The 119,966-nt window shown below is 46.5% G+C and overlaps 1 protein-coding gene and 1 non-coding gene across 4 annotated transcripts; one reads left to right on the top strand and one right to left on the bottom strand.

Moving 5' to 3' along the window:
- The first annotated feature begins 42,701 nt into the window (after positions 1–42,701).
- tafa1 (TAFA chemokine like family member 1) lies at positions 42,702–118,505 on the top strand. 3 transcript variants are annotated; one of them, XM_003973459.3, is made up of 6 exons: positions 42,704–43,368; positions 44,696–44,832; positions 102,564–102,704; positions 110,842–110,966; positions 112,291–112,382; positions 117,310–118,505. In XM_003973459.3, the coding sequence occupies exons 2-5, from the start codon at positions 44,709–44,711 to the stop codon at positions 112,315–112,317; spliced, it is 417 nt and encodes a 138-aa protein (XP_003973508.1). In that variant the 5' UTR covers positions 42,704–43,368; positions 44,696–44,708; the 3' UTR covers positions 112,318–112,382; positions 117,310–118,505. The 3 variants fall into 3 exon arrangements, with proteins under 3 accessions (XP_029683023.1, XP_003973508.1, XP_011612380.1); XM_011614078.2 differs by lacking the exon at positions 117,310–118,505 and adding an exon at positions 114,297–115,557; XM_029827163.1 differs by lacking the exon at positions 112,291–112,382 and having other exon boundaries at positions 42,702–43,368.
- Positions 49,011–49,082, bottom strand: trnae-uuc (transfer RNA glutamic acid (anticodon UUC)). Its single transcript has one exon. It is a non-coding gene; the product is annotated as a tRNA-Glu (tRNA).
- Positions 118,506–119,966: the final 1,461 nt, after the last annotated feature.

Below are 119,966 nucleotides of genomic sequence, written 5' to 3' on the forward strand. Positions count from 1 at the left end.
GGCTCTGCAGAGTGGTGAAGCACAGGAGCAGGGTACTTGGCAGCTCTGTTCATGTGACCTGCAGCTATGGTGTAAGGCTGCAGCTTCTTCATATCAAAATTCTGCATTCCAATAGGAAGTTGATAAACAAGAGCTGACCAGAACATAAGTAGATATCAGTACCAAGAAAGAAAGGAGCACCACAAAAGCAGCAATAGGAATTCCAGGTGGAGCTGTATTTTCAGGTGTGTACGAACTGTAAAGAACCGGAAAGCAACAGGAATCCGCACACTCAATCAAATGATTGCAGCTGCTCGTGGAGGAATTTAGATGGTTTAGAAGTAATTAACCCCATGGGGTGGGGTGCATTGATACAAATGACCAACATGATCCGAGTCAACACATGGATTTAAGTGTCTGAGGAAGCTGTGTGTAGTTTGTGACCTTGTAAATAGGACAAACAATCACTGAGCTCAGCTGAGAGGTATCAGTAAGGAGTCAAGTTAAAGAGCGTGGGATGTGTGAGCTGCTCTTGTCTGAATAGCTAAATAGCCCACTCACACAGTCCTCTGGAGCCCTCATTACATGCTGCATCTTGAAAGGGCAGAGAGGGCAAAGCGATCATAAAGAGCAGTGATTATGACAGGGGGAGGGAGAGAGAGGGGATGAAATACTCACTTAGAAACCATCAGTGTCAGCAGGCTGGAGAGAAGAAGACAGAGTGGAGGGCATGATGTGACCAGCTACAACCAAAAGGTCTTTTTAAAAAAAAGCCATTTTCTGCTAAAGTAGTGACTATAGTGGGGAAGGAAATGAGAAAATATGTATACATTAAAAGAAGATTGAGAGCAGTGGATTTATGGCATATTGATTACATTTTATTGCTCACCACATCTTGCTTTTGATAGGCAGCTTTTGATAGGCAGCTTTTGATAGGCAGTCTCTGGTCTTTCACCACACAAAAGGCACAAAGGAGATGAACAGTGTTGCTCGGGGACAACATTTCAGAACATCACCAAACATCGGGAAATGTAATTGCCTGTCCCGTGTCTTTAAGTCAGCGCACTCAAGTTCCATCTCTGGATTCACTCGCAAGAGTGACAGGAAGATGACTCCCTATTGCCTTAGCATCCGCTCTTTCATATTTGGCCTTATTGGAGGACATTTTCTGCTCTCAAGTGAGTTCATATTCAGTTGGGACTCTCAGAAAATCAATTGCTAATGCTATTCAAGTGTTCTCATTTGGGATGTTGTCTAGTCTCACTGAACAAAAGCTGTTTTTGTGCGCGGCGATCGCATCCATATTTTCCAAGAATACAAAAGCACTGAGTGTTCTGCAGACTCAATAAACAAATTTGCTATATTGAATTTTCAGCTCAATAATGATTTTACAAAGAAGTTATATCGCTGATATCTGCACAGGCTCTAATTTTAAACTTCACTTTTATGAATAATAAATGGCCTAACAACCAGAGTGCCTTGTACAATTTAATAGAAGGAAACAAATGAATAAATCCACCTACACAGATTCTGAATATTCACAGAAAAGGAATGAATAGAATGCATAAAGTAAACAGTGAATATGGAGAGGACCGATAAGACAAAAAGACATTTTAAGACAAGCTCACAAAAAAATAAATAAAAAAAACAATATTTATTCCCTGAACATAGAGTGAACCTTTGTGCTCTGGTGCATGAGTGTCCCATCTCCTCCTGCCTCCCCAGAGGAAAATAGAGATACAGGGGCTGAGAGCAACCGCTTAGAGTTTTCCCTGGACGATCGTTTACCATTTTCCACTCAGTGAGTTACAAGCTGTTGGAACACCAGCGAGGGTGAGCCACAGCTAACAGGCTGCGCAGTCATCTCATATTTAAAAAACAAAAACAAAAAAAACCACGACCTCACCTTATCCATTTATGGATATTTATTCAGTCTTCATAACAAGATGAGCTGAATCCACATTTCTTAGATTCTGGCTCCTTTTCTGCCTCTGGCATCTGGAGACACTTTCGTGCAGCATATGGAGGTCCAGTTTGTCGCCATCATGTGAAGTTGGTGTTTCCTGATTAGCAGCATATAGTCTCACATCATTTTTCTCACCACAAGTTCAGATGCTCCTCTCACATCACGGCTGGAAAGGGGAGCTCCCCTAGTGGCCGGCTCCTGTAACTGCTTCTCTGTCACTATTTTGTGCACACGCAGCTCATGACTGAACGCGTTGTCCAGAATGTGACCCAAATATACTCTTTATATCTGCGAGCAGGTTGGAGACCAGTGTTGGGGCCGTGCGATGTCAGGCTTTTGTTCATGAGATTAGACATTTTGAGTGTTTGTGATGGAGCAGTCACTAAATTCCTGCCGCTCCTGGAACACATCGTGTGCCCAGGGTTCAGAGCTGTCTGTGTCCGTGTGGTAGTTGAGTCTTGAGTAACATGACCAGCAAGAGAGGAGTCAACATTTTGCCCAGATCTCTCTCTCTCTCTCTCTCTCTCTCTCTCTCTCTCTCTCTCTCTCTCTCTCTCTCTCTCTCTCTCTCTCACACACACACACACACACACACACACACACACACACACACACACACACACACACATACAGTCTGGTTGCTTTAATAGTGCTCTGTCTGTCTGAAGGTAGATACAGACAAGGCCGAGAAGCAGCTGCCTAGATCTGACCTCTGTGAATAAATGTCCCCACATGTATACACGGCTCTAAGATCAGGAGTACAGGCATATACGACAAGAAGGACACTTCATGTGCAGATCAAGACTCACAAGCAGATCCAACTTTGCAACACTGTAGCAAATCCAGTCAGACCTACATGTTTAGATGATTTCATGATTTGTTTACATATAGATTTGTGTGGCATTAGCCATCCCCAGAACAGCTCTGTTGTCTAGCCCCTAGAATACCAAATGAGTGTGCAAGATAGGGAATTAATGCACTTAACTGCTGAATCAACAAGCGCGGATTTCGGCAGCTTAGTCACACAGGCAGTGAGCAGACCGCCTGACAGGAAAATTAAAACAGGCAAGAAGGAGGATGCTGAGGCCTGATGGGGAGCAGACAAAGGGAGGAAGTGGAGGGAAGAAGGGGGGACGGTCATTGCCACCCTGTGCTCAGCACATCTTTTGATATGACAGACGGCAAACATAATTAGTCACCGTTTTCTCCGCTAACCCTCAGAGTTCACGGAGTCAGACCATGCATATGTATGAGGCTGAGCCCTTCGTTTCATCCCAGCGTTTTGCTCCCAAAGGGTTTGGAGAGATTATGGCCCTGTAAACATTTTTTCACTCCTCTCACTGGGTTTGACTCTCTCCACTTCGCTGACTGCCGTTCCTCAGCACCACACTTTAGTTTTTTGACTTCTTTGACGTGAACCAGCCCAACATATCTCATTTTTCCCTTACGCTTGCACTCTGGTGGTGCTACATCGCAGCTCGGTCTCTCCCGCAGATGCCTGCCAGCCACGCTCAGCTGGAAACTCTCCATTAACGCGCTTCGGAATAACACACTCGGTGCTTGTGGGCAGATGCATCAAATATGTCTCATGAAGTGTGCAAGGGCCCCCGCGTGAAAATACACAGCTCAGATCAAAGCGGAAGGCACGTTATTGCCACGTCGCATGAGAGAAGGACTGATTGAGGTGAATCATCTGTGCTAATCATATTTGTCTTCGCCTACGTGCAGCGAGAACCGCTGGCGTCCTCCGCAGGATATCCAGACAACAGTGATACCATGCGGCTGACACTCATTAGAGGAGTTGAATCAGATTATCAGTTATCACTTTCTTGTGCTTTTAATGGCCAAAAGAAAACAAAAAAAAAATCGCCGTTAAGCCGTTTTGTTGTGTGGTGCACAAGCAGCGCAAGACCGTCCCCAGCTACAGCACTGGCGGCAGATCATGGGGCTCCACTTTTTGTTTACAGTTTCAGTATCACACATGGCGGGGGCTCACAGTACTGGAAAGCGTAGATTCTGAATTTAAAAAAGCTGCTTGATAAGCCAAAACACATACTCACACAGAGAGAGAGAGAGAGAGAGGGAGAGAGAGGGAGAGAGAGACATCAACACAGGGACCAACCAGGCCAACAGATGCTGGGAAAGTGCTTAGATGTGCATATGAGAGAGCCAGATTCCTTCACAGCCTCCCATCTCTTGCTGGCCCCCCTCCGTCACCAAAAGGTGACCGGGTCAGACGTTTCAACTTTTAGCTGCTGTTCCACCACCTTTAAATCACCTCGCAGCATATCTCTGCCCTCTCTGCCTATGACCCCAGAGGGAACGGGATTACTGCATGTTGCAGAGTATGAAGGTATTTTGTCTTCTGCTTTTTGCGATTTTTTTTTTTATATAACAGGTTTGTCGATTCGCGCTTGCCATGTCAGGTCAAGCATGAAAAATGCATGCAGGTGGGATGTTCGGAAATGTCAATAGAGAAATCAAAGTGACCGGGATGGTGCTGAAGAGGATGTTGGTGCGATAAATCGAGTGTTTCCTGACAGAGGCCATGGGGTCAGGAGGAAGAGGAAGGTGAAGGAAGACATGGGAAAAGAGGTGTGCACCGCAAGGTGAGGTTTGCTCAACCATGAGCCTGAGGGACCGGCTCCAAGACACACTTTATTCAAGGGTGTGATTCAGAGTGTGTCTCCTGATGCAAAGTCATTTGCGACACGGTGACCTTTCTGGGGCCCTGCTCTGTCTGTGAGTTATTTCCTTGATTTAAGCCTACTGCCTTTGCCCCTCACGGGAAATGATGACAGATACACTCATGCTCTCCAGATTAGCTCAATAGGACATTATTACCTACACCAGAGAAGCTGTTACGCTGCAGAATCACTGATGGATGATGGTTACAGAAATGGTTTCCACAGCAAAATGATATCCAAAAACACTATTTAATGCAGGGAATGTTTCCTGCCGTTGCAGTTTCCAGGCGCTGACGCAGGATGATTAAATTCCATCGTTTTCCTGGGTTAATACGGCTGAAAATAGCAGTTGTTTGTTTACCGTGCTGCCATTTTCCACCGCAAACTGAAGTATTAAATAATGGAATGGCTGTAAGCAGATGTGAATGTCATGGCGGCAGCCGATGCCTAGAGTTTAAGCTCCCAAGGCAGCCAGCCCACCTCACAGACTGATGGAAAACCACGGCACAGCGGATGTATGTGAATAAGGGAAAGAGAAAGGAGAGTTATCTAAGGCTCCATTAACTTTGTTTGTTTAGAGGCACCTCCACTATCCGAAGCCCGTATCGCAGGGGGAACCTCAGGAGAATCTCCACTAATTAACCTTGTGGAGACACCCTCAGTAGGGAGAGGCCAGGTCCTGAATAATAACGAGCCCTTTGTCAGGCCAATAGCAGGACGATTAACACATCCAACTTTCAAGAATTTTTCCGAAGCTTTCTGACACAAAACCAATATTGGTCCGCGCGCTCCGTCTAGGCCGTGACACGGCTGGATTCTGAGTGGCGAGCATGTTCCATCACTTAGTCTATTTCTGTCGCCGTTGGCGTCCCTGATCATGTTCAAACAGGTCAAAGCCAAACACACACAGAAATATACATCCACCAATTTTAATCAGTCATCTTAGATTCTTATTTTTCTAGACGAGGAACACTGTGATAGTGGAAAAGTGCATTAGGACAGGCTGCCACGAGCTAGTCCAGCACAACTTACTGGTTGATGTGCTGAACTCTTTTCCATGAAATCACAGTGACACGCTGAAATCTGAGCCTGAATAAAACGCGCTGAATATGAAATATGCGCTGAAATATGAGCTGCTGGCTGTTCTGTGTGATATTACCCATGCTTTTTAAAGTATCCCTCTCCGTTGTGTCTTTCTCCCCTATATTTTATCTCTGTAATACACCTGCACAACATGTGAGAAGTTACCACATTCTCCTCTGAGGAGTAAGTTCCTGCCCTTGTGCCGGAGACCAAATCCGCCGACACCTAAAAAGAATCCGTGGCAGCCCTACTTTTACACTTCAAAAGACACGATTCATTTCAATACATGGAATTTAAGAAATCCCTGTTTTTTTTTTTTTAACTTCCACCCAAACTAAAAAGATGTCGTATCAGGACAGTGACAGTGTCGAGCTTCAATGGGAGTACGGAGAAAAGAAGCACTTAGAGTTATCACCTCCACAGCGCTCATTGATTTGATTTTATTGTGGTAGCCGTCTTTCCAAATCTCCAAAGAAGCGACTTTGCGCTGCAGAGCCGGGCGACAGCATGGCGCTCGCTCGGAGACCTTCTGGGCTTCATGCATAATGCTCTTTGTGCTTCCTGGGAAGGATGGACGAGTGACAGGGTGCACTGAGCCCCCTCCAGAATCTCAAATGGATTACTCACTCACCCCCCTTCTGTGCCATTGACTGGATACTCTAATGCTGTTTGCAGCCAACTTTGCTGCTGTGGCCCTTTCTTGCGTGCTCCCCCAGAACAAATCAAACACACTTTTTTCAAGCACCCCGTCACTGTCTCATTCTCACTCTTTCCTTTTCATCCACCGCATGTTGTTTTTTGCCCCTCAAGTTTCTTTACCTTTCTTTTATGTCTCCGTTTTAATGATTTATTTTTGTAAGAACGTCTGACCTCTCCCCTCCTCGAGACATAAGTGTCTCTTCAAAGAGATCCGTGTCAATTATTTCTGTCTCAGACAGGCAGCATCGTGAGACGAGGCTGGATATTTCACAGTAGCGTTTGCCTGCCTTTTTTGGTTACAACCCACGTTTGTTTCAGGTGAAGTCTTTCCTAACAAGTGCCTCATTTGGAGCCCAAAATGGCGTGCTGTATTCAAATGAGCTGACCTGTTGAGCAGAAGGAACCTCCAAATTCATTTTGAAAAACCTCGATTTCCATTACAGCGGTCAGGCCAAATTATTCCATTAAGCTGTGTTTCATTACATAACAGCGCAGGGCCCATTAGCCCATTGCACCCGTATTTACAACTCCATGAATTATGAATCCTGTTCCTTTCATCACAGCTGGATTGGTCTCCCTGATGTGCAAATTACGCTCAGGGGAACGAGAAGAGGCGCTGGAATCCTCTGACAGCTAACGCGGAGCTAAGACTGTTGAAAAAAGAACAGAAAACTTTATTTTCTCAGCTAACCCATCTGAGTGTTTGCAGTTTGTCGGCGAGCATTACAACCAGGGTTGATCATTCTGTGCATCGCTCCTCCTCTGACTGTAAATTGTAGCTAATAGAAAGTGGAGCCTCACACCTGCCCGTGAACATGACCCCTGAGACAGAGGACGTATCATCAAATCAACGTACACTCACAGCACAGCCTCGATTTCTCAAAGCCCGAGACTCCCTGTAGTGCTTTGCAGAGCTCTCGGATATCCGGGTCAACCACAAGCCACGCTTCACGCTCCGAACAAGCCCATGAGCAGAGATTAGTGAAAAACATAAATCAGGGAAAGGGGAGAGGAATTGTTCCCCCGTGTAATGCAAAAGAGATTATGAACTCAAATGGGCATTCTTTTTCTGGAGGAACATGAAATATGATCTGGCTTTGGGAGAGGTGAGAGGCAGTTAGGAGCAGAGGAGTCCTCTGAGGACCAGAGTGTCAACAGCAAAACCAAGATGTGGGTCCCGTCCAAGCAAAGCCTGTTCAGTTGCTCAGAATCACTGGAATTTGATCAGAAGTTAGCGAGCCATGAAGCCTAAAATTAAGCGTGTGTCAAATATGAGGCTTGACTCCTTAGTTTATATTGGTTGGGATTGATCTTAAATGATTTTCTAACAAGGTGCACACCTACACACATGCACATAGAAACACTAATGCACCCGAGGGTGAAAAAGAGGGTGTAGATGCGCTCTCAAAGACATACAATGGGTGCTGTTCAGACCCAGGTGGATCCACTTTTATCTGCTCCAGAAGAACAAAGCAGCTTTGATAATAAAAAATACAGAGTTCCTGACATCGCAGCATGAAATAAAGCCACTCACCAGCTGCATGGTGTGTTCAGGGAAAACTATATATATAATCCAAAAATAACCTATTCTATAAATGGGCTCTGTTGGCAGTATAGAGCACTGAAAACCTGAAACATAAAACCCTCAACAATTGATTTGATCACATTTCCTTAGGTTTAATTAGGTATTTGTCATTCCCCACAGTGTTTGCTATGAATTATTATTCTTCCTCCTCAGCTCTGCTCCTCATCTGCCGACTCAGCGTCCCACCAAAGGGCCGCCTTTTCTGTTCTACTCAGCTCACGTGTCAACAGAACCATCCTAATCATGGGCACATTTGTTTTCTTTCTTCATCAGATTTGCTGGTTTGCAGTTAATCCCTGGTTAGACAGGAAGTCCATGATGCTGACACAGCCGTACTGCCGTCGACAGAAAATGTGATAGATTAATATCCAATAAAATACATTAGTTCATCACTCAGCCTCTGTCGTGCTGCAACTGAAGTGTGTGTGTGTATGTGTGTGTGTGTGTGTGTGTGTGTGTGTGTGTGTGGTAAGTGAGGACAGTTCACTGTTGTAACATTAAGGTTAAAATTGGATTTATGTAATTTAGAATTTGGTACTTCAGTAGGGACATACCCGACTTAATCAATCTTCTAATAACACCATTATCGTGTCACAATTATAGAAAATGTCGACATTTTTTTCACTAATGCAAGAAACCAGTTAAGACAACTCTAAATCTGCAATATAGACAGATCAAATGGTGCTCCGTGGCTGTGTCAGGCTAGAGAAGGCTGCCCGCAGGAATTTTAAAAGAAATGTCTGAAGCTGCGGGTGGACACGGGGGGAGAGAAACATTAATCATTCACGATCTTAAAATATTAAATTATAAATTCTCTATCAGGTCAAAGATTGTAGTTCAGAACACTGTTGTGGAGTTGCCAGTAGCACTCAGAGCTCCACATTTACCATACAGAAGTGTAAATCCAAATAGTTGTTCTCTAATATTAAAAAAAACAAGCCCATACTGAGCTGACTGGACCAAAAAAAGCTAAACCACTGGGTTTATGTTAGGGTAGGTGGTTAGTCGTGTTAGGGGCTGTAAAAATGGGTCATCTTCACAAGTCTTCACAACGATAGGAGTACAAGAACGTGTGTGTGTGTGTGTGCGTGTGTGTATGTGTGTTTGCACTCACCACACATAATAGCACGAGTAACAGTAGTAGCAGGTGCAGCAGTAGGAGCAGTAGTAGGAGCAGTAGTAGGAGCAGTAGTAGTAGTAGTAGTAGGAGCAGTAGTAGTAGTAGTAGTAGTAGGAGTAGTAGTAGTAATAGCAGTAGCAGCAGCAGTAGTAGGAGCAGCAGTAGTAGTAGTAGGAGGAGTAGTAGTAGGAGTAGGAGTAGTAGTAGTACTAATAGTAGTAGTAGCAGTAGTAATAGCAGTAGTAGTCGTAGGAGCAGTAGTAATAGCAGTAGTAGTAGCAGTAGTAGTAGTAGTAGTAGTAGTAATAGCAGTAGTAGTAGTAGTAGCAGTAGTAGCAGTAGCAGTAGTAGCAGTAGCAGTTGTAGCAGTAGCAGTAGTAGCAGTAGCAGTAGTAGTAGTAATAGCAGTAGCAGTAGTAGCAGTAGCAGTAGTAGTAGTAGTAATAACAGTAGTAGTAGTAGCAGTAGTAGCAGCTGCAGCAGAGGTAGCAGTAATAGGAGTAGTAGTAGTAGTAGCAGTAGTAGTAATAGCAGTAGTAGTAGTAGCAGTAGTAGCAGTATTAGCAGTAGCAGTAGTAGCAGTAATAGCAGTAGTAGTAGTAGCAGTAGTAGTAGCAGTAGTAGTAGTAGCAGTAATAGCAGTAGCAGTAGTAGCAGCTGCAGCAGAGGTAGCAGTAATAGGAGTAGTAGTAGTAGTAGTAGTAGCAGTAGCAGTAGTAGTAGTAATAGCAGTAGCAGTAGTAGCAGTAGCAGTAGTAGTAGTAGTAATAACAGTAGTAGTAGTAGCAGTAGTAGCAGCTGCAGCAGAGGTAGCAGTAATAGGAGTAGTAGTAGTAGTAGCAGTAGTAGTAATAGCAGTAGTAGTAGTAGCAGTAGTAGCAGTATTAGCAGTAGCAGTAGTAGCAGTAATAGCAGTAGTAGTAGTAGCAGTAGTAGCAGTAGTAGTAGTAGCAGTAATAGCAGTAGCAGTAGTAGCAGCTGCAGCAGAGGTAGCAGTAATAGGAGTAGTAGTAGTAGTAGTAGTAGTAATAGCAGTAGTAGTAGTAGCAGTAGTAGCAGTAGCAGTAGTAGCAGTAATAGCAGTAGTAGTAGTAGCAGAAGCAGTAGTAGTAGTAGCAGCAGTAATAGCAGTAGTAGTAGCAGCAGTAATAGCAGTAGCAGTAGTAGCAGTAGCAGTAGTAGGAGTAATAGCAGTAATAGCAGTAGCAGTAGTAGCAGTAGTAGCAGTAGCAGTAATAGCAGTAGCAGTAGCAGCAGTAATAGCAGCAGTAGTAGCAGCAGTAATAGCAGTAGCAGTAGTAGCAGTAGCAGTAGTAGGAGTAATAGCAGTAGTAGTAGTAGTAGCAGTAGTAGCAGTAGCAGTAGCAGTAATAGCAGTAGTAGTAGCAGCAGTAATAGCAGTAGCAGTAGTAGCAGTAGCAGTAGTAGGAGTAATAGCAGTAATAGCAGTAGCAGCAGTAGTAGTAGCAGTAGCAGTAGTAGCAGTAGCAGTAGTAGTAGCAGTAGCAGCAGTAATAGCAGCAGTAGTAGTAGCAGTAGTAGTAGTAGGAGTAATAGCAGTAATAGCAGTAGCAGCAGTAGTAGTAGCAGTAGCAGTAGTAGCAGTAGCAGTAGTAGTAGCAGTAGCAGTAGTAGCAGTAGCAGCAGTAGTAGTAGCAGTAGCAGTAGTAGCAGTAGCAGTAGTAGTAGCAGTAGCAGCAGTAATAGCAGCAGCAGTAGTAGCAGTAGTAGCAGCTGCAGCAGTACCAGCACTACAACCATCCAGAGCTCAATAATATAGGTCTTATACATATATGAGCAGATTCTTGAGTATCCACATGTGTGCAGATGTGACCTCTCCCACATGTACACATCCTGGCTCAGGACAGAACCCAGTTTTAGCAGTCCCAAGTTTCCCAGGTGGTATACTGGGTTTATGTTTATCATGAATTATGGATATTGCACACCATATTTATGTTATTGATTATTTACTAAGAGAGTGCTTGAAATCAATACCTGTTTCTTTTTAGAGGGCTCTAATGTTTGTTTGGAGTTTTGCAACCTTGAGTCGATCAGAAGCCCCAGCAGGAGCGGGAGGTTTGCAATTTACACTGTTGGAAGTTTTCAAATGGTGTGAAACTTTTTCAGATCGCGGCATTGAAGCACCAGATTAATGAGGAATATATGCTTAACAAAACAAATCTCTTGGTGGAACGAACCGCACGTTGTTAGCGATCCACACTGCTCCGAAACTCATCCAATAATCGCCTCAAAACTTGACTTTATTTTGTCTAAACCTGGTTGATGTTCAGACCTTAAAGGGTCATTTTATTCCCATTTTAATCCCAATACCTAGTTTGTGCTAATTTCTTCAGTTTAAAGCTCTTTCAGAATGATGATAACTGGGCTCACAGATTTGTCACGTGATGTATTTATATTAAATACATTTAGAGGCTAACAGATGGAGCCTCCTCAGTCAAAAGTGAAAATAAACCGGGAACATCACATTTAGGCAAAATTGTACAATTATAGTGCTTGTTGGCAGAACTAATTTTAGAGCATGTTTATTCAGTCCAGGTGTTTAATTGTGATTTCATGTGTCCTCCAGCTCCTGCAGGAGTTCACCAGGCTTTGCTTTGTCTTTCATAACCACCAGCCTTGATAACGTCTCAGACTCCTTCCAGCCGCGGCCTCGTCTCCCGTTCGCCTTCTCGCCACCGTGTGCATCAGCTTTTGGTTGCAGAGAACTGCACCAGAGCACATTTCCTGTCCTTGACAGCTCCTCTAATGGGGGCGACGCTACTCGGAGTCTGGAGTGAGAACGCAGCCCAGAACGCTCTCCTCACAGGAGCGAAGCAGATGCCTAAGAGACTAGCGCTGCGCCTTTCTTGACCTTGTGGGGATGGAGTTGCTGCAGGTCGTTGCGGCTGCCGTTGTTGACGGGCGCTTGGCAACAGACAGCTGGACTGGTCTGACACGTGTCTTGTGGGTGACTGAGTGGTAATAAACCTCTTTGTGGGTGAAGCTAGTGAATCTTCCCAGTTCTTTACCTCCATAGGTGGTACATAAACCTGTTATTATATAATAATTACACCTCTACACAGGCAGGAAGCAGAATTCTCCGATCCCTCCCTGGCCCTGCACACTTGGGGGGCACAAACCATTTAAAAACAGATCCTAACAGTTCATAATTGCATGATAACCAGTGCTCAGGGCTGCACATTATGATTAAATGTGTGAAATAATTAGCCCTCAGCTTCCTTTCTTTAAGATTTTCTCTGCTGTTTTACCCATTAAGGATAATTAGACTCTTTATCAGCTCGCTTGGGGACCAAAGGCTGCTGGTCTGTCAAGTCACGCATGTTAGCCTTTTAAGTCCACACCTGTTGATGCGGAAAACCCCCTCCCCAGCCACGCGGCGATCCTGGGCTTTTCTGATGTTAATGGATTCCTGAGAAGCTCTAATGTGAGGGATGAAAGGACGTCACATCAGAAACTGGGCTGTAATGTTTCACTCCAGATCGTGAAAGAGTCTCTCAAACTGCGATTTTCTTCTATTAAAGCACAAATTTCCCCTCCTCGAGGTAACCGAGGTGACAAAATGCGAATTTAAAAGTTGAGCGAGGATGCTCAGCGAGGCGGTGAGTCATCCCACAAGGTTGTAGAGGAAAGTCAGGATCCTCCCGGCGCTCGCTAATGTTCTGACGCCAATGTAAATCCATCAGTGCCATTTTGTTAATGAACTGATCTATGATTTACGCCATCAGCGGAGCTCGCTCCAGCCGCCTCCTGAAAAGTGCTGACGGGGCCTCTGCGCGTCCGCCGGACCTTCCCTGTTGTCGTGGGTAAGCTGATTTGCGCTATTCAGCTAAAAGTCCCAAACCAGCCTGGTTGTTGGTTGATAGAAGGGAAAAACTCTGAGTCTGGACTATTCTAATATGGAAAAGCAATTACAAAGCTATCTGAACGCTCGCACATGCAGATATTGCGCCTATAGGTGCAGAATGGAGATCCCCCAAGTGCCGTATGTATAAAAGAACAGAACCAACCTGTTCAAACCAATGTTCAGTGCCTCACACCTGACCAGGTGGACTCATGGAATGAACAAACAAACAAACAAACACACACACATATATATGATGGCGATGTAGCTGAGGGACATCTGCACCACTGTGTGAACGGCTGAAGCTTTAATGAAGCTGCTCTTTGGCTCCAGCTGAGCGAGGCCCACTCGACACGTTCCCTGCATACGTACACACATCAGCTGGGGAACGTTTTTTAGAGGGTTCACGCAGAAAACTTGGTAACACCGGTAAATGCTGTACGATGCTCCATCCAGACATAAATATTAGAATCAGATTTGTAATCATCTTATGAATCAAAAATTTCTTCCTTTCAAGGAACCCAGAAGAGTCTGGGTTAACTCCCCTCTCAGGCCTTCCTGTGTTCAGATGCATGTTCTCCCAGTGCCAGTGTGGGTTTTCTCCAGTTCCCTCCCACAATCCCAAGCTTTATTTAAACAGCATCTGTTACAATCGAGACAGTTTCTAGGTGCTTTACCGAGACCCCGAGTCTGACCCCCCACAATAAGCAACAGTGGCAGGAAAAAACTTCCTTTTAACAGGAGGAAACCTTGAAGGGAAGCTCCTGTTGATGACTGGCCAAGGAACAGAGGAAGCAAAGAGGAGAAGATCAAACGCATCCATCATAAATAACAATGGATGACAAAATAATAGCACAGCCTCGGAACCTAAGTCCAACACACTTTGGTGTGTAACCACAATCTTGACCTCGCTGGTTTTGGAGTTATTATCTTTTTTTAACATAAAGAAGCAGATGTGCGGCTGTCAGTTGTACATTTTTAATTACTTTAGCACAGTGGGGGGTGAGGTCCTGCTGTGAAGTGTCACTCGGCTGTTTGAGCTGATGTCCACCCCCCCCCCCCCCCCCCCACACACACACACAGGTGGGTGTTTCTGTTGTGGTTCTTGTTGCAGCCCAGATGGATCCATAACAGCGTAACAAGGGAACGCTAACTGGAGGTAAAGGCAGATGCCTGTCTGTTTTCCCAAACGTCTCTGGCGAGATCCATCTCGGGGGGCCCAGGAGGTGGTGCCGGTAAGCGTGTTGACAAGGTGCTGCATGACATATCTGTTACATCTTTATTTATTCAGGCGGGTTCGGTCCTGCGTCTCTTGCTGTGCCATCACTTCACCAGACCTGAAGCTGCTGCGCTTCCAGTCGCAGTCCGGCACAGCTGCCTGGCACAGAGCTTCAAGGATAAACGGTCCTGAGTGTTGACAATGGCTGTAATTTTATGAAGAGGGCGAGCAGCCATGTCTCTTTATTCGGTTAACCTGATTATAGAGCTTCTCTTTGCCTGTGTGAGCTCACAGTGTAATCTAAAAGCAACACCTGGGCTGCCGGGCAACACAAAGACAGTGTGCCAAAGCGCTGGCGCACCCCCTAAAATGAATTAAGGTGGCCTATTCAGGTCTGTCCTGACCTTGGAGAGATGTGCGCCCTGCTTTTTTTTATATTTTTATTTGCACTTAAAGCCGAAAACAACCTTTTATTACAGATCCTCTGTGAAACATGTAATGTATGTTAATCCATTTGGGATTGTAAAGATGAAATCCAGGTTGTGAAGGGAGAAAATAATGGTATTTAAGAGGGGAGGCGGGAGCCAGGAGGAGGAGGAGGAGGGGGGGGAGCAGGCGGAAACCGTTCAAGCAGGGTCGTGGAAGAGAACAGGTGAGGATGGATGGAGAGAGTTAGCATTGAGACGGACTGATCAACACCACAGTCAACTATAGCGTTTTCTGGTCTGAAGCTGCAGACTGTGATAAATTGATTACAGCTTCATTCACACGGCCTCCTCAGCGAGTTTCTTGTTGCATCCTGTTAAACCAAAGCGAAGCAAACACTGGGGGACACTGATTCACTCATTCGTGCTGCTGATAAATAGCAAGCCGCCTCGAGCTGACCTTCAAAACACCAGTGGGACAAAAGCAGGACGTTGCAACAGCGCCCGCCGAGTCTGTTGCATCATCGCTCATTAATTCAATGCTGAAGCTGACGTTCTGAAGACAGGTATGAGACAACAACACCGTTATTATGAGGCTGTTGTCGACGTTTCTCTGAATTTGCAACAGGTAGGCTAACCAGAGCACGGCCCAACTCTGGTTGTTGACATATCCCGCATGTGTTTACAGGTTATTTTTTTCCCAATATTCCCTGAACACACTGAGCTCCAGACAGATCACTCAAGCCTGTCTCCACCTATCGAGCGGAGGAGTGAGAGGCGCCTGAGCAACACTACTGGCGGGATCAGATGGATCTTTTTCTATCCCGGCCACACGATCCTGTCCCGACACGCTTTCTCCCTGACGTCGCTCCCAACCAACCGGTATTCACGCTGTAACCCTTCAGGAAGAGTGAGCGAGCCGACTCTTTAATCTATGACCGCCGTGATGACTTTCAGAAGCCGCGGCTACCCCTCATCCCCTCTCACCTCGCTCTGTTCCCCGTCGTTGACATCGTAGAGCCGTCAGGGGGAGAGTTATGCCCAGACCGACGACAGGACATTTTGTCATCGATAAAAAGTGGGCGAGAAAGAACACGGGCAGCAGAGGCCTATAAATTAATTTTATTGCACCAAAGAGAAGTCATCCTAAGAGCACATGGTGGTAATTAATGACACCTGGACCGGAGCTCTGCACCGGAGCTGGAGTGTCGTGCAGTGATGCACTGGTGCCACGTGGACTATCATCCAACAAATGGGACAGAATTTATAGCTGCAATGTTTGCCCATTATTCCCAACATTAGCTTCGGTTATTCATATGCACCAAACATTCATATTAAAAGAACTTTGCTTGAAAAAATGCATTCAGTTCGAGTTACCTCTGATCTTTATGAATATAATATAATGTGTCTTATCCAGCAGCCGTATAATTTCCCCTTTTTCCCAAACAGCAAGGGATCATCATAAACAAGCACTTCAAGGAGAAAATACATTGAATTCAGGTTAAAAAGCGTGAACTTCAAAGGCCTTGTGCGAAAAACAACAGCACTGACCGGATGAAAGATTGATGAGTCGCATAAAAGTCAGATTAAAAAGGCTCAATGCCAACAAAAAGGAATCTTTTCTAAGTCATCATGAGCAACACGACAGCCTCACCTTCACCAGGGAGCTCCTGAAATATAAATTGCTGGATTTGAGAACTGGAATGACCAGCATGCCGAAACAAGTCCACTGTTCTCAGCTCTGATGATTTCTGATAGCCTGTCATCTATTATAGATGCTGTAGCACAAGTACGCTAAAAGCTACCTGCCCTCCACTGTTTTATTAATCTGTTAACATCGGATCTTACACCTTTGACCTAGGGTTCCTCTGGCAGAGACGTGTGAGTGAGAGCTCATGGAAACTGAAAGATCAGTTCAGTTACATCTAATCTGGCTCCTGTTGCCATCTGTTACTCTGGATTACTTGGGTGTGAGCTTTGTGTAATGTTAAATATGTGTTTTCTAAATATAATAGGAAGTGATCATTTTGTGGAGTTTACAAAACTACAATTTTTGTGATGGAGCGAAAAGCTCCAGGATGGACTTTTTCACCACTGAATACATCCGTCTAACTTTCTTTGCAGATGACATCATTTTATGCTCACCCACCCATCCAGACTCAGGAGCTAAAGACGGATGCCAAGAACCGAGCACAACGTGGAGGGTTGAGGCACAATTGAAACCCCTGATTGAATTCTTTTTTTAAATGTAGTTAACGACATTTACTGGCCAATATTCTGTGACATTACTCAAATTTCTGTATTAGAAAATGGCTTAAAACACCCTCAGATCTGGATAATTCTACAAATCCCAAACTCTATTTTACTGTACTAAAACCTTCATAACATATTATTTTACTGCAGCAACATTTTGCTGTTTATTTGCTGTTTTCCTAAAAAAAAAAAACAATGCTTATCTTCATGTTTATGGAGACCTTCCTACAGCTTTACTGTGCCATGACCTGAGTGTTGAACCTTCTCTGAATCAAACATGCAGTTATGACTGATCCGACATAATTTGTGCTCAGGAGAAGCCTGATATAAATTGAACATGTGAGAGTCTCTGGAATAAAGCTGAAGCTTCTGATGAAATCTGTGTTATCGATGCTGAAACACACCCTCTCTCACACGTATACCTGTTAGCGGCTTGAACACTTTTGAAGAAAGTTCCTCTTTTGTCAGTGAAATACCTCGAGATAGGGGAGACAGCTCGCCGCAGATGTGTGGAGCAGCGTGGGCGTGAGGACAGATCACAGCCCTGAATGTTGAAAAACAAAAAATGAATTTTACAATTTTACTTCATAAACACAAGAATTTGAAGAATTTCGGGTTTTCCTTCCTGGCTAATGATCTCAGTTATCGTTACCGACTGCTGCTCAATCGATGACGTTCCTCGTTATCACCCACACGGGTGAGGTTACTCATTTTTAAGCATTTTGTACCCCATCAGATTAGCGAGGATTGTGGTTATCCCCCCAACACGCTGGAGCAAAGGTTATGTATTCTTTATGAGCCCGTCGTAACATCAGGAGGTAAAATGTGAAGAAAAAAAAGGCCAAATAATTTGGGATATTTAGCTGCTTTAAAGCCGCAAATGTGGACAAATGTTTTAGTTTATGAGCAGCAGTAAAGAGCAGCAGCAGCAACATCATCATCGTACAGTAAGGGAGAGTCTGGATGACTGGCTGGACATGACCTTTAGATTTTATACCCCCCCAGACACGCTTTGTGCTCATGCGTTGTTATTTCCAAAGGCTGTGTCTCACTGCCGGGAAATACGGCCGCACGAGACGCGCGTTTATGTTTTTAATCTTGTTCTTTAAAAACTACAAACGTTATCGCCGGACGCTCCGGGTCCAAGGGGAATTAAATCGAAATTCTTTCTTTTTGCGGCGTAAATACGGTCTGATAGAGTAACAGGTATTCAGACAAGCTGCAGAGATGGAAAAACACGAGGCTGCGGGGCGACGTGAGCAGAAAAAGGGGCCACATGTCAATTTCCTTTCACTCGTGTTCTTTTAATGTCACCGTGAGTGTGTTGGCAGGAGCAAAGAATAATAGCTTTGAATCCAAAGGAAAATATGGCTGCCCTTAATATTTATCACCAATTAAAAACAAGCATGTTTGGGCCAACGTGCAGAATGTCATTTAAGGTTTTACCTCTTTCTGACGGGCGCTACTGTACAGAGACGGGAGGAAAAGCTGTTATGGGTGGTTGGGAGCAATTTAAGCATTTGGAGGAAGAGAAGAAGCAAGTCTGAGTGGACATGATGGTTTTCTTCTAAATAAATGCTGTGCTGCTGCTGCTGCTGCTGCTGCTACTCTGCTGCTGCTGCTGCTGCTGCTGCTACTCTGCTGCTGCTGCTGCTACTCTGCTGCTACGCTGCTGCTGCTACTCTGCTGCTGCTGCTGCTACTCTGCTGCTACTGCTGCTATTCTGCTGCTACTGCTGCTACTCTGCTGCTGCTACTCTGCTGCTGCTGCTGCTACTCTGCTGCTGCTACTCCGCTGCTGCTGCTGCTACTCTGCTGCTGCTGCTGCTACTCTGCTGCTGCTACTCTGCTGCTACTGCTGCTACTCTGCTGCTGCTACTCTGCTGCTGCTACTCTGTTGCTGCTACTCTGCTGCTGCTACTCTGCTGCTGCTGCTGCTGCTACTCTGCTGCTGCTACTCTGCTGCTGCTGCTACTCTGCTGCTGCTACTCTGCTGCTACTGCTGCTACTCTGCTGCTGCTACTCTGCTGCTGCTACTCTGCTGCTGCTGCTGCTACTCTGCTGCTGCTACTCTGCTGCTACTGCTGCTACTCTGCTGCTGCTACTCTGCTGCTACTGCTGCTACTCTGCTGCTGCTACTCTGCTGCTACTGCTGCTACTCTGCTGCTGCTACTCTGCTGCTGCTACTCTGCTGCTGCTACTCTGCTGCTGCTGCTGCTACTCTGCTGCTGCTGTTACTCTGCTGCTGCTGCTGCTACTCTGCTGCTGCTACTCTGCTGCTGCTACTCTGCTGCTGCTACTCTGCTGCTGCTGCTGTTACTCTGCTGCTACTCTGCTGCTGCTACTCTGCTGCTGCTACTCTGCTGCTGCTGCTGCTACTCTGCTGCTGCTACTCTGCTGCTGCTGCTGCTACTCTGCTGCTACTCTGCTGCTGCTGCTGCTGTGATCCTGGCACAAAATAGTAAATATCTTGTTTGCCTGAGATCTTCCATGTGATGCGAAGCTCGTGAAGATAGATTTGTTCTCAACAATAGACTGATTGCAGAGCTGTTGTTTCACCGCAGAAATCCAACCTCCATTCAGCTGTTTACGTGCCGGCGCGTGCATCTCCAGGACAATAGCGTTTAGTGGAAAGGCCTGTGGATGACATGCGCCTTTGTCTGCTTGTGCCCTTTAGCCCAGCTGAACCATTGTTCGCTGGTTTGTTCATGCATGCATCTACACAGCGCTGAAAGCAGATGGACGTTAATTGTTGTAAGAACTTTTTCAAACGTGTGTTTGAAACCCCACCGTAGCTTCTCAGGCCTTGGTCCAGCCCGCCGCTCCATCCTTTGTTGCTGGTGATTTCAGGAACGTGTGTTTGCGCGCTTGCGTACATTTACATGTAAAAATGTGTATACAAATCCCATTTAGTCATAATAAACCAACATTTTATACAGATTTGGTTTAGTTAAATAATTAAAAACTGTTGCCTAGCCACCGGGCTATTTGGCTCATGTTCAGCTTTAGCAGAAAAGTTTGACCTTTGGAAACAAAGGCTTGTTTCTCTGCCCGCGGCCGTACTCACCCGTCTGCTATGTGTATGAGTTTAGCGTGCACACTGTCGGTGATGAGGAGGAGCATTAGCAAACAGACAGACAGATGCAGAGGCCCTGATAGCATTTCCACGTCTGAAACCCACATTTACATATCAAACACTTCTGTTTACCTAAAACGCTTCCTTGAGATGTCTCCTGATTGAAGCTGCAAGGTAAATAATAAGGAAAAACGGAGCTCCGCGCGCATGTTTACACACGCGCAACGTGCAGACAACAACAAAGTAACACTATGAAATCTGCATGGAGCAACATCCAAGTACAGCCTCAACAGGCTCGACTCAACAAAAACAGGAAATGCGCCTCTTTTGACAGCGGAGCGAAGTCTCTGTGTGTGATTGCTCCTGCTAACTGCTCCTGGCTCTCAGACGGACGCTTCACTGTTCGGTCTCACCCACAACTGGGGGGGGGGGGGGGGGGGGGGGGGGGGGGGAATAAAAGTGATGAGAACTGGGGAGTCGAACCGAAATCCTTTGCACTGCGAGGTGAATACACACCACTAGTACCACCGTGTTGAGCACCGGTTGCTATCAACAATTTTATGACTTTTGAGGATTGGGGGGTCTGGACCCCCTGTCTCCCCATGAGTTTTTTGTCTATAGCTCTGCCAGGCATGGTTTCCACAGGTCAGGGGTCAGCTGTGATGAGCTGCTGATGCTCTTCCCTGCAGGTTGCTGGGGTTACATATTCTGAGCCAATGGATCAAGATCAGCGAGTCCTCATCGGCATGGTGGGAATGCCTGATGTTGAGGAAGGTGATCCGGCAAAATGGTGAAGGTCAAAGGTCACCTTGATGTCAGGAACTCAGCACATTAAATGATTAATTATGATCTGAGCTGCTTCCTAATTTCCAGCATCGTTTCCCTCTTTCCCTGATGCTTTTTTGTAGTCTGGACATCCAGGTCCGTCCAGTGTTTCTTGGATTCTGTTTGTTTCTGAATTATTAGTGCTGCATCGATCTGGACTAAATAATACATCACTGTGTTTGGATCGGCTGTGGAGTCTGCTCGGTTCCTGACTCTCAGTAACTCATTTTCGAATTCCAGGCAGAGTTAAAGAGAATGGCCCTGTTTGAAATATTTATTAAAAGTTTTTTATTTTTTTTCTAAAAAGCCTTTATGTTTTCCAGCGTAGGTGCGTTAAACTTTGGCTAAGTTTGTCTCAGAGCGATTTGCGACACGGCAGAATTGTTCGTAATGTTCTATAATACAATTAAGGTCTGAACAGCCACTCTTTAGAAACGATGAAGCTTTGTTTATCTCCAAACCGCATGTCTCTTCTCACTGATATTGATTTCCCTCCTGAGGTGAAAATTGTTTTGGCACAGAATTATTATTTTTTCAGTCTGGACTGGAGTAAAGAAGTGTGAAAGCTTGTTTTGCAGCATGCTGTTCTTAGCTTCAAAAAAACAACCCAAAAATGGCAGCACGACACGGCCATAAATATGCTTTAAGACTGTGTGTTTGGAGGGTTTTTGAAAACAAAAAACACCATCAAGGCAATTGGAGTGACTGCTTTCCCTCCCAGTTTGTCTAATTCATTGTTCATGACTTTTAAAAGTGATAATCATCGTTGCAAAAGTGAAGCAATTCAAAGAAAATGTGTAACAAGAACGGTCAGGGTGTTTGGTCCCCTACCATGGGACTAAAAAACCCTCTGACTCACTAAAGATCTGTCTTTTAATGGTATTCATGTGTGGTAGTTACAGGAAAACATGCCCGGTGGCCATTGATCGGAGCCTGCCGGTCTGGAAGCTGAATTGTCTTTACTGTATTTGGCCCAAACAGTCTTTTCATCTTACTAACAGTATCGACAGCGTATAATGAGAGCGAACGAGACAACGAGATAGGCACAGCGAGCCGCTCATTTGAGCCTATGCTTGTCTCCATCTCTTGCTCCTCACACTGGAGCGGCGAGAAGGGTCGTATTAAACCCTTGTAAGACTACGTTTCTTCTGCGGGGAGGTGAAACAGAAAAAGAGGAAGAAAAGAGAGAACGGTGGTTTTATTGCAGCGCATCCAAATATATCCAGCCGCCGTGTTACCGAATATGCAGGACCTATTTATGTCAGTGAGCATCAGTGCATCCCACTTGCAGATGCAAAGTGCAGCTAAGACTCCTCGGCATAGCATAGCATTGTGCACCACGTGCAGGAAACTGATTATAGTCAAAGGAGCGATGACCAGATTATGTGGACAGGCTGCCTCCTAAACTGAACGTGAAGGTGTTGAGCCAGTGGTCAATGGCCCATGACCGGCCCGAGTGGTAACAGGACACCAGGGTGACGGGGTAGCAGCTAATGGTGTGATGCTACCATCATTACGAAGCTAAATTGGGCCTATCAAATAAGTATTGAAATCATTTCTAGTTCAGCGTGGACACATCAAGAAGGAGGTTCATTCGGTTCCTCTCGTCTGAATCTTTCTTTTTCTGCCATGGCTGTGGGGAAGAGGTCCAACATACCTGCACGGAGGCAAATTATGCATGTCATGCCAACAGCTCGTGTTATTCCTTCACAATCAGTGGGTGGTTGGAGGAAAGATGTGCATATGGAGGACTGAGTCGCATGCAAATCAGGCGCACCTCCTCGCAGGTGGGAAAGAGAATAGCAGCGGATGCTAACTGCAGTTGGCAACCAGGGGGCTTGACTCCTCCCACTAAAACTCTGTGCCCGGTGCCTCCTAGGAACATGCCAGTGATTGAAATGGAAATTCGGGAAGGAGTGCTTAAGGGGGAGGAAATGTCTCATCTGACTTCCAGTCAGTCTCTCTGTTCTTGCCGCCGTTATAACTGTCACTTTCTGTGTGTATTAGCCAATAATCATTCATGGCACACCTTCACGATGCCGTTTGCTACGGAGCGTTTGGGAAATGTCCAACCAGGAGACCAGACCAGACCAAAGTTAAACATTAGTCACATGAATCCAATTAAACAGAAACATAGATTATAAGCTTAAGCTAATTTTAATCAAATGTGTCTAATTCAGTGGCTGGAAAGGAAGTTTCTTCTTCTGTAAACACCGAGCCTCGGAACGCCTCAATTGAATTAACATCGAGGAAATGACGGGGACAAAAAACCCTATTCTCCTTATAAATGCGTGTTGTACAAAAGTCAAGATATGAAAATCCATAAACCTTTGATTTATGCAACTCCAACACTTCAGAGAACAAAGCAACCCTGTGCCTGCAAAAGCGTCGACTGTGCAGCCTCAATAGGTCCACGACGTTTTCCATTTGAGTGTTTGAAAAGGTCATTAATGATGGGCACGGACTCCTCTGGTCAAAATGCCAATATCCCTTTATGGGTCAAATGGGCCCCAGTCAGTTCCCGCTGCGCCCCTCGGTCAACCGCTGGTGTGCGCCACTTTCCAGACAATAGCCGACCCAATCCTGCACGTCATCCCTCGTCTGTGTGGTCACAGAAGGCCTGATGAACATGAGCAAAGAGAAAGGGTAAATGACTGTATACAGTACATATATACTGTATATCTATGTATGTACGGTGGGAACAAGTGTTTAAAGGTGGTTTTTTTTGAAGACTTAGTAAAGCCTCTGTTATGGAATTGATCCCCAGCTTGCTGTTGAATTGCAGGGATCTGAACTTTAGTGACATTTGGTTTTAAAAATAGAAACATTCTCCTCATATGGTTTTGAGCTAAGGCATAAATAGAAACTGAGCATCCAGCAATGTTCATATTTACTTCAGAACTGGTAGTTTGTCTCAATGCTTGTTGAGATTGTGCCTTTATACAGGGAGGAAGCTGGAGGAGCTAACCCTAACCATAACTAGCCTAAACCTAATGCCCACCCCTCAGAGAACTTAAATTCATGCAGCAAGGAAGCAAGGTTGTAGGGGTCCAGGAGAGAACAATCACCTTTGTGTCAATAACAAGTGCACAAAACTAAAGAGGAAAGACAAAGTTCCAGGACACAACCGTTAAATCAAACTTGGAAATCAGTCAAAAGTGTCGGGAGAGTGAAAGTGGAGGTGAGGAGCGAGCTGAAAGTGTGATGAAGAATGTGCAGGGTAAAAAAGTGTGACAGGGCGTCACACAGTAGCCCTGAATGCACCTCCCCCGACGCGTCCAGCTTGGTCGATACGCACCTTCTGTTGTGTTTCTGGTGACTTATTCGATTTATCGAGGCCGTGCCGATTTTTCCTGTGAACGAGAGGTGACGTTTGCCCATGAAGCTGCCAGCTGTTGCTGCAGCCGCCGCTGCCTTCATCACAGACGCCAGAACGACGATGCTGAGGAGTCGTGCTGCTGCCGAGTCTTGATAATAGTACTGATAATTACATTTGACACGATAATAACAGTTGTAGCTGTCGGTGACGCCTCCCTGTCAACATCTGCTTAATATGTACAACAAAGTGAAAATTGAACTGTAGTATCTGATCCATTCTGTGCAGGCCTTTACTCCTGTAAGGCCCCAATGTGTTTAGCAGCCAGCCTAAGTGCCTTATTAGGAGATGCTCCACATGTGTCCTGTGTCTTCTTCCTTTCTGTAAGATCGCAATGGAAGTCTTGTTACGGCTAAGAGAAGCTGCTAAGAGATGATGCTGGAGCCTGTGGGCTCCTGGTTGTTCTCCATATGAGGATGTGTAGCATGAAGCCTTTCTACTACTCCCATTTTTGGTACTAACTGAACGCTATACCATTGGGTTTGCCATACTGTGTATCATGAGATCATCAGAAAAGAATGTGTTTACTTGACTGTATAAGAAGGAGCTATCGATGTAAACACCTCGGAGTTCTTCACCAACGGGACCACGAAACCTCCCTCGGGCATGCTGCAGCGTCCGATTGATACCTGACTGTTCTCTCCAATAAACATCTGTGACAACCAAGTCGGTGTCTGCGAAGATTCCATCCTCATCAACACATCTCGGCTACCACCAGGAGAAAATTCACAACAGAACACTGAAAATGTCAGAAATGCTGTGGAAGTCATCACTGTCACGTGTGTTCCCAACTGACCAACATAATGTGTCTAATTTATTATGTGATTGGAGTGAACTCATTCACTTTCAGTGGGGATAAAAGAATAAAAGAGTAGACGACTCTTTGATTGTACAGTTTCGTCCATGATCAAAGGTTGTTTATTAATCTATCGCTTGAATTCTTAATGAATCTGGTGAGTTCATGCTGGGAGAAAAAAGCTGCTAAAACCAGAGAAAACGCCCCAAAATAAGCCGCAGTGGCAGCGATTCCAAAGAACCAAGAACTGATGAGGTTCAAAGAAGTGATGAGGTGTTATTTAGCATATAACGAAAATAATTAGCAAAGAAGATGAAGGCGACGGGGAAAAGAAAACAAGTCATATCCAGATGTGGAGCGGCGCCTGGAAAACACATGGCATAGTAGAGGGGGGGGGTTGGGTTGGGTTGGATGCTGAGGGATCGGGAAACCAGCAATTCAATTACATGAAAGCAATTGTTTTTTATCTTGAGTGTTAATGAAAGTTAATGAAACTAATTAGTCTTGCGGCATGAACCCTCTGGCATGTCAGATAATCGCCAGAGGCGCAGATAGTGCCAGTCAATTTTACTGGGGTGGGGGTGGCAGGGCTTTATCGCGGCGACAGGCGTTACACGTGGGCTTTACATCAACTTCAAGAGCCCCTTTTCACCTCTGCGCACCCCTCGGCGTCTATTTATGTGGCGCTCAAACAAAGAAATGCTTCTAACAATTAGCCTCAGGGCGCTTTGAAAACCACTTGCATGGCATTAGGTGCAGGGGGGGGTGGGGAAGAGCGGGAGAAATAAATGCCCATGTGACAGAAGTGGCAGCGGTGGAGGCTTCCGACACCTTCTGGAAAAGACGTGTCTTTCATACCGTTCAGCAGGTAGAGGGAGAAAAAGGCTGAGCAATGGATGCACGTTTAGAGACAGTAACTCCCAATTAGAACGAAGAGTGGACGTACAGCCCAGGAGAATAAACACACGTTCAGGCTTTATCCTGGAAGGTCCTCACACTGGTGCTTTAAAAGCAAGGACAGATTCTATTTCATAAGAGAACTGTGTTTATAGGCGAGACAGCGAGAAGGAAACCTGCAAATGTTGGAATTCCTTCTGTTCTGACTGGTACCTGGGTTTTGATTATTTAATTATTTAGGCTACTTTGCCTGGGAAACTCCAAACTGAGGATACTGGAACAGCCTTGTGCAGAGGTGTCCAGATGATCTGCACTCATTAGAGTCGCCTGTCTGCTAACAGGCAACAAAAGGTGTACAGTCTGAGCCGGAGAAACAACAGATCTGAGCGTCTCAGCCAAGACAAAGACAGGAGATTCGGAGCTAAAAATCCATTCTTGTCACGCCGAAAGTGTTTTCCAATTTGTTTTGACATTACTGAGCAGGTTAGCAGGCTTTGGTTTTGTGTTTCTCTTTCAACTGGAAATGTGCTAAAAGCTCCAAACATTGAAAGCTCTGAGGGACCCATGGAGACCAACAACATAATGAAACGCAGCCGAACTCCGACAATAGACGCCTCTCACATTGATCTGCCAGCCCTATTTTTTGGTTCTTGTTTTAATACCAGCAATTGATCGACTGACCTTCCTGTATATAGATGGATACACCCCCTAAATGTGGCCCGCATGGATTAGCTCCCCTTATATTGGTTTGTCAAAGCTGCTGGAACCCTCAACACGTCAATCAATAGTCAGAACTGCCGGGGATCTTTCGATCCAGATCAGAAAGTAATGAAATAAAATGATCAGGCAGATCAGCTCCTGTCAGACTGCAAATGTGGGCAAGCCGTCCGGCTTTATGTCTTTTATTAATAATTCACTATTGGGGGTTAGCCCGCTAATGTAATGGTGACAGAAACGATAACAAAGCAATTAGGTATACGTATATAGCAGAGTCACCTGAGACCTGCCGACCTGAGCTTATTATAGAAGCAGGAATCAGGCATCAAAAGGTGATCAAGTTGTTGGACTTATTTGCCTCTGATTCTCGGTGCGAGGCAACCTGTCTGATAGGGAAGCACAGAAAGTTTTCTGACCAAGTAGGTCACAACTATTCCTGCTTCCCTCCCATATGCTAAATGGTGTTCCAGTATAGCGGAGGCCGCAGGAAGGAGAATATCAATGTCCTGTGGCTGTGAATACATCAGCTGGCATATATTTACCGTATCGTCCAGCTCCCCAATCCTGGGTCGGGCTGAAATCCCGGGAGAAACGCAGCCGACGTGAACCAGAAGCTGGCTGATTCATCAGTTCCTTTAAGTACAGTATAGCATTTATTAGCAAGTAGGTGCTCAGATTCACATAAAAAAACAGCCTATAGATCCTGGAAAAGTGTTCAGAGTCTCTGATGTTATTCCAAACTTTTCTCTGGACTATATATATCTCCCGAATCCTCGTTCTGTCACTCTCTTGGTGTTTGCGGACGCTATAAGAGCTACACACACACACACACACGGTAAGAAAAGATGAATGCCTGAGGCCACAAGTCGTCCAGGTTGTGCACAGGAAAGTGTGGAGGAGGTATTATGCATTTTTCTATGTATCAAGCAGCTTCTCGGAACAATACCTACCTTGCTGAATCTCACATTCCTTAAATTATTTTCTCATTTTGAAGTTCAGAACAACATCTATCAGCTACAACACGCTGTTTCTGACTTACAGAATCTGTGGGGGGGGGGGTTGGATACCCTTGAGTCTGGGAAGTTAGCATCGAAAATACGAGCTAGCCTGCAGATTTTGATTAACTTAGCACAACAACCTGGGACAGAGGGAGCGAGCTCGGATGGACGCTAACAAAGTCTGGGAGACCTCGCAATTAATAAGCAGCAAAATCTTTGTTCTGTCGATCAGAATCCTGTGTCCAGGATCTTTAACTAAGTCTGCAATGTCAGGAGGGAGCGCCTGTATTACTCCTCTGGCATTTTGGGCTCCACTGATATGGAAACCAGGAGTGCACAGATTCCATTAAGTGTGCAGACGGTGTGGCAGTGTGGCCCGTGGGATTCCTAAAGTGGCATTTCCACAACCTGCCATCTCCACTCTGCGAGTAATAAAATCAGCAAGGTTCCGTTGCTCCCTGCTCCCACAGTCGCTCAACGACGGCTGACAGACTGGCTGAGGATGCAGTGACGGTGATAAAAACACTTAAATTCTGATTTACATGCGTTTGAGTCGATTGCAGCTGTGAGGAGAATTTTTTTTTTTACAAATTTCCTTTTCAGTAACTTCTTTTCAGAAGTATTTTTCCCCCATAAGGCATTATCTCTAAAGCACCCCTTCCAGCCAGACTTTATAACCTCTCCTTGCCTCCAAACTCCTTCATTAGCAATATATTTCCTTTAGTTTTCCTTTATGTAGCGCAATTTAAAACCCATTAAAGTTCTATTACAAGTGGGCTGCCTTTGCAGCGCAGCTCAAAAAGCTTGAATAGATATGATTACCTCATAAAAAAAGGGAAAAGATTCTTTAGAACCACTCCAGAACCCTGAGAGCAGACAGTTTGTTAATTCGTGATCAATAAAAGAACCATAAGAGTGTCGAGAGCTGTCAGAGGATTTTGCAGCTGGATTCTTTTGGAGTCCATTCACTTGAAGACAAACAGAAGCTTTTGTTCACCACCTTGCTGGAATAAAGCGAGAGGCATCCTTGTAATTTAGACTCAGACAGACTCCAGGGCTGCAAACCAAAGACCAAGGATGGGATTTGTTACTATCAATACATTTAACTAACACGTAGAGACTTTTTGCTCTAAACATCCACGGTTTTCCATGAGAAACGCTCCAGGTAGGTGAAAGGGACGCCCCGGGGGCTCCCTGTCCCAGGTTTCTGTGGGCCGTGACAGGTTGGTGCCATATTTACAGTGTGAAATATAATGCGGTGAGATGTGGCCATTAGAACGGCTGTAGCTCTTTCTGATCGGCGCTCTCCCCAGCGCAGAGCTGTCACCCCAGCTTGTCCGGCATATTTTATTGGGTCGGAGATTCACGGTTCGCCGGGGACAGTGAAGGTGTGTGTGGGGGGGGAGACGGATGGATCCTGTGGGCTTCAGGTGCGCCGCTTCCACACACAGAGGCAACTTAAGGGGACCGCGTGTTGCATCTTACAGGGGATCCGGGTGACGGATCTGTGGGAGGACAGCAGACAGGAGGTTCAGTTAGACCTGTAATTTAAAACAGACAGAAGAAATACAAGCTGATATTGAAATTACGGACTGGAGAGGGAAGAGAATCACCCGCGGCTGTCACAACTCCGGATTTGAAGAGAATAGTCTTATTATTTTTTAAATTATAGCGTGTGTTTGATTGAATAAAAGCAGAGAGTTTAACTATGACTGGATAAAGGAGCTCTGGATTCTGTTCTTTTACAGTCAACGTTGCCTCCAGGTGCTGCACAGAAGCCCAGAACCAGATCCCCGAAGAAGCAACTGTGGCAGGAAAAACTCCCTTTTTAACAGGAAGAAACCCTGATTAGGACCTGGTTATTTTAGAGGAGCCCCTCCTGCTGATGGCCAGTCGGGAAAAGGAGGAGAAGAACAGAACCCTACATCATACATAAAGAGGTTTAATATTAAAGATCCAGAACAGAGAACTACGGCTCAATAATTACCATTAATGAATTAAGGAAACACATTTGATCTCATCATTCATCCATCACATGTGCAGGCCCCCCCAGCAGCTCATGGATGAAGGGCTTGAGCAGAAACCATCACCTGAGATCCACAGACCCTGAGAAATAAAAACACAGCCCAGCCTGCAGGAAATAGGTCCACTGTTCTAATTAGTCCCATTGGTAAAAGGTGTGTTTGGAAATTCGCCAGCTAACGCAGGAAAATGGCTGCAGCTGACTCGGGACCAGGTAGACCCAGTGCAGGACTGTCACCGACCTCAGTCTCTCGTGTGCTTCCATCACAAACAGCTGCTGGGAAAGCCGGAGCCTTTCCATGCTGACTGGGCCCCTGTTGCCGAGAGGACCTTTTAATAGCTCACACTTTGCCCTTTCTCCCCCTTTTTGCACCAATCGTGTCCAATCCACAAATTCAGTTTACGGGATTTTTAAAAAAAAGCGATTCGGAGCTTTTATTGCACAGCCTGCTGAACGGAACGCCGCTGAAATGAAATCTAGCAGTAACAGGGAACACAGATTTTATATGAAAGTTTTATTCCTAATGTCACGGAGCCGGGTCGGATTATGATTGCTCCCGGTTTAGGATGTGTTTTATTACGGCTGTTAAAAGGCATTCCGTGCAAATAAGCGGTCTTTATTTCAGAAGTCATGGAATATTGGGAATAAAACCACCCAGAGATTAAGTGTGGGTGCGGTGAGGACCAGAGTATTGTGGAATAGAAACCTACCATTGATTATGCAGCAGTAATGAGATTCAGAAACTATTCTAATGGCAGCCGACGAGCTCCGGCATCCATTCTTGCCAAAGGGGAATGCATTATGTATACAGCTTATAGGTTATTGCCGGATAAATGGATGCGAAGAGAGGTGCGAGATGATCGGTAAACTTTAGGCGGGGAGGTCCAGACGAACTCCACCGCCTCTCTGCCAGCTCAGCCATTGATCTGCGGGAGGCTGAATCTCACCTGGGAAATTATCTCCTGACCTAAAACATCACCGGGTGGCTTCACCGCGGCGAATGTGCAGCGGGAATTGAACGCTAAGGGAAGGGGACAGTCTTGAAAGGGGTGTCAGCATGGATTTCCTGGATTAGCGTCCGGGGGCAGCGGTGCAGAGTGACTGGAGCTGTGTTTGTAGCCACTGGAAGGTAATTAATTAGAACGGCTCGTAACACACCCGGCTCGCTCCCATAATGCCGCTGCCGATGCAACGCAGGGGTAGAGGAGGCGTTGCAGGCAGGGACAAATTGATGTGGCTTATGTAGCTTTCCCCCTACGTTGTTATTATCTGCCTCGCTGCAAAGGTCGGACCCTATATCTTAACAGCATCCGTCTGCTGCCACTGAGGATTCATCCGGTTAAGTTGTCAATTTAGCCGCATGCTCCAATAAATGAATCAGAAGGCAGAGTTTAGTGGCTGATTGCACCCTTGTTCTGTCAGAAACCCCAGTTAATTGACTGCCAGGCAGTGAACCGGTGGACACGCGCTACCGGCCTCCTTTCCCACCCGGCTCACAGCAGGGGTGCAGAGAGCAACGTTAGCTTAAACAAACTGGGATTTTTCTTTTTTTTTCTGCCTGGGGTGTGCGCACAAGTACCTGCTTGTGTGCAAAGGAGAGATAGGGAGCATGAGAGATAAGCAGAGACAGAGGGGATGTATTTATCTATCGGGGATGATAATGTGCGGAGGGATGGGCCGAGGTAGAAAAACGGAGCGCCAAGATGAATGTAGATATGGAAAACATGACGGATCTCAGCCAGCGGTTGATTCATCGCTCTGTTTAAAAGGGAAACGCGTGCAATGAACACGTCTAATTCTCTGATGATAAATAGACGGCTGCAATTTGCAGGAGATGTTGGAGGTGCAGATGATGGATAAAACTAAATAAATTTTTGGATTTAAAAAAAAACAACAAAAAAACCCATATGTGTTCAGTTACTTTGACCGCATAGGGTGGGGACAGATGACGCTATCTGGGTTTTCTATTCCAGGCCAAAAAAATGGAAGTTCTGACTATAAGTGGGACAGAATTCCCATCTGGGACCATGTCCACAGCCTCTTAGTTAGCAAGAAAACATGTCTTCTTCGCCACTTCTTCCCTTCCAGGGTCACAGGGAGGGTGTACATGTGGATGAAGGCAGGGTGTATCCCTGATGAGTGGCCAGTTCATCCCAGCACCCTATGTGAGCATTTGTGGGTTTGGTACCTTGCTCAACGGTACCTCAGCAGTGCTCTGAAAGTGTTCTGGCACCTACTACCGGAACACCTTCCATGCAGGAGGCCTCAGAAGGGTTCGACCTGGAAGTCAAATCTCGCATGGAAGATTTTCCAGGCTGATATTCAATGATACCTGAATCGATATGCTTGTGCTGAGTGTAGAAAATGTCCTGCTGGAAAACACGAGTCCCGGTGTAGCTACCATATCTGAAGCTACCTACTCTGGAACAAAGGCATCGAATTTCACTCATAAATGTTTTAGAATCGAGCAATATTTATGATCGTCCCCTTGTATGGCTAATCTATAGTGGAACCATTAGGCGCGCATTAGTGAGTGAAGTATATTTGACCTAATCTTGGTCTCTGAGAAGTCAATAGCCTGCATTAAGTCCACGTAAATAAAGACCGACCTGCATTCTCAGCGCAGCAGACATTTGAGCAGCACTTTCAGGATTCTCTCCCTCCAGCTCGTGCTAATTGGGACATTCATAACTCAAACAGAATCCCTCTGACTATTTTAAACCTCGGGGACAAAGAAGAGAGACACACAAAGAGAGAGAGAGAGAGAGAGAGAGAGAGAGGGGTGGGGGGGGGCAAAGTGGAAGGTGATCTTTGGTCCGATCCATGACAGAAATTCATCTAATTCTATTTCTTTGAAACATCCTTGATATTTATGAGTTCATATTTATTCCACGGGCTTCCTGGATTCTTCAATTGCTCCAAATTGGCTTATAAAATTTGATAATTGCATCAAAGCATGTAGAGAACGGACAAAAACTGGATTAGTGGCGCCAGAGCAGACCCCATCAAAACAGTCTACGGTGCAAATTAGCGGGTGAGCGAGCGCACTCCTCCGAGGTACAGGACAGGACGGAGCGGGCCGGCCTCCTCTGGGCTCATTGCCTGACCTCATTTTTCTGTCCTGGCCTGTTATGCCTGGCAGGAACGGGGGAAGATTTTAGTCTCATTGACGACTTCCTGCAACTACCTGCCGGTGAGTTCAATCCAAAAAGAAGACGAAATTCCTAATTTTCAGCAAAAGAAGAAAGAAAATGAGCCGGTTCCACCTTGGCTGCTCTGGCAGATGGCTGGTGAAGATTAATAGAGACACACGGAGGACACCACCCTCTGTCACCGTGTCAAACTCTCAGGCCGCTGTCTGGTTTAGGTGAACAGAGAAATGAGGAGTGGGGCGCCCGTCAGGAACTGTTCCCAGCTGCCCACAGACTCTACATCTTCTCACACCCTCAAGAGTCTTCTGTGTCTTCTCAGAAGTACCGGGAACCTCCGAGAATTCCGACGTCTTGGAGACTCGGCCATGGCTAAATGCTGAGGAGGCCCTAATAACTTGAAAATGCAAACACGTTTTGCATTTTCCTCAATGCTGTTTCAACATTTTCCCCAGAGCTTTTAATTGGTTTGAGATCTTCCATGTCTGCAATCTCAAACCAATTTATAGACAAACTGACCCGTGAAAAGCTCATGCAAATGCGAGCGGCCAGGTTAAAGTGACTGATGCCGGCACCTGTGAGAACGTCTGCAGCTGACAAAAATGGGAAACAGATGATGAATTGAGGCGCGCTCGACTCCTCTTTCTTTTTTCTCCTCTTCTGCCTCAATAAGTCGGTCCTGGCATGAATATAAATGGCGACCGGTGAGGAACAGGGACACCGAAGCGCTCGGCCTCCGACAGCGGCGCTGTCTCTAATGGGTTCAGCCTGACTGGATTCAATCATGTGTCCTGATACTCTCTGAAGAGGATGCAAATTGTCAATCAGTCCTCTCTCTCCTCCTTTCCCCGGTCTGTCTTCAGCTAGCGTCTCCCGCTCATTTGCTACAAACATCTCGCCATCATTCACTTTTCTCCCGTCCCAGTTTCCCTCCTCACGTAGCCTCTCAACATGCTAGCCGACGCTGCCGCGCGACGTCTGTCCGTCCAGCGCAGACTTGTTAACCCTAATTGCATTTTGTGTGTCGTGAAACAAACAAGGACAAAGTCGGGAACACGCAAATTCAAGGAAAATGTCTGTAATGCGTTTACCTCAAAAGTGGAATGGATTTTAGATGAAGAAATCTCATCACACCAGAGGGCAGCTTAATGTAGAGGAGCGGCAAGTCTGCTGAGGGAATAAACTCAGATAGTGTAGAAAAAAGAAGGAAACATGGATTATTATGTTTCTGTATAATACACATGACATGTTTTGGGTATGAAAGGTTAATTGAATTGATTGCCTCATAATGCCTTCGTATTTCATTAGTTTAAGATAAAAGCAATTAGATAGTGAAAGCTCCTGCCACAGGAAATGCACAACAATACACTGTATTTCCACTCCAGATGACAGTTTAATTCACTTGGTGAGCTCCAGGTGCTTTTAGCTGCAGCACAAAATGAGTCTCATTATTGGAACTTAAACCGCACAATGGAAGCAGCGACGCATCTCCGCGGCTTAATCTAGCAGGAAGAGACTGTGACGAACCTCGGGCGGAGCTCTACAGGTTCCCAAAGTTCGGTGCTTTTAAATGAACGTTCAGCCTGAACACAAACGGGTTTATGAGACATGAAAGAATAAGCTTGTGGTACGTGAATGTGACAGGGAAGCAGCTAAAACAGTCAGGCTAACCTGCGCTAACTGGAGAGCAACCCAGTTTCCATCTAATCTAAATTTTGAGCTATAGTAGTTCGGTAAATTAAGTATGAATATATTGGCAAAAAGAGAAAGAAGTGAGAAAAGGGTGAGTTGATGGTTTCCTCTGCTGGCACCTTTCCCAGTTCCCACCAGTTGAAATGGGAGAAAGTGATGTTGACATGATGGATGACGGGAACGAAGCGCCGCAATTAGCCGTGATGAATTTGAATACTTGCATAAATAATTGATCTTAAAACGCAACATCAGAAATTGGCATCCAACAACAACCGGCGTCCGTGTCAGGAGGTGATGTATTGCATCCCACTTAAAAGCTCATTTCCCTGCCGTCCCGCTGGGAAATGAGGAGGCAGCAGTAAATAAGCGCTACGTTGCTGGAGGAGAAGGGGGAAAGGAGAAAAATCCACCACCGTCACGGCACCTTTTTCTGGCCACTTCTGTTGTATCCGTGGATCCACTTTGGCCCGTTTCTACGCCACCCTTCACTGCCCCTAACCAAACACCTCTCCTCTCCATGTCTCAATCTCCTCTGCATTCTTCCCGTCTCAATCTTGCTCCTTTCACTCCGGCGTGCCCGCCGGACAGCCGCTGAAAGGGAGGCGAAATTGGACACCTCCCTGGCAGAGCTTTCCCTTTGAGGCTCGTGCGAGATTTTGTTTTGCTTGGGCGGCGCGCCACGGCCGGATGGCTCGTCATCATGTGAGGAATCGAGTGTCTGTAATGACCTTTCAGAGAGTTCGCAGCATCCGGATGGCAAGCGTGCATTCTGTCACGCCACTCAAGGCGAGCGCGCGAGTTAAAACAGACATAAATGCAGCACCAGTGCCGGCTGAAGTGATGAGAAAACATGTTTAAGCCGCTCCACATCTCTCCGGGCCGTGCTTACACTTGATTTTTGTGAGTCCTTTGGACAGATGTGGGCTCCATAATGCTCATTCAATGTATGCTTGTCATCCCGCTGCCTCTCAATAATCAGCCAGTCCCTCTCCGGCTCTAATGGAAAACACGACTCTTCGTGGGTGGAACTCTTGGGTGTCTGGCTTTCAGCGCTGACTAAGTTTCTTCTTCAAGGTTTCTTTTACCTTTGAGGGATCAGAATTGTCAGCAGATGGAAAATAAACGTCCTGGTTCTCTGACTGATGGGGAGAAGCATCCAGCCCCTATGTACAACACTGACCTGCTGAGTCATGGGCACCAATGTGGCCCCAACCGGCACCACCACCATTTCCGTTTATCATCTCTTCCTCTGCTTCTGTCTGGGTGATGGCCCTCATGGTTGGCTGACACAGGGGTCAAAGGTCGGGGAGCAGAATAATCCCTTCAGGGATTCTGCTCCTAACACTAAAGCATGAAGCTAACCTAACTCAGGTTAGCGTAGGTTGGGTGCTTTTGTTTGCACCAGATCAGGGGTCACCAACACAGTGCCCGTGGGCACCAAGTCGCCCACAATGACCACATGAGTCGCCCGCAAGCCTGTTCTAAAAATAGCAAAACTCGCAAGTGAGGTGCCTCTAAGAACATTTTTTCTACCGCTATTTTTTTTAAATCACACCTGCCTTTACATAGATTTTAAAATGACAATGTCTTAAAAATAAAAAAATATATAACTAAAGTGAAGGTGAACTCTGACCTAGTTCAAAGGTCAGTATTGTGCGCATGAAAGAACCTTTGCGCTTGTGGAGAATAAACTAGCGGGCAGTGAAGATGGTGAGTGGAGGGCAATTTTCTACCCCAAAAACATGGCAAAAAGAAGACAGTAAATTAACAGATTTTGAGCAGAATTGCAGTAGATTTGTTCAGTTAAGATTTATTCAATATGAACGTTACTTTTTTTTAAATGTTGCATAATTTTTAAAAACATGGTTCAACATAGTTTATGAATTGTTAAAATAGTTTAGTTTCTTATGGTTGAAAGGGTCTGGTGAAAACTCCACATTTTCTTCTGTTAAAACGTAGAAGTGATCATCTGAACAATTGTTGAGATTAATAATAATAAAGTGTTGAATATTGATCTTTTCTGTTACCCACTCTAAGTTATTGATACACACACACACACACACACACACACACACACACACACACACACACACACACACACACAATTTGTTATTTTAGAGGAGTGTGTCAAGCGGTAGCCCTTGACACGACTCGGTACCCATGACGTAGCTCTTGGTTTCAAAAAGGGTGGTGACCCCTGCACCAGATGAAGGGTCGGACCGCTCCACTGGCTCTAATTTTGGATTCCTGAAACCGGTTGCACAAATTAACGTCCAGAACAATCATGCACCTGCATGCACGGGCTCAGCAGCAGGATTCTCACTCTTTTGTCTCAATCCATTCTACTGAAAACTGTATCCATCTATCGGCCTTCAAGGTGACCCCCAAGGGTGTTTTGTTCAGGTTAGAACCAGATCAGACCCGACCGGTTCAACAAATAAGGTAAGGGGAGCGAACCTGTGGCGCACCGCAGGCGGTAACGACGCACTCGCTGTCGCGGAGGATTCCGGTGAGTGGGAGCTCTGGACGCTGTGTACATCCTCCAATTAAAGAGGAATAATGAGAAAAGCGCAGCGTGGGAGTCTGCTGTGACATTTTTTATCCTCCGTCAGCCGAACTTGTTAGTAGTGAAATAACAACGAGCTCAGGTGGCGGCCAAACCCGTCCTCCGCTCATATGGCGAGGAACTCATTTTCAGACCCAGATTACCCTCGGATGCAGTCAATTAGGGGCCATTGGTATCTCAGGGTGGAGATGGTAATATGTGGGGGTGGGGGTGGGGGGTGGAGCTCATTTGGGCCACATGTGTAACAACACACCAGGTTAAGTTTCATTAAAGCAGATTTTTAAAAGGTGACTGAAAGACACAGCAGCAGAGATCTGGATCCACTCCTGAGAGTCAGCCAGGAAGAGTGAACAGTCGGAGCGGCACCTTCCGTACAGGAGGGAGGGGAGGGTGAGGGGGAACGAGGCACAGGTGAGATAGAGTGACAGGTGAGGGAGGGTGAGACTGAACACAATTAAGAGAGAGACGAGTTGCAGGTGAGGGGGAAGCAGACGCGGGTGAAGGATGGACAGATGCAGGTGCAGCAGAAGGACACACAGGTGAGGTGGAAGGAGACGGGCGAGAGACACTGAGGCATAACTGAGAGATAAGGAGTGAGAGAGTCCCAGGTGAAAGATATAAAGGTGAGGGTGAGCAAGCAAAAGGTGAGGAAGGTGAAGATACGCACCGAGGAAGATCAGAAGAGACAGTAGAACCTATAGAATGACAGTAGAACCTATAGAATGACAGTATAACCTATACTGTGACAGTATAACCTATAGAATGACAGTAGAACCTATAGAATGACAGTAGAACCTATACAGTGACAGTAGAACCTACATAATGACAGTATAACCTATACAGTGACAGTATAACCTATAGAATGACAGTATAACCTATCAGTGACAGTATAACCTACATAATGACAGTAGAACCTATACAGTGACAGTATAACCTACAGAATGACAGTAGAACCTATACAGTGACAGTATAACCTATAGAATGACAGTGTAACCTATACTGTGACAGTATAACCTATAGAATGACAGTATAACCTATACAGTGACCGTATAACCTATACAGTGACAGTATAACCTATAGAATGACAGTATAACCTATACTGTGACAGTATAACCTATAGAATAACAGTAGAACCTATAGAATGACAGTATAACCTATAGAATGGCAGTATAACCTACATAATGACAGTAGAACCTATACAGTGACAGTATAACCTATAGAATGACAGTATAACCTATCAGTGACAGTATAACCTATAGAATGACAGTATAACCTATCAGTGACAGTATAACCTACATAATGACAGTAGAACCTATACAGTGACAGTATAACCTATAGAATGACAGTGTAACCTATACTGTGACAGTATAACCTATAGAATGACAGTATAACCTATACAGTGACAGTATAACCTATAGAATGACAGTATAACCTATACAGTGACAGTATAACCTATAGGATGACAGTATAACCTATATAATGACAGTATAGCCTATACGACTGACGCTAACTCCACACCTGATGGCTTTATCATTACAGTCATCACCTTTACATATGCAAGAGCAGGATAATTGTTTGCTTACACGGCACATTTATGCAGCGCTAATATGTGGTTGTCTTGTTTACAGATCTTGTCAACACCCCTGAGCAGACATCCAAGGCCGGATGTGAGGAAAATATAAATTGCACGTTTTGTTGCAGGACGTTAGATTCCGGGAGTTTACAGACAATCACTAAAACTCGCAGGAGGCGCGACGGCTGCCTTTCCCCGTTAATCACACCCCACTGGTGAAATTCCACGTGCGTGTGGAAGGATGGCGGCTCCGAGCCGGAAACTTCAAATACGCGCCATCAAATACATCAGTCGCCGATTTCAATTAGGCGGCGTGGAGGGAAGCCTGCCGCCGCAGAAGTGGAAAGTTTGATTTATTTATTTATTTTGCCGATCTTATCAGCATCACTCATTTTTACCACCCCACCCCCCCCCCCACCCTTTGGTTAGGTCCCCTGTCTCATCTATTTCTTGGTGGCGTGCGAAGCGCTGCGTTCCACAGGCGCTCTCCGCGGGCTGGAACTCAAGCCCACCGTCCCCGGTCCAATTACAGAGAGAGGGAGAGGACATTTTTATTGTTCTGTGAACGGGGCATTTCCATGGCAGCCGTACGGTCGCTCAATTATTCCTCCATTCTGGAGCAGCGGGGGAAAGAAAGTCCTGCTGTGACCTCCGGAGGTGCCGCAGCCACATTCCAGTCAAGTTCGACGTACGTGCAGCGGCACGGCGACGCTTTCAAGACTAAAAATCCCGTTGATGAGCCCGTTTTAACTCTGATAAACATTTGCTTCGTCTAAACCTGCACGAGTGCTAATAACACATTCGCGTCCAGCTTGTTTGGAATACGGACAGCAGCCAAGATGGCAGTTTTAGGATGCTGGAAAGTCAGGAATCCATGAAGGGCTCTGCACGACGGTAACCTGCCGCGGGTCTGCTGGGATCTAATCAGAGATCTCCACAGATCACAAGGTGATGGTTTCATTGTGGGCAGCAAGAAGGCGACAAAGTGAGAGCTTTCTGGTCTAATCATGTACTTCCTGGAGCGCGACAGAGCACAGAAGCCTTATTCAAACATCTCCGAGTTTAACATCGCGACCTTTGCTGGAGGAAGTGCAGCATATGAGAGCCAGCGAGGACTTCAGCGTTGTGATCTAATGTTACGGGAGCACGGGGGCTGGTGGCAGCAGGGTTTGATCTGTTGGTCTGTGCCTACAAGATTATAGAGAAAAGAAGAAATTCAATCTGTGTTTTCACTTCACCTCAACGTTCTGGAAATGTATTTAAGTCGGTCTGATGACGTTTGCAGGAGGGGTACGGGGGTCGGACCCATCCTGTTTCCACTTCACTTTTCATGACTTTGTTTCAACACTTGTCCTACACGTTCCTCCTGCAGCTCCTCGGCTCGGTCCGGCTGAATTTCAGTCTGGATCTCGTGCATCCACCTCTGGCTGCTACTCTCCTTTGGCTCTATTTTTGAAGTGAAGCTTGTAAAACAAAAGGAACTTTGCTGCTCCAAACTGGCTTAATTGTGTTGGGGGAAGAGAAGTGTGGAACAGTGCACATATGTAACACCAATCAGAACTAGAGCCTTGTGAAACACTAACGAGCAGCTTGATGATGAATCACAACAGCAGAAAGAATTAGCATCACAATTACAGTCCGTACTGGTATAATTAGCTTATTGATCAACCGCTTTAAACTGAATTGTGGAATCTTAACACAAATGACACAACAGAGGACTAATTAAAGTCCAGAAAACCTGAAAAGAAATATAGTGGCTACAAATTATTTCAATATTAGGATTTCACCATGATTTTCTGGATGTTTTCCTATAAATAAAGTAAAGCCTTATGTTAATACACGTCATCAGTATTTGTTAAGTGTAGGGATAAAAATACTTTTAATTTAGAAAAATAAATGCATTTATACTGACTGAATAAACCAACTGATCATCCGATGCTTTAAAACCACATTAGGAAGAGAAAACTTCCTCTTGCGTTGTGTTCATTATGTTTTTCTCCTTTCATTTAGCCCCGAACACTTATTATTTATCTGTGTGTCACATGACTTCCATTGATGCTGAACATCAACATTATTCCATTAAGCAGAAATGGTCCAATTTAAGGGTGAAGCGTGTCATCAACTATCAGACTGGGATGTTTGGTTGGGTTTGATTTATTTTATTTTCATTTTCAGCAGATGTTTATTCCCCCATGATGACTTCATTAAATCAAAAAAGAGGAGGCTGGTGTGCAGGGCGTTATGAACTCAAAACCCCCTTCAAAGTTAGGTTTCCACGGTAACATAAACCCTGTGAGAAAAATCAGGCACCTGTGAATGCAAATTCAATCACATTCCTGCGATTTCATTAATCATCTCCTTCCATTTACCGTTAGCCGCTGAGCCCCACGGACGGCTGCAGACTTCCTCCAAATGAAATTTCTCTCTTTGCCTCCGACTTGACGTCTTTCTCACTCATCTTCCTCCACTTGTGTCTTTTGCCCAATTTTAGCGCTTCATGATGCGATTTCATCTCATCAAAAGAAGAAGAAAAACCTGATGCCGACTTGATTGTTTAGGAAAAGAATAAAGCTGTTGTTAGCGGGTCCGCATTAAAGCTAATGTGTTGGACTGGAAGAAAGGCTCCGATTACCCAGTGACAGAGGCAGAATGAGACAGGAAGATGGGGAGAGACGGGGGGGGGGATACTGGCATGGCTGGTTTCAGCAGACTGTCCAGAGCCAAACCAAGTCTGGTTGGTGATTGGCCGGCGGTGGTTGGATCCTGGCACGGGCTGAGGCGCCAGCTGTGTGCAAATGATGGAAGCTCCTGAGCGGGGACGCAGGCGTCCTTATGTAGTTCTCTTCTCCTGGACAGTCCTCCCAGCTCATTACAATAGGAGGCCACAACAAATCAAATGCATGGAGACGCAAAGGACGGGGCCGTGTTGATACCATGTAGCAGCGAGGTTGTAATTGGATCCTTCCATTAATAAGTGGCCCTCCGAGGGCCTGTTTGTGGACCCGCTTCATCTCAGTCCAGTGGGACGCGTGGTAAGAACGTTAAACATCGAGGACAAACTGAAATCCGAGCGTGAACGCTATTAACGCCGCTAACAAAGGCAGATATCTACAACCAGGCCCAAGTGCAAATAATCCCATTTGTTGCTAATCAAGCGATTTTGTGCCATCCCAGCGTAGCATCGTCGGAGCGTAAACAGTAAACAGGCTCTTATTAGCTCGGCGGCGTGAACATTGTCACCACTTTTGTCTTCAAAGACATCAAATCCCCCCTCACCTATGAGGCCTGTGGGCCTGTGAACATGGGTCTGATCACCTCCCATTAGCTGGGCTCCTGTGGAATCTCCCAAAGAGCATCAGCTTATCAGAGGCTGATCTTTCTGCTGCAAAGCGACCGTGCACAGAGAGGAGGCTGCGGCCAGCGCGCTCGTACGCGGTGTATATTCCAATACTCATCGTCAGGTTCCTCCATCTGTACTCCCCCACAGCGCCGCCGCCACCGTCCTCGCTGTCTGCCAGATCCTTGAGCCCCTCAGCTGCGCGTTTTATGAGCCGCAGAGGGTTCGTTTTCTGCGAAATGTCAGACTCTGAGTCACGCGTGTGGCAGGTGCGTGGGACTGGCATCCGCCATACATTTCTGATCACAAGTATACTAAACTAAGGGGGAGGGGGGGAGCATCTGGAACGCCAACAGCCCTGGTTGCCTTTAATATGTGGTGGAAACTGGCACCAACGCGCACAGACCCCAATGACAATGGGCATGACAGCAGCTGACAGAGGTGGGAAACATCCAGAAAGGACAGGTGGTGGAAGAGAACCCTCACTCGTCACACTAACAACTGGCCACAAAGGGCCAAACTGGCCGGGGCCACCATGGCGCTGGCAGAGCCTGGTCGGAGCTCTCCGCTTTCTATTAAAAGTACGATGCTCTGAGCACATTTTAACTTTCAGCCCTTGGATGCTGGAAGGCACTGACTAAAAAAGGCACACTGATGACATCTTCTCCCCCAACACCCTCTCTGGCTCACTCAGACGCACTGGCAGCGAGCTGAGGGCGACACACCACCACGCGTCTCCGGGCCAGGGCTGGAACCGGGAGGCTGTGATGTGCGGGGGGAGGGGGGCTGATGGAACACACTGTATTTGCTGATGAAGTCCTGATGCAGAAGTGGGCAGGCTTGCTTTAAGGCATGTGATCCGGCTCTCTCTCGGTCCTCGCTCTCTTTCCAGCTGGGCTTCGGTGCGGTTTGTTTTCCCACCCCGAGCGCACGCACACGCGCACGCACGCTCGCCCTGCCTCTCTGACACGCTCTCTGTACTTAGTGCGCCGGCGAGGAGACCGTGGCGCACAGCTTCTCCATGAGCAGCCGGGAGCAGGCGGAGCAGTCGTTCCACGAGAGCGCGGGGCGCAGGCGACAAGTGGGGGAGGTAAATTAGCTCCCTGTCAGCGCGGCGGAGGAGTTCTAACGTGGCGGGAGACGGGAGGAGGGGGGACGAGATCTGTTCCAGCGTGGCCGAGAGAGTGGTGACATGAGCAGCATCCCATCACTCAGAGACCAGGCACTTTTAGACTCTCGGGTGCTTCGCTTTTGGTGACGCGGATTTCCACAGAAACTGCGGCCAGAGGAGATAATTTTGAGAAGAAGTAAAGCATTTTTGGCCCTACGTGTGCGCGCGTCGCGCTTCAGAGGAATTCCAGCGGCTTCAAAGTATGGATGGATTTAAGACAGAGGACTGAGTCTGCTGAACAGCAGGCGGGCGGTGATTCCGACTGAGCTCTTTCCTTTCTGCGCACTCGGCTCAGGTAAGAGTGTGAGGAGGCTCCGGGGTTTCAACTGAGGAGACGAGCAGGGTTTGACACGCACAACACCGTCTCCTGCGTGCTGAGATGGATGCGTAATGCTGATTCTCCCGGTTCAAATTATACATGGTCCAAATTGATCCATTTTATTTAATGTGACATTTTTGGGTCAGGACGGTTGAGCATTATCAATGTTTCAAATGTGATGCCTGTTAATGTTCTTATTCTTTAGCGAAATTCGGTTATTAAAAAGTTAAGGAATATCTGATGTAAAGTGATGAGTGGACGCAGGTGCCTGCAGGCGTGTCTGCTGTCTGCCTCAGGAAGAACTCACACGCGATCCTCTGCTGTGTTTTATGTGCAATATCTGAGAAACCGGGGGGTCTGTTGCGCCACGAAGACGCACAGAGACGATAAAGAGCCGTCTGTGTTACTCCTCTTCTCTCTTAAGTTCGCGTCGTGCCGCCGGTTCTAGCCACGTTTTTTTTTTCCCAGCCTAACCGACTTCGGAAGACCCGAGATGGTCTTCACGCAACACGCTGTTAACCACGCAAGCGCCGCGATCCCTCTAAATATGCATCAGCTGGGAAGATGCGTGTTTTAAGAAAGAGAGAGAGAGAGAGAAAGAGAGAGAGGAGGGGCCGTGCTCATGGGACCAGTTCACATTTGCACAAAACCGCGGGATTAAGTTGGATTTGCTGCTGGGGTGGGGATTTACAATGTGCTGTTCCTAATTATATGCTTAATTTTCATAGAATATTAATCAGTCTCAATGTCACTGAGGGCGCAGGAGCCATTTGGGCAGATAGCTGCATATTAGATGCACATCAGGAGCAGAGTGGCCCACTTGGACCAAACAAGCAGCTAATTGGGGTTGGACCTGTCCCTGGGTCCTGCTCATCCAAAGCCAGGGGAACTTTAGATCCATTAAAATAACAAAGTTACTGCACGAGCAGTCAAACGTAAACACGCAGAAAGTTGTAGTTTTAGAGTTTAACACCTCCTACGACTGTTTGTTTAACGGAGGCGGGATTACGAGGTTAAATTTCCAACTGTGGAGAGACGTAATGCCTGGAGAGGAGGGGAGCCTCATCTTTCATTGAGGGATGAGGTGTGTCTCCATATGCTGGCTCTCAGCAGCTGTCAGGTGGTGAAACTCAGCATCTGAGATGCTGATGCAGGGATGATCAGCAGTACGTGTTTTTAGATCAGGCGTGAACTACATCTACGTCCTACAGACTGTCGGAGCTCATAAGGTTAGTGTGTCATCCTCATATAGTGTAACACACCTCTCTGTCCATCTTTCCCTCTCCCCCGCACCTTCCTGCAGGCTCCGTCCCACCATGTCCTGGTTGCTGGCCGTCTGGATTAGCCTGGGCTTCCTGCTCTTCTGCCAGGCTACGCTCTACCAGACCATCCAGCAGCACCACGTGGCACGGCCCGGCCACACCGACATCCTCACCTTGGGTAGGTGCCACCGCCCGTCACTCCCTCCCGTGTGCCGGAGGGGACCGGATCAGGGTTAGCCGCAGCTCTCTGAACGCGACGGCCGGGCTGGGTCAGGATATGACCTGTGCTCGCAGTCAGAACGAGCAAAGAGCGAGGCCGTTAGTGGCGCTGCAGATTGCAGGTTACTTTTGTATGTTTAGTCATGCACACACTCCAGGCTACAGTATTTAAGGCAGGATTATGGTGAGTGTGTGCGTTTTATTGTAGGCCTGAGTTCAAAAGCCGTACGAAAACACCAAATTAACTCAAACGGAGATGGTTTCTGTGTAAAGATTCATTATAGCTACATACGAAAACTCGCTGGGAGACTGATATGAGTGGGAATGGAGGCGACAATTCTGTTATTGTGCTGGTAGCTAAGGGAGCTTTGATCACTGCTGCTTAGGAGGAAATGACACATGTTTCCCTTTTTTGCGCGCTGAAATGTTCTGCAATTAAGCCCCGAATGCCTTTTGCACCGTAGGGGGGCAGAAAGTGAGGGTAGACAGTGAGGCAGATCTAATTCTCCGATTATGGTGAAGCTTACCAGCATCGCCTGTAGTGGATGACGGGGAGGCGGCGCTTTTTTGAGGCTGAGGCTTTCTCTAAGCTGCTAACAATGAGCGCTACTTCGCCGCTGAACTCTCCAACAGAAGGTTCCCCTCCAGAAACAGCTGCTGAACATTGACGCTATCTCCCTCTCGCCTCGCTCGCGCGGTGGCGCTTCGTTGGGAGGGGAAAGCAAAGCACAAAAGAGGCGAGCGAAATCCGGTGTCGAATTTGGTGCTCCGGCGTCCCAACGCGGATGGTTTTTAAGCGACACGTCAGAGAACCGACTTCCTTTCTCTCCGGAAGCGCTGACACGTGAAAATCCCTGCTATGATAGAAAGTTCTCAAAGCCTCTTGCTCTCATTAATTGGCACGGGGGGGTGAAGGGATGAGCAACACAGAGTTTGGGATGAATTTTTAAAGGCCGACCCCCAGTTTTTCCGACTTTTCTTTCTTTATGACTGCTTGGCAAGTGGAGCTTGGTGCCAAAGATGTACAAGGAAGTGCAAGGCTCAGTAAGTGTCTCCTGAATAATGCAGAGGTCCCACAAGAGAAGAAGGGAAGAAAACATAAAAGCCCCCCCACCAAACACCCGCACACCCACACACACACTCTCATTTGAGGTAGATTTAGTAGAGTTATTCATGCAAAGAGGAGTTGTAGCTGTGGGTTGTCTGGAACGCCTCCCGTCAGATGGATCTGCTGGCTGCACAGGAAATACGCAATCGCGCGTGTCCTGACATTAAAAATGAAGGCAAATGAAATCTGGGATATTGCCGCACAAATTTATTTAAAAAAAAGAAGAAGTTTGGGGTAGATCAGATTACCTCTGATGGATCGGCGCTGCAATCTGGAGCTGCGTGGTAATATTCAGGCGATCACGCTCCCTCTCAGCTGGAAGCTGACGAAAGCGCACGTTTCCCCCTCCAGCCGCTGCTCGGCAACTGTACAATTTACTGTATATCATGTTTTGCTAAGAGGATTAAGCTGACATCAATCTTCCTCGGCTGTGGCGTGGCGTTAACCGATCTAACCAGAACGGCCTTCTCCGAATTGAAATGCTATGATGAATATTTGAATTGGAATTGATTTTATAATTTGAGCAGCACTCTGGTTTCACTGAGGCCAGAACCCCCAGATATAAATAGATAAGCCTATGTAGGACATGGAAGGAAAAGAAGGAAAAATGTCTCAAAACCGTCTGTTTCATGCTGTTTTGCTGTAATTTAATAATGCTTCTGATTTTCTGAACGATGGGTAAAAATGTGCCGTATTGTGACAGTGAAGCTGTAAAATGGTTAAAGCAGTTCCTTTGATTAGAAAATGAAAAGACCTGTTATTCTGGCATGTTATTAAGTGATGGGGACGCAAGCTGTCCCGAAAAGTGTCTTACGTTCTTGATTGTGTGTAGTGATTCCACTGCGTGAGTTGTTTTGGAATAAACCGTCATGCCGCTCCCTCCTTGTCCCTGCTGCGTCGTTGTCTGCTGTGCACCCTGCATCCAAGCAGGGAGTTGTGAGGGGGGGGGGGGGGGGGGGACGCTGCATTTGAACACCTGTGCGACAGCCCTCATCTGTGTCACCAGCTGACTCACTTTACTTTTTTCTCGTACCACAGCCCACTGTATGCTAATCGTGTGTTAGCATAGAGCATTGCAGCCACACGGTGCCGGTGTGCACAGAAATAGCACCAAGGGGTCGGGAGAGAGAACCGACAGCCTGCGGGGGCTTCCGGATGGCTGAGAGATCCTGCGGTTTTGCCACAGGCTATAACAGAGAAGCGGCCGTGTGGCGTCCGGAACCACTTAAAGCACCACCTGATATAAATGTGCACGTTGGCATGGAGGCCCCACTTGCTGTCGGAACGGTACAAGAACTCCTCACCCACTGACAGAGATAAAGACAAATGGCTGCGTGGGTATTTGTGGAAGGGAGTGCTGAGCGTGGAGCTGTGCGCTGACCGGATCCTCAAGCCGGCTGACGCGTCCGACGCTGTTTAACAAATCCTGATGGTTAAATCGAAAACGTAACCAAAGAGATAAATGTCACCAGATTGCATTATTTTCCTACTTTCGCCGCTGAAGTGGAGGCCAGGAAAGGACCCGCCTGATCGCAGCGTCACCTGCTCGACAAGCATGACTGCTCTTTCCCATGAGCCTCCGCTCTATCGCGCCTTCAGCGCCCTGCCGCCGCTGTGGAAGATTGATGGCGGCCTGATTCAGGGAAGCCAATTCTGGTCTCTCAAGAAATAATCCACTACACTGACAGATGAGCTGAATCTGACAATACACACACAAACACACACACACACATGCAGTGTCCACCTGCCAGCGCGCTTACACCAAGTGTGCGCTGCCACACTGCTGCACAAACCAGGACACTCCTGACAGCTCGGAGTATTAGACTTCACCACGAGTCAGTGAAGGTGGACCCAGTTTACGCCCTCAGAGTGCCGCTGACAGAAGCTAAAATTCAAGTTCCCCGCTCGTATCCCACCGTTCTACTTTAGCGGCGTTGCACGTGCGACGCGCCAATGCCCACAGGGCCAGTCTGAATGGAGGAGTGCTTAGCTGCTGCTTTGTTTAATTACGAGTGTGGCGGGACGTTCTCAGATCTTTAAAAGAAGGCTGATAGCAATGCAGAGTCAATGTTGTTCCAGAACAGAGGGTGCGCTCACGTATGATTAAATCTCCTGTGTTACCAGGCTTTTGTTTGACGGTCGGGGAAATCAGAGGCTGCGAACGTGCCGGCTCTTGAATAAATGTCACACGCTGTTCATGTTGATTCTGAATGGATGTAAAGGAATGAAAATACATGGCCGGACTGTGGGTGATGATGAAGGGAGACATTTTCTCCAACGCAGTGGTGGATTTAGTAGTTTGGGGGCGTACACGTCAGCAGTTGTCGACTTTTATAAGCCATCGATTGACCTAAAAACAGCAACTTAACAGCCGAACCACAGAACAGCAATGGAAAAACTACTTTTTTAAAACTTTACAGTAGGGAGGAGAAATTAGAGTTGTTAGCTGTAGCTGTCTAAAGCAGAGTCAGCTTTTGGCTTCCTTTTCTCTCTATGGTTGTGTTTTAGTGCAACAGCTGACTCATATGCTCTGAAACTGATGGAAGGATTTTCTAATAGTCCCTTTTCCACCAACATCCCCAGGAACTTTTAGACCAGGAATTTATCGACCTGGGTGGTTTGTGTTTCCACTGTTCTAGACAATGTAATGAAATCAGGCTGATGTGGAGAGGAGGACGCACTACCACGACAGTTATGGTACTTCAACTTCTCACATTTTGCTTAAGAGTATTCCAGTACATTTATTCCAGCATGTGTCCTCTAATAGATTGTGGCCCATCACCAAACCCAGGTGCTCAATTTCGTCCCCTTCACAGATGCTCACATCTTCTTTTATTTTGCAATGCATCTTTTTTTTTGGGTCGGGGTCCTGCTCTTTTCTAAATGATGCTGGAGAGAATTGGGAATCCTTCATAAATTCTTGTTAGGTATCTTTATACTTCCACATATTTCAAGAGTTTTCCCCTGATGCCAGCTTCATTCTATTTAATTACAGCTAAAGGTCCTAAGAATAAGCCCCAAAAAGCAACTTCCCATACCGGGAATTGAACCCGGGCCGCCTGGGTGAAAACCAGGAATCCTGACCTCTAGACCATATGGGAGATGACACTGTTGTGCTTGTTATCTTGCCACCTTGTTAAGTCCTAGCCTTCTTTTTTAACTATCCTTTGAGCTGTTGGTAAAAGCTATTGCTCGGACAATTGTTCTTGGCTTCGGTTCCTTTAAGCATTCTTGGTGATCTGAATAGTCCTAAACAATCAAATAGTTTTTTTCTTAATTCCATTCCTCTGAATTCTGGGTAAATGAAAGTTCTGACATTTGCAGAATCCGACCGCCCATTTAGCCAGTGGTGAGGTTCCCCCAGCTGTCATCAGAACTAGTCGTAACCTGAAAAATTCCCATATTGAGAGGTAATTCCGGCCCACTGGGAATCCTGACCGACTGACCATATGGGAGTGGGACCACAGATGTGTCAGAGACAATCCTTCTGCACCCGTGCTCCCAGTCACAATGGGATGATTTGGATTTTTAACTGTAGATGTAAAAAAAGAGATATAAGTTTTTCAACTGAACCATAAACTTTATTTTGGGTGTTTGTCTTTTCCTCAATGAGGCTTAAGCTGGAGCTGTTCCCACCTTCTTGTTTTTGCCTCTGGTCCTAATCGATGGTTCCAGGAGATTGACAGTTCTGTGGCAATGTTTGGAGACGTGAAAACAATTCCAGGCTGTTTTGAATTTGTATAGTTAAACTTTAGTAAACATGGAATGTTTCTGGAGTCCTTTCCGGTGGTTTTGTGTTGTGAAGGTGCTGAGGTTTTAATAAAACTCTTTTAATGAAGGTAAAATTATCCACACTCACGGGAATGACTTTGCACACAGGCTCTCTCTGTTTCAGCTGGGTAATTAAATAAGCTACTATGCAACCTGGATCGGCTATGGGGACTAATTATCATCAGAATTAATGGAAAATTCAATTAAACTGCACTCAGTTGAGTAGATGATGCCTGAGTCACAGAAGTGGATGGATTTAATCTGTGTGGGTCACGTGCAAAAACAGCAGCAGATGCGCACAAACACGCTTAACACAGATTTTACTTTATTAAATGGTAATTTCTGACATTAAAGGATGAAAACCAACCTGAATACCTACATACCACCCCCCCCACATGGGATTTTAATTGCAGCTAAAAGGGTGGGCTTACGTACCGAGCAGAGTGATCGGACTTTTTATCACCCAGCATGCCCTTTGAGGTAATGAAAACAACCTTTCTGAAAACTAGGCAATAACTACGCGTGCTCTCTCTCTCCCTGCCTGGTCTTCTCTCCTTCCTCTTGCCCCCCCTCAATCTACTTGTCTCTATCGGCCCCTTAGACGATTTGTCATGGATCAGATGAGACAATTTGTCATGGATTAGTGCACTTAAATGTCTGTGTGATAGTGGAAGCAGTGACTGGAAAAGCTCAGGAATCCTATTACGCCGCGTTTTATGGGGGGCGAGCGGAGGGAGAGAAGTGGAGGTTGAATCAGTGCTTTCAGCCTCCCCTTGTGCCATTTTTGGACTCCTCCCCCCCAATATAAGGTATTCGGAGTGTCGTTAATGTGAATTGACCAAGTACTACACAAGTCAGAGCAATAGAAGTAAGAGTTCGGAGCAGGAAGCGGAGCTCCTCCATCTTTGCCTTCACCACTCCTTGTTTAGTCCCAGTGAGAGGCTGTAACTCACAGCGTGAGGCTCCTAATGGGCAGCCAGTTAAGGTCCAACATGGCTGAAAAGATGTAGCGGAGTAGTGAGAAAGATAGGGCGCCTCTCCTCCCTTTAATTTACACACCTTTTCATGGCATTAAAGAAACGTAAAGTGAGCATTGAGCATCAGGGTTGGCATTTATACCTAAAGTATGATTGACTCCGTCAGTGAGAGATAATCAGCCTCTCAGCTCATATCCAGCATCTGCAGACAGGTTCAGCTGTGGGGATGATGCCGGGTCATTAGCATTTATTTGCTCAGCGGCATCTTTTAGCTGCGTGAACTCTGATGATTCAATTCCACGAGACGATCGTGGGTCAGATTGCACCTTCCTCTGATGCTGGACAGAGTTTAGAGGTGCTCACACAAGCGATTATTTCCAATAAATCTAAAAAACAGAGAAGCAAATGAATCAGCCACGCCGTGCGCTCGGCGCACTGGTCACACAGTGGTTTTATTTTCAGCCCTCTACTTTATTTATTCCCTTTTTTTATTATTTATCTCTCGTTCCTCGCTGCACTTTATCCAGCAGAGCAGCAGGAAGTTAGAGTATGAATCATTACCATCTCTATCCAGACAATATCTTATGCGGCTTCTTTCTCATCATTTTGCCCCTGAAGCCCTTAAGTAGCATCTCACTGAAGTGTAATAGCTCACTTATATTAATGGAGCAAACAGGCCCGCTGCCAGGTATTCATGGTACCTCCCTGCTTTTTGCAGCTGCAGGGGAGCGCTGAGTGTTTTGTCCTAACAACCTATTCAACCAGCAGTGGCCAAATTATGTTGCCTCGACCCTGCTATAAATGTAGCCTCAAAACAGATTACTTTCTTCTGATCGTGGCTATTAAAGTTTGGGATTGAGAAACCTGGGTACACAGTACCCACATTATGTGGAATGCCAGCAGTGCTGGCAGCTGTTGGATTTTTACCTGGATGTTCTGAAGACTGTGGACTGTGACTTGGTGTTGCCCGGCCACTAGGGGCACTGTTGCCCGTGATCAAGCGATGTAATTCGGGATTTAGGGGAGCAAAGAAGAGGCAGGTGAGTTGCAGTAGTGCTGCAGGTGGATAAATTTGTGTATACTTTGTATCGGTTGATCTTGAACTTGATTTTTGGCCAAAGAAACATAAGTAAGAGGTTTTTTAGTTACCAGACACATTTGATGTTGTAACATGATGTTGTCATATATACACATTATATCTATGCTAACTATGTATGTGATTACTGCATTTGCTTGTTGATTATTTATGATAGTTTGATTATGCTGGGGGTGTAGAGAGAGATGCAGATGTTTGAACCTGATTCTGGATGTCTGTGATTTTCTAAATGAAGTACTAGCTGGAGCTGTTCTCCCTCATGCAGACGGTAACAACCCATTCGCCCAGTGGTGGGCGAATGAGGTTGCCTCATCCTTCTGCACCTGTAGCACTTTGAGTGATCTAGACTTTGCCTGCGCTTCCGCATATTTGAACAACGGAAGGACAATTGATCGGTTAATTAACCTTCTCATTAATCTAATAAACATTACAGTTACCTTTTATGTACATCTATTGACATGGATTTCTAAATTTGAACCTGTTTTGGGTCTGCTCTGGGGTCAGACTGAGCAACTGCCAATCAAAAAGGGTCCCATACTGGGATTCGAACCCGAGCCACCTTGGTGAAATCCCTGGTGAATGCTCTAGTTTTCTAGCCCTGGTGAGCTCAGCTATAAGTACCTGGTCTTGTGGTCATTTTGAATCAGACATGTCTCCAATTAAAAAAAATAAAAATAAAAATCAACGACAAATCATTTGGACACAAATGGCCCCATACCTTTGTTAATTGCTTCCCCCGCCCTCACTCAAACCCTCAAACAGGCATATCCTTGGCTTAATATATTCCTGAATCTTCCTCTCTACACCTTCTGCACCTCTTTCCAATGAATCTTGCTTTCCAGCCCTGACAGGCGACTGGAAAAAAAAACAACCTGATAATGCACTTTTGAATTATGGAAAGAGAACCTTCCCCCCATTCCCCCCCTCGCTTGAATACATCCCCAGCTGTCAAAGCCCTGATTGAAAGTCCGTCTACATTTTCCGCGCGGGGTGCTCTGTCAGCATTAGCCCCGGTCTATTGGTGCGGCGGCTGTGTCAAAGCCGCGTCGCGTTGTGTTGTCACGGCTTATTCTGTCATCAGATAATAACTGGTTGAGATGTTATCTGCTCATCACCGCCGTGCAAAAACGCAGCACAGATGCTCACGTCTGAATGGAGCGCGGGTGTCGTCTTGGCAGCATTGTGCAGCTTGTATTAAATGTGCCAGTCATGGACCGCAAACAGCAAGAATGCTGAGGGACGGTTGGAAATGTAGGTGGACAATTAGTGTCCGCTGGCCCTGCCATGCATCTTCATTTGTCAAGAGTCTCCAGCGGACGCCAGGTTCGCTCAACTTGGCTCGGCGCCCCCGGACCTTCCGGCTTGGGGCCCTGTGGCCAGCAGAGTGAGGTTGAAGGATGAGGTGTGTGACGGCCCACTAGGTGGCCTCACGTCTGGGTTTAATATTTGGGATCTGGTGTCTTTGGCTGCGCCTGGTCTGGTGTTGTGCTTGGCCTGCAGATGGAGCTGTCTGGACCTGTTTGGGAGGCCACCACTCCAGGTGGGGCTCATTAACCTGATGAACCAGTGATGGCTTAAAGACCCGTGTTCAGGACGGAGATGGGGCTGATCGGGCCGAGGGTCAGCTGCTGCCGAACGAGATTGGAAACCTTGCCGAACGCGTCCACTGGAGAGTGCCAGTCCCGTTGTTAAAGCCTCGTTGGGATTATCCTCGTTGGACTCTGATTATACCCTGTTGCACCCTACTGCTTTCACCGTTACCATTGACTGTTCACTTTACTTTTCAATAAATCCCTTCTTGTTAAAAGTGCTTGGTCTCCCCGTTTATGTTGTGGTCATTCGGAGCCAAGTGGTCATGACAGGTGGTACCACCCTGTGTGTCTCTAACCTAATGACCTGGAGGCGTCTCCCCTCACTCTCATATTCTTCACACCTCCTCTGCCTATCAGCTGTGCGGCTCATCAGTCGGTACTCGTTAGCAGTCTTCTCCTTCTTCTCGTGCTCAGTACGCCGATTCCCTCTGTGGATTTGCCAGAACAGATATGTTTAACTTCAATTATCTTGGGAAACTGAGCGAGGCAGGCGGTGGGTATTTGAAAGGAAATATTATTTAGAACCAGAGGCATGCAGCCAGGCGGCAGAGGATTTTCTCTCCCTCATCTCACATCCCAGAGGTTTAAGTGATTGGACTTATTGAGCTTTTCCAACAAAAAGACCTTTTGACCTGCTTCCTGTAAGTTTAGTGAGTTGATTTTCAATGAGAATTAATGCCCAGGCTGAGGAACATCTTCTACCGATCTTCCCTTTTGGCATCAATGGAAGCGTTCAGGCTGCATACGTTTACCATCCAATTGAAGAGCTCTCTGCACAGGTGAAAAATGAGTGCTGGGACCGTGGCGATGTTACGGGATCCCTCGCCTCATCTTATTTAGTAATATTTTTGGTGCTGGGCCTGGAGCTGGAGGCTCCTCTGCCACAGACAAACAGATAAATGAGTGTTATTAATCCTGCTGTGGTGCTTTTCCATCTGTAGGACATTATTTTATTTTGCTTATCATCCCTCTCGTCCTCAAAGCAGGTTTATATGTGCAAATTTAACCTCAGTGAATAAAAAAACTAGAAGCACAAAGGGAGATCATGCAGGACCCACTTCAACATACACACATGCTTGACCTCCCTGTTCTGCGCAACTCTGCTGACCTCGTCATGGTTCTGTATCCTGACCGTGATCTGCTCTTCTCAGGATGGAGGGCTTTGTTCTCCCCTCTCTGAAGCCGTGTAACGGTGATGATATTCTCACTGCTTTTAAAGTTTGCCGCCCCCCCCTTCCCCCCACCTTTCAGCGAGGTGCAAGCCCACGCTTGCAGAGACAAAAACCCTCTTAAGTAGAATCAAAGCGCACATGTTTGATTCTCACCATGAATAAAATATAAATGTTTTGGGATTGGAGGGTTGTGTTTTAGCGGGAGGAGATGGGGTCTGGTCTCACCTCTGCGACGAGTCATTCATGATTCCAGTAAATTATGTAATGGTTCCACATCTTTATTTGATGTCTGATTGTGGCGGCGTAATTCTGCGTTCTCCTGTGAGCGAGCGCCACCCCAGCATGGAACCATGCTTTGGTCGCCAGAACCCGGCTGTTGGAGCCGGAGCCGGCCTCTCTGCAGCGGCATATTGCCGTCGTGACGTTATTACAGTTTTGGATGATTCACATGAGAAGGTAGGCAGGCAGACAGCGTCACACTTTTCACCCCCCCCCCCCCCCCCATCTTTGGCTCTTCAGCAAATGAGAAATGTCACCCAGAGCTGCCGCCGGGGCAGGCTCCAGGGGAGAGGATGGCTTCCTCAGAACATTTCCTGCTATTGTTAAGGTGGAATGTTTGGGAATGTATGGGAATCGCTGTACGTTTGTTGGGCCTGACAGCGGAGACATGCAAATCCGCTTCTGTTGATGCCTTTAATCGAATGTTGCAAAGGTTTCAGGCCTCACTCTGGTGGCAGACGGTGCAGTTTGCAGTTTGGTTTGTCCCATTCTTGAAAGACAGGGTGCTAATTTTGCTCGATCTGAAACCTTTTCCCATTTAGGCTCTGACCCTCTGCTCTTCTGCGGCGACGAGCGTTTCCTACTCCGACCAAAAAGCTGCTCGAGATATCGCGAAGACGCTCTGCGGTGCAAGAAACCCAAGAACAACCTCAGCAGCTTCAGCATGATAGCACAACTGTCGTATAATCGCATACAAGAACACGACAGCAACGTTCCAGGAGTCACCAGTTTAATGATTGTCTCTCACCTGCTAGAGCACAATGAATAAACAGGAGTGCCACATCAATGGGAATCAATAAAGGTGGATTTTCTGGTGCCCGAGGACATAAAACCCCACACAGTTGTGTCTAACCGTCACAGCAGACATCGGCCCCCCCCACCACCACCCCCCCCCCCTCTGTCGCTGTCAAGCCAGAGGTGCTGTGTGCTTATGTCGGCAGTATACTGGTGATATTGGAGGGTGAATACGAGCCCCCGGACAAGTTTTAGAGGCCTGGATGAGTCTCGTAAGTCACCCCTCCCGCCACAAGAAACCTGTAACCACGGCGATGTTCCATTTCATGAGGATTACCTGGTCTGAAAACAACTTTACTAATAAAAGCCACCATGGTATGTTTTCCTGCACCTGGAAGCCACTTTATCGCAGCTCTGTGGCGAGACAGCGCTAACGCAGAGCTCTGATATTTCCCCTCCGTCTGAGCTGTAAACTGAGGCTGGGACACAGCAGAGTGTCTTATCCTTAACACAATTAATCAAGATAACGTTAGAAGTCGGAGGAAGATCTAAAAGACGACGAAGGGGAAACATTTTCACAGCCTGAGGATTTCCTGTCCAACATCTCGGTCAGTAAACACTCCAATGGAGGTGGTTCTGACCACTTTAGTCACGATTAAAACACACACGGGCCTTTAGTTGGCCGACATCCAGCAGAGGCTGATTAGAGAGAAAAAATGGTGACGTGCGTGATCCCATTGTGTGCATACATGTCACGACAATGTCACTATGACAACCAGCAGTTACCGTGGGGTAGACTTTCAGAGGAATCGTCTTTGCAAATGGAAACATTGCATGCTTGTATTTACATACAGAGTAGGAAGACAACACACATCCTTCATGCATCTAAACACACACACAAAGCATGCAAAATGGATGTGTGTGTGGGTTGGGGGGGGTGGCACCCTCACGCAGACATGGACACCCCCACACTTAAGGAAAAAAGAAGGAATAAGAAAAGCTGAATCTCATAAGCTCACAGCCTGTTTATAATTATTATTATTAAGAAACTTCTATCCCTCCTGGTTACTTGTCGGCGGGGTGGAGATTTTAGAATCGGGTTCGGCCCTTATCTCGTCACACATGCAAATCCATTTTTAAAAGGTTACACATAAATGGCAGGAATCCCCTCCTTCCTCTTCGGCTCCTTCGCTCTCCTCAGATATGAGATTACATATTTCACCCTGAGCAACAGACAGAGACTAATCCGCCGTCCATGGGAGAGATTCCGCCTGTGTTCACCACCAGGCTGACAGCACCAACTTTGGATATTGTACATTAAACCAGCCTCACACACACACACACACACACAATGACAAAAACCCATTCTTGAACTTCTGTGTGGTAAAAAAGCATATATTTAAAACTATTAAAAGTGTTTGGCCTTTCACTAGAAGCGTAATGAGTCTCCCACTAAGAGCCCTTTAGCTTCTACTTCCCTCAGAATCAGCGGATCCTAAGTGATCAAATTAATATTTCATCCATCCAGTTGCTGAAAGCTTCTCAGGTGGACGGTCTCACACCCACCCTGGTTTCAGCGTGCACGTTGCAGCTCACAGTTCGCAGCTCAGCCTTCCTGCGCTGGTGATCGATCACGACAGAGCCCATCATCAGCGCGCGCTCCAACGTTCTTGGCACTGAACGCCAGCGCCAGCGTGTGGCTCGCCATCTGCTGCAGCCGGCCTGGTTTGTGTCAAGCACCTGAATCTTTTCCATTTCTGCCGAAAAGTAGTGCACAGACTGATCACGGCGAAGCTGGTCCTCGCTGACGCCGCGTCAGCTGATCCGGGCTGGACTCCATGGAGAGCTGAGGCTTCCTGGCTCTGAAGTGCCACTTCTACCTTGTAATGTGGCCTTTAGTGTCGCATCTGATCATTTTCAATGTCCTGATGAAAAATATTTCTATTTAAGTGGTTGATAAGGCATTTTTTCTAGCTTAAAGTGCTGAATCAGCACTGATGGTGGCTGCTGATACTGCTGAACGGGTCATTCTTGAACTTTTAGCCTAAACCCTTGATCACAATAGCGGTCCGTGCCGAAAGACCTTGGTTGACAGCTTGGATCTCCTGTGAGAGGTTCCAGGCTCTACGCCGTCTGTTCCCACAAACACTCTAAACACGGCAGGGAAATTTGAGGGAGGAATTGAGCGGACCACACAGCTCACCTCACGGCAGGGCCAGATTCCTGTAAGTTAGGCCTCCAGGAGCGTGCACCACAGGCCACGGGGAGGCTCCTGGCCCATCGATTTCGATGGCTGTTCAAGTCTATGTGACACAAGCAGAACCATCGCTCCTGTACAAGCAAAAACTAAACAGGCAGCAAACTTTGGCAGCTAACTGGGCGGTGGGGTTTTAGAGTATCTTCACTTCAGCTCTGGACATGAATACTTAATAATTGCTTTGTAAGGGACTGAGGTTTTATTTCATTTTGTCTTCCCTGGTTTGAAAAGAAGCCGACATACAGCTGAAGCCTTGAATCAGTATAATCGAAGCAATCATTTCCTTTTCTTCTTGCCGTCTTTCTCCCCGTTGTCACTGGATATATTAAAACGGGTGTGTGAGACGCACATCTCAGAAGTGCCCGAGTCTCGATTAGAAAGCTATTCAGCAGATGTACAAGATTATATTAGCGACGTGACAGACGTTTTGACATCTGTGGACATGGTGCCTTTGAGACCTTGTCATCGAGCAACACACTGATGCGGCTAACGTGTCTTTTGTCATTTTAAAGAACAAAATCCTCTCTGCAAAGCCCAGAAGGAATGTCAGTTAATAGACAAAGATCTGCTGTGCTGTTGTGATAGCAGAAAGGTCTGAAATGCATTAATGGGCTAGCATACAGGTACAGAGACACCGAAGACACCAGAGCCAATGTGCAAAAGGGGGCGGTTGAGTGCTTCATTCACAGCAGTTAGCGAAGATCTAATTCATCAGCCGTTAATGGGCTGCACAGCCCGACGCTGTCGGGTCTTAACTCGAGGAGTGCATGGACAAGCATGCGGTGTCTTTTAGTTCTGAGAGGTTGAAGATCTTAGGTTGAAATGTCCCTATTGCATTAGCAGTTAGCATGCCTCAAGGAACGGCTATATTCAGCAATGAGCCACAGATATGCCACATCTGTCTAGATGTCATGATGAAACCATCCCAGGAAAACTGTTAATCTGTTAGGCAGCTGCACATTTGCACTTATTACCTTATAGCGAGGGTTAGGTAGCGTTGCTCATTAGGTAGCTCTTTTACCTCACAGCTGTGGGCCTTTTGATGCAGGACTCTCTGTGGGGACTCCTGTTTACCACTCCACGCATGCTAGCTTATTTCCTTATCTCGTCGTGACAGGTGCGAGTGCACTTAATCATAAAGAAACACATTTAAACTAACCGAGAAGTGCTGAAACTTTTTAATTTTCAGCAATATTGCGTTGTGATCTGTTTATTTCGGAAATAACAGCTTGTTTTGAGTCTTGGATTCTACTGAGTGCTGAATAAATCAGCACAGAAGAAACTATTTGCAAACATGTTCTTGATCTCTTCTCCCTCACAGACTGTTTTTAGCTTGTTTTTTTAGCCCGCACCCTCTCCAGCTGTCGATTTACCCTCCCCTCAAACTTGTTTTGCCGCAATTGATTAGTTGGTGGAATTTGGAAAGGCGAGAGGCACAGGTGGTAAACTGTCTCACTCCATTTCTTTCACTTCCCTCTTTGTGTTTTAAATGGGAAGGAGAGGGGGAGAGAATGAACCCATCTGCACAAAATGATCCATCAGACCTTTTTCTACGGCTGATAACACTCCTGAGAATGTGTGAGGTGAGAGCAAACCTGTCCCCATGCAAGGTTTACCTTCGCAACGTGAATGAATGCGGCAGTAATCTTGGAAAACCTGTGACTTAATTGGAATTAGGCTTTTCTCTGAGTGTTCGCTTCCTTCGTTATTAGACCACCTTCAGTGAGGGAACTTTTCCTTCCATTACCTCCTCTGAATGCTCTTCTTTTCACCTTCCATCCAGTCTCCTCTTCACCTTCATGCTCCGCTTGGCAGAAACTCTTAAAGTCCTCTCTCCGTCTACTCTCCGTCCTCTCTCCGTCTACTCTCCGTCTCTTCCCGGTCATCAGCTCTTTTAACACCTCTCGTCGTCTTTGTAGCTCGACATGATTTGACCAAACTCTCTGGGCTGAGTGAGGTGTAGACGCCTCAACTTGTTTTGTGTGTGTTTCCGTCCTCGTCTTCCTTTGCCCGGGGCGCGAGCACCCTATTTACACCTTTTCTAAACCTTCCTGGCGTTGATGGAGAAAAGAAAGAGCGCTTGAGTAGCCTGATGCCGGGTGTGGAACACCACGCAGTCCCAGGGGAAACATGCAATTCTTCTTACACACTTTCTTTGTTTTTTCAGATTCACTTTGAGATAAACATTGTTATGGTGGGGATCAGAGTGGCAAATGGTGCGCAGTCTATTCCACCAGAGCCTCTTTGCCTCTTAACACTTTGGTGTGGGTTGGATCAAAAGCGCTCATCAGATCACAAAGATGCGAGAACAGGGCTGAACTCGTGCTGAAAGGTCAGGCTGCCATCCATTATTCATGAGCCTCCATCGCTAAAGCCTCGGGAGTGTCAAGAAAGAAAGGAGAAAAAGAGGAAGAAGATCCAGAGATTGATTCGGAGCCGCGGCCTCCTTTTTCTACCTGTTCTCCCAGAGAGACCCCCGGAAAAAACTCCTCCTTCTCTGTCCTCCTGTGGCTGCTGAACAAAGGCTGGGGCAAAACGTGTAAGGCATCAGAAAGAGAAAGAGTGGCAGAAAAGCTGCCAGTGTGGCCCCGCTGGTTATCTGAGAGACCTCCACCTTTTATTTAGTCATCTCTCTTGTCAACGTTTGAATTTAGAGTAAAATGGAACGATGGCCTTTAGCCCCTCAGATAGCCTCTAATATCTACAATCTCACCCTGATGGCGGCAGCGGCCGGCTGTGACTGGGCCAAACCTTAAAAAAGAGGGGAAGGGGGTGTGAGACTGCAGGTTAGCCCCTCTGCTCTAAAGAGAACAAATACTGTGCTACAGAACAGTATTAACAGTGATAAAGACCCCAGTAACTTTTAGCACTCCTTATCCATAATTCCCCTGATACATTCCCATCAGGTCTACCGTGTATGCTTTTTTTCAAGTTTTTATTTTTTATAAAATTATTTCTCGGCTGGGTTGAGGATTTAGTGCTGAGACTCAGCAAAGCTCTCGCCAAACCAAGAATCAGCCACTGTGGACATCCCCGCAGCCCTGGGGAATATTTCAGGAAAGGAGAACCAGAGTTAAAATCTATAACTCTGCACCTATCACTTTCTTCCTCCCGTCCTCCCCTGCGTTCTCTTCTCCCGCTCCAACGCGTGCACGCACGCAATCACGCGTGCCCGCTCACCTCCGCAGAACAATGAAAGAAGTCTGTGATCCCCTCTAGTGCGGGAAAGCTCACTCCCCCAGTCAATTTTTTTAAATAGCAGCATATGTATCAGCAGAATTACCGCAGCCGTCTCCAGCGCTGCGGCAGCCTCGCTACAGAGCGTCAGGCCCGGGGGGGGTTGCTGCTTTGATCTAACGCACAATACCCAGTGTGTGATGGAGGGGAGCGCGCGCATCTGCACGCTCATACGCAAATGAGCACACGGACTCACGCACGCCTCAGACGCACGCTCATCGTCTTTGATACATTTCCAGGCTTTTAGCGGGTGATTAGGAGAGGTGACCCAACTGCGCTCTAAATTGATAGGAGGAAGCAGGAACCTGCTGCTCTTTAGTCAGAGGAAACCAATAGTGTGTCTGTAGATAAAGGAGTAATTGTGCTCAAGGCTGGAGTGGGGAGAGGAGTTGATGTTCCGCAGGAGCTGATGAGGGGAGGAGGGTGAGGTGAAGAAGAGGACTGTGCTTGGGGGTTGATTTCAAATTCCCCACTGTGTCACCTCCACAGACAGCAATTAGAATTCCTCTGGAGGGGTTTTCATGGATGTGCTAAGAATATGTCTATTTGCATGATGGCAAAGGCTGCATTTCCAGCAGCGCCTCACCCCCGTGCTGCAGAAACACAGTGCAGGCACCACACACTCCCCCATGTGTGTGTTTGCACCTGTTTACTGAAACCTCCAACACTTGTTGGTGGGCCAATGGCCGTTAAATATTTATGCCCCTCCTTTTCTCTCTTAATGATTCATAAATTGTATTCCAATACTCGCCACTCCGCTTCTGCTTGCAGGTCTCTGTAATTGGACTGTTGGCTTGGCTGAAAAAGCAGCTTGAGCAACGTGCAGGTCGGGTGATGGAAGTCGAGTTTTTCTCCCACTTCCCACATTTCACCCTGCCGAACGCGGAGGGATCATAATGTCGGAAAATATTCATAAAAAAAGAAACGCTCTCCCTCAGAGTAATTGGTTTTTAGCATTCATCAAAACACCAAACCTCGACATGTTAGCTGAGAAAGCCGCCGCAGACTGCCGGCGCCCCAAAATAGAGCTTTTCTGTGTCAGCAGATATGAAAAGGGGAGCGTCGTTTTTATTGTAATAAGTCCTCGATCATATGAGGATTTCTGCTCTTCCTCTCCTCAGATGAAGAGATGCTGAGCCTTCACTTCATATCAACATTTATTTATCATATTGATCAGCGCTCTCAGCCCCCTCCCTCTCTCCCTCCCCACCCCTTCAATTCAGTGACATTTTGTGAGGTAGCATCTCACACACACCAGCCTACAGGAATATAAATGTCACTTGAAGGATCATTAGATGTGTTTTTACAATAATAGGTGAAGCAATGAAGCACCACTTATTTTCCCACTTTGCTATATTAACTCTTAGCTTCTCTGTAGTGACGTGTGCACGAGGGCAAAGACGCATGAGCTGGAACATGAAGTGGGCCACGCAAGCTGCGTTCTCAAAAATCCCACACACTCCGCCTTCAAGGGCTTCTGATGCCATTTATGCGCAGTCACACTCGACTGGATCCATCGCCATTGTTCAAGGATTCCTCAGGAATGAGCAGGACAGCCGAGGAAGAATGTGCTGATTAGAACCTGATCAGCAGTGCGAGGGGGCCTTATTATCCAAATCTCACCTCAAAATAAGTGATTTGGGTGTTTTTTCTCTCTCATTCAGCAAAGATAATCATAGTAATGTGGATCCTTTTGAGAGATAAAAAACAAAGCAGAGCAAAAAAAAGGAAATAGCCCCAAACAACACATCGAAGCATCTGGAGCGTCGACTTTTGTGGACGGTTGTGGTTGCGTCCCAGCTGCTCCCCGGGTGCGTTCTGCTAAAAGAAATCGGTTGTGTTCCATCAGAACGTGGTGCACGTGTTCTGTGACCAGCGGGGAGCGTTGCCGATGAACGGTGCTGGAAACTGCGAGGCTCCGCCGACGGTGTGAGACAGACAGGAGGGGAGGAAGGTAGCAACAGCAGCGATGTTGCTCAGACTCTCACTGTCTGGAGAAGCGCGGGTCAGAGGCCAGCCTGGGGTGATGTAAGTCCACGGTCCTGGTTGCTGCAGGGCTGGAAATGTAATACGGTGCATTTCACAGAGATCTGATGGGAAGAACAAGGAGGGGAACGCTAGGGGAACTGGCAGATGTGGTATCACCCATGTCACGGGCGCTCCGGCTGTCGTTATTGGCCGTATACATGTGAACAGCGTTGCTCCCGGTTGTTCCATTTGCCCGTTTTTCTGATTGGGTCAGGCGGAACATTTCCAGTGAGGCTCCCAGAGTGTGAATGAGAGGAAAGTGAGTCGGCACCTAACAGGGAGAAGCTTTTCATCGCTGGTACAAAGCGTTGGCTGGCCGGTCACCAGCGCGGTGCAACACACTGACGTTTTTGTCATCCGTACTTATGTAAGCGGCTCCCAAACACACCTGGTAGCGTAAGGGGTTCCCAGCCCGAGATCTCACCCCATCTGTGGCACGAATCATCCAATTATTCATCCCCCAGAAAGCCGGGCCGTACATTCTCTCCTCTCTCGGCTTCCTTCCTTTTCTGAAGGTGACAGGTGGACACGTGTGGCGCCGAGGGCCCCCTGGGCACTTCCACATCTGGAGCCCGCCACCAGTCTTCTGGCGCATGCTAGCGCTGACCACTGCAGGCCGCCCCTCCTCCCCCGCCTCCTGTCAGCGTGCACCGCTGCCAAACTGGTGCATACGCAGAGAGCACTTATGTGTAGATTCAAATTCTATTCCAGTTGATTTATGCGGCGTCACAGACCACCGTGACGCCGCTCGTCGTGCACTCCTACTTGCTGTCTGCTGCACGTCTGTAATCCCCAAGCAGGCATTGTCTGTACAGTGTCTGCTTATTCATTCGCCTCAGGGTGTTGAAGCGCAAGCTGCTGCATTGACTGTAAATGTCTTCCCTAAAGTTCGTGTCACCGCCTCACATCTCCCTCATATATGTGTATACACACACATATACACATACACAAGCTCTTCTGTGGTACACATCCTTTGATTGAGTTAACATCCTCTTGTAATCGACTCATTTTACGTGTGAAGAGAAAGCTTGAGAGATGTCGTTCACCCCGAGAGTGTGAACCTTCTTTAAGGTAGAGAAGAGGGAGAGCGGGTGAGGTTGCTATAATAGTGAGGAATAGTTTTGTGATGCAGCCCTATGGAGTGAGATAGCTCTCCATCTCACTTATTTCCCGTGCTCAATTTCCTGTGTGTACGACAGTGCACCTGGGGTCTGGTAGCAACATCCCATAGCTCCTCGATGGCAGGCCCCGTGAGATAATAGCCAATCCCGCTCCCCCCAGCACCAAATCAGACAGGGCCAAAAGACCTTGCGCTTTGTTTAAGATTTCCAATGAACCAACCCCTGTCCCTGTGGTAGCAACCCATTACAAAACCCAGACAGACTTATACCACACTCCCCTCCACTCAGCTAATAGCGAAAAGAGAAAAACAAAATGCTTTGATAGAGGTCATGTCAGCAGAAGGGGGCTATTTGGCTATTGTGTGCTTCGGGATGATTACTTCTCCGAGGACAAAGGAAGGTATCCCACTTATTATCACCTTTGAGTCAACTTAAATCAGAAAATTACCTTCACCGTGATTGGCTGCTAATGGCGGTGGATTGTGTGGATTACATGACACATTTTTTAAGATGTAGTGAGACGCCCTTCGATGCTTTGATGTCCTCTACTATCCTTTTCTTTGTAATCTTTGTTTGTTCAGGGAGTACGATGCAATTAGCAGATGCTTCCGGCTGTGTCGATCAGCCTCCCAGATACACAGTCCAACTTTCAGCTTGGGCGTCATGTCTGTCAGCCGTCTCTGAGTCTTATAATTAGGTTTGTTGTTTTACTAACCAGGAATTTTGGGAGTTTTTTGGTGGCGCTTTTAAACATGCACCCAGTGTGCTCTGCTTGCGACAGAGATGGATCTCGCAGATATAGCACACAATGGTATCCCAAGAGTGCACTTTCACTGTTCAAGGAGGACAGGAACCACAGGTGAATCGTTAAGAAATCCAAACCCTCAGAAGCCCGAGCGCAAATCAATGCCTGCGAGGAACGGACTAACTGAAGCGTTCGACTTCCCGATTGTCGCACTATCAACATTTCATGTTGATGTGACGGAATCAGCAGTTTGCTATGGAAACCACGAGGGCCTTGTCCATCATGGATGAGACATTTGAGCCACCAACGCCCTGAGGACAGGCAAACAACCCCCAACACCTATTACAGATGGCCACATGTACACGGTCATAGTGGAGGAGCACTATCAAAAGTTCTAATTGATATGAGTAACATGGAGAGAACAGAGGATAATAGGCGATAGCCTCTTGGATGCCACGCTACTCTACACCTCACAAGGAATCCGATCCTAATATGTTGCGTCCTTTTGATGTCTCTTGTTTCTGCTGCCTTCAAGGCCAAATCACTGCTAAGCAACTTAACCCAGCACCCCTGGAAACAATGAGAGATTCATTCCTTTAGTTAAAACACACTCACCCAAGAGAGGAGAGGGCTCCACTCCGAATAGACTGCTCTCCCTGACTAATGCTCTTAAATGATAGATTAAACATGGAGACACGTGGTTGTACAGAGCGTGGTGGGGAGATCCGAGGGAGATCAGTGATCAAATTTGCAATTATAGACATGAGCTGGGAGGAAGAGGGAGAGAGAGGAGTCTCACCACAGCGGGCCCTTCATGCATCACTCATGGTGTTAACTGAAATGCTTTACAACCCCCGTGTAACTGGAGCTTCGCCAAGCGTGTTCATGGTGCGCCACATGTTGAAAGCAAGGCTTCATTTTCAGGCTCATCCCTGGAGAGGCAACAGTAGGCTGCGAGGTACAAAATGCAACAATCCAGCCTGTGATCATAAAGAAAGAGCGGGCCTAAGGGAAAATGTAACACACCCACTGGAATACTCCAATCGCTCACATTAACATGAGCCAGACAGCAGAATTAGGCAATGTCAGAAGAAAGTCAAGAACACTTGTTAGAATTATAGATTACTGCACTTCACTTAAAGCACAGCAGACTAGGGTTTAATGTGTTTGTTCTTCATCGGGCCGCCCAGATGATAAAGCCAAGTCTAATCTCCGCGTGACAGCCACAAGGAGCAAGTTCATCTCGCTGTTGTGGAGAACAGAGTCGGTCTGTTCTCCAGGCGGCACGTTTGCCCGTTCATTCATTTACATGCAAGCAGACATGCTGAGCTCTGTCCTGTGATGCTAAATGAAGTCGTTTGTTCGCGGGTACATGCGTTTGCAACTCCTGCAAAGATCCCAGACCCAGACAGTCCCGCAGCGTCACAAAAGCCTGTTCTGATGTAAACTGAAATCCAGTGACCCTTTGTATGTCCACGCCACACATGTTAAATGAATCAGACACAGATGCCGTCACATCACCCAAGGCCTTTTCCCCCCATAGCTGCACAAAGTAACTATTTTTGTGGCTATTTTTACTAGCCTGAGCGAGGGAGAATTGTGTTCGCAATGCACCAAGCAGGTGTCTGTGAGTCATGACCCATTATGCTCACTGCTTAGTGTTGTACCAGCAACTGATATCACTATGGTATTGTTTAGGTTTTCCTGGACACCCACCACATGACAAAATGGGAAATATAACAATAACACATTTCTAATCATCTCCTCATTTGCTCAAAATGACCCAGGTCTCATCTCGCTACATTCCTCACGCTAAGAATTGGGGCTGGATCTACGACATAGAGCTCAATCATCTTTGAAATAAACAAAAATGATGGCCCATCCACACGTAATTATGCCATCATTATCACGTCACAGTCATTACATCTGCTCACCAGGCTCCTCTATATCATATTTAATTGTCTACTCTGAAACAACCTGGGACTTTTCTTGAAACATAAGGGTATGGGATGGGGGGTCTCCTGAGCATATGCAGACATATAAATTCAACGCTGATTGTAATTTTTACAGTGTTTTTACTCAGAGCAACTATATCTTTGCAACAAAACAGCACAACCTCATTATTCAGAGTATGAAATATCACCTGGCCTAAAGTTCACAGGGAGAATAGATGAACTCAGGCTACTGGAGGCCACGGTGTCACCGCTCAGTCTGTTACAATAGTCGCTTTAATTCCCTTCACTGGCGCAGTAATGAGTTCAATTAAAATTAAAAAAACAACTTTGGCAAAAAGAAACATTATGAAAGCCTTTTTCGGCTTTTCTAAAAGACGCAGACGCCTCAGAGGGCAGGCTGCTGCTTTTGTGATAGTTTCAAACGGAAGTCTATTACAAAGAGGGCCCTTGGAAATGTAATTAAGAAAGTACCTGGTAAAATCTACTCTGATGCCAAAGTTTTTCAAAGCCCACTTTGCTTCAAAGGGAATGGCCCCAAAAGAAAATAATCAGTTTATTATTTACAGAATATACTCCGAATACAACAAAATCTTTATTTGTGTGCATGAGACGCGACCTCAGAGAACAAACAGTGGCCTTCCGATTCTGTAGCCAGTTGAAGCATCTCCATCCTTTGTGTTTGCAGGAAGGGCAGAATCACATGGTTTTGGTTGGGGTTATTTTCAATTTAAGAAAGGAAGAAAAGGCAATAAATGACTGTTTCTCTTTCATCTGCAGCTCTGCCCCCCTTTCTTCATATTCCACAGCAGTATATAATATCACAGTCTCTTGTGTCAATGCTCCATAGGTGATAATTCAATTATTCAATATCTGTGGGTCAATGCCTGTTGTCCACAATGACCTTGTCAGCCTTCATTATTGCGTTCCTTCAAACGCTCTAGCGCTTGTATACATTTTTTTCTCCGCCACGAAAGCCTCCTCTGACAGCACGCTACAACTTAATGAGTTGGAGTCTCATCTGTGCAGCTAGATTTCAGGAGCAGCGGAGGCACAAATATCTACAGAGATGTTTACAGGCGGCAACAGAGACATGATTTTCTGCTATTTCGTGCACTCGTTGTGGCTCTCTTCTCTCTTTTTCATATCCGTCTGGCATCAATAGTTAAGGAACTGTTTTATCATTGTTGCCCTTTGACGTTCTATGTGTACTGTGGAATCTATGCTCATGGATTGAGAGTTGCCATGGAGACGGATATCTGGACAGCCTAAGTTATGATTTATTAAAACGGCCTGAGGTCTGAAGCCTAAATACTTGAGACTCTCAGACAGAGAACCTGAGCTGTCAGGGACGTGTCGTCAGTGGGGGGGGGGGGGGTTATGTGCAAACCACAATGTTCAGTGTTAGTGGCGCTCCAAGACAACAAGAGTGTGGAGTCAGAGCAACAGCAGGGGCAGAATCAGCCACAACTGTTGGCGTATGACCAGGATCAGAGGCTGTGACCCCGCTGAACTGGAATCATTACAACCGCTCTGCAGAAATAAAGCTTCTTACTCGGAGCTAAGGGAATAGAGGTCAGGGGCCAAATGATGGCTGGGGAATGGGTCAGCGATTACAGTAAGTGGCCCGCTCGCTCATCGATCCCTCGGCTAGGGCCAGCAGGGGTGAACAACAAGAGCTCTTGCAGATGCTTCGAGACAAAAATGGAGCTGATGTGAGGAAACGGGAAGAGATGGGAGCCAAGGAGAGGCCAGGGACATGGAGAGGCACAAAAAAAACTCTGATGGTTCTCCAAATGAGGGCAGGAAGGGCTGGGTCAACAAGAAATGGGTAAATACACTGTAAAAGGTGTGAACTGAGCACCCATACGGATAATCAGGTAGATCTTATCTTGGAAACCTTTGCATGTTGGAATGCAGACAGAGACAATAAAAACCAACCTTGACATGCAAAACAATTACCCCAAACTTTAATTACTTTAATTCCCTCCATGGCCACAATGATCTCAATTGCAAACATTTCTTAATGAGAACGATGTAGTCCAGTAATCACGGCGAGAAGAGCTTATCGAGATGCTAATTGCCTATTAGGCTGAACTTGGTGCCTTGAATTTTTCCAGCCTAGCTTTGAGGTTGAATGTTGAAGGGCTGGGTGAAAAAAATATATATAAAAAGATGATTTCAAACTTCAGAGAGAGGAGCTGTCAAGCTGTAATGGGAAATACCAACGTCTACAATGATGGCTTAACACGGCCAGAGCAACGGAGGATATTCATAATTTTTGCGTCACATTTTAAGACTCTACTAAACCAAACTTAGATTTTATCAAGTATACTATAGACACATCTTATTTTATGCAATTATATGCAAAAACCTGGATTAGAAAAGGTGTGTTTTAGGTTTTGCAGCACAAAGGTGTGTATATAATCAGCACTATAGAGTTGGCTGGCATGGTTCGACGCACACAAAGTGGACAATTTCATCAAATTGCCCACCTACTCCCCAAGCCGGCCCAGTTGTCCTCTTCACTGTGATTTTCCCTGCAGTTCACTCTTCATCCTGGTCCCCATGCAGTCTCCACTTCACCCCCACAGAGTTAATCAGAGGTGGAGGCTTCAGCAGTTTACTTGCAGACTACACACTCCGTCGGCCTCGACACACACACACATACACACATACAAGTGTTGCATACAAGATGCAGCAGCTGGGATCATATAGGTTATAATCAGGCTGCTTCCTGCTGTAGGAGGGGACTGCACATGTATGACTCATGATTAGTCATTTTCTTATGGTGCAAGGTTATACCTGTCTAACCTGATATGTTTGATCTTTTTTAATTTCCATTTTCTAAAAATCAAAGGCTTAGATGTCTTTGCTGTTTAGTTTGGGGTCACAGAAGCACAAGAAAGAGATTCCTGAAATTGTGGATTTGCACGCTTGTCAAATGTCATTTAAAAACAGCAAGAGCCAGGATTTTTTTTATCCCCGTCATCGCAGCAGGCAGCCAGAGCCACCCCCAACCGCACACTCGTGGGGATTTCTAAATATGGAAACAATTTTCCATATTTCTTTTCATCAACACGGGGACACTTGCCTTGGATTTGTCTTTCTCAACATGCAAATTGGCAGAAACGTGTAATCGCTGCGTGGATTATCTGTTTGGTCAGACGCGTCACACATCGCAGTATTACAAAGCTAAATGGAGGTTTTTATTTGTTCTAAATCAACGCTGCGGAAATGTGTGAAGGCGGGAGACTGGAACTGTGATTTGATCTGACTGATTATGATTCATTTAATGGTTCATTTTGCATGTCAGGAGTGGAAAAAGGCCTCTTTCTTTGACTGTACTAGAATTTTCTGGAGTGTGCCGAGGCTGGAATGCAGCTTATACGGTTCATCGCAGGGCACACACACCAGTCATACACACATTCATAAGTTTTGGGCAATTAAGACGTTTCATTCAGCCTCGTGTGCATTTCTGTGGACTGTAGGAGGAAACTGAGCACCAGAGAAAACCCACACAGACCACCTATTGATTTTAAATTAACAAACAACACACACACACACACACACACACACACACATGCACATGCGCGCACACCTCCACTTATATGGGTTTGTTTTGCAGCTGCAGCAGTTTCTGCTCTATTCCTCCGAGTAGTTTTCTTCACCTTGATCCTTGAGTTTCTTCACCATTTCCTGACCTTTTGCTTTGGAACAGTTTGTTTTGAAATGTCCCACAAAAGAAAAACCCACCCGATCACCATGACCTCTGGGCTCTATCGCCCCTTTTCCACCAACACCCCCGGTCCACCCTTTTTAACCCATGTGACTTCTTGGTAATCGGTTTGATCTGCACTTCCGCATTTCAAATTTCCAGACAAGGTTTCCAGATCAGGGCGATGATGCATTCAGAGTCTTCAGTCTTGTTTTGCATCCTAGGTTGCCAGCTTGTCAAAAAAATAAACCAAAAACCCAACAGTTTTAAGGTGAGGAAAGATCTCTTTCCTGGGTAATTTTGTTGAAAACAGGCCAAGGTAAAAAATCTGATAATAATAAAACTCCCAGTAGGGGACAATTCTTGGCTTCTAATAGTTAGTGCATCCATCAGTGCCTTAATTTGTAGATAAATTCAACACCACCAATGTAGTTACAGAGCCATCAATTAGTTCTCTCATTAATTTCAAATCACTTTCCCTCAATTTGTCCACGGAGTAAAACAATGAATATGTATTTATTCACTGTTAGCTTTTCTGTGCGTTATCCATCTCTAACAGTCAGTGGCTCTGTATTAATTTATGCTCAGAAAGTACGAGTTAAGAAGTTGCCTGTCAATAAATATAATTGAAGATTGATTATTTCTTATCTCAGACCCTTTTAAACTTGTTTTTTATGTGGCTATAAAAATGTCAATAGCCTAGACTGAAAAATCCCTTTGACCAAGAACATTTCCTTGACTGGTTCCCTGCAACAAAACAGACTATCTGCACCACAGTTTCTAAAAGAAAAATGTTGCATCAAAGTCTTGAGTGAGATTTTTCTCTCCCCGGGCAAGAACATTTTGTTTTGACGGAGGTAAAGTTGCCACAAACACCCAGCCTCTCAGAAAGAACCGGTGCATGCTCAAGGTGAGAAAAATGTCTCAAGGACTATCGCGTGAGCTGAATGATAAGCCGGTTCAGTGAACGCGACTGCACGGTGAGCAGCAGCTACGCCAGCCTGTTGGCTCCGCTTTGGTGGTGCTTTGACACCTAATCAGCGTGGATAGGTGTGTCTTTGAAGGCGTCTCCTCTCCAGCGTGACGTCCCTGATCACCCGCCGCCAAAAGACTGGCAGCATTCGGCGCTCCGTCTTCACTCGGAGGTGCTTTTGATCGGTCGTCTCTGAAAGCATCTTTTCAGAGCGCCGTGGCCTGACAACACAAGATGCTCTTATTGCAGAGCTGGGAGGGAGGAGAAGCATAAGCATGTACGGGGCATGTCAACTCAAATTGTTTTTGCACTTCATCTTGTTGGCTTCTTATCTATTCAACTGCTTATCTGCATCTCTGCTGGGGTATGTGCAAACTCCTGGTATGTGTCTCTGTGCGTGTTTGTGTGCAAGAAGTGCCAAAGTACTGAGACAAAGACAGCTTGGTGAGTTAAGAGCTGCAGGAGGAATGCTCAAACGCCAATCAGAGGGGGATTGTGCAGACAGACTCAGACAGAAAGGAATGTTAGAAATGGCTCCACTGCTCGGCGACTCTGCGCTCTTTGGGTTTCTAACAGGCTGCGATTTGGCTTTGAAAGGGAGAAACAGGATGATAAATTGTCCCGGCAGATTTCAACTGACCCCAAATTCCCCCGCCAACGGCCCCACCTTGCTGTAAGCAACATTTAAAAAAGAACAGATTACAAGGGGTACTGGGAGAACACAATGAGAAGGAAACTTGTCTGACCCACTGCTGTTCTAAATATGTTACAACAGCCATGTCAAACAGGCGGCTCACAGCCCACATGTGGCCCCTCCCAAACACAGGTGCGGCCCACAAGTTCTACCTTTAGTGTTTCCAAATGAGCAAATAGAGACACTAAATAAAGACGGTAAACAATAGCAAATTTTAACCCCTGCATTTCCATTCTGCGTTTTTAAATGTGTGAAAAGATGTTCTTCAACGTGAAGAGAGCTGTTGCCATGGTACCACCAGGACAACAGCTCAAAATACTGAGAAAAAAACTTAAGGAAGTTTTGAAATATGATTTAAAACAAATGGAAACTCTTACACAGTTAGAAACTGGGTTCGTTTTTCAACAAAATAGCTTTGACATTGGCATATTATGTGGTTTTATTAAGCATCCATTATTTTTTTCGTGAAATCAATTGATGGGTAACGCAATTATTTGTTAGTAAAAAATAGTTCGAGTTGTTGAGTGGTTGATTGGTAAAAGCTCTCAGTCGGTTATTTAAAAAAAGACTGAAATCAGGGCCCGACCTCCGACAAGCAACAAACCTTGAGCAGCACCAGGCTCATGTGGGGGCCCTCCTGCAGATGGCTGGCTGGGCAAAGGAGGAGAAGAAAGGGGGAGGACAGATAAACGAGAGAATAGACATAAATCATGCAAATACATTAATTACAACAGGCTAATACATGAGTGGGTCGGAGGGATTGTGTGTCAGTAAAGCCTGTAGAGACTCTGCAGGTTGACAGATTGACACCATTTCAAAAAAGTGATTTGTGGTGAATTCAAGAGAGAAAAGTGACTGACAGGTAAAACGGGGTAATTGATCCTGCCACAAACCTGGAGGCGCGTCAAAAAAATGATATTTCACGATGTGTGCTCCTCTTGATCGTTGTTTTTAGAAAGGTTATCCCATCATTGAAGTGCAGACCTGCCAATTAGCGAGCAGAATAAAGAAGTCATCTCTGATTCCACCCTAATGAATGCTGATGATGGGCAGTTTGGATATAACAGTAATTAAACCCTTTTCACTCTGTAGATGGAGGCTTCTTTTTCTGGTAAAATTGCGCTGAGATGCAGCACGTTGCTGTTCTATGTGGAGGCTGACTCTGCACAAAACCAGGAAACAGAAATAAAAGCAGAACTCTTCTAATGAAGATGCAATGCTGCAGCGTTACAGTCCACACCATTGTTCTCCACACACAAACACATTAACCGTCAGCCCACCCTCCGCCCCCCAAAAGGAAAAGATCAAATATCCCCAACCCTGCCCTCCACCAGCACTCTGGCTGATGTGTAACATTAATTTCTCATGATGTCAGTCAGCCTTCATCAGCGTTAAACTTTAGCATCCCCACAAGATCCTCATCTGGGACAGACGTGGGAAGACACCAGAGGGGCAACATGAGAAGATGGCTGCATGCCACTCCCCCCCAACCCTCAGCCCCCAACCTCTGAACCACCGCTGCATGAAGAATCGGTGATACATTTTAATACCAGCGCCCGCCTGCCTTCCTCATGTTTCCCAGAATGCTTTTCCATTTACAGCAGAGAGCAGGACAGGAGATGGAACACATGTGCGTAATGGAAGCGCGCGCGAGTGTGTGTGTGTGTGTGTGTGTGTGAGTGAGGACGTCTCGTTACATCGGTCAGTGAGAGCTGTGTGTTCTGCATTCTAACGGAGAACACACACTGGCCGAACCACACATTTTACAATCCTCAGCATACGCTATGAAGCAACCGTGCAACGGTAATGAGTTCAGTTCCCCTGCAGAGGAGCCGAGGCGGCGGTGACAGGATTTGACCTGCGTCTGTAGTCGATACCCCGAAGTTGAGCGAATCTTCTCTACAGATTATGCAGGAGATGCTCTCACAGCCCACCAGACCTGCTTTATTCTGCTGAGGAACTAGACTTCAGAGTGTGAAGGGAACACTGCACCAAGCAGGGGGAAGATAGGAATCCAGTGTTTGCAGTTTTTCATATTTTTAGCATTATTCCTTCATCCAATCCAACAACAATGACGACTTTGATCACCTCGACCTCATGGGCACCTCCGTATCTGCGGAGAAAACAATCCCACCACCCTGCAGTGCAGCGGGCTGAGAAGTGGTGCAGCAGCACAAGTTCTGCCACTTCGTAAACAAGCCGTTTACCTTTGCTGAGCGCTGGGTCGCTGCTCGCGCATTTCATTTTTCTGGAGGTTAAGTCACACTCCACAAAATGCCGCCGCTTCGTCGTGTCGTTTACATACATGTTGGAGATTCTCTTGGAGTCAACAAATGTTTCATTGCTGGCAGTTGTGTTAATTCGAAGCCGCACGTTAACTCAATCCGCCTGCATGAACACACGACGCCATGTTTGTTTGTGTGGCGGACAAAGAAATGGGAAGGAAACAGCAGAGCGGCGGTGATTAATTCATCACTGAGTGACGGTGAAGCCGCGGGGCAGATAACAAACAGATCGGAGCTGATTTGTGTCGAAGTTGGGGGCATTTGCGCTTATTTGCGTGTTTTCCAGGCCACGCGTCGCTTTTCGGGTCTGACATGCATAATGCAGTCAGTACAGCCGCGGCTCCAGGCTCCATTTTTATTTATATTCGTAAGAGCTCGGGACTCCTCTCCAAGTTCTTTTGTGGCGAGCAGATCCATCAAGCCGTTGCCAGGAAATGAACGGAGGAGTCCAGGTCGACCGAAAGCCTGGTCCACGAAGGGAAAACAATAGCTGCTGAATTATTGAGCCCTTCCTGTCCCATCAGCCATTTGTCCCGGGTCTAATGGGTTGTTGTGTATACACGGGCAGCGAGGTGAAGGAAAAAGCTGTGTTACTTTTAAATCTGGTTATTAAAAAAAGAAAAACTGGGACTTATTTTATTTTTATTCATGCAGGAGCCATTTAATCTTCCAAATGAACTCCAGGATTATCTCATTGCCTTAAAATATTCCCATTTTAACTGTTCGCCTGGCTTTGAACACTTGTTCATAAGGCCATGCCAGGAGGAGAGGTGTGCTAATACACACTCTCAAAGCCACAGATACGTATTGAAGACCAGTCATCGACTGACCTGCTGTCTGCAGACACGGTGGAATCAGTCTGCCAGCTCCTTCGATTAATCCACACTTCCCCCGGCTGCTTAGATTTAATTCTCCTCTGTCGATAGAAAGCCAGCGCACAAAAACACGCACATGCACTTTGATTGTATCCAGTGGCACAAGATGCCCACACACTCACCTCACACCTTTCTGTGGCCTGTGCACACGCCTGTGAGCTCTACCGGGTGGGCCGCCATCCAGCCGCGAGTTCGGGAATGTGTTCTGTCAGCTGGCAGTCAGAGCCCAGCGTGTGTGCACAAAGCCAAAGTCAAGGGCCAAAAAACAGTCACAGCAGGGGGACTCGGGGCCACATCGATAGTGAAGCCACATCCCGTATTCTCGGCGTCCCCGCAGAGATACTTTTAATCATAAAAAAAAAAAACTATTTGTCGCTCCCGGCAACATATTCACACGCACACACCTCGTTCTTAGCAACATGGAAGTGGCACGCCGTGGGCTCGAAAATGTCCTCTCTGGAAAGTGCAGCGTCAGTCGGTGCGCTCGCTCACCGCAGCCCTTGTCCTCCAGTTTCTGTTTTGGTGTGATCGCTGTCAGGTCATTCAAATCAACACATGGGGGAAAAACAGCCGCTTTTCCCCCCTGCTTTTCACTTCCCTCAGTGGGGACTCTTCTTTCTTGCCAAGCTGCTACGAACCCTATCTGGTAGCATATGAGGCTGGAATTTAGTGTGTCGGAATATGTTGGATTAGGTGCACGTAAGCTCAGCAGCATAACCCAGTTTGGTGTTGATTGCCTTTTGTCAGGGGCTGCAGTTCCCACCTGAGAGCAGTGATTATATCAGATTTTTTACCCAGGCTTTGATCCAGACACGTATTTATCCACATCAGGTGTGTTCTCTTCTGGTCACCTGCTTTACAGCAATTACCCTGATTGTCTCAGCTCAGCAACTCTATTTCCCTTTGCAGTTTAAACCCATTTCCACTGATCAAAAGTCAATGTGGTTGATGGACGACCCCCGGAGTGCTGGAAGTGTCCAATCACAGAGCGCAACTTAGCTAGAAAAATGAGCAATTGTGGAGTAAAGACGGTTTTGGTGTTAATTCAGTTCAGATTCAGGTTAATAGCGTCTGTTCCAGTTATGGGTGCCTCCGACCCAGCGCCTGACCCTCGAGAAGGCAACAGTGACAAGAAAAACTGTCACCTTTTAGGAAGGACCTTGAGCAGGGCCAAGCTGGACCCTCCTGCTGATGGAGGAAGAGGAGAAGTGGCAATAAGGAAGAAAGGAAGCAAACAGACACGTCAATCAGTCCCTCATTGAATTCATTATGTATATATTATCACAGCTATGGGTTTATTTGGTATGGTATAGGATTTGCAATTGAATGCACGGAGCGCCTGATGCTGTCTTCATTTCCGCGTCACTGCTGTGGGTCCTGTATATTTTATCTGCAGTATTCATGTATTTATGAGTTGTGCGTCATGTGTGACTCCAGCGTTTGACTCTTTCTTCATATTGTGGGAAAAATGGGCTTGTTGTTGCAGCTCGCTTTACCACATCATTTCACTGACAAAATGCTCCTCCTGTTCCGGCGTATCTCAGCAGCCATTAAAGCGGATTTGCTAACGCCGGCTTGAAGTTTTGGTTCTCAGGCTTAACGGCCATACAGTTAAGTGCTGCTATTACGACTCGGGATGCACCGGAGCTCGAACAATTACATGGGCCTGTGTTCTTGTGAATATGTGTCACATTAGATTTTCCCTGACAGAAAGAAAGGAGGCAAGTGAGGACAGGAGCGCTGTAGGGATTAATGTTGAGCTCCAGAGCCCATTTCTTCAAGGCATTAGCTGCCCGGTGGAGCACTGAGGGCCTGACAGGGAACTATGACACAGAGTGTTGAGCCATTCGGGAGCTTATAGCTGCATACGGAGACGTTTTGTCAGCTCCTGTACGTACAGGTTACCACGCAGCGCACACACCGCTCACCTAACTCCATCTACTTGAAGCCCGTCACAGCATTCATCCCCTCACAGGCAGCGTATACAAGGATGATCTCCGGATGACCGGTTTTTCGCTGATGCGTGTCCAAAACCCAGAATGCGACCCCGGCAGCCCTTTCTGAACCCATCCAGGTGGAAGCCTTCTCTTCATTGTGTAAATATCACTTTTTTCCTTCAGCATCCGCTGTTCGGGTTCTTGGCCTCTCCAGACTGTCCTAAGACAGCCCGACTGCAGTCACACGCGAGCCTGGGGAGGGCAGGAAAGCTCCACCGGGTTAAAAAGACAGAAGGTTCCGTGCGCAATATGAACAGTCCAATCCATTATTATCAAAAGAGAGCGTAACATTTTAATAAAGGGGCGAAGGAGCGGCGTGGGGAGGGGCAAACCCTGGAGTCTGATGAATGATGCACAAACTCAAACCCAACTGACTCTTATGTAAATAAGTTGCTAACAAGTTTGGTCAGTTGGAAGCGACGTTGCCCCCCCCCCCCCCAAAAAAAAACAGAGAATCCAGGCCGGAGAATTTGAGAATGGTGTGTTTATGCTGTGACCTTTGAGCGAGCTGAGGCCACGCAGACAGTGGTGATGAATAGCTCTGGTCTTTTCCCAGCTGGGAGACCAGATGCCTGAAGCAGGAGCGTCTTTTTTGTACCCCCCCCCCACCTCTGATCTCATACAGCATTAGGGATGTGGAGAGAGGACGGGCGGTTGGCTGAAAAGAGGAGTCTCAAGAGATGACACACTATTAACTCTCCTGGCGTTAATCTTAACGCCTGGTGCTGGAGGACTATACACAATCCATTTTAATGCAATTAGCTCTTGCCAGGAAGGATGAGTTATTCAATGGGAGCATAATTGCATCCTCAAGTTTTTACACTGGTTCATCCCAGGGATATAATTACTCCCGTACATGGTTTATCACGCGGCGACACTGACACGTACAGGGCGTACAATCACAGAGGCGCTCACGCAGACGCAAGGAATTAAGCCGACGCGTAATACATCACCGACTTTTACCTGATTATTCAAAGTGGGAGAGCAACACCGGCCAGCAGCCGTTGACACTTGTGTAATTCGGACCGACACAGCTCGCGTGGGGAGGCGGGGCTGTGTCACCCCCAGGGGGGTGGATGTTCTCCATGTCTTCCTGCTGTCACATGAAGCTGTGTTGTACTGAAATCAAAACACCCTTTTGATTTTTTTTTAACAGGAAGTTAAAGCCGAAAAGCACTCTTGCTGGCATTTTTCTCCTTAGTGGGTTTATCCCCTTCGGTCAGATTTAAGTGTCTGTTCTCAAAGTATTTCCGTGATAGTTGGCGTGAAGACCTCCCTGTACCCACACAACCGCACCGTAGCTTCTGCTCTCATGGATTCATGGTTTTTCTCTCCTGCCCCCTCTTCTCCTGGTTCATGAGCAATAGAGGTGGGAGCCAACAAGGCTGTAACATGGTGTCAAGACGCTGTGGGCAGACCGTGGACCCAGGACCCGGGGTGGTTCACCCAGTCCACTTGTAGCATCAGCTCAGAGCCTGCAGTCCAATTGGGAGAGACAACTACATGCAGCCATTGCCCAGAGAGTTGGTAGATCAATTCTTACGCAACTGTTTCATTTCTGCTAACGCGTCTTTTATCGAGCTTCTGCGCGGCTATGAAATGAGACCGGGGAAAAGAAATATGTAAGTTAACAATCGCGCATGATGTAATTATGTGTAATTCGGATGCATTACCACTTTTCTTGCAAGATTAGCAATCATCCATAAAACAAAAAAACGACGTAAGAAGGTGGCTGACATACTTTTGGGGTCCTCACTGTGTGCGGCACACTGGGACAAAGGGAGTTTCAGGTGTTTAGGTCTGAGCTTCCTGCCTATAGGACCCTAAAGCTGCCGTGATCAAATTTACATCCTATTATCAGGCACATGACCATATTTGGTAACTTCCACAACCACGCTATTTTGCCCAGCCAATCAGATGATTAGGCTGCGTCCCAGATAGACAAAAAAAAAGGATTAAAACTAATTTTGTAACAAGTGCAAGATGGCGGTGGCATACAGCTGATGCAGTTTGGACTCGTCGCTCAAGGATATTTTTTGTGAAGCGCCTGGACTGAAGCGCCTCCACCGCGCTGCAATCACTCAGCGAGCACGCCGCCACCTGAGCCACAGAGCAGTATTATGTAACACTTCCAAACACTGATGATCTTGAACATTCCCAGACTGTATATTTGATCAGGCCCTGAATAGGAACCAAATTTTTGTGTTCAAATTTCAAAGTCTCTGCAAATGCAACCGCTTCGTTATTGTAACGACCTTGATGGCCACGACTGGAAAATACAGACAGATGTCAGAGCCGTCGTGGCGAAACTAAGAAGGTCGGACGTGCAGCTGCGACTACCCCTGAGTGCGTGACGGTCCGGACAAGAACCTTAAGCCGGCCCTCCCCACCGTGAGCAGCACAGCGGGAGAAGGTAACATGTGTTGCTGTCAGATGGTCGGAGATGGTCCGTGTCAAACCAGACCCACGTGCACGTCCAGAGCGGTTCCTGCCTGAACGCCGCCACGCTAAGTGCGTCGATGCGTTTCACACTGAAAAAGCCTCGAAGAAAAAGGAGGAAAAACACAGCTTTTACTGCTATTCTACAGAAGGATCCTCCGCGTGATCCACTTCAGAAGCCCAAAGATGACGCTCCGCCAGAGGTTGTGCGTCTATTACCAGGCGCTCGCCGCGCTCAGGCGTGTGTCATGATGCCGCCATCATGCCAACTCATTTATAAATGATCTGAGCGTATGATACAGCCCGAGGGGAAAAAATGGAAAAATGTGTAGCTGTCCAAGCGGATTTCACTGACGCGCCTTATATAGAGCGGGCCGGACTTCAGAGTGCAGCGGTTCGGTGTCAGACCGCCGTGTTGCACCGCGGGGCCACAGTTGTGCGTTCCACTGCGCCAAACTGTAGCTCAAACTGTGGCTTCGGCGCTCGGACGAAGGAGCGGTTCAAGTCAGAGCTCATCATCCGGAGGCGTTTCTGACTGACCTCTCATAGTCCCACAGTTATCACCTGAAACGCTCGGCTGCTCGCCGGCGTCAACCCCTGGAAAACACTTTAAATGTGTCAACAGCCCAATTAGCAGCAGCGGCCTCTCACTGGAGGGCTGGCAGTTGGTGCTAACGCGCGGTGGTTTCCTTCCTTCCTGACAGTCGGGGAGGAGGAGGAGGAATATCTGAGTTCTTTGGAGAGATGTTGGTTTTGTTTTGGTGTTTAAAGAACACGTCGATTTATTAAAAATGCATTTTAGTTTGTTTGTTGTCAGCCTGCCGTGACGCGCGAAGAAGGAACCAAGAATTTGTTGACATCAGAGAAAACTGCTTTTTTCACGACGGCGGTTCGTTCTGAGCTGCTGCTGCGGCGGCGGAGGCCTTTCATGCTGCGGATCTCAGCGTTGAATCACAGATTCACCCACTGATTGGGGCCAGTTTACCAGCAGGACACCAGTTAAGAGTGATGATACCTTATTTTTAACTGGGATTTTGTACAGTTGATGGCACAGACCAGAATGATTCCATGGACCACAAATGCAACAAAGGTTCTTTCTTTGATCTGGGCTTTGATCTGGGCTGGTGTAGCACTGAGCTTCGCTCACCCTCCTGTTCCATCTGCAGCAGAACGTCCTCCATCAGCGCTACAGACCAGAGGTGTGACAGGAACCCTGGAGATTTACGAGCACCAGTCCCGGCGCCCAGGTGGACCAGACTGGCCCCTTTCTGCCACATCGCTGTTATCTGACCCGGTTGCAGCGAACAGCTGCCTGGCCCGGACTCAGCGCGCGCCGATCTCCGAGCCCCACGACAGGAAAGGGTCTGAACCCGTGTGAGCTGGCGCGTCGAGTTAGCGTTAACACCTTAAACGCTCAAGGTGACTCCAGTGTGGCGCCCGGTGGGCCAAGCCTGGTCCGAGGGGGGATGCTGGGTAATTAGCCAGCGTGATTGATCAGAAGCTGTCGGGAGGCGTCAGCTGGAGTCCCGGCCAAGGCTCCTCACCAGGCGGCGAGAGGCAGCCATGCTCGGCCCTACCAGGGATCCCGGCGTGGGCCGATGGGAGTATCACATCAGGTGGTTCTGCTTTGTGATGTAACGTTGCGCCAGCACACGTGCACGTCCGCCGTGTGTGTGTGCCCGTATTATTTTCACACTTCTATTTGAATAACTCCGTGATGTGATAATTGGGTGGTGCCGCATATGATAACAGCTGTTAAAATGGATGGGGGAGAACACATTTGTCTCCATTTTCGTCATCTACTGCCCCCGTTTTTTCCCCCGTCTTTTCTTGTTGTTTCACACAACTGATGGTCTGATGTACCAGACTCAGGGTTGGTGTTGGTGGGGAGGAGAGGAGCCTCTGTTCAGATCTGCTGCTCTGGGCAGCCAAAGAGTCGGGCTGTGAATTTGGATGGAGATGCTGCAGGAGACGTGTGGGTGTTTGCTGGGATGTGGAGGAGGAGGAGAGCACCAGGAACCTTCCTTCAGGGACCACTGCTTACATGTCAGAGAGGTCCAGAGGGGCCGGCCCACCACCCAGGAGCCACTCCACGGAAGACGCAGGAATGTCGGCGCTTGTTGACGGTCCAGGATCACTTCAGCCCAGGGGCTCAGTGAAGGGCGACTAATATCGGAGATAACAAACTTGTTAACGTGGAAAAAGCTAAAGCCCTAAAGAGGCAAAACACATGTTTTTACCACTTTTGCCATCTTATTTCCACCAGGTTGGCTTAATAACCACAGCCGTGTAATTTCAGTTGATTAAATAAAAACATATTCTCGCAGGTCCCCCTGCAAGCGACAAACTCCGCAATTAGCTCCACATCGCTAGCTAGTGTTGCATTTTAGACCACCTACGGGATGCACGTTTATGTTTTCTCTAAGCAGTTTCTGCTCTTTTCCCCAGTTATTGATGGTTTTTGTGCATTTCAACAATGCCACATCGCATCCTGCTTATTTACAAATGTTCTGGAGCTAATCGGTACTTGGCGAGAAAATCAAGAACCTGCAGGATCTCGGATTATGCTGTCGATTGAACCGTCCAAGAATCCGACTGCTAGCTCACCAATTATCGCCACAAGTGATGTAAAACCTTCTGAGACCCTATAACAAGTCCTTCATCTGAGGGGAAATGCAATGAGCGAAGCTAGCGGCTGAGAGAATGCATCTCAGGGTTCGCTGAAAATGTTTCTTATGCTTCTTCTCTTCAGTATAGTGCCTTTCTTCTTTAAGGTTAATTGAATTTGTTGACCCCAGAAATACCCTTTTCTATTCAGCAGAAAACATATTAGTCTCACTTCGAGCAGAGAGCAAAACCAGACAATTCAAAAGCGACATTTTCAGCTAGCATGGCTTTTAGCATAGAGCAATATAATTTTAAAACCACATTTATCTATTTATTTATATCAGACTTTGTCCATTTTAGTACTACCCTGTAGGCAGAAAACAATGGGAGGAAACGCACCGATAGCAGCCTTAACAACAATCAGTGAATTTTCCTTGAATTACGCTACATCGATCATCACCTGAGTGTGAGAGCAGAAAATCACATCATATTACTAGTCCTTCGCTAATGTAGTTAGCAGATATTGTTCTGAGCCGAGGTGTGGACTCACCCAATCGGATTACGTGGTATGATGAATTTGCCCTGTTGTTCAGGGACTCTTAACCGTCACGAAGGATTGACCCGAACCAGCAACCTTCGGAGCTCTTATTGATGTAGCTTGACTGTTATTCCTTTAATGACTGTGCTCTTATCACAGTCAACTTCCTGGCTGTGGAGGAGCCAACTTGAGTTAGCAGAGGTGATAAATAGATTAGCTGAGGTTTGTGGTTAAGAGGCAGTGTTTTTGTGGGCGGTCTGTGTGGAGCTGGAGTGTTTATGGTCCAATCTCTTAGTGATTATTGGCAGCGGCTGTCTGGTAGCAGAGGAGTTGGAACGCTAACAGAGGACCAGTGACGATGACAAGAGGTGTTTGTTTCATTTTTAGCAGCCACGAGTGGTTTGATGATGTGGCGAGGTTGGAGGGTAGGCAATTACCTCAAATAAATTTAAAAAAAACATGCATATGTTCATTGTGGAACCAGCCCATGGCGCTTCTGTGGTGGAGAGGAGCTCAAGCAGTCTCCAGAGACGGAGCCGTACCTGTTAAATTCACCTCCCCGGGTCAGGAAGTGAGAATGTGAGGAAACGTACCAGGGAACTACAACAACACTTCCAAAATAGAGGGGGGGTAGGAAGAGCTTTGTTTATTCCCGTGCGCTCTGAGAGGGAGCATCCAGCAAAGTGGCTTAGAGCAGACTAACTAAATCTGGCTAATTTTAGCTTCACAGCAATTTGACAGGAAAATTTCCTCTTAGATTTAATTAGAGCCCCTCAAGAAAACAGTAAAACGAAGTCAAATGAAACGGCAGATTCTACTCAGCGCTGCGCTTTAGCTAACGTGCAAAAATCGTGATCTATTTCTGGTCCTGCTAATTCTGGCATTTTTCTGATATTCCTCATTCCACAAAACAATAGATATTGCAATTTTCTGTTTCTGACAGTTCTCTACGCAGTGGGGGATTAAGGCTCATTGTACAGTTCAGGGTTTGAGAAGCCTCCGATGCTCCAGTGTCTGTCGAAGCTGATGTAATAGTGCTGTAAGCCGCTGACAGCCATTAAACGAGTTAAACCTGAACGCCTCACTTCAGGGAAGCACCCTCGCATCCTTCTTTCTGCTAACTTCAGGCTTGCCTCTGTTAGCATTTTAGCCCGAGCACAAACGCCACTTGTGTCCATGGAGATGGGCCGACAGTTTTAGCATTCGCTTTGAATGTCGGACTCTACTGTTGGAATAAAACATCAGACGTGGCTCAAACCGGAGTCCCGAGCGTCGCCGCGCTTAAGCATACAAGGATCTGTGAACCATAGCGGAGCTGACAATATCACCGCTGAATTCATGGTGCACTGGACCCTTTGATCGCTGCTGAGTGCAAGGTAGAAGCGCACACACGTGCACAGTCACGCACACGTGCGCTAGAACAGCTGTTTGGCTCCGTCCTTCAGGGATAATAGATGGAATAATCAGCAGCTGCACCTGAAAATGAATAAAACACTCATGTACTTGTTATATTAGGACAATATTGCGCTTTTATTCAACATTATGTTCCTACATGCATATTATTGTAGATTCTGATAGTAGAGACAACAACTCTCACACTGACTTTAAGAGGATTCCTTTTATACAAGGTCTCTTTTAATTTCCTGCTTTTGAGAGTTTAGTGGTAAATAGTTTGCAGCGTGATGCAGAACAACACTGGAGAGGTAGCAGTAGATGTGCCTTCTGCTCACTAGAGACAATTAGATAGGAAAGCATCACTGAGCCACACAAACTGGGATGTCCTTCTCTCCCCCTCTCTCCCCCTCTCTCTCCCTCTCTCTCTATCTCTCTCTCTCTCTTTCTATCACACTCTTTCATACTGTTCAACTCCATTAAACAGCAAGTGTTCCTCAGTTCAGAACTATTCATAATCTTCTCATGATGTGAGGAAATTCAACATGGATGAGACCTGACAGCGTGCGTGCGTGCGTGGATATGACTGTGCGTGCACGTGCCCGCGCGTGGGAGAAACAGATAAGGGGAGGGAGAGACCAACTGAATTATTTGCACGCCACATCCAGCAGGCTTAATATCGGCACTCATGTCACCTCTCATAGCAGATTATTATTGCTATCAGTCTTGGCGGCGGTGACACGTGGCTTTTTCAATCTGTTAGACTCCCAACTTGATGTGTTTCTGCACATCTTTCTCAACTCTGTGGGACTGTGTGTGTGTGTGTGTGGGGGGGGGGGGGGGTGTGTGAAGGAACAAAGCAAGACTGATGGTCAGGAGATGAGAAAGTGACAGACCGTAGTAAAGGCAGACTGTAGAAAATCCTAAATCCAGGTAATAATCCGTGCTTTGGCTCCTTTCCCCTCCTCCTCTCTCCCGCCCGTGACTGAGGGCCTTGTTAGCATGCATGACTCCACCATCTCTCCGTGCTCTCCACACCAGTTCATATTTAGGCTTCTGAATCAAACATTCATAACTCAGGTCGTCTGAAAACTGGCGTGCATCCAGGTAAAGACATGCACAACATACAAAAAAAAACCCAAGCTCTCCCCATCTGGGCAGTTCGGCATCGCTTCGGGGGCCCCCGGCCCGGCGGTGGGATCCACAGGAACTAACATGTGCATGAATAATTTCCATTTTCAAGGAACACCCACATCTTTCTTCAATCATTATTTTTTCCTTCCAACCGCTTTAAATATACATAGCCACGGCTAATAGTGTTCACGTTAGCCGACCTCCTCTGTTTTCAGATGCCCCCTCCTCCCCCAGCCCCTCGGTTGTGTGCTCATCCACTTTCTGCCGCCTTTTCCCAAACACATCTGTTCTGAATTATGGGTGTATTATGTAAATATTGAAGAGAAGCACAAAGGAAAGGCCCTCCGATACTAAACTTGTTGTTTTTATGTTGGCGCTCTCGGCTCGACCGCGGTTTTAATATTCCAGCTCTCACTTGTGGTATTACTGCTGATTTATCCAGCACAAATAAAGTCATAAAATCTGTAACTCAAGAGGAAACATGTTGCTGAGCTCACAGGGCTGTTTTATGTGTTCTCAGTATTCTAATCAAACCTTCACAGGAAACTAACTTGATTACATGAATCTAAATTGTAATTGATTATTTTAACAGAAGCTGGTCAATTAATTAGTGCGTAAAATGTACGTTTAATTCATTTCTTTTTAAAGAAAGAAAATGTATAAAATTCTTTATTAAGTTCTAAATGAACAAGAATCAAAAATATATTTAGAATTATACAATATGAATGTATTTAAATGTGCATCATCAGTAATAATCAAACTGAAAATGAAAGGTGGTTTTACTTGTTCAGCTACCATGCTAACAGCTATGCTAACAGTTACGCTAACAGAATCACAGGAAGCAGGTGCAAAAGGGGAAAAGGCAGAAATCTCTAAATCTGATGTGATGTTTTGGTCTGATTTTCCCAGTCAAACTCTCTTCTAGACATTTTCCCTCAAATCATTTGGCTCCAAACATCGTTGAGGAATTTGAAGCAAAACAGGGGTTTTAATACATAAATCTGATTGGTCCGGATCCAGCGAAGCTCTTCTAATAAAAGCTGCTGCTTTAATCTCAAAACAGAACCACTTTCATCTGAGGCCGAACGCAAAGTGAACGCAGCACAAAAATAGCTCTGCCACTTTGAATGTGGCTACCAGGACGGGATTATGTCCAACTCCGCCTTCATATAACTGTGAGTAATTGGACAGTGTAATTATTGGACACACACTGATCCGTCCTCAACAACCGATGGGAATTTTCAGCTGGAAAAGTTCTGGAAAGAATAAAACCTCAGACCGGACATCAGATAGGATTGACGTTAGCAACGTGCTACTAGCATGCTCACAGAGTATATAAAACCCAATTTTAGTAATAGCAGTAATAACAATTGGTTAAAAACAGATCTTCCTGTGTCATCACTCAGTAGTGACCGAATGAACAACCATCTCCTCCAGTTTCTCAGTTACCGGGGTGACCGCTGGCCTGGGAGCAGTGCAAGCATCCATCCACACATCGATTCTAATCACTATTTTGGCTCCACTCTGACATACAAGCTGCATGTTGTCACGTTCCATTCGTGCTGCTTTTAAGATTATTATTGGAAGGAAACAGCACGACACCCAGCACACACACACACACACACACACACACACACACACACACACATCATATGTAATCAGCATTCATTTTGCATCTGGATGCCTGGCAAACAAAGTCCAATATTCACTTTCCTGGGGGAAATAATGCAGCTGCTAAATAGTCCATTCCTGTGTATTTACCACTGACTTCATGTTCTGGGGACCTTTAATTGTCGGAAAGAGAAGCTAATGTGTCAGTGATCACCAATCACGGGGTCTTCTGAGCTTAAATATGGGCTATCTGGGATGAAAACCAAAGAAGGCTTTGCAAGTCCTCCCGGTACCCCACTGGGGTGTCTGCAGGTGCTGCCTTTCCCTCCCACAGCCCAAAACCATTAGGTTAATGAGTGTGTGAGTGACAGGTGTGTGTCCTGTGAATGGGATGTATTCCAGGGCGGCCTTGAAACACGTCGCCATCCAAAGCGACGGGGGCCAGTGGTGCTCCAGTGACTCAGACCTTTGTCCCCTCCACATGCGTCCTCTCGCCTCTTCCTCCTTGCAGGGGATCATTTTTGCACCTTTTGCCACATTTAAATCAACCAGAGCATAAAACCAGAAAAACCGGACTTCTTTTCTAGTGGGCAGGACAAAGTTAACGCAGTCAACAGCTCGCCGAGACGGGAAGGAGCGCGTTGAGGCGTCTCTGTTTGAAAAGTGGAAACGTTGAGAGCTGGCACCTACCTGATACTGTACCAGCTCGCCAGAGGAGGAGGCTCTGAGACTCCTGATGCCAGAAGTAAGATGGTTTTCCATGAGATGAAGGAAGAAGAAGGGCCTTTCAAGCTGCATCTGCTCTTCGACGCCCAGAACAAGGGAAGCTTTCAGTTTAAGTGCAGCGTTCAGAGGGAGGTGTGAGCGAGGGAGGAACAGACAGGGAGGAAGAGGGAAAGGGAACAAGGCAGCGAGCTTGGTTTTGGAGGCGTTTCATCATTGTTTTGTGTGGCTGTCCTGCTGCTGGGCTCAGTTTTTGGCAACTTTTGAGAGGAAAGCTTCCCGCTGAGCAGCAGGCAGCACAAGACGCCTGAATTTCTGCTGGAGAAATTCAAATCGAACTCTCAAAACAACTCGGATGTTAAAATGTTCCATTTCTTGGCGCCAGAGTGGCGCTCAATGCACGAGGTGCGGCGGTCGGCTGAACAACCGTTGCAGGAGGTCTCATAATGAAAAGCACCTTTTCGATAAGGACCCAAGCAGCTCCTGCCGGGTCCCTCTTGCTGCAATTCCTTTTTTTTCCAATAGCAAGCATCATTTTTGTAGTCTACACGTGCTTTATCCACGGCTTCCTACTGAGAGGTGGGCGAAGGAGACAAGAGGAGGTGTCAAAGGCCAGAGATCTAAAGGACACATCCAGCCTTCATTGTTACACAAGATGGATTCCTGAAAGTGGAAGCTGTGCCTGCCCGTGTGTGCCTCTGTCTCTGTGTAACACATTACAATCCTGCTTTCTTATTAATGAATTATTTAAACCAATCAGTGCTCCAAATGGAGCCCCGTCCCTGGGAGGTGGTCGAAACCTCCTCTGACCAATCACGCCAACGTAAAACCATCCACACGCTCATAATTCAGGCTCCCCTTTCAACCTTACCTGGGTTTTCAAAACTGTCAGCTCAGCACAGGAAATAAAGGGGAGGTGGAATTTCTGCGTGGGCTAATTGCCGGAGTCTGCAGCCAGAACTCGTCCCTGCAACGCGACCTCTGAGTCAGTACAAGAAAAGGTCGCCGACAGGAGACCCTCGTTATGCCGCAGGCCCATGCAAATCAGACGCGCCGACAATCTCCCTTGTTTAAAAAAAGAGAGGGATAAACAGCGGGAGGGCTATAAGGGGTCCGCCTGCCCATCTCCAACTTGTCCTTTTCCAAGGTGAGCTCCCCAGTGCCGCCATAATTGAAAAATAGGCATTTGCCGCATAATTAAAGGGTGACTTATGAACTCAAATTGGACCTCAGACGCATATTAAGAGACAGGGGGGTGGGGGTGGGGGGTGGGGGCTCCTCGCCATCTCCAGACAGACACCCCCACTTACAGTGACTGGGTAACAAAATGGCGACAACTTAATTACCCCCCCCCCGCCCAGGTCGTTAAGGCGCAGCTTCCTGCGTTACCATTTCTCCAGCCCATAAGTTCATGGGACATCTCATTTATTTTTAATTAATCATCAGATAGCGCCATAAAGGCGGCCTTATTGCCAAGCGGGGTGAGTTCCTGGGGGGCTTTTTCCAATGAGGTTTTATGAGGGGGTGTGAACTTTGACCTTTAGGTGCAGAGGAAACATAAAAGTTGTTCAACCTTGAAAAGATAGGCATGGGGCTGGTTGGCATTCTGAGGGCGGAGACATCCCAAAACGCTTGAAACGCTTATTGAGCGGCAGGGAGGCCTGTTACATTTGAAATTTCAGTTCCTTTTAAACCCAAAGTTTAAGATTAGAATTTCTCCCCGTGCCTCATTTTTGTGCACTTCGGTCCATAAACATCTCTTATGCAGACATCAGCGATGGTATCAATAACTTTCCAGAAGCTGTGAGTGGATCCTGATGGGCGACGCTCGGAGCTCCGCAGGCGCTGTCATTGATCAGCGTCTCCTGCTTGTTCAGAGCCGAGTTCTGAATTTGTAATAACAAAAACAAATCAGAAGCACGTTTAATGAAAGAAGAGAACATGCAAATCAATACCCATGAGCATGCAGCCCTTAATCACTTGCTAATCTCAGTCCACTATTTGCTTGTCAGAAACGAAGGTGATGTGTGGCGACGTCCGGCTCCTCCTGACGTTGACGGGATCCTGGACTTTTTCCTGCACTGCAGCTTCAACCTGCCTGGGAAATCTGTCAATGACATATTGCGCTTCATCGTTGTATCTCTTGCCTCTGTCCACTGCTGTATATTACCGCCTACGAACTAGGGATAAATCACTTCCCGGCTAGCTTATTACATGAAATGAAGGTATTCATCATGGTGACAGTTGGCCGTTGCGAGGCTTTTGCTGTGATTTATCTGGGAAAAATGATTGATTCATTAACAGTGAGTGAGCGGCGCTTTACGCCGGGGCCGTTCTCCTTTACCGCATTCTGCTGAGCTCCAGAGAACATCTCCAGAGAGGACCTCCTCCCTAAATGTCCCCCGTAGCAGCGTACGGGGGCTCCAGAATAGCTAGCTCAGCTCATTACCTGGCCGGTGTAGGCAGTCGCCCGGAGGTGGGGAAAAGAGCACTTTCTGGAGAACAGAGCGTTCTTTATTAGTCGGGCCGTGTGCCTTCCATGTTGGTATTATAATATGACAAGTTGTTGTGATCTACAGTTACAGCACATCTCTGCTCAGAGACGCTGAGAAGAGCAGGCGTGTCTCTGCCGTCTGGAGGGGGGGGGGGGGGGGGGACCTCTGCAAGTCCATTAAGCATCAGCACTGAGGCTTTATTTGAGCGGGACGAGGCATTTTCTGTGTGCTTAACCTTTAATTTGTCTGAGGGACGGGGACATTCATGCATGCGTGGTTGGAGTCGGCGCGGCGTTCACCACACTGGCTCCTTCTCACACCCAGCACAAATCGTATTACAGCGCATAAACGTGTCGGCGCATCCACGAGCATTCTGCTGTGAAAATGAGGTGTGATGAAGCGCACGATCGCTCGGGGCTGGAGAAAACGGACGCACAACCGACCGACAAAGACAAGTGGTTTCGGTAAATACTGCGAAACTGAAAGCGGCTTTCATATTTCCAGCCGACTTCCTGCCCTCTGTCCTTCCTCCGCCACACCGGAAGTTCTTCCTCTGAAGTTTCCTCCGAGTTCACTGAAGAGGTTTCTGCAGTCTTATTCGCAGCCAGATGATGCGATTGAACATCTGAGAGGGTTCAGCCGCCGTCCAGTTTTATCCTCGGAAGACCAGCTGGGAAGTTTTAAACTGTCCTCTCAGAAAACTTCTGGTTTGATGTTGCGAGAAGGTCAGTGAGGAAGCCGAGGAAGAAGGGAGATAAACAGGGACGAGCCTTCTTATGGAGGGGGATGCAAACTATGGTGGGCAGGCTGGCAACCTGTTCCATCTGTCTGTCCCACACTGCTTTCCTCTCGCTCTTTTCATCCCTGTAAGTTGCCGCTCCCGCGAGGCTGCAACTGACTTTCTCTTCTTTTTTGCTCAGTATAGATTAATTTAACTGTAAGTTGTGGGTGGAACCTTGGAGGTAAATGTCATCCATTAGCTTTGGTGCATGTCAGATGACTTCATTATGCTTCAGTTATTAATTTATTCATGTTGACGATCCTGTTTTTGCACATGAGCAGGTCAGAAGGCTGCAGGATTCATGGGTGTACAAGAACCCAAATTTTTTAAAAGTTAGTGAACGTGATGGTTTATAGTTTCAACTAAAAAACTTTTATCCAATGAGAACCCTCTCTATGCTGCATGTTGCATCTCGAATTGATGGCTGAATGGGAACGTGACAGTCGCCTGTGACAGTCAAAAACTGAGATACTGACAAAAAATTAGAAAGGAAATCATCCTTATCTGTAGAGATAACAGTATAATAAAACAGGAAGTAAGTCAACGTTCTGTTCCTTGATTATGTGCCATTAGCTTGTTTCTTCCTCCCATTTGGCTGCTGTTCCACAGCTTCTGTTTCATTCTTTAAGGTTTGAGAACAAATGATATCAAAATTTCCACCTTGTTCTGCTTCTACATGTTATCAAAGCGCTGCAGCTGACACCGAGGAGGCGCCTGCGAGCCACAGAGCGGGGGTCAGGCTCTATTCAGGGTGTCAACTCAAAACTGTGCCGGCAAAAAAGAAAAAAAAGAAAAAGGCCAAATGACATATCTGAAGGTGATTAATTAAATTCCAAGGACAGCAGGCGGGTCTAAAGACATTTCTCCTTTAAAAGGGGGGCATCTGCTGCAGCTGCCACAGCAATACGAATAAAAGATAGGCGACCTTTATTACAAGCTGCCATTGTGTGCTGCTGAATGAGCCCGTCTCATTTAGAACACGCAGCAGTTGGCTTACAAATGCCATCATTTGTGAAAGCTAATAAATAATGAAGCTCTCGCCGAAAAGTCAATGAAGATAAAGACTGGAACGCTGGTGTACAGTAACTTCTGGGGATTTACTCTCCCCTCCATCAGCCATCTGTTGCTGAGCCTTGAGAGCAACACTCTAATTTAATTAAAACACCGTTATTGCATTTCCTTCTGTTTGGATTGCATAGGTGTTGACATATTGCAATCATGTGAAAATTAATGTACAAATTACCCTCGAAAGAAATTCATCGGAAAGGCTGTTTTACAGCGAGAGATGACAAAACACTGAGATTTAGCGTGTAGGTGTGGTGCGCTGAGAGGACGCACACGAGTGTTCTCAACCCGCTGAGCTGCACAACAACTACTGTCAGTGACCTGTGAGAGTCCGTGCACACATGTGCTCACTTTTGATGTTCCCCTTTATTCCAGGCGCATGCGAGATGACCCTCGCAGGCTGCTGTAGAAAGTCTCCTTATGATGAGACGTATGTGGATAGTAATAGACATGTGTTAGATAGATGCGCAACAGTGCGTGGGGTGTGTGTGTGTGTGTGTGTGTGTGTGTGTGTGTGTGTGTGAAATGTAGCTCAGCATAGAAAGTAGTGAATTCTCTGCCTAAAAATCATCGACCTTAGTTTTCTCCTGGATTAAATATTCAGCAAATGTCAACGCAAATTTGGTTTTCCAGTAATTTTTCAAGAACTTAGATGTTCTTCAGTCCCTCTCCCTCTCTCTCTCTCCCTGTCTCTCTCTCCCTCTCTCTCTCTCCCTGTCTCTCTCTCCCTGTCTCTCTCTCTTTCTCCCTGTCTCTCTCTCCTTGTCTCTCTCTCTTTCTCCCTCTCTCTCTCTCCCTCTCTCTCTCCCCGTCTCTCTCTTTCCCTGTCTCTCTCTCTTTCTCTCTGTCTCTCTCTCCCTGTCTCTCTCTCTTTCTCCCTCTCTCTCTCTCCCTGTCTCTCTCTCGCCCTGTCTCTCTCTCTCTCTCCATCTGTCTGTCTCTCTGTCACGCTCTCCGTGCATCAGTATGCGCACCGAGTTCAGTCACACTTTGATGTGCAGCCGCGTGATTTCACAGTCCAGCCTGGTGGCACAGATCAGATTTACAGGTAAGTAGCAGAAGGACTGATGAGGGGATTCAGGGTTTCATTACGCTCCTCGGTTGCTGCATTAAATAATTGGCCATGTTGTTGCAAAAGTTTTAAAAATGCATCACTTGGTCTGGAGGCCACAGAAGAGATCCGCCTGAGTAGATCTCGTTCTCCGATAGAACCTGACCTTGAGAATCGGCAAAGACGAGGCTTCCATACAAAGTCAGGGCTCTAATCTCTTTAATTAATGGGTACAAGAGCTCGTGTCATTAATTATGAGTGATGTTTAATCTCGTGGATGTCGGGCGATTTCTGCGACTGAGTCGTGGCACATTTCAATCCGTGATTGATTCGGTGGTGCGCAGGGTTGCTCCGGCAGAAGCAATCACTCTTAGTTACAAAGTCAGAGTTGCTGTTGCTGTCAAAAATGGCACGGAGCTTACGAACAAATGAATCCAATATGAGTTCTGCACGCGGAATAAAACATCCGCGTCATATACAAACACCCTTCATAAACACAGTAAATATTGAATAAGAGGGACGTCAAAATGAGGAAAGTTTGCCGCCTTCATCCACACCAGGGTGCGAGAAAAACAACCTCTTCATGATAAACTCGTCAATCATTCCCTGTCATGAATCATCGCAGTATGTGGGTCTCCCCTCACCCCTGTTACAGCCTCGGCAATAAAAAGTGACGGGACTGAGGCTCCTCTCCCACTTGTGTTACCACATCAAGATGTTATCTCCAGCTTAAAAGCTTATCGGGCCGACAGTAATGATATTGAGTGACTGAATTGTGTGTTTTGATGGATATCACTGTGAGTAATCTGATGCCAAATTGTGTTCCAGTTCTCATATTGTTCTGATTTCAGCGTCTGAAAATAACTACACTCCCCATCTCATCCCAAACCATGACTGATCCCCCCCCCCCCACAGCACACCCATAGACACACACTCTCCCCTTGCCTCCCTTGCAGTCATTTGTCATAGCTATCATTCTTTCCCTTAGGTAGAGAAATTGGGTGAAAACCTATTATAGGGAACTGTGATATACAGATACTTTATGATTGTTTGCAGTCTATCTGGCCTTTAGTTCATCTGTTGCACATTGTGGCGCCTGCTGCACCGCGGTCTCAATTATGCTCTCTAATAAGCCCGAGAACCAGGCTTCAACCGGCCTTTATGAGGGGGTTTATAGTTGGAGAAACTCCACCGGGGATGATGGGAAATCAACAGCTTGGACTAAATAAAATCTAAATATTTGATCTGAATACCCGTGTTTCTTCCCGAATCAACACAAGACGCCTGCTGGGAGAGGCGATCGCTTGTTCAAACGCCTAACACAAGCGTTCATAATAATTCAAATGGGAAATCAACAAAGAAATTGATAGCGTAGCCTGCTAGGTTTCACTGCATATCTGATGTCGTACTAGTAGCCAAACATATAGACTTTATTTGACGCTGCGCAGGTAGAGCTGTGTAGCCAGACACATCACAGGAGGCGAGATCAAAGCAAAATATCCACAAAATAAAGTCCAACATCAAGTATGCTAAAAGAGGAGCTGCGGAACTACAGGTAATGGCTCTGTTAATCACATCACCTCCTGCAAAATCACATTATTCATCAATGGCTTCGCCCTCGGATGAATTTTGTGAGCGAAGCCATTGATGAAAAATGCGATTTTACGCTACACGAGCTGTCGTCTAACGGGCAGCCGTGAGAAATAGCTGATCGGTTTTGATGAAACCGGTGATGAGTTATTGCTTCAAGTGGCAGAACGTGCTCTTGTCCTTGCTTACGCCACGTGCAAGGTCGCCCGATAACGTGCTGCGTTGGACATTGTCGCTCTGCAGTGTCGAACAGGAGTGAAGTGCTCAGGCGCATTGATTTTCCTTCGGGGAGTGATTATCGCTCCACCGTACAATTATCATCGCACAAATGCGTCATTTAAAAGTCAATATACATCTTAATAAGGTGCTAAGTGGAATCCTCTTGTCAGGTTGCTATCAGGCAAGGGCAATGGGCCGCCAGAGATCCAGGCAGTGGAACCAGCGTGCGACAGCTGGACTCTTCTGCAGCAATCTCAAACATTTGTTGAAAAAGTGAAAATACTGGTGGAGAGTCTGTATGAGAGAGTGATGCTAAAGAGGCAGCAGGAGGCCGTGCAGTCTCTCCGATAACCTATGAATATGACCTGCATATGTCATCCAGTGACACGCAAAGTCATGCACCTCTCTGACAGCATGAGCTCACAGGAAGTGGGCAGATTAGTTTATTTTGTGCACACACTGGTTTGTAGATTTTTGATGCTGAGTGCCTGCTGATGCATTATGCAGATTCAATAATGCGTTGTGTGTAATCCAGACCTGGACCACCGTGTCATTACAGACCCCCCCACACGGATGCCCTGGTACGGAATGATCTCCGACGGAGAGATGATGTATCTATCTGAACCCTCCGACTCACAACAGTTCAGCAAGCATGTGTAGATGTGTATGATCGGCCTGCGTGGTGTCTCTTGATTTAAATAACTTTCGGGACTTTTACATTTCAGGCCATTATGTGGGGTTTTCAGTCCTTAAAATGACATTTTTTGTCACTCTTAGTGAAATGGGATGGCCAAACGGATCAATTTAGTTTTTCATTTCACCGCCCGACCTTTTTTTTTCAGATGGAGCACTGACCTGTGTCATATGGACATTGTATAGCGATCACGCTCCACCGCACGCTGTCGACTGCAGCGTGAGGCGCCTGCATGCAAATTGGTGCCTCTGACACATGGGTTCCACAGAAAAGAAAAGAAATATCTCACCAATAAAGGTTTGCTGAAGGTACTATTGTGCGTATTATGTGACAGTGACAGCATACTGGAAATTCTGTATGTGTTCCGCTGCACGACGCTATTTTTGTCTTCGCCCTCCTTCTCTGTACAAAATATAGCTCCTATGTAAAATAAAGGAGTATCCAACACAGCTTTCCTTATACCTAAAAGACAACAGAAGTAGGTTACATCCTGCATATAGTTTCCATAATTACTGTGGCTTCTCCATTAACCGCTGAGGTTTTTAACACACTCCCTGAAGCAGTGTTTCGTTTCCTCTCTAGGCATAAATGCGGATAAAAATCAGGTTGAATTGATATTTTGGCTGCAGCCCTTGAAGCGGCGCTACCCTGGACTCCTGCTTGATATTACAGGCAGCCAGCGACACGGAGAGTTATACATGCCAGGGCATTACAGAGCACATCTTAACCCGGTTTGTCACACCGCTCCCTCTGGACTGGGGTAATTTCATGGTCCTGAACTGGTATTGATAGGGCCTCGGTAAATGAGGCACGCAGCAATCGTTAACTTTAATAACCGTAAAGATGTGAGCATTAGAGTCGCGCAGAGTCACAGGAGGAAACCCGTGAGGAGAGGACCAGGTCTGGGGCCTTCAAGAGCTGCAGATCTTATTTAAACTAATGGAATTACCTGTTAATGGTGTCAGGAGTGTAACAAGCAGTGGAGCAATTGCTGCTGTGTACTTTGGAAAGACAAAGGGAGTAGCAGGGATTTTTTGGTTGGTTTTCACCCTGAGACTGAAGCTGGTTACAGAAACAGGCCTGAGAGGGAAAGAAAAAAAAAGTTAACATTGATTTATAGGACGTAAGGATCAGCAGGTCAGCTGATCCTGTCAGTCAGTCTGGGCCCTGGGGTGCCCTCTCTGCCCGCTCCACTGCCCCTTCTCCTTCAGGTTCCTCATAGCTCCAGGCATTACTGTACGCTAGCCGCCATGTCCACTTGTTTGTCTGCATCTATTACTGTGGATAATGCAGCCTCAGGAGGAAAGCCAGATCCAGGCCACAGGAGGGTCAGTATGATTGCCGCCTGAAGTCGCTGGTCGGTCTGGTCTCAGTCACCAGCCAGGCCAACCATGCGGACCGTTGCCAGCACTGCTAATGGGCACTTGATAAACACTCCAGCCCCTGGTGCATTAATGACACCGGGGTCAACGTGTTTTAAAGACCGAATAAACAATGCCCGTGAATAATTCTGTTTGTTATTCTTGGAGACAGTCGGCACTGGGAAATGTCCTTAAGCTTGCACCCATTTCTCTCATCCCTCAGATGTCAGTCGCAGCAAGTGTTGCACGCTCCTCCAAAGCCCCGCAGCTTCAGGCTGCCTTTTTATTATTCATCGGTGAGACTCCAATTTCAGGCTTCAGGGTGGGAACAAGTGGCTGGAGTTCAAGCCTTAGTGGACAGTTTATTTTCCAAAGTACTGCCGAGTACTCCGGGAGAGTCTTTCCACTAGCAGGGCTTCACACGTGCAGGACTGACCACAGCAAACTAATATTTATTTTAACATCCTGATATTACTGCTACCACAACTAAACACTAGCATCTCTTTTTCCTTTCATGCCATCATGCCTGCAGACAAAAAAAAATAAAAATCAATGTTCCTTATCAACTATTCAATCAATTATACAATTGCAGCATTATTTATTGATTTATCATATATTGATATCTAGTAATTATATATTAATTACAATTGTGATTGAAGCAGAATACTCCCATGAATTGAAGATTTAGGTGCAGCTAGCTATTGATCCCCCATCCAGCTTCAACCTCAGCTGCGATACATTTGAAATGTCTTCACAACCACACAATAACCAGCCTAGAAAGTTTTTAGTTTTGCATGTTCAATACTGATGATAATGATGTTTTTATTCTTCAAAAATGATGGTTTTGGAATTGGTTATGGTTAAATTGTAATAATATTTGCAGGAAATGAAATGGAAACATGAAGGAGGAAATTCTACAGATGATTTCTTCTGTTCTGTTTTGTAGATACCGATCTGTGAGGTGGGTGTTGGGCTACAGGGTCACTGGCTTCATCAACACATGGAAGTTATGTGGATATTGTAGAAAATTCTTCCTCTGCCTTGTTATAGAAACACGACTGAGCTTTTCTAAAAAAAGGGGAACATTTGAAATCCTGCCTGTCAATATAAATATTTGCAGCAATAATTCTGTCTTTGCTATTCATAAATGCACCAACATACTTGCAGGAAGTAATAGAAATGAAAATATAGGAGCCTGAGCTTTCATACATTTCATTCCAACCTCTGCAAGTAATGGAATATAGACTTGATTGACCATCTTTCTTTCTTTCTTTCTTTCTTTCTTTAGCGAAAAATGCTCTTTCTTCACAAGGTGAGACGTTGGAATTCTGGACAGGTTGCCTTTAACGGTGGACAAGCTTGTTATTTCTGCCTCTAAGGCCTCCATTAGCAAACCACTCAGTGGTGCTTTGCAGTTGTTTGTAATCACAGAAAGCGTTTCATGCTTAAGTAATGAAAAGCTGTGTTTTTATGAGCATCATTAAACATAAATGCATATTATTTAATCATTTCGTTTTGTCTCTGAATAAATGTAAACCCAATCCGGACAAACAGAATAGAGCTGGTTTTGATTCTGTTTAGATTCTTTTAATTCTGTTCAAAACTGTGCTATAAGACGTGTCTTTTTTCGATTATGCATGATTTCAAATGAGGGAAAGTTGGCAGGAGACGGTGGATAAACAAGTTTGTGGCTGTTTGACCTGACGTCTTGCAGTACAAAGCAGCTTTGTTCACGTGCAAAGTGATATTTGGCTCACCCGAGCGGCTCAGTTTGTCTTCCAAAATGCACAAAGTTTTCAGAAGCTGTTTCATGACAAAGACTCAGGGCTTACATTTACATTTCTTAGCTCAACTCAAGTCTGGTTTTTCATACTATCTATTGATTTTTATTCTTTTTTTTTAACCAACAATGGGAACCAAAAGTCCTCTTGCCACCTGAAATGTAAATTGACATTTAGAAGTTCTATCCCGGCTGGATAGCTGTTACGCAGAATCCCTGGGGTGGGGGGTGGGGTGGGGGGGCAACAATAAGCTCACAGAAATGGAGGAAGTGGAGGAAAGAGGGACTCTGGTAATGCAACAGCTTGTCTGGTGAAACAAAACAGTCAGAACTGGCTGCGTTTCACCAGAACGTGCGCTGATTAAGTCGGTTTGTCTTTGAAAAACCTTGAGATTCCTCTGCAGCTGTGTTCCGTGCCCCCGCCATATGTCATTATTTAATAAGTGTAGCAGAGAGAGAGGCAGAGGAAGTAGGTGGCGGGCGATGATGAGGCAGTGATGATGAGGCAGTGATTACCGCTCTTGATCTCCCTGCATAGACTGTAGCTCTCCGTGTTGAATCGGAGCCAAGGTGTAATGGGAAAATTCGGTTTGTTTTCTTTTGGGGCTAACGAGTCAACTGCCTGCATGTGTTTGTATCAAAAATGGCTCCAGATGTGGCAATATCAGTTTCCTAAGAGCGCCTCCAGAGAGGAGAGAGAAGACTCATGCCTGTGACCCCTAGAGGCTTTATTTTGACAAACCGTGAGTGGTTTGTGCTGTGTTTGATGTTTCATACACACAGGCAGTTTAGTCCTTCTTCTCTTGTTTTCTTGTTGACTCGCCTCTGTGCATCGACCAGGCAAAGAACCCATCTGAGGTAACTTACTTACAGGGTTCAAGCCCAATTTAACAGAACAGACAGACTGACAGTAGCAACGCGGTCCAGTTGATAATCTGATTCACTAAAGCTTTACAATGTCCATCATATAGATTTATGTCTACACACCTTTTAATTAGGTCATTTTTTTCCATTTCAAACCATTTGATCTCATCCAATCTTTTTATTTGGGCTGGGATTATTGTGAGAGAAACCAGAACTTTTAGGGGATAGAAGCTTCATGATTTGGTTCCGAAAATGTCGACAGATGTTTTGTTCTGAATGAAACACCAGCAACAGTTGCCTGTAAAAACAGAAAAATCTGTGCGTGGCCCGTCACTCAACCACAGCCCCTGCTTTCTCCATACGCTTGCATTTTGGAATGTTTTCACCTCCTTGCCATCTGTTGGGCTCAACTGAAGCTGATGTCGACAGCGTTGCCGCCTCGACACCAAAAGTCTCGCCGTATTCTCAGAAAAGCCGATTCCTCGATAGAACCAGTTGCTATTTGTTGAGCTGATCGCAAACTGCTAAACAGTTAGTTACTTTTTCTTAATCCGTACTAAGAGGAAAAAACACGATATATTTAGGCCAGCATGGCAGAGGTGATTTATGCACGAGTCACCGCGATTCCTCCTCCTATAACCCTCGGAACTCCCCTCCTTCCACACCTAGCTCCACTTCTTACATCCTTACCTCATTAACAAGTCCTAATTGGCCACCGGGCTAAGCTGAAAACAATGAGGCATTGATTTCCTCAAACATAATCACCTCATCCAGTCATTTAATGACTGCTGTCACTGTGGGCCACCAGGAGAAAAATGACCAGTCAGTGGCTCCGTCGATGCCCTTCACCTCCACTCACCAAAGGCGAGAGTGCGGCGCTACCCACTCCATCTTAGCAGGTTGGTTTAACCCCCTTAGCCTGCTGACAGGCTCCAAGCACTAGATCCATCACTTCCTCCCTCGTGTCTTAGTTTTAATGATCACATATCACTGTTGTTGTCCTGCACTCGAGCTCTTCAGCCGGAGATGTAGAGTTTGATTAGAACAATAGAAAATGATTCATGCAGGGGGAAATTAAAAAAAAATTCAGCTCTTGAATACTGCAAAACAAGCAGAATGTCAAAGACCGCACAGCGGCGGGGACGAACACCCCCGACCACAAATGATCTTTATGACCGCCGCTGCGTAGTCTTTGACAGTGCGCTCGGACATCTCACACCAGATGGTTCATGGTGATCACAGCTATGTCCACCTGGCTGACGGCTGGCAAGCGTGTGCTCCATGTCTCTCTGTGGGCAGGTGTGTGTGGGAAATGGTGTAAAAATATGCATCATCCACGATATATCAGCAGAAATGTCCTGCAAAGCATCCCTGATCATATCCAGGGATATTCCGATCCAGCCAGGCTTGAAAGCGGGACTGCGGGTCAGGAACCAGTCAGTAAAATATTCAACAAACACTTTTTGGAGTTTTGGGGGCGGGAGTGGGGGGGCTTGGGCACACTCCAGAGAATGTTATCCTTACCTCTGTGGCCAGAGTTTTGCCTGCTTCAGCCCAGCAATACCCACTAACCAGAGCTGGGGGAGGGACATTAATACTAAATGACCGGCTGGACTGCAAATGTTTGCTTTTTAATCCAGAACTGCTGGGGCCTTTGGTTCGTCCATGGCAGACGCTGGCGGCAAAGCAGGGAAAAACTCTGCTGCCAAAGCTGCGCAGAAGCTCCCGGGACCTCCGTTCTCTAATTTGTGACTGGAGCCATTTTCAACATGAGCACAGCCAACCAAGCTGGATGCGCCTCCTCTCTGCGGCAGGACGTTCTCTTTAAAACGGAGTGGAAAGGGGGCTGGAACGAGATGGAGCGTTGCATTTGTCTCCTTTTCTTTCCACAATCTCTCCTTCTCCCTGAATCTCCCCTGTCCAGGGAAGAGATCCAGTTTAATTGTTGGATGCTGCTGTCTGTTGAGGTGGCTGTCAGGGGAAGATAAAGAGTTTTTCCTCGGGCTTTAGTGAGAGGGGGGAGCGGTGATGAAGGGCCTCTCTCCTGCAGCTCTGCTGGCTGCGTTACCCCCACGCTTTATAATTGTGTGAAAGGGGCACTTCCATTGGCTCTCTCATTACTCAATAGCATGGACAGTCCCTTGCAGCCAGACACACCTTGTCCTCTAGCTCTCGCTCTGTCTGTCTTCCTCATTTTGGGATGTCCCTTAGCTCCGGTGCCCCGTCCCCGGAGCCCCGGAGCAATTCAGCCCATTGTTATTTTGACCCAGTCCCGTCACGGGTACATATTGCCTCTTTTCGCAAAATGTGTTTGACTTTCTCTTTGGTCGGACCGGGACTTACTGTCCACAGTTTGCTTTCTGAGGTAATGCTGCCTGTGTTTGGTGTGGATAGAAAGCTAATAAAGAAGATAAGAAAACAAAAGCTGATGCATTTATAAGGGACAACCACCTGATGTGATCTTCATCCCCTGATTAATTTGGGGCGAGAACAGCCGTCACTGAGCAAGAGACAATTAGCTAAGATAATTATGTGTTATTTGTTACACAGACCTGCAGTGAAAGTACGCGGCGGTGGAACTGAGGCCGCTGCCTGTTGTGACTGAACCATCCTGCAGTTTAATTGCCATTTATTTTTGCCCGTGTAGATGTTGTCAGCGAATGAAACCACTTGTATTAACAGTAACTCTGACCCATTTTATGCTCACCGCTTCCATCTCTATGTCTGTCTCCAGAGGGGGGGACCTGTGAGGTGATTGCCGCCCATCGATGCTGCAACAAGAACCGCATCGAGGAGCGCTCGCAGACGGTCAAGTGCTCCTGCCTACCTGGGAAAGTGGCCGGGACGACGCGCAATAAACCCTCCTGCGTGGACGGTGAGGATGTTTCTGTGCATTTGGTACTGCAAACTCTTTAAATGGCATGACGCCCTTGAGTTTTTATTTCAACATCCATTAATAGGTCATCACAGACAGGTTGTTGTCAACCACAAGATTTGAGGAGCATACAACAACCCTCCACCAAAGCTACAATAAATAACAACAGCATAATAGCTGGAGCACCCGGCACCTTGACTTTAATGAGACTTATCTGGCTGGTTCATGTGTTCAGGCACAAAACACGGCCCAGCTCTAAAAGCAAACTGTCTTCAGTGAAAGCTGCTGCAGCAGGCAGAAAGCAATTTGTTTTCCTCGACTCCTTGTAAATTGTCACGGCTGTTCGTTGGTGCCGAGGCACAGAAAACCTTGAATGACCCGTGCAGAAACCATGTAGTAAGTAAATGTAGCAAGACTGGTAATTAATTTTAGCCATATTTGGATCAACTAATACAGCCCAGCACGTGCATTAAATAAAAAGAAAAAAAACGTTTTACCTTGAAGAGACTCTCCCCTTAGTTCTGTGCATATGTGCATGTTTTATTTTTGAGGTGATTGTAGACTGAACCGTTTAGCCTAGGACAAGCTAGGCTAAAAAGCTGAGTTAACTTCCAGTTAATGCTATTCTCATTTATCTAGATGAAAGTGTATGAATAATACTAACCATAAAAACAGAAGCAGTAACTACACTGCATCATGGAGGCGGGCAATGATCCAGTTAGGCTGTTCCACACAGAAGCAGAGGGCATGTTGCAGATCACACTGCCTGAAGCATCTCAGGCTGATGGAAATGAATAACTAATAAACACAAGTCAGAGAAGCTATAGGCTACTGCACCTGAATTATCTCAACCGAGAAAAACAATCAGGCAGAAGCTTCCCGTGGAGCGAAACCGCCGACAGGAAGTCACAAGTTTGCTGAGACAGAACTACGATGCCCCCTTCACTCCGCCGAGCTTATTTATCGCCCCACAATGGTGGCCCTTTCTCCTCCACCTTCAGGAGGGATCAGAGCCGGCTCTCTGTCTGCCCCAAAGAAAGAAGTGACAACAGTGTATGTCTTCATTAAGAGAGAGATGCTCTGCAAAGGGCCGGAAAAGCTCGCCCATTAGACAGGGTCGGGTAGACTCAGCCAACACTCACGCAGATCGTGAATTAGATATGAGCCAAACACAACTTAAAAGGCCTCTCCCTTGGTTTTAAATTATAACACATCTACAGAACGGCTGAATATCCAGTCCTTGAGACATTTTGTCCAAGAGACGGCGGCATGTTGTGCGGTCGGAGGCTTCACCTGAATGCAGCTGCCGACCTTGAGCTGCGGCTGTTTAGCTCAATGTGCTAGCCGTGTACAATCACACGCAGTTAGACATCTTTGCTGCAGCCGCCAGCATTTAAAGTCTGGATTTTTTGTAACCCTCTAAATTTACTCCAGAGACATTGATTCCCCACCACAGATTTACAAAACTGCTAATCAGTAACTAGAGTTGAAGCACGTCATGCATCAGGGCGCCAGGCTGAGTCCTTGATTTCAGTGCAGTGACTCGCAGGAATGTTATAGATGGTGATGAAAATGGAGTCAGGCAGCTTTTGAGCTTTACGAGGTAACTGTGTTTCTTTCTTATTTGATCTTCTCAATTTTCACCAGCTCGAAACTGCAGTTTGACAATGAAAACTTTGCAGGATAGAGTCTGGAGGTGGGACAAAGATGGAAGGAATTAGTAGAGTTTATCTTTCATTTATGGCTGTTTTCGACAATGTTAATTGAAATAAACCTTCCCTGGACAGTGGAACACTCAGGAATAGTTAAGATCACCAGGGAACACCAAACCTTAGAGCGTTTTCAGAGCCCGGCGGGTTGCTGTTGCATTACGTGAGAGATTATGGATTTGTGGAGCCAGTGGTCTGTCCCCTCAGCAGTCCCTGGCCCAGATGGAGCTCTCTCCCCAGGTCCCGCGTTATTAATGTTGCGTCCAGATGAGGGACGATGCTCCGGCTCCACTCATCTCCCCGCCCCCTGGGGGCCACCTGCTGTCATTGGACCATAAACAGGTTATGTTCCAACACCAAAAATAAAAAATAACATAAAAAGTGTGCACGACAGGCAAATCTGGGGAGTGCTACGAGAGGTCACCCAGTGTGGGAATAAACTCTTGGAGATGCTGAATGTGGGTGCCATGAAATGTGATAGAGCGTTAGATTGTTTCACATTTTGGTACTTAAAAATCTGTCCATATTTCTGCTTTATTATCACTGTTATTATTTGGTTATTACCGAAGGGAACTTCAGCATCGCCGAGCTCAGCGGGCGGCCGACTGTCGGATAGATCGCCGAATTGATTATCAGATTTGATGAGGAGACGCATGTCCCAGTTATGTCAGAGCGAGAACCACTCGAGCGAGAACCACTCGATGACAAGCACACATTTCTACAAGTCAAACGCCCTGAAATGAAGCGTTCATCGCCACACTGATGTGGTCGTGCAGAACACATGAAATCAAACGTGTGTCTCGACTCATGTCGCTCCCGCGTTTCCCACGGCGTTCTCATGCAGTGGTCAAATACTCCACCAAAAGATGCTGGAATGAAGCTCCCTGCCTGGTCGCGGGCGCTCAGGCGTCGTGATTTTTCCCCAATAGCTGACGGGTCACACAGGTGCAAACAGGAAATCAAAAGCACGCGCTCGGTCTCTCAATGGCAGGATTGACTTCTCAAGGACGGCAACAGCTGCCGGGCGGCGTGATGTTTGCAACTAAAAGGAAGTATTGTCGCATATGAATATTTTGCAGAGAAAAACTATTTCAGATGGCAGCGTGATGACCCAAGTGGAGTTTTACATTCGACTCTTTGCCCCCCCACCAAGCTCTCATGGCTCTGATTTTGTTCCGTAGCCCTCTGCGGCTGGATGAAGTGGCCACGATGCAAACCTGCTGCAGATCTCGCCTGAGGGGATGACAGAGGGAGCACATTATACTGTACAATAGGAAACAACAACAAAAAACTGTCCTCTTACTGACAAACACACACAAAGAAGATTTATGTGGAGAATAACAAACACTGGAATCCTCCTGGGTTGAGAAAACAAGATGTTTTTGTCCCTCTTCTCACCATCCCTCTCTCTGAGTGAGTGAGTGAGTGAGTGAGTGAGTGAGTGAGTGAGTGAGTGAGTGAGTGAGTGAGTGAGTGAGTGAGTGAGTGGGCTGCTGTGACCTGTTCTGTTACTTCCTCCAACTTCTCATCCACTATCTCTGTGTTTATTGTCCAATTTCGTGATATTCCTGGGCGGTTTTGTTGGGAGAATCGGGGATTCGGAGCATCTGCTGAGGCGCAAAGCTGCAGCTTTTGAACAGCTGACGTCCCGGAACGCCGCGGAGCTGCAGCTGACGGTCAGCTGCTCGGTGGAGGAGCGGGGATCGGCGGTGGGGAGCACGCCGCTGAGGATGGCGTGAAATTGGTTTCTCAGACAAACATTGTTTCGTGACCTCCCTGGACAGTCTGGAGAAGGGGAACCATATCTCCGTAATCACGAGAACATACTCTCAGCACGGATGCTCATCCGTCCATTCATTCACAATCACTGTGCCTGGAGCCTGGCTGGGAATCGAGCCCTCAACCTTCTGGTTCCGAGTCCTCGCCATTAAAAGCTGTTGTTCCCTGTTTCATTTCACAGCACTAACGAGTTCAACAGTATGAGCACGTGGAAATATGTAATAAAGAAACATCAGAAAACGTTTAGCCAAACAGGAAATGCTGAGGTGCGGATGTGGCGGTTAAGTGTGAGAGGAACTAACATTGTAACAGGAGGAGGAGGAAGACGCTGGCAAAGAAGAGGTTGTCTTAAAAAGTCGAGTAAACAGGAAGGATGTGCTTTTTAACTGTGGTTTTGACACAAACACAGCAAAAATACTGGAAAAGTTGTTTACTGAACTCGCCTGGACCCCTCTAGGACTGAAATGAAAGGCAAAATATCTTTTGTGCCCTGATTCAAGTTAGTAGAAGTGGCAGCACCAGCTTTCACTGTCGCCTGTATTTTGCCCTAACTCCATTTCTTTACTGCAACATATTAAAATCATTACTCTTAATGGTAACAGAGGCAGGCGGTGCCCGAGCCACTCGCTCCATTTTGATTTCAAAAGCTAACGTTTGTCTGGGAAACACAGGGAACCAATGACCATCTGGAGGAGAGAACCGCAGCGAGTCACAAAGCGCCGTCACTGTTGGTGGGTACGTTTTCAACCTGATTCCCATATCATCCTTTGGCACCAGACCAGAACGTGAAGCTGAAGAGAAACATTTCCTTCAGACCAAGACGGTCTGCAGTTTTTGCCCTCTCAAAAACCAGATACTTGAATGAAAGTGGTAAGGGAGAAACACAATGACTCTCGGTAATTCTCTCAGTAAGTGGACTCCATTGTAAATTTTAAAGTGTATTTTCTCCTGAATATCTAATCAATCCCCTGCTTCTTCTCAGATCCTCCGGGCACCAAAATTAGATACAACAATAAGTCTCATCAGCCGACCTTGGTGCAGAGGCCTTGAGTTTGAGCTCCAGCGTAATTACACACTTGTTCTGGTTGATCCACGGCTGTGAACCCTTTTAAACTTTTTGCACGTGCATATATCACACCGCATTAAGATATAGCTCTTTTCCCTCAGACAGTGGCTCATATTCTTCCTTTGATTGGTTAGTGATTAATTGGCCCGACTATTAAAATGTCAGCAGGTGAAAAGAATGAGTCAGCCAACGGGATGAAGAAAATGGTGCCAGTAAATCTATTTTGTATCCCAGCTCTTCCAAATCACATAAAAATTCAAAGCCTGATCGCTTTCTGCTCCAGTTGCTGAATGAACGACGCCTGATTAACGCCACCCACCAAAAAAAACGCAACGCTAATTTGGGTTACGTCACTGGAAAGTTGTCATTTTCGCTGTGAATAATCTAAGGGGAATTAGTGTCACGAATTCCACAATTTAAAGAAATCAACCATTCATTGAGCCCACAAATGGGCATTCACGCATCAGCACAGCCCGGAATCAATTATCTTCCTGTCCTGTCAGACTGCCTGACAGGGACCGGTCCGCAAGTTCGATCCATCACACCTGCGGCTAACCAACATGCTGACAGCCGCCGCCGCAGAGGCGTTATCGCCTCACGCTTTTCACTCCCAGTCACTTCCAGTCCCGCTCTTGCCTATTTCTCCGTCAAATCTAAACACTCTTGTGCACTACAAACTTACCATCCTGAAAAAAACATTCTTTGAGTTCTTTTTTGTCGATTTGCCCGGGCACATCTGTCGGCTCTTCAGCTACCGGCGTCATGCTAATGTGAGGATTATGTTAATTAGCGACGGCGCTTGAAAGGTTTCATCTTGTAAACAGACACTGGATAATTAATCTCAGCCTCACAGTGGTAGTTGGGACAGAAATCAGGTGCCATCTACCCCCGTCTCCCCTTTACTGCCCTGCTCGTGAGCATGCAGAGGGCAGGACTGGAGTCTGCTGATGTCAGAACAAAGGTCGTGCCCTCTGTGCTGACAGCGGCGCTGGGAGTAGTTAAGTAAAACGTCTGTTGGAGCTCAGTGGTCACCGGAGGATGATGCATGGATCCCTGCCCAGAAATGGCTCTTCTCCAGCGGTCAAGGTCATAGACAGCCGTCCTGCCCCCCAATCGCCACACGGGCTTAACTGTCCGTTTTTAATCAGGCCTCCCTATTGACCCGCTACCACGTGTGATTTAAGGGAATGATCGAAGTCGCACATGAATATTTAAATGGTGTATTTCATCGTCAACGCTCATTAAACTTTTACTCACCTTGTAAAAGACAAGGTGCTATCGAAGTACTAATTAGGGCTGCGCTTTAAAGGCTTGTAGATCAGCCTCGTCATAACTCAAGTTTGGCCAACCTCTGAAATCTGCAGTGTTGGGTGAACTTTGGAAAATAAATGACCTTCTCCAATAAGCATCTGATGGGAACGTTGTGTTTTCATATTTTGGATGCCTCTGTGTACCAGCTCAGGCTTCCTTGGGCATCCTCGTGCTGTAAAATGGATGAGTACACGTTTGCCCTTTCAGGGCAGGTTAAGACACAGAAGAATGACTGAGTAGAAAAATTCAAATTTTAGCATTAAAACAGGAATCTTAAGGACAGGGGAGTGTTTCCATGCCAACCAGCTAGCAAAATACAGCAAACAGTCTACCGCAGCAAGCTCGGGATTGGAGACACAATGATGCTTTGTTATCCCGCTTTGAATTTTTGTGAAACCGTAACCTTAAAAACTGAATGTTGATGGTAATTTACACTCCTATTGTCCATGTTACTCTGTAACGGTGAGCACTGGTCAAGTGGAGCATTTAAAGGAGCCTACAGGAGGTCACAAAAAACTCCCAATGGTGAGGCAACATATAGCGCTCATCTTCTCCGCTTCGGCTGCATGAATTTTCTATGGTCCGTGACACTCACCTGTCAGGAGGTGAGTGTCGTCCTGTGAAGTACGCGGCAAATATCATACAACTTTCATGCAAAGAGGCTCTCGGATTTATCAGCCTTCACGAGGCAGCATTTTAATCTGCTTCCTCTCTCTCCCTCCATTATTCCCTCTCTCGTTCTTTCTCTCTCCATCATTCTCTCTCTCTCTCAGTTGGAAGATATTGATGCTTTGTGGGCTTTCCTTCACTGTTGTGAATTGCAGGAACAGATCTGCTCTCTCTTTTTTTTTATCCTGAATTTAAATTATCTTCAGCTGGTGGTGTAATGAAAAGAAAAAGAAAAAAAACTGTCACTCTCTATTTCACACACACACACACACACGCCACTTAAAGGGAGTGTGTCTCTTGTCATAACTCATCTGAACCACTTGAACACTTTCCCCCAACATCTTGTCATAATTTTCCAGTTAACGAGGACTTCCTGCACAGCTGCATTGCACCCAGCGCCACAGCGGGTGTCCGCATCCGACGATCTGAACTACATATTTAGCTCGTGGGCCAGGGGGGTGGGGGGCTGGAGAGAGTGCCGTGGTCGACAGAGCAAACATGTGGTAATTAGAGAGGATAAAATAAACAGCCATGGGGGACGCCGAAGGGCAGGTTCACAGCCTGTTAGCGGATGCTCTCACCCAGGCCCCACAGACGCAACCAAGGAAGGAAGTGCATCTGCTGGACAGTCGGCTGAGTCGCGGCGGGGAGCTGCCCGTGACCGGTCTATTTTTTTCTGGCATACACTCACACACGCTCTGTGCTACAAGGCGCTGCACTTTAAACATCCTCCATCAGCCAGAAACCGGCTGGTGCTCAAAATCACAATTGATTGGTGGTTGGTCTGTAACCTTGGCAACGCAGGCAGAAGAATTGCTTTACTGAAAGCTCTGGAAAAACTTGGAAAAATGAAACGATGGTGGTTGACCTCACCGGCCGAAGCTTTGACTGCAAGTCAAATGGACGAATGGTGTTTCAAGATGCATTTCCACAAAAAAATCAAATCATAAACATCTTTGGGAGGGAACAGAGGAACGCAGATACCATGACAGATGTTTTCTGGTCATGTAGCAGCGAAAGCATATTTTCCGATTTCTCTGTTTGCACTCGCGCGACACACCCAGAGAGGAAACGGGAAGCAGGAGGAGGGGGATCGTGATGAGAACATATTTGTTTTTGTCAGATAGCTGCGGGAAGAATACAGTCGATGTTAATGAGAGGCAATTAGTTTTGATTAAAAATTTGATTGCTCCCTAACACGCAATGCAGCAATATCAAAACAAAACAATGATTAATTTCTGCGGGTATGGCATCGTTGCGCGGAAAAGCTGCGATGCTACAGCTGCTCTGAGGCCAGAGAGCAGGCTCGGGGCTCGGCTGGATGGAACTCTTGAGGTGTGTGGGTGCCTTTTGTATACAGTGTGCACGTGACTCAAATATGGACACAGAAAAAAGCATTTGTGTGGGAGGTTTTTGCACATGTGGTACAAGTGTTACCTTCCAGCTCTTCTGCATTATAAAGGTAGATACTCCTCACGTATGTTGTCGTTATTCATCTGACTCCTCCTCCAGCAACCGTCCACGCCTTCGTGCGTACTGGAACTGTGTAACGTGCACGCTGGGTGATGCACTAACCCGCCTCTATCTGCTTGTCTCCCCGCAGCGTCCATTGTAATTGGAAAATGGTGGTGTGAGATGGAACCTTGCCTGGAGGGAGAAGAATGTAAGACTTTGCCTGACAACTCTGGCTGGATGTGCTCCTCTGGGAACAAAATCAAGACCACAAGAGTGAGACCTCATGCACACGTTCACACACAATTAAGTGTTGTCCTGCGCGTGCAGACCGGCACACGCACGTGTAGGTTACATGCATATGGCATTACCGTGATCACATGCACCCATTTTCCAACAGCACACACCTAAATGTCAGACAGGTTGCGTTAAAAGGTTCAAATCCATATTTGACGCAAGCGGGAACAACAAAGACGCTGCTTTTGCTTAAAGTTTATCTGATCGAACGTTCGTTTGTGTCAAACCTGTGGATGAAAGAGACCCAATAACTCTTCTGAGCTTCGCCCAGCACGTCTGAGCCTCCTGCGCACAGCGGCGTAGTAAAGAAGTGCGTAAAGCAGGCAGTAAACAAACGGGTGAGCTCTGCCTCGGGCCGCTCTCCTCCCAGAGTTACTGTTAACAGCCTTTCCGCTCCGCAAACCGGCTCTTCGCAGCATGCAAAAACCAGGAGTTAATCCCTCAAAGACAGCCTGGCCAGTACGGTGGCGGGTTGATCACCTGATTTGTATTCACTTAAGTGGCTCCTATCCACCCCCTCCACCCCCCCACACACCCTGCCTTTGATCAGCAAATGCGCGTCTCCTTTCTTCACCTGGCGACAACGACATTGAATAGAAGCAGAGACTAATGTGACAGAACGAGAGGGAGCAGCCAGTGAAGGTTAGACCACACGGGGCTCCTCAAGGTCGGGCTGCAGATTTGTTTGCGGACAGGCAGGCATAAAGCTTTCGCTGAGGGCCCCACGCAGCCGCCTCAGGGCCAAAATGCTCAGAAAGGAGTTGATGGAGCGGGGCCTCCGCCATCCTGTCCAGGTAAGGCGTAGTGCATGGTTCAGGCTAAAGAATGCATCTCTAATTTTCAGTTCAGTCCTTTGCACAATTCGAATTTGTCCTTGTGGAAATGCCGCCCTCAGAGGGCTAAACAGTGAAGGGTGGAGCTGCTATTGAAGCCGACCTGAACTCCACTTCCAGTCCCATTATCTTCACATTCTGGATTAATGTCACCTGACATGACTTTTCATGCTGAGAGCAGCTGATATTTATATGTTTTTAGATCATTAGTGTGATAATAACACATCAGAGTCAAGCTTGCCTGCTGTTTTGACCTCCAGGGCTCAGTGGGTGTCACATGACCACATCAATTGTCACATGATTCACCAATTTGGCTACTTCCACAGATGGATCATTATTAGTCTTCCTGTGAGGAAAACCTGCTTTGGTTAAACATTAATATTCGAAAAAAGGGCAAGAAAATAAAGCCTGAAGCTGCTTTTATTTACCCAAATACACACATGTATTTTTTCTTAACCCTCTCTTTGCAGAACACCCAGCCATACTCCCCTTTTTAGCTTCCGGAAGCAAAATGCAGAGGATGCGTCAACAGAAATTGAGCTGCATTCTTGCTTCTGTAAAGGTTAGTCTTCTCTCTCAAGCTGTTGTTGCTCTGATTTTGTTTTCCCCGTATCTATCGCATTACTGTAAAGCACTTGAGTGCCGGGAAGTAGAAGTGGGACCAGCTCATGTGCAATGACATCTCATTAAGCCAAATACCCAGTGCAAAATAATCAAGTGTGTGTTTACATGCTGTGCATGATTAGGCAGGCGTGACACAAATAGCGAGCGCGCCGCCACCCACTTTAAATATTTAGCACCCGGCACAAGCAAAGCACACATAAATGAAAGCAGAGCTGCTGCATTTTTGTATAACTGTTAGATGTTGTTTTCCCATTCTGTTTTTTTTTTGCTTCCCCTCCTGACCAGCGTGAAACGTCTTTCAAATGTGTTTCCCCTAACAAGAAGCAGGCGCGTATTTATTTCCCCGCCACTAATTAGAGCAGCTCAGATGCATCTAAAAGTATCAGAGAAACTTTCTAACAACTCTAAAGGATCCCGCGTGCATAATGTTTCCCGTAAAACTCTCACGTTATGCAATTTTATGCTAAAATTAGCACGCTAATAGCTTTGTGCATCCCATGGGGTTTGTTTATCTGAGTTAGCTGATGTTTGTCATTTATGGGTTTCATAGAAAGATTGAGGAGAGATTTAGGGAATCTGCGTCCTTGAGTGACAGGCACGGATTATCTCTGAAGCTTTAACCAATCGGAGCATGTGAAGAGAAACAGCACATATATATAAATAGCACACGCATGAACATAGAGTCTAAGCTGACAGTCACACACACACTTGATGGTTTCTACTGGGGCGTGTATCATCATTTTACATTTGTGAAAACATCTGCTTATTTATGATTTATGCTTCAACTCAAATGCTTTATTCAGAGAAAGATGGATTTTTGATTCTGGGTAACCCTGCATACTTTTGCTAACTTACATTTTGATTCTTGCCATTTCACTCCAAAACAAGCCAATGAAACGTGGTCATCTTATTGGTCAGATAGCATCTATGAGTCAGAAGACGCACAATATCTTTTTCAGAGGCATCTATTTTCTTGTTGGGATTTAACAGGATGGACTCAAACGCAAAAAGAATCAAATGGTATTATACATGAAATACTGCAGTTAGACAATGAAACACTTAGCTGCTGGATCGCTTTAGACGCACATGCTGCACCAGGTCCACCTCTCGGCAGAGCCCTGCTGTGTGTGCACACTGCGTAATGACCCGATCATTCCCTCCTCCTTTCATCCCCACCTTTGTTCTCTGTCCTCTTTTTCTGCTATCGGCCCCTGCGTGGGTTCGATTACAGCGCCTTACGCCGGTCTGACAATCCAATTAGTCACTTATCTTTGACATGCTACTTTCGGCTCTCTGTGTGTGATCCTGGTTGTGTACCATCATCTCATGTTTTGTAGTATGTTGTCGTGCACGTGCATGCGTGTGTCAGGCCCCCGGGCGGATCTTTTTCTGTTTTGGTGGTGCTGCTTCTTATCGGCGGACACTTGATACCCCGATTCGCCCGTGAGGGTCTTGTTGAAGCAGCTATCAGCACCCAGCGTAGCCCACAGACAGCTAAAAGGCCTTTTATCCTGCACTCTGATGCCTTTTTTTTTTTTCTAAAATCAACATTCCTCACTCGCCCGCCTCTCAAGCCAAATTGCCTCATTTGTATTTTATCCATAACAAGCCAGCAAGCCCCCACAACATGGCGCCCCGCTCGCTTTTTCCTTTCTCGGCCGCTCAGTTTCATCCACCGGTTTTTCCCTTTGCTCTGAAACGTGCCGCCGAGGCAGTGGGAAGGCGTTCAGAAGCAAACTGTCCACTCAGACTTCACGCCGCATATTGACAACAACTGGCATGAGAAGTGAGCCACCACGCAGAGCCAGTGCCTGACGTACGTTTCCTTCTTTTCTTTCTTTATGTCTTTCAGAGAGGGAGCCCTTCGCTGCCTGTTGTGTAGCGGCAGGCCCTTTTGTTTGCGGAAGTCACAGTGAGGGCGAAGCTGGGAGGCACCTTTCAAAACATTTACCCGCCATAGAGCTGCCGCTCCGCTCGCTAAATAGATCAATCCCTTCCTTCCACCTCTGAACACACACACACCTCAGGCGCGGCACACATAAGAGAGGGGCAACCAATCGCAGCAGCTTTCTGCGGCAAATAGAATTAATGTTCCTGGATATTATGGGATGTGAAAGTAATCAAATCTAACATTACACTTGAGTTGTGGTAAATGCGAGGGCTGGCAGATGATAAGAATAATGCGTAACCATTTAGATTGATCACAGATAATTCATTTCAATTTACCGGGGCAAAAATACTCAGACAGGATGCGATACACACCTAACGTGTGTATTATTTAAGGGACAATACAGACACGTCGTTTCTGATATAACTGGTTATGGGCTTTATCAAATAGACTTTGGGGGGGGTTGAATTTAGCAAAATCTCGATCTGACTTCAGATTGGTTGAACAGTTTAAACCTCCCTTTTTCCTCCTTTTCAACATACATTCGTCTCTTGAACAGATGATGCAGAACTTTGACTAGATGGTTCAGACTACTGCTCCTTCCAGGACTTGAGTAATACCATCCCATGGCCAGCTGGACTCAATTTGTTCTTCACCAATACCGTAAAGGCTGTCACACAGCTTTTTACACGACAACACAACGTCCCGCGCTGTTTAAACGTGCCTCTTCTGAAGAAGCATAAACCAGTGATTTAGTATTTTAGTATTTAGTCGCGCTTTGACGGCCTGCGTTCTCACTCAGAGACGTACAGAGAGGACACGTGCAGGGGGACGCATTTTGGGGCCAAAATCACACACATGCGCCATCTGTGTGGCCATTTCAGAGAAAAAGTCACCTGCCTTCATCTCCGTCTAATTGGTGCAAAACCGGAGTCCGAACTCTCCCAGTGGTCAAGACACACGCGGCGTCAACGTTACCGATGACATCATCTGTTTCGGGTCTGTGTTGGACGACCTTTCCTCCTCCTTCAGACTGGTGCAGTGTCGTTTCCATCGTAGAAAAAAAACACAGTTTTTGCTTTGTAATAGGAAAATTGCTCCTATCGAAATGTTTATCGGTGCAATGGCTGGATTGTGATTCCTGTGTATGTGAGGGGGGGACGTTTTTAATCTCTTTCCTTTGTTTAATCCATTTTATATGTGACATTAAATGGATCTTGGTGTATTTTGCTGTCTGGCTTCGTCTGTTTTTTAGACTGTGATCTTTAGTCCTGTTTGAAGAGGTTCCTCGGCTGACGTGATTGATTTGTTCAGCACTAAATGAGAAAGGGGGAAAGGGTAGGCTGTGTTTGCTCGAAATTCTTTGGCTAAGGCAATTGTCCTTGGCTGCTTTTACTCACTGAAGTCTGAGTAAATTGCAATTTAATGCAGCCTGCAAATTAGAATGCAGATGGCTTAGCTGGCAGCACAGACAGGATAGGCAGGAAATCCTTGAGCAATCCGCGGCTACCTGCTGCATTTGAGGAGATGGGGACCAAAAAAAGAACAAAGAGCACCTTTTTCTTAGCGCGCTAGTACGCATGTGAGTCTAAATGACGGCATTTGCATACAAGGCCTGTTCTCTCCCTAACAAACCTCGGGTGGGATGTCCAAGATGAAGAGCGAGCCGTTGTGTGCGACCTGTTGCCGCTAAATCTGGCAGAGGTCAACGGTAACGTTTTCATCAGCTGTGGGAGAGATCTCCAACCAGGTTCCTAAAGAAAAGTCTGCTTTGTTAGACTTTAACAAAGCTTGTGTAGTCGTCACACCAATAAAGTTGAATTTACTGGCTAAATGGCAGGAAGACTGCATTTCTTCACAGAAACAAGTTTGGTTTTTTTTTTGCTTGATTTCTGCTCCATAACAAAAGAAAATGATATTAGCAGCAAAAAAAGTGCTGGTGGAGAATTGAGGACAGTGTTGACTCTGTAAATGTTGAATCCAAATTAATCTGCAGGAAATCTAACAACAAATATTCAAAAGAAGTCACTGAACCAGAGTAAGTTTGCAAACCTTTAAGTTTGTGTTCCTGTGCAGCAAATCTAAAGGAACCTCCTCTGACTAAAGAGTCTTCTCAGGTGGAGGGAATACACAGATGTAAATGATCTGCTGTTACACTTCCATCACTCTTAGATGTGCTGCAGAACCCTGGTGGACCCACAGGCCAGGCCCTCACCTGCCAAACCTGCTGAAATGATCATTGCCGAAGAGGATTGTGGGTTTGTAATTGGGTCCATGGTGTGTGAACTAAGCAGCTACTGCAATTAACTCGATTTTTAAAAAAATATCATTGTCAGTGTTTTTGAGGAAATGGTTCATGGTCATCAGGGGACTGAAGAGGAATGTGTGTACAGATTAAAGCCGCCTCAGTCTGAGCTGCATGCCAGCCAGCAGAGCCTTCACCGGCAGCAGAAAGGCTGAACAGTGTACCATTGATACGAGTCCAGCGCTGCCACTGACGCTGACGAAAAGCCCCGAGTTTGGCAGAATGCGCTCAGATTCCATAACAGATGTGCCGAACAAAAGTTGTTAGTTTATTTTAATCAGGTGGAAGGAAAATGAAACGGGAGACGGGAGCGCTGGGTGGAGGAGATGTAAATGAGGTGGTCGATGTGAAGTCATTAACACATCAGATGAAGCAGGAACACGCAGCATGGAAACGTACTGGGGTTTTTTGTTTTTAAAAAAAATGAAAACAGCTCTTTTTTCCACCTTTAAATGCCTCTGCATCTACACTCATCAGCATTTTCACTCTTAATCTCTGTGTTTATAAAAGCAGCGGGAACCTGGAGGTGACACAAAGCCTCCGCAGTTCAAAAGACCTTTGCTTTAGAGGTGCAGGAATGGAGCGTTCCCCACTGGGTCTAATCTCCACAAGTCTTTGTTCTATCTAAGTGTGTGTTTTCTCTCCTCCTCTCCCTCCTTCTCTGCCTTGCAGATTCATCCCAGGACCTAACGGGGCGCTCCCTCCGCAGCTCTGCGTGCCGCGCTCTTCACCATATCTACCCTTCCTCCTCCTGCCGAACAGACTAAAACTATTACAGCCGCGCCTGCTGACTGGATTACCTGAGACCACAGAAAGGATATCCACCCAGATAAAAAGAGCTTTGCTCGTGTGGTGCCAGGGATTTGAAACCAGACTAATCCCGTTTGATCAATGGGCCCCATGTTGGTGACTCTCCTCCGCCACGTTGCTGCGCCCAGTTTCCGACCTTTTCTCTCTCTCTCTATCTCTCTCTCTCTCTATCTCTCTCTCTCTCTGTTTCGCTCAATTGGTCTCTGGCTGAAATGACTAAACAGGGACAATTTATTGGGTCATTAAAGCACTATTTGATAGACATCAGGAGCCTGAGGACAGTGTCTGGAGGACTGAGGCCACGTTAAAGGAATTCTTCGGCATTGGAATGGGATTTTCTGGCCCAAACTGGTAGTCCAGCAGATGAAATGTTCTGCATAAACACTGAACTTTCAGTGCCAGGGACCCCTAACATGCTCTGATGACTCAAAGACACCTTGGAGAGCATTTATGGTTCATCTCAGCCTCTCTTTCATTCTCTATGATGGACATTTTTACCTCCGTTCAACGCTGTGCTCAATGTAATTTCATGAAGAATCGATGTACATAGGCATACTGTATATAAACACATGCTGTGCAAGCTCCAAAAAGCTGAAAATATATTTATGACTCTTCTGGCTGCTGATGAAGCGTTAGCCACTGAAGTAAGTACGTGAGTGGGACTGCTTTACAGTAAACGCTTGCATTGGGAAAAAGCCACCACAGTCATGAAAACAAGTCGTGGTCTCTTTTCGTCATTCCACGGTGTCTCTGGTCCAAAAATGCTTGTAGTTCCAGTGAAAATGAGAAAAACACTGTAAATGACAAATAAAAGCAGCGCTTACAACGACCCCTTACCTTTCCGCCGTGATCCAATTTAGGGTGCTGGAAGAAGTTAAACTATATTCAGACAGTTTTGGCTTCATTTCTCTTTGTAAGTCTGGCTTTCACAAACCAGAGAGGTGATTTATTCTAAACAGCAGCAACGAAATGAAGAAATATACAGTTATACCCCCTGTAGATACATTAAAAGTACGTAAAGAACCGCCTTATGAGGAATAAAATGGTTTTATATACTGACAGGCCAAGACTCGTTCTTTCATATAACAAAAATACTGAATCTGGGAAGAAGTTTGTGGTTTCACACTCAGGCGCGCTGTTGTGAGATCCTATCACAGGTTAAAAAATGCACCACATGCAGAGGGTGGAAGGTTTTAGAAGTTGCAGCAATAGATTACATTTATTCAATTGGAATAAAGATTTCTAATATCACGGCAGACAGAATCCCTCCTTCCTGGCTGATTTGAGGAATGTTAGTTCTCCTAGAGGACGCACCACCGCACATTCATCACAGGGGGGTTGGCGAGCTGGGTGGAGGCTGGCGCCTCGCTGAGCGGTCACAGAAGGCACGATCAGGACACCCGCATCCATCTCTCAGGGACTTGCCAACATCACCAATGAATATGCAAAGTGGGGGAAGAGTGTGCTTTTTTTCTTCCTTATTTTCTCCTTTGGTGCCCAAACAGCTTCACTAAAGTGAGCCTGTGTGAAAGAAAATGACGAGTTTCAAGGTGATCTGCAGCTGTAAATCATCTGGATGTACTGTATATCAACGTTTGTCTCTTGTGCTGTGCCTCAGCGTGTGTTTTTAAGGATTTGAATTTGAAAGTGAAGATTATCCGTGCATTTTGTGCCTGTATAGAGAACCAGAGGATTTATTGCTGCCTATTTATGCCAGTTCTAAGTGTTTTTCTGCTCTAAAAGGTGCTTGGGGAATCAAAAATGGAGGAAGTACCTCTTTAAATTCTCTTCTACACACTCCACTGCACTGTGCAAGAAAGATGGAGTCAAGCCGCGGAAGGAGGTCCTGCTTCGTTTTTAGGCAGAGGAACGCAGTTGGAATTGATAATGGGCCCTCCACCTCTGCAGGTCTGTACGCTCTCCAGAGAGAGACATCCATCAAGTCCCGGTGCCCTCCCACCGAGACGCAGAGACAGCCTCGTCCACATCACGCCGGACAGCTAATCAACACCTGACAGCAAGAACGGTCTTTTTCATACAGCTAAAACGTGCACGGGAGGCATCCAGCAGCATGGTTCTTAAAGCTTTCATTAGGACCTTTCAAGGGTACTTCAAGTCAGGCGCCAACTTTTAGGTGTCAGAAGCTCCGTCTTTTTAGTGGATACCTTTTGGCTCTTTTTTGATAACTGCCTAAAGTTTGTGAATGGCTCTGCGCTTTGTAATAACATTTTTCACAGATCAAAACGTGAATGTTCTTTAGCTAAAAGGGTCTTGCAGCGATGTTGCCAAAATGCAAAGGTTTTGAGTGATTTCAGCAATCCAGCAAGGTCACATTCTTTGAATAAACTATTGTACAATCATTTTAACGCTGACATACAGCATAAAAACGGCCCCAAAAGAAGCTGTGTGAAGCCGTATAATATCATGTAGGGCTTCACACCCGGCGAATGCAGTTTTTCTAAACCCACCAAACCCTGACAGACGCGGCGTGCCGCAGCGGTGCCCTCCTGCAATGCCGT

This window comes from Takifugu rubripes, chromosome 19, assembly GCF_901000725.2.
Source record: "Takifugu rubripes chromosome 19, fTakRub1.2, whole genome shotgun sequence".
NCBI classification, from domain to species: Eukaryota; Metazoa; Chordata; class Actinopteri; order Tetraodontiformes; family Tetraodontidae; genus Takifugu; species Takifugu rubripes.

What these genes read in the sequence shown, in the direction of transcription:
- tafa1 (XM_003973459.3), top strand. Translation starts at nt 44,709, where the DNA reads ATGTCCTGGTTGCTGGCCGTCTGGATTAGCCTGGGCTTCCTGCTCTTC. An exon ending in CACCGACATCCTCACCTTGG is followed by an intron (nt 44,833 to 102,563) that starts GTAGGTGCCACC and finishes GTCTGTCTCCAG; the next exon opens with AGGGGGGGACCTGTGAGGTG. An exon ending in ACAAAATCAAGACCACAAGA is followed by an intron (nt 110,967 to 112,290) that starts GTGAGACCTCAT and finishes CTCTCTTTGCAG; the next exon opens with AACACCCAGCCATACTCCCC.